Raw genomic sequence first — 141337 nt, forward strand, 5'->3', positions numbered from 1 at the left:
GAAGGAAGGAAGGAAGGAAGGAAGGAAGGAAGAAGGAGGAAGGAAGGGAGGGAGGGAGGGAGAGAGGGAGGGAGGAAGGAAGGAAGGAAGGAAGGAAGGAAGGAAGGAAGGAAGGAAGGAAGGAAGGAAGGAAGGAAGGAAGGAAGGAAGGAAGGAAGGAAGGAAGGAAGGAAGGAAGGAAGGGAGGGAGGGAGGGAGGGAGGGAGGAAGGAAGGAAGGGAGGGAGGGAGGGAGGGAGGGAGGAAGGAAGGAAGGAAGGAAGGAAGGAAGGAAGGAAGGAAGGAAGGAAGGAAGGAAGGAAGGAAGGAAGAAAGGAAGGAAGGAAGGAAGGAAGGAAGGAAGGAAGGAAGGGAGAGAGGAAGGAAGGAAGGGAGAGAGGGAGGAAGGAAGGGAGGGAGGGAGGGAGGGAGGGAGGAAGAAAAGAGGAACCCATGGAAGGAAAGCACCAGTGGGAAAGGGGGTTTTGAGTGGAGAGATATTCCAGGTTTAGAAGATTGCAAGGACTGAGGGAAGTTCTAAGGTGATATCAACTGAAAAAGTCCAAAGAGGTTAAGAGGGAGTGTATTAGATATGAGTGAAATAATCACTAGTCAGCCAATAAACATTTAAATGCTTACTATATGCCAGGCACTATACTGAGAATTAGGGATACAAAGAAAAGCAAAATTGATCCCTGCCCTCAAGGAGCTTGCAATCTTAATATAAAAGCCAGTGTAAAGTAGAGGGATGGGAGATGGAATGGCAGATGTCAGTTTGACTAGCACATGGAGCATTTAAAAGGAGAGTAATATGCAATAAGCCTGGGAAGGGAGGTTGGAGCCAGATGGTGAAAGTCTTTAAACGCCTATTCATTCACCTAACACTAGCTGAGCACCTATTTTGTCCAAAGTGCTATGCCAGCTCTGTGGGTAACTAGAATAGGTAAGTTTAAAAAGACTCCATATTTGCCCTCAGTAACCTTATTGTCTAGTTAGGGAAATGAATACAAGAGATACAGGAGGCAGAATGTGTTAGGAGGTGCCAAGTTCAGGAAGGTTGAGAGAAGAGAGAGGGGATATACTTTTTAAATCTTTTACATGTTAGAAGTAAGAAGGCCCTTAAACACCATCTAGTCTAACTCCTTCATTTTAGATGAGAAAGTTGAGATCCAAAGAGGTGAAGTCACTTAAGTCAGTGTCACAGAGAATTCTAACTTGAATCCTGGGTAGGCCCAGTATCCAATCCCTAACTCTAATTCCAAATCCACTTCTTTTTACTGAGTTCAGATCTAATAACAGGCAACTTGCACATAGCATGAGACTTGAGCCTTGAAGGACATATGGAATTCTTTCAGAGAGAGGTAAGTGGCCTAGTAATAGAGAAATGCAAATCGGGTTTGAGGCTGGCAAAATGTAGGGGAATGGTAGAAGATCAATACAATTCAATAAGAGTTTTTAATGCCTGCTATTTGCCATGCACTTTGTTAAGGACCCCTGGATAGAAGGAGCTAATAATTATTCTTAGTTAAGTTTTATTTGTATCAATGAGGAAACATTTATTTTCTCTTCCCATTCCCCAACCCCCAACTGAGGGTTGGGGATCTTTCAACAAATCTACATAATCAAGAAGCTTACATTTTACATCAGCTATAGAAAAAAATGGAGTTGGGTCACTCTGTAAAGGGCTGGAGGGAAAGGATCCATCAAAGAGTGGATAACTGATGGAATAAAGTCCCAGAGAAGACAGAAAGGAAGGAGAGGTGAGGGAACCCAGGACTTGTTGGGGTTTTGCCTTGACAAAGAGATGGAGTCTACACTTTACAAACTCTGTTGCCTTTCCTCTCTTCTTCAACAGTCTCTAACACAGGCACAATATGAGATCTCCAACTATGGACATAACAAGAACCAGAGGGAAAGTAAGGCAGACTAAGATCCAGTAAGTAAAATGATAGATATGAGGAAGGATTGGAGTTAGATCCCATCTGTATTCTAAAGACCCTCTTTCTTAGCTATTCCTCCTCTTCAGGGTGGCAAAGCACATTTGGGAAGCCATTTTCAGTCAAGCTTCTGGGAGTTGGGGGTTGAGGAGATGGTGGGGTTTAAGGGGCGGAGCCCTTAGTTTGAACCGGTCTGGGGGTAGGAGGCTGGGGCTGGAGTTGGCTTTGTGCTGGTGGGAACCAAAAGTCTGGGGCAGCTGAATGGATGAAGAGGCGGGGCAGCAATTCTCCTCGCTGTGAGGGGTCTGCTCTGGGCTATTGCCAAAGAGTCAGCTTCCCATAGCTACCCTCTCCCCACTTTGGGGGAGGGGGAAGAAGCATGGACTATCTAGGGCCAAAAGGTGCAGGGATGCTTCCCAGTGCCAGAACCTCTTCCCTCCCACACACTCCCACCTGATATCAGGAATAATCGGAATTTATAAGGAGAGTGCTTTTGCCTCTATCTGCTTTAGGGGAAGAGACCAGAGAGACTCGGTACCTAGGGTTTGGGGTGATTGGGATAAAAGATTGTAAGCCCCTTCTTCTTTGTAAGAATATATGGAAGGGATGGTGAATCCTATGACAGGCCTTATGTTTCCGTCTGGCAAATCATTTAGACCACCCAGCACAGTGTAAAGGTAACTGAATATTAACCTCCACCCTTTTGGGAGTCCAGAAGAGATGAGAAGGTGGGAGGGGCCTGTCTACACCCTTGAAACCCAGATGAGTCCGCGACATGGTGGAATGCCCAGCCATACAGATACAGACCAATAGACAAATCGGTGATTCTATTTATTTCACATGCAGGAAATGTACAAACGCTGAGAAGGGAAAGATGGCTAAACTGCTACTGGGGTTTAGAATTGAGCTTGCTGAGGATCCTCCAGGAGTACCTGGGACGTTTTCCTGGAGACATTTCTAGCTTATTCTCCCCCCTTCAAAGCCGGAGTTATCTTTGTATCCCAGTTCTCCACCGTCCCTGCAACGGAAGGACCCTCAAACAGGAGAATTTACTCTGTGTTGGTTGTTTTTCTTTTTAAATAGCGCCTAACAAATAGCCTATACACAAGTGGGAGTTGAGGCTTTTCCTTTCTCCAGCCCGAAGTCAAAATGCTCTCTTAATACAGCTCCCCGAGGGGCGGAGAGAAGAAAAGGACATCAAAGCCAGTGCTCCCGCAGTTACCCAGAGCAGAGAATCGACAGCTCCTACAGGTATCAATACTCCGAGGCTGCCGCCCTCCAACTGCCGCTCTGGTCAGCTCTGGGCATACAGTTCTCTTTTCCAGCCGGACGCGGGCATAGGGTTGGTTACCAAGGACGCCACACGTTCTGCCCTTTGCCACTCTCTGCAGAGGCGCTGTTCCGATGGACTTCCGGCTGGGGACTCTCGGGAGGGTTGGTGGGGATAGCGGTGGGGGTTGCAGTAGGAAGGAGAAGCCTCTGTCTAGATGGCCGCAGGGTGCTGGCCGAGGGAGAAGATCCCCAAGGCTCCGCCGCCCCGGAGCTTCTGGAGAAGCCCGGGGACTGCGCCTCAGGGTTAGAAATTGGAGTGGTGCTGTCCGTGGTACTGAAGCCCTGGGTGCCTGCCTGGAGGCCGACGTGGGCGAGTTCTTGCAGCAGGTGGCAAGGCAGACTGTAGCTTGACTCAGAGCGCCGCAGAAATTGGCTCACCCCGTGGAGGCAGCTCCGAAAGCCTGCCTGGTACTCGGCGCTGGTGAACACTGGAGGAACACCTGAGGGAAGAGTGCAGGAATGAGATTCTAGAGCCTGAGAGGCCTGCTTCCCGGAGGTGCGGGCTTGCAGGAAGGAGGGAGGGAGGGAGAAGAGGAGAGCAGAGAAAATGAGAGAGGGGAGGAGTTTGAGGAATTTAGGGAGATGCCTACTGAATTCTCCTCGCGGGTACACCCAGCCTTGCTGTGCCCCTTTGACCCTCTACAGCCCGCCCCTGGCCTCTTGTCTCATACCCACCTTGAACAGAATTCTGCAGACTTTTCATGTATTTGACGCTCAATTCCAGGATATCTGCTTTCTCCAGTTTGCGCTTACGGATCTGCGAACAGACCGGGATCGAGAGGCAGAGACTTAGCTGGGGAACGTCCAGCCACTTCCCAGATCACGCTCAGACTCCCCGCAGCTGCAACGCCCGTGACTGGGCCTCATGCCTAACTTACCTGGTGCGAATAGTGTTTCTCCAGCAGCGTTTTCAGCTGCTCCAAGGATACATTGATCCTCGCTCTTCGCTTCTTTTCCATTAGTGGCTTGGATATCTGGGGAGACCGGAGAAGCCCTAGTTATTACGTTGTTGGGAAGCCTGGGTCCCTTTCCCCACCTCCCTTGGGATCATATGTCTCGACACCCCCAGATCCCAAAGACCTTTCGGAAGCTGCACACGGCCAGATTCCCTCGAGACGCTGAATCGGTGACCATCCTCTTCCTGGGCTCTATGCAGCGGCAATGGGATCCTCGCGACTAGCACAGGAATGCCCAGCCTTTATAGGGGGCCCTTATTTTACATGTCAATACCGCTCTCTGGTCCTGGCCCTCCGCCCCCCGTGAGGGGGGGGGCGCAATAGAGGGAGAGCGGGAGGAAGGAAAAGAGGGAGGGAAAGACCGTATGACAGGCTGGGACACTTAGCTGATTGGCGGCCAGCTGCCCACTGGCCGATTTGAAATAGGACTTTCTCCAGTGGGGAGGACTCAGTCTCCTTGGCCTTCCTCACGCCACCCCGTGACTCACTTGCTCATCTTTGCTAGGGAAGTCACCCTGGGAATCCACTCCAAGAAGCTAAAGGCTGGCTGGGGAGAGGGTAGCCTGAGGGGCTCGGGGCTCGTGGAAGCAGTTTGTCTCTCTGTGACCAGAGGCCCCTTTTCCAGCAAAGCGCGTCCTGCCGAACTTTGTCGGTGAAGGAATGGCCGTGGATAATGACTGTGACCGAAGAGCGCAGCCCCCGCGGAGCCGAGATGAAGATGCCAATAGAGGCCACGAATCAGTCCTTTCTCCCGAGGCTTCACGGTCCGGCCGCGCCCGCAACGCTGCATTAGTAACCCTAATGTCCTGACAATAAAGCAATTTTCTGCCTCTGGTAATTCAAAGCCCGGGAAAGGCCCAATTTCCCCGCTCCTAACTGAGACATAAAATAACATATGTCTCATTAAACCGTGCAAGGCCCGGACCTGCCGCCTGCAGGTGTCCTTACCCGGGAAGCTGGGGCCCAACACCCTCCCAGAACGCGGCCTCCCTGGGCAAAATATTCATAGGCTTCCGCTCCTGTCGCAAGCCTGAGAAAGACGTTTGTGGCAGCGTGAGGGAAATGGTTGGGCCTGCTGCCCAGGGCCTTGGAAATGAGGGAAATGTGGCCAACTTGCCTCCGGCGCTGTTAGGGGCTGTCCCAGTTGCCAGGGACAGTCTCCTCCCTCAGCCCTACCTCCTTACTTCCTGGAAGTTTCAACTAAAATCCCACCTTGTGCAAGCAGCTTTCCCCCAGTACTCCTTAATCTTCGTGCCTTCCCTCTGAGAATACCCACAATTTATCGCGTGTACGTGTATTCTTTGTACATGGTTCCTCTCATACTGTTTCCTCCATTAGATTGTGAGCAGGAACTCCCCCTTTTCTTTTTTGTAAACTTTTTTTAAAGTTTAGCACAGTGCCTGAAGTTTTTTAATAGATGCTAATTTATTAATTGACCACCGGAGTGCCATTATGGGCGTCTACACTATACAGACAGGTTAACCGCTGCGGGTACGCCCACGCCAGAAATCCTTCTCCCTCACTCCCAGCTCCACGTGTACGGGTGTACGGGTGGGTAGCAGGATGTGTGTGTGGTAGGCCCGGGATTTTTCTAGGGCTGGCTTCTTTAAAATGTCCCATGCACACTCTCTTGGGGATGAGTTCCTTTTAGGTCGCCCATTTTCTCTGAGCCCGTGGCAGCGGGTCCGGAGAGATTCCCCTCTAGACCGGGATCCATTCCTCAGGATAAGGGACCGAAGTAGGAGGCTCCAGAAGCTAACAAGCCTGGCTATTTTCTAAGTGTAGGGCCAGGGAGGAGGGTAGAAACTCGCTGAATTCACGGCCGAAAATTAGCAAGGGGTCTAAGGGTGGTGGGGGTAAGGAGCGATAACAGGCATGACTCCCATATCTCTCTGCCTCACTGAGCTTCCCTTGTCAGACTCTCAGGATCTGCTGACTGCGTATCGGTACCAGCGCGCGGACTCTGGTCTGCACCCCGGGGGGAACGAATGGGGGACACAATGACACATCTGTCTTCCTGGCTCTCAGTAGTTCCCATCTGAGGACGGCAGGCCCAGGAGAGCCCCTCTCTCTTTCTCAGTAATTTGTCCTCCCGTGATTGCTTTATTGTGCCTTTAGCTCCCCCTGTAACGAGGCCTTTCACACGGCTCAATGGAACCCGTTTTGCGATTTAAAAGACACCCCAGACCGCAAAGACAAAAGGATCAAATGCCCCAGCACAAGCCCACTTTCCTGAGAGCTCAAAATGAGGACACAGGAGGTAGCAGTTTGTATTCAAAACAAGCCACCCCTGCCCCCATCTCACTTCTCTCCACACCTTTGCGCTCAACCCTCCTCCCCCAGCTTGAGCCCCGCCCCTGGGTACCTATTTGGCCTGTGACGGATTCTATCATCACCTCCTGTTAGCTGAACAGAGACACTTATCAATCTTCATCTCCCCTCATTTCTAGAGCCACTCCCCCTTTCTCCCCTTTCCAAGGTTATTCTATGCGCTCCTCTGGCTCCAAGGAAGGTTTGCCTCATTCCTGCTACCCAGGGCAATATGTCCGCTCCGATTGCACTGGCCTACTTGTTGCTGCTAGTCCACAGTCCTCCATTCCTGCCTCCTTTGTCTTTGTCCTCTTCATCTGCTCATTTTAGAAACTCTAAGGCCCTTCAAGTCTTAGCTCCAGGGTCATCATCTAGAAGAGGCCTTGACTGGACCCTTGCTAATCTCTCTCTATATGGTATTATTAGGGGTATTTACTTATGTGAACATATTGTATCCCTCAAATGGTAGAATGTTTCTTTTCTTTTCAAACCCTTACCTTCCATCTTAGTATCAGTTCTAAGACAGAAGAACAGCAATCAGGGTTAAATGTCTTGCCCAGGATCACACAGCTATGACTTGTCTGATTACAGATTTGAACTTAGGTCCTGTCCACTCCAGACCTGGTGTATCCATATTAACTACCCCAGAAAGTTTCTTGATTCCCCACATTTTTTTAAACCCAAGTCTGGGATTTCACTGGGATAGGAAACTCCCCCCCCCAAAAGAAATTCCCTCTTCCAATTCGGACTGGCAACTTCTCTGCAATTTAGAGTTTCAGGGAATCACCCAGGGCACTGAGGGCAAATTGCCCCAGGATTGTCCAGCCAACGGTATGTGGCAGAGACAGAAATTTGAAACCAGATCCTCCTGATTGAGTATAGTTCTTTATACACTTAACCTACTAATATACACTTTATACACTTAACCTGCCTCTTCCTGGAGTATAGTGTGTATATACTTATTGATTTTTGAAAAGAGAGTAGTAGGTAACAATGCAGCCTCCAACAAGTAATCAAAACCCCCCACAGAACCTAACAATTTTCTTCTGGAATCCCACAATGATAAATAAGAGCAGGACGATTGGTTACTAAGCCTGTGGGAGCAGGGTTCAAGGAAACCTGGAAGCCCAGTAGGGAAATGGTGTATGTATACCCCCCCCAAAAAAAACTCTCTAGGAATATATTCCAAACTTTAAGAGATCCACAATTTCATCCTTGCTCTTATTCCCTCCTCCTGTGATGCTGAAACCCTTCTGCTCTTTGTTAGTCTAGTCATTATGAACTCCAGTTACCTAAAAGTAATATTAACCACAATTAATCATCCAGGTAAAGAGCCTCTCCTAAATTAGCTTGGATAGTCCATAAAGGGGACCTAGTGGATGCTGGAGAGCCAGGAAGATCTGAATTCAAATCCCACTTCAGACACAAAGGACAGGTGCTTCGGTTTCTGGCTCTGTAAAATGAGGATGATAATGGTACCTATTTAGCAAGACTTTGAGAAGCAAATGAAATAAGAGATGCATTATAAATATGCAAACATATTTTAGCTTGCTTACCACTTTCCCAAACTTAGAAATTCCAGGACTACCAACTCATCTGGATAATAGGAATAATTTAATAAAATCCTAGATTTTGAGCTAGAAGGGACCAAAGCCAGGCAGGTGAATTGGCTATTCCTCTTACTCCATTCTTCCCAGCCCTCTCTCCATGATCCAGGTGCACTTGCTGTCACCCATACAAGTCATTCTATCTCCAGCCTTTGTTTTTGTATTTCCTAGCAGTCAGAATTTGAATGCAGGATTTCTGCCTTCAAATCCAGGAATCTTTTCACCGTACCCCGAAGAAAATGAAAACACCATTATCAAGCTCTTGCTATGTGCAAGACCCTGAGCTCAGCACAAAATGATAGTCTCTGCCCTCAGGAAGCTTGTTTTCTAATGGAGGAAAGATATACGTGTCCCAAAAGTCCTCGTACACTTTTAAGCTCTATATAAACTTAAAAACACTTTGTATATATGTTATGTATTTATAATATACATATAAACATAATACATACCAAGTAGATAAAAGATAGCCTTAGAAAGAAGGCGGCAGCGGAGAGGAAGGGATTACCTGGAAAGGTCTCCAGCCAACAGGTGGCTTTTGGACTGAGTCTTTAAGGAAGCAACTAAGAAAGGTCAAAAGGCGGAAGTGAGAAGGAAGAGCATTCCTGTCAAGGATGGGGCCTGGCAACATGCCTCTTCCGTGCATTACCTGCCCCTGAGTATATACCCATTGGATTAGACTAGGTATTGAGAAATTCAGGATCGAATGAGGGGGCACCAATCCACGCATCTCTGGTTTCTCCAGCCTGCCACCACGGTGTTAGCTCCTCCCCACCCCACCTGGCCAGGCCAGAGAGAACTTGACTAGGAAGAGCAGGGGAGGAAATGGCCCAACCACGAAGAGGCCGCAGGGAGTGTGGGGTGGGAGACTTGAAGCAGAGATCCGAGGCCAGCTCGCGCATCTGGGACTTCGCAGGGATCCCCAACTTGCCCCCTCCTCCCAGGCCCTCCCTGCTTGGTCGTGTCGGGATATTGATGGGGCCTGTCTACCCCTGGGGCCCCTTCTCCCTGCAGGCCTTCTCAAGGCAGGACTGCACCTCACAGCGTGGAAAATCGCGGCACCGCCCTCCGGCCTTTCAGCCCCGCCGGCTGCTCCCCGCGCCTCCCTCCCATTCTCCCCTGGGGGCCCCTGAGCCCCGGCCAAGGGGCCTGGCCGGGTCGGACCGGGCCAGGGAAATGAGCCTGAGCGGGGAGAGCTGGGCCTAAGCAGGTAGCGGGCAAGGAGGAGGCCCCAGGCACGTGTCCAGCCGCTTTGATGAGCCGGGTCGCACTCCAGGCCCCGGAGAATTTCTATGGACTAGGCGCAAAGTTGTTCAAGCCTTTGTGGCCGCGGCCCGAGACAAAAGAGTCTGCGGGCGGGCGGGCTCGAGGGCCGGCGGCACAAAGGACTGCCCGGATTAACAGGACACTGGGGGTAGCCGAGTGTTAAGAAGCCGCCCCTAAAAGGGGCCCGGGCAAGGGGAGGAGGGGGTTGGGAATGGGGGTGGGAAAGGCTCCTTTGTGTGGTGTCCACAAAGGCAGTCTCAGCCTTCGGCCTTTGTGGTCAAACACGAGGCGCCTGACGTAGGCCAGGGGTTTGAATTGCTAAACATCTGGACTGCCGAGAGGCCCGCACCCCCACACCTCCTCTCAGCCCTCCTGCTGTTGGGGAAGAGGCTGCGGCGAGCTGCTATGAAACCCCTAGCCTTGCGCTCCTCCTCTTCGAACCCGGGGGGGGGGGGGTGGGGTGGGGGGGTGGGAAGGCGTGGGACTATTTCCTTGGCTGCTCCCCTCTCCCCATTCTGAAAGTTAAGAGGAAAGGCTGCTCCTCCCTTTCCCTTCCCTCTAAGGCCAAGAGAGGATGGTGCAGGGGGTAATTTGTCCTCTAATTACAGCTCGCTCCCCATAAACCTCTAGGGGTCCAATGGAGCTTTCAGGCTCAGGGCCCATTAGCAACCGAATGGTCCTTGTTAAGCGCCTCTCTCAGCACAGCAGGGGCTTGAGGGCCCAGGGGCAATTCAGTCACGAGGCCTTTGAGGGCGGGGGTGGGGTGGTGGAGCAGGGAAGGGCACTCCTCTAACCCCCATTCCAGAATTAGTGCTCCCATAAAGTGGCCCCTAGCTATGGCATTTCGCCACACCTCCGGGGAGTCAAACCTCCCTCGCGTCCCGCCCCCAAACACCCCCCTCCATCCCCAACAAGAACTAGGCAAAAGGTGAGTGAAAGCCTTTTTCAGTCCAATTCCATAGATTTGCACGAGGTTCGGAGGAGGCAGCCTGGAGCCCTGCCACGTGCTACCTATGTCATTAACTTGCATTAAATCACCCAACCTCTTCATCTTTAAAGAGGAGTTAAGCTAGATGGTTGTTGGGTACTCTTCTGACTCTTGAGTAGATTCTTCGTGTGTGCTTCAACGATCAGAGGGAAAATCTAAAATACACTCCGTACTCAAGAAGTTTATATGCTACTAGAGCTCTTTCTCCAGCACCAACTATCCAGGTTTCCAGCACTCTTTCTTTACACCGAACATCGTCTTTTTTTTCTTTTTTCTTACATAGTCTTTTTTCCTTCTAGTCTTCCTTCCTAAAGCTTCTTTTTCTCTTTCCTTCCTCCTCTTCCTCCTCCTCCTCCTCCTCCTCTCTCTCTCTCCTTCCTTCCTTCCTTCCTTCCTTCCTTCCTTCCTTCCTTCCTTCCTTCCTTCCTTCCTTCCTTCCTTCCTTCCTTCCTTTCTTTCTTTCTTTCTTTCTTTCTTTCTTTCTTTCTTTCTTTCTTTCTTTCTTTCTTTCTTTCTTTCTTTCTTTCTTTCTTTCTTTCTTTCTTTCTTTCTTTCTTTCTTTCTTTCTTTCTTTCTTTCTTTCTTTCTTTCTTTCTTCTCTCTCTTCCTCCTCCTCCCCCCCTCTACCCTGCCCCACCTTCCATCTTAGAATCAATTCTGTGTAGTATTGGTTCTAAGGCAAATAAATAAATAAATAAATAAGGGATAGATAATGAGGATTAAGTGACTTATTCAGGGTCACCCACCTAAAAAGTGTCTGAGGCCACATTGGAACCCAGTGCCTCTAGTCTCTGGGTCTGGCTCTCAATCCACTGGGCCTCCTAGTTGCCTGCCTTCCGGTGTCCTCTTCCTGCCCCCCCCCCCCCCCAGCTTTTCTATGTAATATTTAATACCACCAGCCTTTCCTCTAAGCTCTTTGAGAGACAGGAAAGAAAAGGCTTCCCCCTGCACTAGGCCTCTTGCTTCCCCTGGTCCCCACTGGAGCAGTGTTGGTTCATGTGGGTGGTAAAGTCACTTTTAAACGGTGGAAAATTGACCGAAAAATGTCACTAATGCGCAATGTTCTGCTCTGGCTGCAGGAGGCAAGCCCCTGGCCTCTGCTGCTTCAGGACTATTCTCTTCAGCTTCACGCTCCAAGCCCTGGTCTACTTAATGTGCCTGCCATGTATTCCCTGCCTTCCCCCTCCCTCCTCCCCTTTACCTCCCCATCCAGACCTGCAGCCTGGGACCCTTAGAGACTTGCTGGGCAGGTTGGCCCAGCCAACCCATCTTGACAAAACCCTGGGTCTTTCTTTGGCAGAAGGTTCAGTTCTCCAAACCCAGCCCCCATCTACAATTTTTGTTCTCCCTCTCAATGCTCAGGCTAGGAAGAAGGTCTAACTTGGGCCCTAGGTATGACTTTCCCTTTTCCACTAAAGCTACTTCTCTTTTCCCATACTCCTCTTGTCTTTGCTGCCCACAGCCTTCTGGAAATATGATGCCTTCATTAATAATATACACCTCCTGTCTTTCCTTCCCTTAGCTTTTTAGTGAGCTCTGAGCACACTTCCTTTGAAATAAATTAGGATAAAGATATTAAAGAAAGGAGCCAGCATGCAGAAATATGAATAACGCTAGAAAATGACCTGGTTGCCAGATGATGTATTTTTAGGTTTTTGGTGAGAAGTGTTGCTGCTAACACATTCGGAAACTTAATTAATGGACTTTTAAAAAATGTTTTTTTTAGTTGAAAAACTGAAATAAAGTTCCTGGAACTTTTCTATGGAATTTTTTTAACCCTCATCTTCTACCTTACAATCAATACTGTGTATTGGTTCCAAGGCAGAAGAGTAGTAAGGGCTAGGCAATGGGGGTTAAGTGACTTGCCCAGGGTCACACAGCTAGGAAGTTTCTGAGGCCAGATTTGAACCTAGAACCTCCTGTCTTTGGGCCTGGCTATCCATCCACTGACTTACCCAGATGTCCCCTTTTCTATGGAATTCTAATGGTCATTCCCACTTCCCTTCACACTGTGACTTGGATGGGACTGTAGAAATTGGCAACCAGTCATTTTGGTCCCTTTTCTAGGTCAACAGCTTCCTAACCATTGATGTGTGCATTTCTAAAATGCTCATTTGTGGGTAAAATGATTTTAAAAGAATTCAGAGTTAGACAAAATCTCTAATTCTAGAGCCTTCCCTTTGCCTTTGGAGAGGTCTATCTTCCCTTCCCTAATTTTGGGCTCTAGGATACTTATTTCTGGTGCTGGGAACAAGGCAGCTTCCTCTTTTCCCAGTTTCAGGAAGCTGTTAGATTCCTGCAGAGGGGTCCACTTATGTGCAAAGACCCTGGGGCAATTATTTTAGGAGGCAGGTGTGAAAGTTGTAACAGGCCACATCCTCCCCCACTACTCAGCTTGAGTGTGAGAGCAGAGAAGGTCAGAGACCCTGACTGTAGGGAAGTAGAGTGATAAACTTAGACATGGCTGCTTATGCAACCTCTAATGTAGGTTGCCTGATGTTTTTCATCTTTTATATTGTGATCCCAGAGTGAGATAGGAAATAGAACACATTTGACGCAGAGAACCTTTGGGGAAACTTGCCCTTTTCTTATTTAAGAGAGAAAAATAATCTTGATGTTACCCTTATTGTTTTTAAGGAAGAAAACTGATGTCAGTTGTAGCTTTTTACTTATTTATCTTTGTTACATTTTGAGATCTGAGTTGTCTTCCTTCTTCCTTCCCAATCCCACATTAGAGAAGGAAAACATTGTATACAAATGCATAAGGGAAGCATATAATGTATACTCCCCCACATCAGTTCTTTCTTTAGAGATGAATAGCATCTTCCTTCCTGAGTCCTTCATAGTTTATAGGAATGATCATATTACTCAAGCTGGCTTAGTCATTCACAATTATTCTTCCAACATTATTGCTGTTGCTGTATACAAAGCTCTATTGGTTCTGACAATTGCACTCTGCATTATTTCATGCAAGACTTACTATGTTTTTCTAAAACTACTGATCATTTCTTATGACAGTTGTATTCCATCATAATCATATACCAGTTTTTTGAAAATGCTCTGAAAGGTGGTGGACTATTGAAGTGGTCACTACATATAATGTTAGTCTTGATGGATGTTGTTGTAGTTTTGAGACCCTGTTCCTTCCCCCTACCCCACTTTTAAATGCTTCATTATAGAGGTTGGCTCTTGAGAAGAGAGAAGGGAAAAATAGGAAACAGGAACAAAGGAAATAAAGATGATAAAAATAGATCATTCAAAATAAAATGTTGATTGTGGGATGATCACATGTAATTGACTTTGCCATTAAAAGCAGTGCAGTGATCCAGGACAATCCCTAGGGACTGATGAGAAAGAACGCTATCCACTTTGAGAGAAAGAATGGTTGGAGAAGAAATCCAGAAGAAAAAAAGATTTATCACTTGTTTATATGGGTATATGATTTGAGGTTTTGGTATTAAAAGATTACTCTGTTACAAAAATGAATAATTTAGAAATAGGCACTGAATGATAATACATGTATAGCCTAGTAGAATTGTTTGTCACCTCTGGGAGGAGGGAGGAAAGGAAGGAGGGAAAGAACATGAATCATGGAATCATGGAAAAACATTTTTGAAAAAATGAAATAATTTTATATTTAAAATAAAACAAAATGCAGAGAATTAACTGTTAAACAATATCTATATTTGGGGGCAGCTGAGTGGCTCAGTGGATTGAGAACCAGGCCTACAGACAGGAGGTCCTAGGTTCAAATCTGACCTCAGATACTTCCTAGCTATGTATCCCTAGGCAAGTCACTTATTCCTTATTGCCCAATCCCTACTGCTCTTCTACCTTAGAATCAACCCTTAGTATTATTGAATCTAAGACAGAAGATAAGGGTTTAAAAATAAAGAATATCTACATTTTAATCACATAATTAGTCTACATAGACTGAAAAGTGAGAAAGTTAGACTTGGGTGTGCTCCAAGATCTCTTTCAGCTCTAATTCTATGATCCTATGATTTTATGAGCTTGAGTCAGGAAACCTGGGTTTGAATGCTAGCTGTCATGCATTATTTTTTTGAGTCTCAGTTTTTTTATTTGCAAAATGGACATAATAATGACCATTTTTGTGAGGATCAGGTGAGATAATGGGAGGATTATCAGTCCTCTTTCCACTCGTGACCTTAAATTTACTATGTATTGTAAACCTTAAAATTCCTTAGACTTATAAATGTTGGAAATTTCAAATTTCCAACATTTATAAGTCTAAGGAATTTTAAGGTTTACAGTATATATGTAGTATTTACTTGTCAGTGTACACTTGGTGTTCCTTCCCCCATTACTCCCACCCCCAATAGACTGTAATCTCCCTGAGATTGAAGAACTCTTATTTTTTTTGTGACGGGCATTTGGTAGCCACTTAATAAATGTTTGTTGAATTGAAAGTAAAGTCATTCGTAAGCCTTAAAGTGCTATATAAATGTCAGCTATTATAATGCATTTTAGTGACCATTTTGTTCCTCTGTTGTACTCTTGTCCTTTGTAAGTAAAAAAAGAAATTTCAGAGAAAGTTGAACCAAGAAGAGAAAGGGGAATCAAAGTCTGTTGGCCCCTGGCAATATTCTTAGCCCTACCATCACAATGATCTCTTAGGGCATAGGGGTGTCATCCAGTCAAGGGTGATTAAACGAAAGTTAACTGGTGGGCTCTTTGCTGTCCATCAGTGATATTATTCCCCCAGTGCTCAAGAATTCATCCTTTGCAGATATATTTCAAAGAGGAATTAAGTGATTCCTAGGAGTAATTAACTTTTGGGATACAGCAAATGCGCTTAAATAACTCAGTCAATTGTCTCCAGATGGGTCTAGAGAGGCCACAGTTGTTTAAATCTCTTTAGTTTGGTTTGGACTACAAACGAGTTTGACAGTCAAAGGACCCTTGAGGAAACACAATGGGGTTGGGCCCTGCAGTAAGTAAGTGCCGGAATACTGCACGGGCTTTGCTGGAGTTGGAAAGAGTGCATTGAGAAAGAACCCCATTGTCCCAGGCTTTTGTATCTATCTCCAGCTGGCTCTAATCTCTAAATATTTACCCGGGACCCCTTTGTTCAGCTGGAACTTATGCACTTTGGGCTGAAGCACTTATAAATTCCGCATCATTTACACAGTTTTCTAGATGAGGGACTGGCATTCACTGAAGGCAAAATAGAAGAAAAAAGGAGAAAGAGCTACATTTTAGAGAAAACAGGATTCCCTGGAAATCCTGCAATCACACCCAACTGGCCCCGCCCTAGAGAGGTTATACAATACAAACAAGGAGCATGGCTTTCAGATGGAAACAATATCTGGGTAAAAGAGGCTGAATAACTCCTAGTTGAAGGAAGAAATCTTCCTAAAGAGAAAGGGCTTTTTAAAGGCTGAAGTATCTTCGGCAATAGTTTAAATGAGGCTGATTTGCCCTTTGTTAACTATGATCCAATTTAGGGGTTTGAGATGTATCCCTAAAGAAGCCGTGCCCACTACTTAGTTATCTTGAGCACTGTATAATTCTGTAATGATCAATATTGGCTTCAAAGAAGAGAAAAATAGACCTTACTTCTTTCCTGGACAGGTGGAGGAATACAGGTGTGGAATCCTATATATGCTATTAGACAAAGTAAAAATGATTTGCTTAACTAAAAAACAAATCTTTGTTTCAATTAGAAGGCTTATGGGATAAAGGAGAGAAGGGGTATATTCAGAAATGAATATGATGTGGAAAAAAAAGCAATCAAAGTCTTATACAGTTCTAAGGCAGAAGAGTGGTAAGGGCTAGGAAATGGGGTTAAGTGACTTGCCCAGGGTCATACAGCTAGGATTTGAACCCAAGATCTCCCATCTCTAGGCCTGACTCTCAATATACTGAGTCACCTAGCTGCCCTCTTAATTTTGTTTTAATTCAATAACTTTGAATTTATATTCTAGGAGGTTAAATCTAAGCTAACTCTCTTGGGTGCTAAATGAAAAAAAAAAAAAATAAGTCACTAGGAGTCAGGGGACCTGGGTTTGAATCGATTAATCTCTACCCGTGTGAAACCTTCAAGCCTTCATCATTTAATTTTTCTTCCTTTGTACCATAGATTGGATCAGAAGAGCTCTAAGGTTTCTTCTAGGTCTAAATCTATGAATGCCTAACTCATTACATACAAGCAAAAATAGACAGTGAATCAATTTTATTCAGCTCAGTTTACAATAGGGAGAGACCTTTTAAAGAAAAAAAAAGTCAATTTGTAAAAGTTGTGCTGAATCTGTTTAAAGTCCAAGACAAATCCCTTTAACGCAGGAAAGCACAGATTCAGCAGAGGAATGTTGACTGCAACTGGACTGGGAGGTAGGTGTTAAAGGTTTATTCCTGCATGAGAAAGGAATCTCTTTTCTGAGCCTTTTTACTCCTAGGCAGCAGTTCCCAGAACATAACATTCAGATTCAAATGAAAAAGAAAAGTGATATTGTTCCTCCCCCAACCTCCCAATACTGTACAATTAGTGATTTGCTTTTCTCCAACATTTTCCTCAGTCTTTTCCCTATCACCCCAATAAAATTTCTCAAAAAAAAAAAGTTTGTTCAAACTATTTAGGGAAACATAGATTAAGTACTTATCAAAGCCCTGAGGACACAAAGTCAAAAGTGAGTCAATTTCTACCCTGGAGGAACCACAAACTAGCTGGTGGAGGAGACAGCACCTATGATATTTTGGGGATACTAAAAGTTAGGTAGCTAGTTGACACAGTGGACAGAGTTCTGGGACTGGAGTCAGGAAGACTCGTCTTCCTGTTAGTTAAATTTTGTCTCATGCATTCTAGCTTTGTGGTCCTGGGCAAGTCAGTTAACCCTGTTGGCTTCAGTTTCCTCATCTGTAAAACGAGCTGGAGAAGGAAATGGAAAATCACTCCTGTACCTTTGCCAAGAAAACTTCAAATGGGGTTACAAAGAGTTGGACATATCTGAAAACAAATTAACAACAACAATAGCTGGGTGGGGGTGGATCAGGATAGGCTCCATATAGAAGACAGCACTTCAACTGAGTTAGGATATGGAATGGACCTGTGACTTCATTGGTCTAAGGAACTTCTTTTAGGAGGCAAGTTGGCACCATCTCTATCTTTGGAAGCCTCAGAAGTTTGCTTAGAGCACTAAAAAGTTGAGAGACTTGCACAGAGTGATAAAATCACTTTGGATTGGAACACAGAGGTCTTCCTTTCTGTGAGGTCAGTTTTGAATCTCCTAGGTCACTGCCTCTCCAGCTGAGTTAAAATAGGCTTGTTACATCTAAGACCATAAAATGTATTTAGATGTAAAATGGTCACACCATTTAAAAAAATTCCATCATACAATCCACAAACAGTAAATGAATGAAAAAAAATTAAGTTCTTTCTAAGGGCCAGGCACTGAATAGTTTTATTTTTAGCCAGCAGACAAATATTAGTTCTCTCTCTCTCTCTCCCTCTCCCTCTCCCTCTCCCTTTCTCTCTCTCTCTCTCTCTCTCTCTCTCTCTCTCTCTCTCTCTCTCTCTCTCTCTCTCTCTTCTCTCTCTCTCCCCTCCCTCTCCCTCCCTCCCTCCCTCCCTCCCTCCCTCTCTCTCTCTCTCTCTCTCTCTCTCTCTCTCTCTCTCTCTCTCTCGTTAAAAGAAAACTTTGCTTTTCTTAGACTCTGCCTCTTCCAGATGTTTTCTCTTCCTTGTTTCCTTCTTTAGAGGGGATTATAAAGCTACTGTGCCTGAGAGAATTTGAGAGAGACAGCAGTTTCTGCCCAGAATCTAATTGTTTCATTTGAATAACTTTTTATTCCACAGGTTCACTGGCCAGAACAACTCCTGGGGAGAACACCACAGAGAGAAAGAAAGCATTCAGTACAGATGCAAATTAGCAAATGCAAATGATGGATTTGCCTGGACTTGCAGTTTAGGAGTGGGACTTGGATTCTGAAACTGATCCTGGTCAGTGCTGATGGAACAGCCCATGAGCTCCCTCTAGTGTTCAGCACTGCATCCAGATTTAAAAGGGAAAGTCATTTGGGCAGGTCCTAGGAGGAGTCTATATAGTAAAGTATTTCGTTCATTACAGTCCAGAGATGGATGGAAATTTTATTTTATTTAAGTTTATTTGCTTAATTAATTAATTTAGAATATTTTTCCATGGTTACAAAATTCATGTTCTTTCCCTCCCTTCCTCCCACCCCTCTCCCATAGTCAACGAATAATTCCACTGGGTTTTACATGTGTCATTGTGGATGGAAATTTTAGATTTAGATAAAAGAAAGAACTTTTAGATGAGTTTGGACACACTGGTCATAATCTTGAAAATAGATAAATTTTAATTATTTTTTTTCCAGAGAAAGAAAGTCAGTTTATGAAACTCAATATTCAGAAATCTTTTTAATGCTGAAGGGAAATACCCTGAGACTTCAAAGTCTAGATTTTGCAAGAGGAATTCAAACTACCCTCTTGGGTGTCAGATAGAAATACTACAGGGTTATTATTGAAAGCGTATTATTCTTCATAGCCTGATAGGATGTAGAGCTGCAAAGAATGTTATAGGCCACAAGATGGTGCAGTGGGTAGTGAGCTGTACCGCAAATAAGGAAGAAATGAGTTCAAATCCGATCTTACTTAACCATCCAATATCTCTTCTTCCTCCTCTGTTCCTTCTCTTCTAGCTCTAAAATTTATGATGAGTTCAACCTTCTAAGAGAAGTGGGGGCAGACTCCTAGAAAAGTGACTTGCCTAAGTTTACCCAGGTAGTAGGTAGGAGAACTGGGAAATTGCTTCTAGTCTCTATAAACCTAGTTCTCGTTCCATATCACACTTCCAGTATGAAAAAGGACCAGAAAAGGTCCCAGAACTAGAAATGGAAGAGACCTTAAGAGGTCCATGTAAACTAATCCCTTCATTTTACAGAGGGAGAAACTGAGGTTCAGAGATGAATGGACTTGCCCAAGAGAATTCAGACTTTTTCTTCCACTACTGCATGATGTAGTATCTCAAATCAAAGCCCCTTTAGATGAAATCAAGTAATTATTTCATAAATTATATGGCAGAAATTGGTTATCCACATGAAATGTATAAGAATAAATCTATAATATCCTGATTCCAATTCAAAATTTATTTACAGGGTGGCAGGGTATGGTCACTTAGAAATCAGAAGATTTGAGTTCAAATCCCTGATCTGTCACCTATGCCATTTAGATTCTCTGGGTCCAAGTTTCTTCATCTGGAAAATTAAAATGTGGAAACCTGGCTCTAAGGAATAATCAGAATATGCACCTTCCTCTTTTCATTGGAGAAGTAGTGAATTATAGATATGGAACCCAGAATATTCTGTTGGCTAATTGAGGAGAATTGCTTCCTACCCCAATTTTGTTCTTTATTACAAGAGTAATTCTTTGGTTGGGATGGGAAGGAGGAGTATTTGGAGATAATGATGATCTAAAAGCAGGAAGACATTCAACAAAAATGATTTTTTTCTTGGTTTTATATTTGTTTTTATCAGTCTTGATGTTGAAATGTGGAGATAGACAGAGCTAGGAGTTAGTAAGACCTAGTTTCAAATTCAGCCTCAAACACGAGCTGTGTGAACATGGGCAAATCACTTAACCCTATTTGCCTTTTTCCTCAGATGTAAAATGAACTTGAGAAAGAAATAGTAAATCCTTCCAGTAATTTTTGTCAAGAAAACCCCAAATGAAGTCAAGAAGAGTTGGACGCAGCTGAAGAACGACACTATTTAAAATACAATTATTCATTCTTGATTTTGTCCAACACAGACTTTTCACTTCCAGGATACATTGTGATATTTTGCCAGAAAAGCCCAAGGTATTTTTAACTTGATATTTTCTTCTCTGTTATTCCTGCTCCTTTCCGAAGAAACTACGGGGTTAAAAGAGTTGAGCCTGGAGGGATGCCCTGATTTTCCATATCCTAGAGAAGTTTCTCCTTGACCCGCCCACTTCCTCCCCAGATACCTTTGAGCAGTCTTCCTTTCCCTTTATCCCTTTAGGCCTGCCAGTTCCGTGCCCCAGGCTCCAAAATTACTTCTTCCCTAACCTATCAAAACCCTAAGGAACTGTCCTCATTTGGAATCAAACTAATCCACACTGAAGTGGGAATGACAAATCTTTGGCTTAATGTGTTAACTCTACTAGATTGTATTTGCATTTTAAAAGGAGCCTGGGACTCCAAACTAAAAGATCCCTAATCCATGAATTTCAGCTGTTTAGGGGTAATAATCTCTGGCTTCTTTAATTTACTCTTATCTGGAAGACCCCCTGTTAGATTTTGAGATATGGAGAATTTCTTCTAAGGGCTTAGTCATCTCTGGACAATTCTGGTGATGGAGTTTGAGGGTTGGCATGAGCAGGTTTCATATTTGGAAATGTAGTGTTTGGGGTTTTGGAACCGGAGTCAGGAAAATTTGGATTTGAATCCCTTTTTCAGACACTTGCAACCTGGATGACTCACCTCCTCAGGTGTCCCTCACTCCCCATTTTAGTTGCTCCTCCCCCCCCCCCCCATCAGGGATGCTCTTGTTCCCACATCAACCTTTTGTGATCTTTACCTTCCTTTAAAGGGCAGCTGAGAGGCAATGATGCTCATCACCTCACTTCCTCACTTACAGACTATGGCAATAGCCTTTAAATTGGTCTCCTAGCCTTAGCTATCTCCCCTGCCTCAATCCATCCTTCTTCCACCTGCCAAAATGTTTTTCTTAAAACAAAGAGGCTTGGCTGTCATTTCCCTACTTAATCTCCAGTGGCTTCCTATTGCTTCCAGGGTCAACTCTGTGATTCTCTGTTTGGCATTTACGGTTTTTCAAAACCTGACTCCTTTCTAGGTTTCTTTAACTTTACTTTCTCTCTTTGAGATACACTTTGTATCCCATTGGCTCCAGATTGGAAATACTTTCCCTCTTGACTTTTGCCTTCCAGACACCCTGCAAATCCACATTTTCTACTCTTTTCTAATCACTTTCCTCTGAACGTGACTCCCATTTACATAGTTGTTTTATGTGGTTTGTTTGGTTTTTTTGCCTTTCTTTATAACCCAACCCTTAGCTCAGTGGCTGGTAAATAGGGGGTCCTTAGTAAAGGGTTGTTAACTGACTTTGGTAAAACCTAGTTTAGTCAAACGTGATGAAACATCGCCTACCAAGAGTAGTTGTGCCGAGTCCCTTTCTTGGCCCTCAGTTTCCCCATCTGTAAAATGAGATTATTATTCAGTTGTTTCAGTTGTGTCTGACTCTTCATGACCCTATTTAGGATTTTCTTGGCGGAGAGACTGGAGTGGTTTGTCATTTCCTCTTTTAGCCCATTTTAAAGATGACCAAACTAAGGCCAACTGGGTTAAGTCCCTTCCTTGCCCAGGGCCACACAAATAGTGGCGCAAGCCCGGTTTGAACTCTCGAAGATGTGACTTTCTGATTCCAGATTCGGCGCTTTATCCACAGAAATAAGGGTGTTGGACTACATGGCCTCTGAGATCCTTTTCAGCTCTACGTTTAGGATCCTTTCTCATCTCTGTGCCTCAGTCTCCCCGTTTGCCTCATGAGGGACAGCACCTCTGAGGTCCCAGGCAGCTCTAAGTTGCAGAGGCGGGGAGTTTCCCAGCGGACGGGGTGGGGCGGAGAAGAATGAGGGGGCGGGGCGTTCCCAGCTCCCGCCAAATTCAGGCCACAGGGCCCCGCAGGGGGCGGCATTCTCGCGATAATTCGCCGTCCAGGCCGGGGAGTCCCAGTCCTGGCAAGCTCTCGTCACAGCGCGGCTTCGGGTAGCGCAGTGCGCAGGCGCGGCCGGTGGGCCGGCGGGATTCCCGGGGCAACAGCGGCGGCCGCGGCCGCCGCCCGGTGCCGCTCTTCCTCGCTCGCGCCGTTGCTCTCGGTGCCCTGAGCGCCATGGCGCCGGCCACGCTGGGCTCTGAGGCACGCCTCAGCCTGGCCGCCTTCCTGCTAGGCGCCTCGGTGGTGGTGCTGCCGCTGCTCACGCGCTCCGGCCTGCAGGCCCGCACGGTGCTGGCGCTGTACGTGGCGGCGCTCAACGCGCTCCTGCTGCTGCTCTACCGTCCGCCGCCGCGCTACCAGGTGAGCCGGGGCGGGCTGCCCACCTGGCTACTCTGGGGCCATCAGAGGAGTTAAGGGACGGCCGCTGATCCTAGGGAGTGGCGGTGCACACTTGGAGATTTCCGGGCAGGGACCAGCCGAGGAGTTAGGGGCAGACTCTGGTGCAGGGATGGCGGTATCCACCCGGTGCAGCTCCCCTGGCAGAGGCGAGCTGAGGAGTTAGGGACAGCCGCTATTACGGACCGGCGGTGCCCACCTAGAGCAAGGGCGAGCTGAGGAGCTAGGGGCAGCCGCTGGTACGGGGTGGGGTGGGGGTGGCAGTGCCTACTTCGAGGCTCCCGAGCAAGGGCGAGCCAGCCGAAGAGTGACAGCCTCTAGTATGAGGTGGAGTGCCCACTTAGGTGACTCCCTAGGAAGGGGCTAGCGGGAACCTCTGGTTTGGGGGTAAGGTACCCACCTAGGGAAGATCCCCGGGCAGGGGCGAGCCGAGGAGTTAAGAGCAGCTGCACATACGGGAACGGGGGTGGGGTGCCCACCTAGGCAAATCCCCGGGAAGAGGCGAGAGCCCCGGTACGGGATGGGGTGCTCACCTGGTCAGCTTCCCAGGCATAGGCAAGCCAAGAAGTTATTGAGAGTCAGTGGTATTGAAGATTGGGATTGGGAATGCCTACCAGGCTCAGCTCCCTGGAGCAAGGTTTGGAGCAATCCAGGAATTAGTTATGGAGAACCCCTGGTACTAAAGGAGGCCATACTTATAGGCAGCTCCCTGGGAGCAGAGTCTAACTTTGTTTTGGAGATCCAGGGAATATTTATGGGGAGTTGCTGGTACTAAGGAGTGGGGGCTGCCTATCTGCCTCAGCTCCTTGGGTGCAAGGGTTTTGGGAATTGTAAAGGGAGCTATTATGGGTTTATTATTTTGTATTGAGGTTCTAGGACTTTGGGGATTATATGATGCTTACTTGACCCGATTCCTTGTAAACAATGGGGAACTTTTGTGGGGGGTATGGTTCCAGGAGAGGCAGTTATAGGAAACTGCCCATTCTTAGGGGCAGAGGCCAACAGGAAAGCTGCAGAGCTTACCTGGATCAGTTTTCTTGTGAGCAATGCCCGACGTGATTATGAGGGTTGTTTGTACTGATGAGCTGGTTAGGCTTATGTTTATTAGGGTCATTTCCTTTTTAGAACTGGAAATCTGTTGGGTTTGTGGGGAGGATTGATTCTAGGAAGTAGCTTTGAGGAGCACTCCAAAGGACTGGGAGGCAGGGACTGAAATCAAGTGGCACTTACCATGCTTCAAATCATTGTTAGTCATAATGAGCTATAGGTTTTTTTTGGGGGGGGGAGGGAATTTGGTCCACAAGGCTGTTGTGGGGAGCTGTACATACTGAGGGACAGGAATCCATGGGAGATGGGGTGTCACTTGCTTAGGTCCGTGTGAGTAATGGGGAGCTGTAGTTTTGGGGGTTTCCAGGGAGCCTCCTATCCTGAGGGGTGGGGGCTGTAGGAAAGGATGGTACTTGGGATAGTTTCTTGTGAGAAATGGGGAGCTCCCATTCTGTCAGAATACTGCAGGTAATTACAAGGAGTGCCAGATACCCAGGGGTCTTTGAAAAGCTATTAGTGTTAAGGGATCCACAGGAAGGGTATGAGCTGTTGAATACCAGGGTCATGTGTAAGTTAAAGTAGCCATTGGAGAAGTGGTTATGAAGGCTGTTATGAAGACCAGGGAGGAGGGGGACAGGACAAGTATAGATTTGATGGTCCCCTATATCTTTTATAAATTATAGGAAGTAGAGATTAAAAGGGATTCGTTAACAGGTGGAGACTATTTAGGAGGCTATAGTTATAGTTATTGTTTTTTTAATTGGGGGCCATAGGTCAGGATTACTAAGTTAGTTAACTTTGTGTTATAGTGGTGCTTTGACCCTGAGGTAATTAGTGTGGTCAGTTATGGAGTCTGGCAAGTAAGGTTTGGATTGGAAGTGCTAATTCCTGGGGTCATTATGAACTATGAGGAGCAGCAAGTGAGGAAGGATGTGTAGGAAACATATAATTGGTGATAGTAGGGAAAAATATAAATCCTGGGGTTAGTTAGACCAGAGTTTGGAGGGAAGTCTATTAGGCAGTAGAGGTGATAATCAATGTGGGGGGTCAGTTTTGAATTATGAGGACTAATGTTTAGGGGGTGTAGTCACTGGGGAGTACTTAGAGGTAGTATCAGTTAATGTGGGGTATGGCTAGGGTAGTCATTTGAGTTAGGGGAAGATTAGGCTGTTAATCAAGATGAAGGAAAGCCAGGGATTATGGGTCAGATAAATTATCAACTCTTGAGTGGAGGATGGTGAGAGGAAAGTCAGGGACTGAGTTTTCTCTCTCTCAGAAGAAAGTTCATGTTAGGCTCCCAAAATCTACATGTCAGACTGCCCAATTGGATTTTGTTGGTGAGGTACATTTGGGGAGATTATACTTTGGGAGTGAAGTGGGAAGAGATGGGCATTAGGGAGAATAAGAGTAATGGGACATTGGGTTGTGTGTGTGTGTGTGGGGAGCTATGGAACTTTAGAAGTAAAGGGTGGGGCACAGGATATAGGAGTGCTGGGAATGGAAGGGTATTAGGGTATGTTGGTGCAATGGTGTTGGTTAGTAGGAGGAGATAGGGCATTTGGGAGATTAGGAGGGACAGGCCTGGGAGCTGTGTCTATAGGGTGTGGGGTGGCAGGTGCAACTTAGAGCTATGTGATGGGAAATAAATGGTTGGTTAATTATTTGTTGTTTCTGACTCCTTGTGACCCCATTTGGGGTTTTCTTGGCAAAGATAGTGGAGTGGGTTAGCTCATTTTGCAGATGAGGAAACTGAGGCAAAGAGGGTTAAATGATTTGCCCAGTTGCAGAATCCCAGTGTCTGAGGCCAGATTTGAACTCTGTGAAGGTGAATCTTTCTGACTCCAGGCCAGGCACTATGCAACCTATCTATGCCCCATAATCAGTTATTTAGGAGATAAGAATAGAGAGTGCTAGGAGAGTTCTGTGGGCATTATAAGCATAGTAGAAAAGGCAGTCTGGGATGTTTGAGGCATGGATGTGTATTTAAGTGGGAAGGATGGGACCTTCAAAATGAAGTCCAGGAGGAGATAACGGTGGTTAAGGAATAGAAATGGGAGGGGATAGTAAGGAAGTGTCATAATGGGGGAAGGATGGGATGAATCAGAAGCCAAGGATTGAGGAACAGACCACTGGTAGAATGGGGAATTCTTTGTTGGAGGGATGGAGGAGAGGAGCATTAGTGAGTGTGGGTGAGGGACAGCAGGTAGGGAAGGCAGCCGTTGTGGGGGCTTTGATGGGCCTTTTGGGGGAAGGACTTTAAGAAGGGCCTCTTTGGGAGCAGTTGACAGGCCAGGACCTTTATGTGGCTACATTTCTGGTAGGAGTGGATAGGGGAAATAGTTATTGGAAGAGGAGGAACCCCCTGAAGTGTCTTATTCCATATTCAAGTCTTATGGCTGGATACAGAGAAGAGAAGGTCTTTGGAGAAAGGCTTGACACCCTTCCCAACCAGGGAAGTGGGTGTCATTTGCAGCTCATGCTTTTCAGCAGCTGCAGCAGAGGCAGATGTGCGTGGGGTACAAACATGTGACTTTATTTTATATAACTGAAGGTGCCCGTGCCAAGTTAAAAGGGCCAGTCCCTGCTCTGGCCCCAAAGGCATGGTGGTGGTGTTCTCTAGGGCTCTGCTCTATATTTTAGGGGTAACCTTGGGGAAGTACATGTTCTTTGGTTGTCCTATCAATAGACAACTCACTCATCCCCTTGACAAAATCCCGAGTTGAGGCTGGGGAAAAAAAAAAAGCTTGTCTGTGAAATTTCATTGTAAAAGGTGTTGTCACATCTGGGTCAGCATTTAGGGTTTTTTGCATTGTGGTGAAGAGTCTTGTGGCCTGAGGTGATAGCCTTTCTCTCTCTCTCTCTCTCTCTCTCTCTCTCTCTCTCTCTCTCTCTCTCTCTCTCTCTCTCTCTCTCTCTCTCTTCTCTCTCTCTCTCTTTCTCTCTCTCCCTCTCTCCCCCCATTTCTCTCCTTCCCTCTTTTCCTCTCCATTTCAGATAGCCATCCGGGCCTGTTTTCTTGGCTTTGTCTTCGGATGTGGTTTGCTGCTAAGTTTTAGCCAGTCTTCTTGGAGTCACTTTGGCTGGTAAGCAATCTCTCTCTATGATTTGTTTTTTCAGTGAGGGGGTAGGATGGGTTGGTGTGAATGGATCAGAAGTAGCCCTTCATTCTGCCTTTCAACCTCTTGATTATGGTATTTCATCTCTGACTTGCTGAAGGCTGTTCTGTACTCAATATCAATTAATTCACCTCCAGTTTCTGGTCAGATTCTTAGGTCTCAATCATTAGGATTAATCATCTTCATCTGGCCCTGTTGTTGGCAGGAGACAGGTCTGAATGAAAATCTCCCTGCAGGTGTCCCTTACCTGTTCAGTGATGTGTATCATCCTGACCTGAATGGGAATCAGATCAATGACATAAAAGTGAAAGGCTCTGTTTGGATTCATAGGCCTTTTCCATCTCTAATTTCTATTAGGTCACATCTAGTGCATCCCCCACGGGCCATTGTAGGATTTTCCCCTACAATATGATTTCAGTCCCTTGAGCCTTCTAGTCCATGACCTGGATTTGAACCAGTGACCTAAAGGTAAAAAGCTTTATATCCTCTTATCAATGCTATGAGCCATCTAAGCCTTCTTTACTGGAATTATGTTGCAGTTATGTTTGAACTTTATAACTGACATACATTGTATCTTTGTTTTATACGATTTCTCCTTTTTCATGCTTTCTCACATGCAATGGCCATTTTTAAGAAGTCCAGGCAGTATTCAATACAGTAACCTAATGTTTTCTTGTTTATGGAATTGAAAAACAGTCCCAGTAAAAATTCTTGCTATACAAAAAAGGTGTGATGCTGCAAGTGATGACTGGCTTTGGAATGGGCGACAGCAAAACATTTTGTTGACTCATTGAACAGACTCACAACTCAGCTCTGTATTTTGGTTCACTCTAGACTCTGCCATCTAGCTCTACTTTTCTTTTTTCTTTGTTTTAGGTATATGTGCTCCTTGTCATTATTCCATTACTCTGAGTATTTAGTGACAGCAGTCAATAATCCCAAAAGTCTCTCCCTGGACTCCTTTCTTCTGAACCATAGTCTGGAGTATACAGTAGCTGCTGTCTCTTCTTGGATAGAGTTCACAGTTGAAAATTATTTTTGGCCAGGTTGGTATGTATAGCTTTTCCCTCTGGGTATGAAAGTTTAAGAAGAATGGCATTTGACTATCTCTTGGGTATAGAGACAGTTTTTCCCCCTGTTCATCTAAAGTATTTAGGAAGGATAAATCTTTCTGCTGGATATCGTTCCTTGATTTTGAATCGAGGGCATAGTTACCAACCTTTTTTCTTTTATATCCAGTTTGATATAGTTTTGTCTAAATTCCTAGCTTTCTGTAGTTCCAGTTAAGGGGTTCTTAAAAGAACTTTTTTGTGCCATGGACTTCTAAGGAAGTCTGCTAAAGCCTATAGATGGCCACTTCTCAGAATCATGTTTTTAAAATGCATAAACTAGAATACACAGGATTACAAAGGTAACCAATTAGATTCAAATAGTTGTTTTTTTAAACCCTTCAAAGTACATGTTATATTCTCTGAAACTTTGAAAAATAAAAGATAGTAGGTTAGTGAACTGCTAAATAAAAGATTGGCTCTCAAAAGTCAAGGCTAGAAGTTACCTTTAGAGGTCCCTGGCAAAATGTGATCAATTCTTCCCTTTTCTTTCCTTCTTCATTGCTATCATGACCAAAATGATGATGAAAATGACCTGATGTTGCTGACAGCTGTGGCAATATAAATGCTCACACAACTGTCAGGCTGACCATTTTGAGGAAAGAAAAGCTTATGTATTGGAGCTTTAATTCCTTGCCTTGTGAAGAGGTATTTCATGTTGATTTATGAACAAATATGACTTAGTGAGGAATATTGTGCTGACATTTTCAGTAGCACTGCCACTATACTACAAGTGCTAAAACATGTGACCCTAGCAAAATAATTGTGTCATCTTTCTATCTTTGAAAGATGTGGTATCTTGGAGCTGGATTTTAAGTAGAGGCAAGAGTCCAAATGGAATATTCCAATCTTTTCTTTCTCTTGTTTCTTTCATTGCAGAAATGAAGCAGTTAACATGGCTCAGTGTCACTGGGCTACTTATGGTGATCTTTGGGGAGTGTCTTCGGAAAGCTGCCATGTTTACAGCCGGTTCCAACTTCAACCACGTTGTTCAGAATGAGAAATCAGAGACACACACACTGGTGACAAGTGGTGTGTATGCTTGGTGCAGGCACCCTTCTTATGTCGGATGGTTTTACTGGAGTATTGGAACCCAGGTACTGTCTGTAAATGGAGAGCATTCTTTTCTCTTGTAGTTTAAGATTTTCATTGTAATATGTTTTTAATGGGAATTAGCTGAAGTCGAGTCCACAGGCCTGATTTAATGGTGTAGTGACTTTTACTCAGTAGAGTCTCTCTTCACTCCAGCCTCTTCTGTTGCCTAAAGGTGCCATTGTGGTGACCTTCTTTTCCTGAAGCAGTTCCCCCATGCCAGAAGGGCTTTCTTTCCACATAGACCCAGCATGTATGTCCTCTGAGGATAAGCATTACTCATTGGAATTCCAAGAGACTCATCTTGTAGGTTGACTCTAGAATGGTGAATTTTTCCTCTCCAACAACTCCCAAAGGCCTTCCAAATTGTAGAGAGCAGTTTCAGTCTGCATCATTGAGAGTAGCACCCATACCCACAAAATCAGCATGCTTTCTCAAAAGTGGTAGAGTATGGTGGGTCTAAAATCCATGTGCCCTAAATTTGCAAATGCCAGGGGATGCTGCCTACTGACTGTACCTAGTTTTTTTTTGTTTTTTTTCTCTATTCTTCCATCTCTGGCACAATGATGGGCCAGGTGATTAAAGTGCTGGGAAGAGTCTGTGCAGAACCTAGGGAAGGCTTGCCTTTCTAATTCAGCTCTGTCACTGGTTAGCTCATTTAATGAGGTCACGATGACAACTTTGGTCCATGTGTTGTAAATAGCACAGCTTTGATCCAGCATGTCCTAAATAGCCTTGTTCAGTTCCTTGCCCATGTATTATTGCATTGCTTCTTGAAAGCTATCTCTCAGATGTTCAGATGGAGTTCACTAGGAAGGCCAGGCAGCTCATAAAGAATTCACTCACCCCTAGATTCCACTTCACTCACTGTACAGCAAGTTATTGTTCTCAGCTACTTCCTCTGGCTTTGATGTTTTCACATGACAATATTTGAAACATTCTCTAGCTGTCAAGTCTACAAACATTCAGAATTCACATTGCTGGTTTCTGGAGAATGCAGACATTTCCATCACTTCCTTTGAGACAATGTAAAAAGTTTAGAGAGTGAGGGGGCACACACCTTTAGGGGATGGAAAGAGGAAGAGGCTCTGGCTTTTCTATTTTTTTTTCTATTTTTTTCTATTTTTCAATAACTAGAAGGAGAGTCACATCATCTGGTCATTTACTTGTAATAACTTAAGTTTATATAGGTTTCTAAAGTGCTTTTCATATATTGTCTCATCTGAATCCAGAAACTGAGGTTGAGAGGTAAGGGGAATTGCTCTCTCACCACTCATAGTTGTCAGAGCTGGAATTTTTAACCTGGATCTCTTCTGATCCTAAGTCCAACAGTCTTTCCACCATTCCAAACTGCCTTTTAGAAGTGGAAGGGAAATTTGATATCATTTAATACCACTGGCATCTATGCGCCCATCTGTGAGGGAACTGAGCCCCAAGAAGGTTGTCTGCTTTTTAATTTCTAAAGGGCTTCTAATAAGCGATAGCAAACAGGGGCTCAAATTCAGGATGATTAATTAATCACAGGATCAATTTCAGCTTCTAGAAAAACAGTAATAGTGGGGGCAGCTGGGTAGCTCAGTGGATTGAGAGCCAGGCCTAGAGACGGGAGGTCCTAGGCTCAAATCTGGCCTTAGACACTTCCCAGCTGTGTGACCCTGGGCAAGTCACTTGACCCCCATTGCCTAGCCCTTACCGCTCTTCTGCCTTGGAGCCAATACACAGTATTGACTCTAAGACGGAAGGTAAGGGTTTAAAAAAAAAAACAGTAATAGTGTTCTTAAACAGTACTGTCTCCTGAAAAAATACCTTAAGCACCTACTATAGAGTGACTTTGGGGCCTCAATAGAAACTGGATTAATTTTTTGTGTTTTTAGAACTTTATACCTGGAAGGAGTCTTAGAGAACATCACCTCATGTGATTGCTTCATATGTAAATTTGTGTTTGGGGAAACATCTGAGAACTAAGATTTGTGAGAAGGGAATAGTCTGTGTGTCTGAGTATGTAATTGTGTGTGTGTCCCCTGTCCTCAGTCCTCTTGATTTCCTTATCTTCCTTCCCTTCTCTAGGTCATGCTCTGTAACCCAATCTGCGGTGTTGCATATGCTTTGACAGTTTGGCGATTTTTTCGAGATCGAACCGAAGAGGAGGAAATCTCATTGATCCACTTTTTTGGAGAAGAATACCTAGATTATAAAAAGAAGGTGCCAACAGGCCTACCTTTTATTAAAGGAGTTAAAGTAGAGCTTTAACACAAGGCATGGCATGAAGGGTGATGGTGTCTCTGGTTCTGTTAGGCCAGGCGAGGTGACCTCTAGCTCTGGGCAGCATGAGGAAAGGAGCCATGTATGCTTCTGTATTCAGAAGCCAAAGGTTTAGTAGTCATTTTGTATTTTACCAATTATCCTATGGAGAAGCACGAAGGGCTGGGTAGTCAGAGGGCCTTTAATGGATCTGAGAAGATAACAGAGATCCATCTTCATCCTTGGCCATGGTAGGTAGGACTTCTAGCTCAAAGCAAACAGGAGGAAGTGACTTCATTTTCTACGATGGTGTTCCTCAGAACGGAACTTGGTGACAAGCTGCCTAGTGTCTCATTTGCCCACCAGAGAGGAATTGAAGAATCTCTGCAACAAAAATCGATTAACTGCTTCCCAATATTAAGGTTATGAAAAGGCAAAAAAAAAATGGGGGGGTGGATATAAGTGCTTCTTATTTACATTAGAAAACTGATTGTAAAACTTACTTCAACAATAAGCCCAGACCTCACTGCTTTAACCTTTTTATTTCTCCCCTTTTTAAGTGCATGAGTATCCATTTCACATTGAAAATATTTGCTTAGAAGATGCTTTGGCTCTTCCCCATTTTCTGTAATTTTTAAAAATAGCAATTATTCAGTCATTTGATATTTTTTTTATTGCCACTTTTATATTTAGCAACAAATAGATGTGGGAATTTTACATTTTGAAATGATTTTAGAGTGTTTTAAGGTGAGTGAAAACTTTAAAATTGCAAATTTTTCCTACCACACTAAATATACTATAACAAGTGACTTCCTCAAATCCAATGACACTCTCCATGATCTTTGTGGGAAGTTGTGTTTCCTGCTTTTTATTCCTTCCACAAAGGTCGAGTTTTTGAGAAATGAGAGACTTCTCAGTATTGGGACCTCTTTATTACTATCAGAAAGGGGGAGTAGGAACTACAGAAAGCTATTATTGCAAACCCTTTAAGAAACTCTGATGGCTATTATCCACTTAATTACCTGTCCACCCACTGGTTGTACTTCTTGCATTTTATTCAAAATTTGCAATCTGAAGTTGTTACCCCCCAGTTCTTGGTCATTCTCTTTTTAAAATTCCAGTGTGCTTCATGATTTTTGCCACTTGATGATAAATTATTACAACTTTGAGTTCACTCATGAAAATCCATTTCATAATCCCAATTCTCTTTGTTGTTTCCCAAGTGCAGGGGAAATGATTGGTTTTACAAATCAAATGTACAAGCTTTAAAAGGTAAAATGCCTATTGGAATTTGAAATCTATACAGAGCTTAGTCTGGGTGTGAGATCCTTCTAAGTGGCACTAGCTAGCTTTGAATGTGAAGGCATCTGGGGCCAGTGGGTAGAGCATATTTCTACCACTGATTCACCACGAGGCCTTGTGTAAAGTCACGTAACCCTTCTGTGCCTAAATCTCTCCGCTTGTAAAGTGGGGATAATGACACCTACCTCACAGGGGTGTTGTGAGGATTCATAAGAAAGAATGTCTCTTACACATTTTTAACTCGGATGAATGAGAGAGATGTTGTCTAAGAGAAAACTATAATCCGTGCAAAATAGAGAAAATGCCTGTGTATAGACATTATACACGCATACCTAAAATGTATATTCAAAGCATCTTAGGTCTTACCAATTTAGAAATATTTCTTATTTCCAGGTTTCATGACTTAATTTATTTTCTGTTCCTATATACCAAAGAGGCTTTACAAGTTCTTTGATTACTGGTAGGAAAACTTGCTGGTAGGAGGACTACATGGATAATTGCCAGACTTTTAGTCTTTGCTCTAGTTATAAGCTTGAGACCAGATTAGGAAAAGGTCACTTGCTGAATTTGTGGGCCTTAGGGTTCTTTGCAACAACCCTTTGGTCTCTGATGGTAAGATTATGTGCACTAATTTAGTGGCTTCAGTTAAGTTAATTCCCACCTCATTCTCCTTCAAATTATGCTAAGCTGAGCAGATTCTGCTCTTATAACTTCACATCCTCTGAAAGATGGTTGTGGAGTTTTTGGACTCCCCAGGCACTTGAGGGAGGATTTTTCTTTGCTTGAACCCAGCAAGGTCCAAATCCAGAGTTTGATTTCTTTTTTGAAGGTCACATGTTCTGTCCTTTCAACAACTTTTTGTCGTGGCATGTGATCTTGGGGGCAGGTTAATTACTAGATGATCTCCCTGTTTCATGGACCAGAAGGCTACAGGTATCAGGGTATAATTATTTACTCATCCTTTTAGATCCCCAAGTGCATTATCTTCATTTGACCAAGCCCCAATCCCAGGCTACCATGGACCTCCAGGTCTTAAGGTTGCACTGTGTTTTGCTGCTTTTCAGCTGCCCTGAATATACCATGTTTTACTCACTGGTTTATGGAAGAAGCTGGTGGTATTCTGATGGGAGCAGAAGAGAAATCATTTCTCCCTTAACCAGGGTAGAAGTCAGCAACTACTTGTGGGGGGCATACAAAATATTCAAGGGCAGGATTTGAGTACTTTTGACTTTGATCTGATACCATGAGCTTCAGTTTCATTTAAAATATATAAACTTAGCAATAATTGTGTACAGTACAAAAAATTAGGTGGATAAGTTCAATGCTTCTCTGTCATTCGCTCTAAAGTTGACATCACTAATTCCTTCTAAATAATGAAATGACAGGAAATGCTTTTTTCTATTTCAAAATTTTTTAATGAATATATATATATGTATGCATATACATATATATGTGTGTGTGTATATATATATTCTTATCCACAAAAAGAGTCCTGTAAATACTGGGGCCCAGAGCTGTGTAAAATGGAGCAGCGGTTCTTCAGCATCAGGGTCTGGTGGCCCCCCACAGGACTCCTCAGTGCATCATGTTGGGTTGAGTTGACTGAATGAGTAGTACTAGGAGCCAAATATATTTTTTCAAGGTCAATAAATGATGATATGGGCCTGTCTGTTCCTTAGTACAAATTGCTGCTGATGCCTAAAAGGTAGTCAATTTTATTAGTCCTGTTTTTCCCTCTATTTACATAATATTCTTCCTGATTCAGTTAGATATTCTGACTGAGGAGGGGAAAGTATATATAGATAGATAGATTCCTAAACTTATAGGTTATGAATACAAATATCTTTGTTTAAGGCTTGATGAAATCTTAGCCCAAACTCACCATAAGCAATCAATCACCTCCTAGTAATGAGTCCAGTAAATCACTGTCCCTCCTCAGCACTTTGTTCCTTACTGCCTGGGCTAGTTTCTGAGCTCCCATTCTATATGGCTTTTCTACTAAGCTGGAGATGCTCTAAAAATCTGAGTGTAGGAGGAAGCTGTATTATTGCTACATTGCTTCCTTGCTCCTACAAAGGCTTGATCACTTGGGATGGGCTAGGGACATCAGTTTTCATCAGGATTCACCTGGAGAAGTCCTTTGTGCCTGACTCTTGGAAGCCTGCCCCAGACCCAGGATGTATTCAATTAATGGAGTAATTGTTCTACTCTTCTTTTTACATGAAGAAATGTTTATTTAAATATTTTTAAATGAATTTTCTTTCACAGATATTGATTATTCTTTCCAATTCTTAAATAAAACTATTCTTGATTTCAATATGAAGAGTGTGTGGGGTGTAAAACACATTTCTACCAAATTGCCGTGGATAATTTCATTGGAAGAAAGTAGGAAGTCAGTTCAGTTGAAGAAGCATTAGGCAAAAAAGAAACATTCCCTATTCCCATGGAACTAATATTCAGCTGAGGGCATTCCACACAGGTAAATGCATAGAATTTGCAAACTATATCCTTATATAAATTTGGTGGGTAGGGGGGAGGGAGAAGTAGTGACAACTGGGGGAATCAGGAAGAGGCCTCATGTGGCAGCTGAGCTTGAGAGTCCAAGAAACAGGTAGAATAAGAACACTCTGGATATGAAGCCAACCTGTGCAAGGCCCAGAGGTGGGAGCTCAAAAATCAAGGCCAGCTTAGCCGAAATGTAGAATGTGTGAAAAAGAGTGAATCACACACAAAGACTTTAAAGGCCAAATTCATGAGTTTACATTTTACCTTAGAGACAATGGGAGGCACTCAGCTTGAGCAGGGGAATGGCATGGTCAGCCCTGTGCTTCTGGAATATCAACTTGACAGCCAAGCAGTGGAGGATGGATTGGAAAAGGGAAAGACTGAAAGCAAGGAGGCCAGTTAGGCTATGGCAACATCTGGCAAGTCACTTAACCCTGACTGCTTAGCCCTAGGCAATCTTCTGTTTTAGAACTGATCCTAAGAAAGAAGGTAAGGATTTAAAAAAGAGGCTAGGACGGTAGTCCAGTGAAAGAAGAGGAGGACCTGGACCAAATGCAAGATAGAATCATAGCAGTAGAATCCATAGAACTTGAGGAAATAGCTAGGAGACTCCCTATCAAACCACTGGCATGCAATAGTTCTATTTATGCAAGTCTTGGTCTAACCCTGCCTGCTTTAGCTAATATTTCCTATCAGACTGAACTTGGGAGTCAGAAAGCCTGTAAGGCTTATGTACTTGCCTTGAGTTCTGGGTTACACTCTCACAGTTGGGCTACTAGAAAGAGTGCAAGACTAGGAATTAGGTAGGACATCTGGATTAAATAAAGTTCGAGCCTTGAGTTTGTGTGTGTGTGGACGAGGATGATGATCTTGGCCAAATCACAACCACTTTTATTTTTTTAACACTTACCTTCTATCTTGGAATCAATGCCCTTTGTTGGTTCCAAGTGGGGTTAAGTGACTTTCCCAGGGTCATACAGCCAGGAAGTACTTGAGGACAGATTTGAATGCAGGATCTCTAGATGTGGCTCTCAACCTCTCTTGAATCTCTAAATACATAGATTGCCTCTCTCACAGAATCATTGTGAAAGATTAAATGAGAATGTATGTAAAGTACTTTGTAACCATAAGGTGCTCCATCAGCATACTGCAATCAGAAATAAACTCATCCATCTCTGTAACCATAGTTACCAAGAGGAGAGATGTCTGACAGGAGCTACTTGTTACTCAGCAATCAGGAAAACTAGCTCCGGGATAGATTCATCTTATTAAAGCCCTGGTGGGAGATGGAAGGAGGGAGGTTATTTAGATAAATTTCTTTTAGATTATAAGAAAGTCTTCATCAAGTGGTTTATTGGTTAAAAAGCAGTATCTGCTTTGGGATCGATATGTGGCTCAGTGGATAGAATGCCAGGCTTTGAGTTGGGAAGATCATTCAAATCTATCCGCAGACACTTCCTAGCTGGGTGACCCTGGGCAAGTCACTTACCCCAATTGCCTATCCCTTGCTGCTCTTCTGCCTTGGAAATGATATTTATATGGATTCTAAGGCAGAAGGTCAGGGTTTAAAAGACAACAACTATCTGCAATAAGGGAACAACTTATAATGGCAGTCTTTGGGGGAGAAATTGAACTTTGTCTTCAGAAAGATAGTTATTTCTCCCTATCAACTTGAAATAACTTCCCTGTAAGCATATCCCCTGCTGAAAGAGAAGAGAATCTGGAGGGACTTGTTCCCTCACTTTTTGCTGGGCCCATAACTGCAACTTTTCAAATGACATTGCCTTAATAGGAAAGCTTTGGCTGAAAAGAAACTGGAATTATCTATCTCACAGGAGAGGTATTGGCAAAATCTTATTGAAAAATTGGGAAAAGGCAGCAGGTAGGTAGCATAGTGGATAAAAGTATCAGGCCTGGAGGTGGGAGGTCCTAGGTTCAAATTTGACCTCTGACAATCCCTAGCTGTGTGATCTTGGACAAGTCACTTAACCCTGGTTGCCTAGCCCTTGCTGCTCTTCTTAGAATTAATACTAAGAAAGAAGGTAAGAATTAAAAAAAAAAATTGTAGAGGTGCTGGGATCCAGAAGAGATGGCAAAAAATCTAGTTCAGGGAAGGAGTTATGATTGACACATGTCCAATGGGGACCGATTTTCACTCTGATTTAAAATTTGACTGGAGGAGAGTTTTTAAATCTCGTCTCCCAAAATGGTAGTGTTTTGGGGTTATGATTTACTCATGGGTATATAAGAGTGGGGAAGAAAAGGGCAAATTTATTCAAGCAAGGGAAAAAACCCTTAATTTTAAAAACCCTGATTGCTAAATCTACAATTTTATTTTTGTCAAAATAATCCATTATGTTTATTTCTTTATTTTCAAAAACCCTACCTTCTATCTTAAAATCAATACTGTGTATTGGTTCTAAGACAGAAGAGCAGTAAAGACTAGGTGATTGGGATAAGTGGCTCATCCAGGGCTCATTGAACCTGGGACCCTGGCTCTTAATTTTCTGAGCCACCTAGCTGCCCTACATCCATTACATTTAATGAGTAATGAAAGGGAACTTTAAATCTGCTTTAAAAAAGGAAGCAAGTCCCTGTTGCTAAGCTATAAATTCGTTCCTGATGGTGAGATCTATCCTATATTTCTCATTGGATTTGTTGGTCTTTATTTTTCGGGTGTTCTGATAGTCTGTTCAGAATTTGGCTGTCCCCTTTGTTGGACTCCAGCATCTTCTTTCTTCTCTTCAGAACTGTTTTTTGGTTCATTCCTACATGAACAAATTCATATGAAATATAATTTCCCCTCTCCTAAACACCCAATTTTATTGTATCATAAGATTCCTGTGGATCAACAATTGGAGAATAAATCCTGACATCTCCCCTGCAAATAGATCTACTCTGGGCATTTTGTCTGCACAATATTTGATCCCATCCTTCCATAGCAATTATTTTGGCAAATTTTGGAACTATAAGCTTCAAGCAAGTTCCTTTTTTATTTAAGGGAATTTGAACAATAAGCATGTATAAGACAATGGGAGCAAGAAAAGTTAGATAAGATTGTTCTGATCCACAGGGAGCTTAGTAAGATATTTTGAGAGTAAAACATAGTGGATGTAGGTTCAAGTTTTTCTTCAAACACTCATTGTGTGACCTTGGGTAAATCACTTAACTTCTGAGTGTCTTAAATCATCTGTAAAATGAGAGAGTGCAGACTTGATGGCCCTCTGAGATCTATCCTAGTTCATTTGATCCTATGAACTATGCAATACTAAATAAGCATAGCCTGGGGTGGCCAAGTGGCATAATGGTTAGAGCGCCAGTTCTGGAGTTGGTGGTTCAAATCTGGCTTCAGATACTTTCTATCTGCATGACCCTGGGCAAGTCATTTAAACCCTGGTTGCTTAGCCAGCCCTTGGCAGCTCTTCTCTCATAAAACTGATACAAACACCAAAGGCAAGGGTTTATATACAAACACATAAAGAAGTAGGGAGTGAGAATATCAGGAAAGGCATCCTGGAGGAAGTGGTTTTTTCCTGAAGCCTTACAGGATGGCTATGAATTGAGATTGCATCAAGCCAATTTCATAAGTGCCAAAAGCCAAATTGGCAGCCTTATTTCTAGTTCTCTGTCTTTGCTGTTAAGAATTTTCTAAGTTTTAACTCTCCTAGCTAAGCTTACATCTTTCAACTACTGTTTGGAAAAGAAAAAACAACTACCACCACCTTCCTTTTCACACTGACCTTTGTCTCCAGAAAAGCCACCGTGGACCTACCTGGTTTGATTTTCATCCATCACCACTGTGTCTTCATATATTTTTTGCAAGTTTTCTGATTGCTCATCAATAGGTTCTTGGAATCTATCAGAAACAGAATCTCTTAACTATAACCTTTAGAAGAAATCAAGGCCAGCAAGTTCACTTTTATTGCTTCACTAACTAGTCTAAGCATATACACGACAAGCTTTAGCTGATAAAAATTCCCTCCTCGCCCAGCTTCTCAGGTCTGATTGGAGGAACCAGCCTCACCTCCAAGGATGTTAGTCATTTCACATTTCCTGGTGAAAATGACCACATATTGCCACTCTTTCTGGCAGGGCTAGCCGTGGGCTCACATTCTGGTCTGTGGAAGATCTCGCCCCGTACAGATGTAAACATGGCCCTGCCAGTTTTGCCATGATGTTTTAGAAGCCACCTCACCCACCTTGCATCTTACGTAACATCCTCGACAAGAGCCGGTGCCAACCTAAACCTGTCAATCCAGTATCTGCCCTTGTTTAACAGGGGCGAGGAGTCTCTTCTCACCTAGGCTCTAGTCGTTCCTTCACTTTGGCAATAGAGCGGACGTAAGGAGTGATCTGCTTGGTGATGTTGGTCAAGTAGTTGTTCTCCTGCCTCAGCTGAAACAAGTCATAGAGCTGGGCTGCCAAGAACAAGAGACCCTAAAGTTCAGCTTTGGGAGCAGTTGGGCTTTTATTCATTAAACTCTGATCAGAAAAGAGCTTTCCAAATATCTAATTTTATCACCAATGGGTGCTTATTATTAGCCCCCTTTTTTACATGAAGAAAACAAAGCAGAAATGAAGTGGTTTGCCCAGGGTCACACAGCTAGTATCTAATATAGTCAGGGCAATTATCTAGGGTTTTTTTAATTTCATATTTAAAACCCTTTCATTTCAACTTAGAATCAGTACTGTGTATTGGTTTGGAGGCAGAAGAGCGGTATGGGCTAGGAAATGGGGGTTAAGTGACTTGCCCAGGGTCACACAGCCAGGAAGTGTCTGAGGCTGGATATGAACCCAAGATCTCCTATCTCTAGGTCTGACTCCCAATCCACTGAGCCCCCTAACTACCCCCTTTTTTATATTTTACAAAATATTTTATTGGTGCTTAAGAAAAATCAATGTTCCTTCCCAATGACTCCTTCTAATCCTTTTTACAGTTAAACAATGAATCAGCTCCTTGAGCACATCTGCCAGGGGATGCTTCATTCTGCAGTTGTATTCCACTATTTCTCTGACGGGAGATAGGAGGCACACTTCATACGGCCCTTTGGCATAACGCTTGGTCACTTTCACCAATACATTTCCCCTTGAATCTGACTACAGCACTTCCCCTCCAAGTTTATGTTTCCCTGGTCTATATATGTCCTCCATACAGGAAATCTGTTGGGCTGAAGCAGGGCAGTTTATTCACTTGGCAGGTGCAATTCTTTGGGTACCTTCATAAATTTCTTGCTCATTTGCTACTCTCTGATAGGTTTCCTCCCATTTCTGAAAGAAAAAATGAGAGAGTTGAACTGACCTGCCTCACACAACACTCTACAATAATAACAATAACTAGGATTGATATTGTGCTTTAAGGTGTGCAAAGTGCTCTATAGAACATCACAACAACCCTGGGAAGCAAGTGCTGTTATTTCCTTATTTTAAAGAAGTGGAAGCTGAGGCAGGAGGTCAAGTGACTTGTCCAGGATCACATAGTAAGTGTCCGAGGCCATATTTAAACTCAGGTCTTCCTGACTCCAGGTCTAAAGCTCTATCCACGGAGTCACCTGGTCAGTGAACATCCATCAGGGAGCTTGTCTGAGGAGTGGTCCCTGAGCCACTGATTCTACCTGTTCCTCTCCCTATCACTTCCTTCTTGAGAAGAGGACCTCCCTTGAATTAGGCCCTCTCTAGTTCAGATGGCAAACACCACTTGCTTTAAACAAATTCAAACAGGATAATGGATCGATTCCTTTTTGGCTCCATCCTCCAGCCTTATTGAGAGAAGAGACTTGGAGGGCCATTTTCCCCTAGGAGGTCTCTTACCTCTTCAAAGACAGCCCTCATCATTTCTACTGAGGCATACTGGGAAGCAATATGCCCGTCCACCTGCAGGGATTTCTGCAAGATGTCGCTCATAATTTCTGCCTTAATGAGGGAATGGTGCTTGGTGAGATCCCGATGTAATTCTTGAACTTGATCCTTCAGATTCTGGATCTCGGATTGCAGGATCTGTGTTCAGAGAAGCCCAGATTTGAGGTTTGGGATGGGAAGGGAACAAGCATTTATATTGTGCCTACTATGTGCTAAGGGCTTTACAAACATTATGCACAGAGCCCTACGAGATAGGTGGGAATTTGAACTCAGGGTCTCCTGACTCCTGACTGTCTTCTATCCACTCTTCCCCCTGGTTGCTCAGGTAACTACATTTGGTCCTCCTGAGTTGTGTCTAGTATCAAAGCTGAGGGGAACTTCCTTTAAAAAAGGGTTTCGGGATCCTAGAACAACCAAATTTCCCCCCTTTATTTGTTTCACTAATCATCAGGGATTTTGCAGAATGTAATGATACTGTAGGCAGGCACCCAAAAGGAAGAGAAGCCCAACTTTTGGTGAATGAGAGAGGAAATGTTGTTCAAGAGAGTAAGAGGGGATATTGCCCTGGAATTGGATTGACATTTTTTTAAACCCTTACCTTTTGTCTTGGAATCAATATTGGATATTGGTTCCAAGGCAGAAGAGTGGTCAGGGCTAGGCAATGGGGGTTAGGTGACTTGCCCAGGGTCACACAGCTGGGAAGTGTCTGAGGCCAGATTTGAACCCAGGACCTCCCATCTATGAGCCTGGCTTTCAATCCACTGAACCACCCAACTGTCCCCTGGATTGACATTTCTATGAACACTCCCAGGATAAATTGCAAAGGTTTTTGACTTTCAGGAACCCTGCAATATTTTTCCTCATATGTGGGATTTGATCTCACTCATGCCTTGAAGGGAGAGGCTTCTTCTACTGGGCGAGAGGAAGCCAGGCTACTCAGCTAAGCCCTTCCAGGTGCTCACCCTGTATGTCTCCTCATAGAGGTGGCAGTGCTCTATGAAGCGGGTGTCACCTCCCTCTGCCAGCAGCAGCTTGGTGCTGATGGATCGGTGCAGCGTGGGCTTGTGGACAGGTGAGCCACACATCTTTCCACCTGGGGATGGGCAGCCAGAACTTTTCAGGGTCTTGGTAGTTGAACACCCAGAGAGCCTGTGGAGGGAAGGTGGTGGCAGCCTGGATGAGTTGGGGGAGAGGGTTGGGGATGGATTAACTATGTCCTCCACCCTCAGTGCCAGCTGCTGAGTTCAATATAAACCCTAAACCCTTATCAGCAAGGCTTAGGGGAAAGTGGATCAGTGTAAGCCCTTTATGGAGGACATTTGCACACTGGCCCCGGGCTGGCACTGCCCAGTGAGTCTGTAGTGTGAGTGCTCGGACAGTGGTTAGGGAGGCTGGCTGCTCCTCTCTGGTGACCTCTGAAGACAGACCCACTTTATTCATCTTCTCTCATTTTTCAGGCAGAGGAGGGTTCTGGCAACATGGATGGTATATGCAGGGCACGTGCCCTGTGAGGAGACAAAGCCTCAGGCTGGGCGGGCTGGACCTTTTCCAACTCAGGCAAAGAGAACATGAGGCTTGGAGTTCTTTATCAGCCCTGAGTCCTGAGGCTGAGCCTGAGATCTTCATCTAGAATCCAAGTCAAAGATGCTGAGCTCCTCCAAGGAAACCCAAGAATCGGCCATTGGGCATCCCTTAGAATTGGTACGACCTCTCTGTTCCAAGGCAGAAGAGCAGTAAGGGCTAGGCAACTGAGGTTAAGTGACTTGCCCAGGGTCACACAACTAGGAAATGTCTGAGGCCAGATTTGGGTTTCTGTGATTCTTAAGGAGTTTTCATTCTTCCTGCCCCGAAGGTGTGTTTGGGAGGGAAGAGAGGAGACCCTACACGGCCAGTATAGTCCCGGGCAGCAGAGGGAATGGGCATCTGATGCCTTGCCTAAATGGCACACAGCATTGGAGATTTTTGCAAGTATTCCTTTGCCTTTTCTTCCCTTCCTTCCACTACCCCAGTCATCTGACCTATGCCATAGTAGCCAGGAGGCTGCTCAGGGGAGTGGTGCTCCCTCCGCCCCACAGTAAACCTCCAGATCCCAAGGCACTGGCCCCTGTCTTTGAACCTTTCCTCCTCCCTCATCTCCCCACATCCCCGACACCCCAGTACCCCCAAAGATCTATATCTAGCCAGGAAGAACTTGGCAAATAAGGGCTAATAGAGAGCCAGGAGGGGCCAGGAGAGCTAGCTGCCCCAGGGCTCTCCAGACTTCTGATCTCTTTCCCTTCTGCACTTCGACCTCTGCTCATCACTTCTGTGGAAGGAAGTGACCAGGTGGCCCCTCTGCAGATCTGGGCACTTTCAGGAAGTGCCAGCCTGGACCGGTTTCCAGTTACCATGTCCACCGATCTTCACAGCGTGTCGATGAGACCATTACCCTAAAGTAGGACTCCAGTGCTCTGGGGCAACTTGGGCCGTCTGTGGGGACAGGGAAAGGAGCACATGCCTTGCCCACACTGCTCACATGGTGGCTGCAGCCCCAGTCGCTGGCGCTCTGCGGGCACCTAGCAGCAGCAGAGGCTCCAGGCAGCGGGCGAACTCAGCGCGGTGGTCGCTGGTGATCTGAGGGGCCATCCAAAGGCAGGAGGGTTAGGAGTGGGGCATCGGGGCCTGGAAACCCCACAGCTGTAAACCACCTGGCCCAGTGGCCCAACCCTTGGCCCCTGACCCCATCCACCTCTGGCCTTCTCCTCCCAAACCCCAGGTTTCCCGGTCTGCACCTTACTGCTCTGCGTTGGCTGCAGGTGGTGGGGCTGGGTGACGATGCCCTGAAGCCGTTCCATGAGTTCCTGTGGCAGCCAGAGGGGCACTTTCAGGGCCTGGGACCTTATAGTCTTGGGGAGCCCATTCTGGTCCCCCCATCCCAACCCCCAATCATCCCTAGCTTGTCAGAAGCAGGTCAGCCTTTTGGGGTCGGGGAAGAGAAACTAAGTACAAAAGGAGGTGAGAGGCTCCCAGGTCAGTTTATGCCATTTTGCCCCAGGTGGAAACCAGTCAGCCCTGCCCCATACTCAGTCCAGCTCTTGGGAAGCTTGAATGCAGAGAATGACCTGGAATTTTCCGGGGAAAAGCAAAAGGAAGGTCCAGGCTGATCAATATGCCATAATCTTAGAAGAGCCTTCTTCTGAAGTGCTAAAGGCAGCAGAAACTGCTCTGAAGCAGATGGGGCTGGGCTAAAGAGTTGTCACCCAAGGGAGTTCAAAAAGTGCCTTGGGTGGCCTCCCTCAATCGTCCTTCCCTGCCCCAAGGAACTCAGTGACCCCACTGGGTCCTCCAGATATCCAAAGCTCCCCATTAACCCACTGAGTCTTTCTTTTTCTACTCCCCAAACCCCAAATTCTTATCCCTTCAGAGGAGTTGCTCTTAGGAAAGGCATCGAATTATTTTATCAAAATCATCGACTATGGTGGGAATGATGTCTGGGGGTCCCCAAAGCTATAGTCTGAATTAGAAAGATCCCGGGCAGTTTTGTCTTTGTGGTCCCAGCGCCTGGTTTCTAGTAGGCACTTTTGAGAACCTCGTTGAGTTGGCCAACCCAAATGACTGCCCTTGGTGAAAAGCATGGGGAGGTGTTTTGAGCAGTGCCACCTCCTTGTTCCCCCTCTCACCCTGGGAAAAGCCCTGTACAGGACTCAGCAAGGTACTTCAGAATGCTGCCAACCCCTGACCTAGAGGTGAATCCCCTGGACAAATGCACACATCTCATTCCTGAGAAGCCCTTGATGGGGTGACTCACATATCCCAGGTCCAGGAATTCTGCCTTGTTGGCCGAGCTGAGGAAAGCTGAGCAGGTAACCAGGTGGACCTACAGGGACAAGTTAGTCCCCACAATGGATCATCCACACTGGGAGTCGGAATAGAATTGCATGATTCCCAAAGAATGAGGCTAAACTCTTTGGGACAGGGGAATGAATGCCTATGGAGATGAACTCACAGGTTCAAACAACAGGAATCTGCATACTATTTTTACTTGGGTATGAGTCAGTTCTCTTTCTGCCAGATAAGCTCCATGGGACAAGGGCTTGGTCTCATTTAAATTTTGTACCTTCCTCAGCTTAGTTTGGGGCTCTGAACATAGGAGACCTCAGTTTCCTCAACTGTAAATTATGTGAAAAATAACAGCACTGGGGGGCAGCTGGGTAGCTCAGTGGACTGAGAGCCAAGCCTAGAGATGGGAGATCTTGGGTTCAAATCTGACCTCAGAGACTTCCTAGCTGGGTGACCCTGGGCAAGTCACTTAACCCCCATTGCCTAGCCCTTACTGCTCTTCTGCCTTGGAACCAATATACAGTATTGATTCTAAGACGGAAGGTAAGGATTTTGGGGAAGAAAAAAAAAAGAAAAGAAAAAGGAAAGCATTGGAGCAGTGAGATGGCTTAGTGGATAGAGAGCCATGCCTGTAGATGGGAGATCCTAGGTTCAATTCTAAGATAGAAGGTAAGGGGTTAAAAAATAGCATCTACCTTGCAGGGTTGTTATGAAGATGAAATGGGATAATATTTACAAAATGCTTAGCACAGTGCCTGGCACATAGTAGATGTTATATAGATGCATATTCCTTTTCCTTTTCCTATTTCGTAAACATTGGTTGAATATCAAGGGAAACTCAGTGGTGTGCAAATCCTGGGTGAGGGGCTTGCCCAGCCATCCCCAGACAACCCCTAGCTTCCTGCTAGTTCTTGGCGGTGCCCCTTTCTGGTCCTCTGGAAGCTGACTGGCTCTTTACCTGAAGGGTGGGCAGCAGGGAAGCCAGGTGGGAGAGCTGATCCTTGAAGGCCTTGTCTTTCTCTTCATACTGGCTGGGGAGACAGGAAAGATAGGGCAATGACTATCCTAGATTCAGGGATTGGCATGAGGAAGGGAACAAGCATTTGTATTGTACCTACTACGCGCCAGGCACTGTGCTAAGCACTTTGCAAATATCTCCTTTGATCCTTACAACTTTACAAGGTAAGTGCCATTATAATCCCCCATTTTATAGTTGAGGAAAACGAGGCAAACATAGGTAAAGTGATTGTCCACAGTCAACCCCATTAGTGGCTTCGAACTTGGGTTTCCCTAACTTCTGACCTCATGCTATTTATTCTATTCACTGTACCACCTAAATGCCTCCACTTAAGCTGAACTCACTGAAGAAGTCTGAAAATTCACCCTCTGGGTGCTTTAACCTCTTCATGGTATGAAGGGAGAAGGTCTATGGTTTAGGATCTGGGTCCATCTCATGGGCTGGTGCTATGGGAGTGATGACTTAAGAGTGTCACTCACTGGTGCCTTTTTGAGAATGGGCTTCACTTCTGGTGAAGATGCCCTCATCCTGAACGCTTTCTCGAATTTGTACCATGCTGCTTGGCCAAGAGCCGAAGTTCTTAAAGCAATGTATAGACAGAGTGCTCCCAGTGTGGTGGAGGCAGTGGACTTGGGGTGAAAGATCTAGGGTTGAGTCCCAACTCACATGTGTGACCCTGGGCAAGTCACTTCATTTTTCTGGGTCCCTGTTTCCTCCCTTGTAAAACAGGGACAAGGACACCCCCACTACTTACCTCACAGGATTGGGTAAGGCAAGAGCTTTTTCAACATGTAAACAAATTAGCCTGAATTGTTCTTATTCTTGGCCCTACCAACCTCCGCACTGCCTTCAGTAACAACGCCTTCCTCTCCGTCAGCTTCTCCTAAAAGAGACCAATAATGCATCGATCTGAATTTGAGGGGGGCTACAGGATTGGGTTGGAGGTAGAGGAGAAGCTTGCCTTTGGAGGATGGGAGCCTGGGGCTAGTGTTCAAAGAGCAGAATGGGTTGTTTTTGAGGGATAGAGAGTTGCCCAGCACCAAAGGTATTCAAGTGGATGTTGTAGGAAGAACCCAGGTATGGGTTGGGTCAAATATCCATTTGAGATTCTTCCCAGCTCCCCGAATTCTAGGATCGTATGGCTCCCACGGCCACCGTCAGACCTTAATAGACCCTCAGGAAGAGCTCCAGTTGATGCTGTCTGCTCCACGAGAGCTGGACAACTCACCTGCATGCTGCTGAAGAGGGTGTGGATGGCACTCTCCTCATCAGCCACACTTTGTCTCACCTCCTCCACCATGGTCTGGAGCAGGGCAATTGCCTCCCGAGTGGAAGTCTGCAAAGCCTTCACAGCCTTGGGAGGAAGGGAACTGTTCAGTAGGCTGGGCAGGCCTTGGGTCACTGATTCCTCCCCATTCCACTTCTCCCTCAGCCCTCAGAGGCCAGTACCGACTACTTACCAAGACAGTCTGGTCCAGCTTCTCACAACCCTGCACATAGGCTGTCTCTATATCGATACAGTGTGCCCGGCTTTCCCTGCAAAGATGGTGTGCCTCAGGGAATCCCCATACCTCCCTCCATATGGCCTACAAAAAGTTCTCCCTTGTTATCCAGATATCCTGGTTCTTGGGACTTAGACTCTACTGAAGCACTGAAATGATAGTCCACTGGGGTGGCTATCAGACCGAACTCTCTCTCCCTTCCAACCCATTTTAGGGAAGGGCTGAAGCTCAATCCCAGAGTCCAGCCCAGAACCTCAAGAGCAAAGATCAGTCAAAAGGGCAGCTAGTTAGCATGGTGCCAGGCCTGGAGTCAGAAGGACCTGGGTTCAAATCTGTCCTCAAATACTTCCTAGCTGGGGGACCCTGGGCAAGTCACTTAATCCTGGTCCCGATCCTCTACATGACTGCTTAATAAATAAGTAGTTATTGAACTGAATTGAACTCACAATGGAGTGGAATCAGTTTGTCCTTTCCAGTCTTACCTTTCATTATTTTCCTCCAACAATCTACTCTCTAGACAAACTAGACTAGTCTCTTCCCATCTCTTCTCCCTAAAGACCCAGCATGATTCTGCTTCTTCTCTGCCTGGAATTCCTGATCATTCAAGTCTTCCCATCTTTTAAGACCCAACTCAAACTCTCTCTCTTTCAAGAAGTTTTTCCCGATCTCTCCAATGTAGTTAACAGTCATCATCTTCCTCCTTGTTCCTCATATAATACTTGAGTACCATTACTTCTCACATGTCTGGCCTTAACCTCCTAACAGACTGTCATGTCCGTGAAAATGGGGCCAAGGTCTTATCTGGGCTTGTATCTCTTCTAGAGCCCACCATGGTGCCTTATAAACAGAAGGCACTTAATCAATGTTAGTTGAAGGATGGGGAGAGAGAACAAAGGGAAAGTTGAAAGAAAGAAGGAAGGGAAAGAGATAACAAAGGCTAGAGAGAGGGATGAAAGGAAGGAGAGTAGAACAAAGGAGGGAAAGAAATAAGAACAAAGGCAAAAGGAAAAGAAGGGAGGAAGAGTAGAGAAGGATGCCACATACCCCTGCATGTCCCCGAAGCATCGAATGCAGAGCATGGACTTCTTGTCAGTGGAGAACATAATGAAAGGCTCACCATGCAAAGCTACAAAAGGGAGACAAGTTCATAGGGTGGCAGAGTGGTAGGGGTAACAGGGTAGTCAATAGTTCCCTATTTCTCTTGGGAACAAGGACTAGACACTCACAACATTTTTTCTGGGCATCCTTGGTACGTTTGCCCAGGGCCACAATGTCATGGCAGGAGAACATCTTGGCCTTGTGAGTCTCCTCCCGGCAGTGTGCACATAGTGGCTGACCACAAGTGTTACAGAAGTAGGTGGTCTCTGCATCCTAGGGAGGAGGGGAAAGAGAGCAGAATATGGGATGGATGAACTGGAGCCAAGATAAGAGGAGGACTTCCTCCAGGAAAAACAGGCTGTATTTTAGGGCCTATGTTCCATTTATCCAGATTAGGGAGGAAATGGCTGGGACTGGAATCTTGGAAACTGTCCAGAGGGATGGTATGGCCAGGCTTTGTTGACCTCTACAACGAGGTCATTCATTCATTCATTCATTCAACAAACACTAACTAGAGACATTTAAAGGTCTTAGTATCACAATATTTTAGAACTGAAAAGGATTTAACTTGGACAGCCAGTTGGCCCAGTGGATGGATAGAGAGCTGGGCCTGAGTTCATATCCAACTTCAGATACTTACTCTAACTTTGATCAAGTTGCTAAACCAGTTTGCCTCAGTTTAGCTTTGGAAATGGCAAACCATTCCAGTATTTTTGCCAAGAAAATCCTGCCCAAAAAGTGTCTATCTGAATTGTTAGTGGAACTTTCTGCACTGTAGAGTTCCCTGGACCATGGATATCATTGGTTGAATCCTTACCCTCCCATGTACCATAGTACCGTGCTTGGTGTCTTGGGCATCTAGAGTCTGGTCATCTGGTCAAATTTCCTCATTTTCCTAAAGAGGAAACCAAGGCCCAGGAGTTCCAACTTTTTTTTTTTCAGAGCAGATGCTGATCTGCATTTGCAGAAGAAAGTTTCCTAACTGGGCTTCCTTACACCAATAAGATTACTCAATCTGGCCATATATAAGAAAGTAAATAAAAAATAAAAATAGTTTTCATTGGTATTCAAAATTCCAAGAGGTTATCTAAACAGGAAAAAGAAAAAAAATCTCTTATCTCAGGGGGTGGAGGGACAGAGGATAATTTCCTGGCCCTAGAACAAAGACCTCCAAAGAGATGGAAGGATTTAAAGCTGAATGGAACCATTTTATAGATGAGAAAACTAATGCCTACGGGAGAGGTGTGCTAAAGAAATGGTAAAGCTGAAACCCAGGTCTTTTTGGACTCTAAACCTAAAGGTTTTTTTCCACTAATAAGTGCTCATATTTCCATAGCCCTTCAAAGGCTCTCCAAATACTTCTATCACAATGTTCCGGTGTGGTATGTCTGAAAGTATCTCCATTATACAAATAAGGAAAGAAGTTATGTGACTTACCCAAGGTCACATCAAACATCAGGAAAGTATCAAGGTTTGGTTTCTAAACCACAATTCTTTTTATCACAACACTGAATCTTCCCACTGGAAAGAGTGGTGGGTGTAGGGGAAAGGACCTTGGTTTCAAGGCAGAAGAGTGGTAAGGGCTGGGCAATAGGGATGAAATGACTTGTCAGAGAACTAGGAAGTGTCTGAGGCCAGCTTCGAACCCAGAACCTCCCACCTCTGGGCCTGGCTCTCAATCCACTGAGCCACCCAGCTGCCTGCTATGGCATAGGTTCTAAGAGGGAAGGTAGGAGGAGCTAAAAAACAAACAAACAAACAAAATAGTGTTTCTTTATTATTTTTTTTTTGCCCTGTCAGACTTTATGAGACCCCATTTGGAGTTTTCTTGGCAGAGATACTGGAATGGTTTGCCATTTCCTTCTCCAGGTCATTTTACAGATGAGGAAACCGAGGCAAACAGTGCTAAGTGACGGGATCACACAGCTAAGTGTTCGAGTTTCAATATGAGCTCAGGTCCTCCTAACTCCAAGCCAGGCACTCTATCCACTGCGCCACCTAGCGGCCCTGGTGGTTTCTTTAGCTAACGAGATCTCCCCAGAAGCCCAGGCTCCTCCTCCTTCCCGTCCCCTTCCCCCTCCCCACTTACGCACTCCCTCCCCGGCTTACCTGCGCCGGACATTCCAGATCGCAGTTCGCACAGCGCACCGCCTCCTCGCCGTCCGAAGAGCCGTCCACCAGGAACTGCAGCAGCCGGTCCACAGGCGGCAGCCCATTGGCTCCCTTCACTACGGACGGGTGGCTGCGGGCATGGGAGAGGCTGAGGCCGGGTGGCCCCTCTCTGGCCCGAGTCCCCAGTTCCCTTCCTGTCACACTTTCTCACCAGGACCTAAATATAGTTGAGAGGCGCCGGGGAAAGGGTCCGACACCTGCCTCTTGTTTTTTCTATTAATAGCCTCCATTCCGAGGCCTCCTTTCTGCCCCAGCCCCCAGGCTGGAAGAATGTGTTCTCCTCTGGGGCTTCTAGCCTTCCTTTCCTCTCCCTCCCCTCCTAGTACTAGTCCGCTCACTTCTTTGCACGACTGCTTTACCCTGGTCGGAATGATTGCAATAGTCACTCAACCCCAGAGTTCCCGGGAAACTTGGGTAATTTAGACCCGGGATTCCAATTAGGGTCCAGGAAGCCAGTGTAGACGCGGTCCTAGAGTCAAGAAATCGGATTTGGCCGATGATTTGGCAGATTGAGTTGTTTTAGGAGCCCACAATCCGGGCCCGGCGTGAAGGAACATCCCTATCCTATCCCGGGCTCACTGCCCCGGGGCAGGCCGGCTTGTTTCTGTGTCCCTTCCTCTCCCCAACACGCACGGCGGCCAGGTGTGAAAGGAAGGGGTAGGACCCGACCCGCAACAAAGCTAAGACACCGCAGACGCCTCCCCTTCTCGGTCTTCTCCACTTCCCGTTTAGCAGGCTTAGATCTCCATTAGGGCATGGGGGAGGGGGGAAATTTTCCGGAAAGGATTGGAGATAACCAGGAAGACATGGAAAGAAATGCCCCCACAGACAGCTGCTGCTACCCCCACGTGGCCCACCCAAGACCTCTACCTAGCCAAGGCTCATTCCCCCCCTCTGATTCCAGATTGGACAATGGGGCTTGGGTTGTATCTGGTCCTGGCCCTTTGTCCCAGGATACCATCCCGCCCCAGGGTACATTCCTCACCCACAAAGCGGGCAGGGTAGACGGCCATCCACAGCCCGGCCCCGCAGGCAGCTGGCACAGAAGTTGTGGTAACAGTCTAGCAGGCACGGGTGCTCATACTGCCCGTGGCACAGGAAGCAGACGAGGGGGTGGACATTTGAGGCCTCCAGGGCATCGAGGCTCTCCAGAGGGGAGAAGATCTCTCCCGACATCTGCTGGGAATTGGGTGGGAGTGGGAGTGAAGTGTGGCCTCTGTTCATTGGCCTCTGTTCAGAGAACAGCTGCCCCGGGGTCATGGGGATGATGGGAGTAACATCAAAGGCCTAGAAGGGGACCTACAATCATCTGTCTCAGGGCTATGGGTTGGAGGGGAGTGAGTAGCCTTAGATTAGAGAATCTCTCCCTACAGGCTGCCTCCCACTGGACTGTGGACACCCATGGGGCCCTGGGCCCAGCTGGAGAATTGGAGAAACTGCTGGTGCCTTTGGCCCATAAGAGCTCAAGGATGGGGTTTAATTTGTGTGTGAATGAGAAGATACATTTTCATCCTCTTCCTTGGGTTCAGGTCCCCCAAAGCAACTGGGGGAGGGGGTAGAGTGGGGGGAAGAGGTAGGCAAACTGCCTCTCCTCTCCTACCTTCTTTGCAGATGCTTCCAACACACTTTCCCACCTCTGAGCAGTTACTCTGTTGTTGGGAAAAGCGCTGGCCAGGCTGGGAGAGGCTGCGGGACCAGGTTTTCTGCTGGCACAAAGTGAGGCATCAGTTTCTGCCTTCAGAGGATAGAGGCTGCCCCTACTCAGGAGAGATAATTTGGTCTGTTTCTGTCTCCACTGGCTGGCAGGAGGAGGGGCCCACATCAAGCCCTCCACTACAAGGCCAGGGGTTGGACTGGAAAGCAGAATGTCCATTCCTGGGGCAGGGAGGAGTTTTGGGAGGTGGGGGAACTTGGGAACTCCTTTGGGCAGAGAGAAGAGGCCCAGGAAGGGTGAGGGCCATCAGGGAACTCTAGGGCACATTGAGGGCAGAGACTCTAACTAGTGGGAGGGATCCATCCTCTTTCCCCTTTTTGGTCCATCTGGGGCCCCTGGTTTACTTGAGTCAACCTCTGGTTTCTGGTATCAGTCCATTTTCTCTTCCTGAGAAATTCCAAACCGTTTCTCCTACCACAGGGATAGTCTCTGTTCTGGAGTCCTTTAGCTCCGGCTCCCTGGGTCCCTTAAATTGCCACATTCCATTCTGCAGGGAACAGAGGCTTGTTCCCAATAACTCTGTCTGTAAAGCCCTTTCTCTGGCTACCCCCTCCTTCTCAGTTCCATACTTGGAACTCTTCCAGTGTTGCAAACAGGTCTCAGCCATTCCACTTAGAAAGTGAATTCCATCTCCTCCCAAGTTTTTGCACAGGCTGGCCACCATGCCTAGAATGCTTCCCCTCTTCTGAGCCCCAGTTTCCTTCAAGGCTTATAAAATATCTAGGATTTATGCACAGTACTTTGAGGCTTGTAAAGTGCTTTAATCTCATTTTATCCTCAAGATAACCCTGGGTGCTAGTATTATCCTCATTTTACAGATGAGGAAAATGAGGCAGGCAGAAGATAAGTGACTTGCCTGGGATCAATCACACTGTTAATAAAGTGTCTGAAGTTAATCTGAATTTAGGTCTTCCTTTTTCTAAGAGTAGCATTCAATCTACTCCACCCACCTAAAGCTTAGTTCAAGGATGACCAACCTTACAACTGACAAACTCCTACAAAATGACTTTGTATTTTCCGCATTTTTACTTTGTTTTTGTTTTTTCTTGTCCATATACCTGTGGAAAATAGTGCAAAGGTCCTTGCTCTGTTGTAGATTGTGTTTCCTGTAGGCAGGAGATGACCCCTTTTGGGGGGATCTTTGTATTGCTAGTGTCTAGCATAGTAATTTGTAGTACCATAATAAATGTTGATTGAATTGAGTTAGCAGGACTATGCCAGAGTTCATATTTTCTAATCTTAACTGGGGAAAGCTAGGTGGAGCCATTGTGCATAGGTGCATGCCTGGACTCAGGAAGACATCTTCCTGAGTTCAAATCTGGCCTCAGAAATTTACTAGCTATGTGACTCTGGGCAAGTAGCTTAACCCAGTTTGCCTCAGTTTCCTTATCTGTAAATTGAGCTGAAGAAGGAAATGGCAAACCACTCCAGTGTCTTTGCTGAGGAAAATCCCAAATGGGGTCATGAAGAGTCAGCTATTACTGAAAAACAATTAAACAACAACTTAACTGGACATCAAAGTAAGGCATTACTTCCACTCTTTCCTACTTGAATCTCTCTGGAATGTGTCAGAGTTCTTCTTTCCTTAAGTGTTCCTCTCTCTCTGTCAGCTGAAGGCCTTGCCTCATATATTATCCTGAACTAGATAATTCCCTGTAAACTCCCTCTTCTCCCTCTCTCCTTATCGCACATTCCCCACTCTCTTTTCCTTTACTCCTGTCTCTAATGAAGAGGTGGCCCTTCTGTTAGCCAAAGTCAATCCTTCTACTTCTACCACTGATCCCAACCCTTCCCACCACCATTCTGAGTAGATTACCTGGATATTATTTCCCCATATCTCTAATTTTCAATCTCTCCCTATATACTAGTTCCTTTTTAAAATAACCCTCACCTTCCACCTTAGAATCAATACTGTGTTTGGTTCCAAAGCAGAAGAGCAGTAAGGGCTAGGCAAAGGGAGTAAAGTGACTTTCCCAGAGTCACACAGCTAGGAAGTGTCCAAGATTAGATTTGAACCTAGGACCTCCTGTCTCTAAGCCTGGCTCTCAATCCACTAGGCTACCCAGCTGTCCCCTAGTTCCTCCCTTGATGACTATAGCTTATCCCTCACACCCTTAAAAATGTTATTGATCCTACTATGACTGATAATATCATCTTCTGTTTCTCCTCTCCTTAGGTAAAATCCTTTAAGAGGCCACCTACATAAGGCCCCTATTTCTTCTCACTCACTTCTAAATGCTATGCATTCATACCTCATTGTCCAAATGAAACTACTTCCTGCTGTTGGAGTCTGATTGCTCAATCTGATGGCCTTTTGCCCCCTTCAATAATCATCCTTGGCCTCTAAGGTATTTAACTACCACTATTGACCATTTTCTTCTCTTTGGAGATATTCTTTCAGGGTTTTTGTGATATTGCTCTCTCTTGGTTTCCCTCCTTCTTGTCTCACTGCTCTTTCTTAGTGACCTTTACCAGATCTTTATCTTTGTGACACCTTTAATCATAGTTTTACACCCAAGGCTTTGTTCTAAGCCTTTCTCTCTCTGTCTTTCTCTCTCTCTCATTTGGTGGATTCGGTTTCCCTTTCTATGCCAACAACTAGTCTCTCTTTTGAGCTCTTGAATTATCAGTTTCCTTTTGGACCTTTCAAATTTCATGTCCAGCAGACAACTCAAACATAATATGTCTAAACTAAAACTCAAAAATTAATAAAACTTAAAAATTATCTTTCCCCCAAAATACACCCCTAATCCAGTGTTCTTTATTGTTATAGGAGACATTACCATCCTTCCACTCATCCAAATTCACAGCCTCAAAGTTATCCTTGAGGCTTCACTCTCATTCATCTCATGTGTCCAGATGGCTGACAATCTTGCCATGTTTTTCTTTATGACATTTCTCCTCAATGTCCTCTTTTCTCTATTTGTACAACTACCACCTTGATACAGACCCTCAGAACCCCTGGCCTGGGCTATTGTGACAGCCTCCTAATTGGTCTTCCTGCCCTTCAACTCCTGTTCAAATTTATCCTCCAGCCATTGATCAAAGTGACTTTCCTAAATTATGTCTACCCATGTGTTTTAGGAGCAAAATCTATCATACCTAGCCTAGGCTCATTTTTTCCCCTAATAAATGTGGGAAAGGGGCAGTTGGGTAGCTCAGGGAATTGAGATCTAGGCTCAGATACAGGAGGTCTTGGGTTCAAATATGACCTCAGACATTTCCTACCTGTGTGATCCTGGGCAAGTCACTTAACCCCCATTGTCTAGTCCTTACCACTCTTCTGCCTTGGAACCAATACACAGTATTGATACTAAGATGGAAAGTAAAGGTTTAAAAAAAGTATGGAAAGTATCCTTGAGAATTAATTGGGCTAAGTCTCATAATGTTCATGCCCCTTCATCTCTGCTTCTTAGAATTCTTATTTTTCTTTAAGAATTAGATTTTTTATTGTTGTTTTAAATGTTATTTTATTTTTTTAAACCCTTACCTTCCATCTTAGAATCTATACTGTGTATTGGTTCCAAGGCAGAAGAGTGGTAAGGGCTAGACAATGGGAGTTAAGTGACTTGCCCAGAGTCACAGAGCTGGGAAGTGTATGAAAATAGATTTGAACCCAGGACCTACAGGCTCTAGGCTTGGCTCTCAATCCACTTAACTACTCAGCTGTCCCCATTGTTTTAAATTTTATTTCCTTTCCAATTATATGTAAGAACAATTTAAACTTTTTTTTTTTAAGTCTTACCATCTATCTTGGAATCCATATTAAGTACTGGCTTCAAGGCAGAAGAGAGGTAAGGGCTAGGCAATTTGGGTTAAGTGACATGTCCAGGGTCATATAACTAGGAAGCATCTGAGGCCAGATATGAACCTAGGACCTTCAGTCTCTAAGCCTGGCTCTCTCTATCCTCTGAGCCATCTAACTGTCCCTTAACATTTGGTTTTTTAAAAAATTTGAATTCCAAATTCTGTCCCTCCCTCCCTTCTTGAGAAGTGTGGTCTTCCACTATTTTAATCATTACAGAAGGCAAACAATTTGATATAGAGTATACATATGCAGTCATATAAAACGTATTTCCATATTAGCCATCGGTAAAAACACAAACACACAGACCAAAAACCAACCAAACCAATTAAGAAAAATAAAGCACAAAATTAGTATGCTTCAATCTGCATTTGGATTCCATCAATTCTTTTTCTGGAGGTGGATAACATGTTTCATCACAGATCAGATCCTTTGGAATTATCTTGGAACATTGTATTGTTGCTAGCCCATGTTTTGCAGAAAACCTTTCCTGGTCTCTGCTGCTATTGTCTTCTGGTCTAATGTTAATTTGTATCTACATTGAATGTGGGGTATGTGTGTGTGTGTGTGTGTGTGTGTGTGTGTGTCTGTCTGTCTGTCTGTCTGTCTGTCTGTTTAGATATCTATGTATTTATCTACCCATACATATTATCTCTCCATTTGAATGTAAGCCCCTTGAAGGCAAGGCTGGTTTTGCTTTTGTGTTTGTATCTTCAACACTTAGCCAAGTGCTTGGCACATAAATTAACTTTAGGTTCTTGTTAGTTAATTCGCATAGAGAGTGACAGTACTGTAAACAGTAGGCTCTTAATGAATGAATGAATGAATGAAAGGTGATTCCAGTCTTCAAGTTTGATCCACCAGGAGTGTTTTAACCCACTAGATCACAAATGTGAAAGTTGATTGCCTTCTAGCTTGTGATCTTTGCTTAGTGTTGGAACTCTTGGGATCATAAATTTGCCTCTTCCCTGCAGCACCCAGTCCAGCTAAGGAAGATCTATTGAGAACATTTGTCAATCAACTGGGTTCTGTCTGCTGATTCCTTGAATACACATCCATGACAATGATGAAACAACATTGGAAGCTATCATTCAGTACATCCTAGGAGCCCATCCTCTCTGACTGGTTTGGCTAGATTCTCCAGACTTGGAGATCTCACTGGCATCTGACATGGATACTTAGCCTGGCTAGGAAGTTGTCCTGAAAAAAATTTCAACATCAATAGATTGGTTTCATTCCAGACCTCCTGGATAGGGACCCCCATCTCCCACCTCATTCTTGCCTCTAAACATGGCTCAAGAACTCCTTTCTAAAAAATAAGACATTTTATAGATGGCTTTATTTTGTTTTATTTCATTTTCATTCAAGTAATTATTCAGTATTCCAATCAAATAATTATCAAATACCTACTATTTGCCAGTTGGATTGTACTTGGAAGAAAGAAAACAAACATTTATTTCTTTATTTTCATTGCTCTCTAAATTTCTCTCCCCCCCCCTTTTAATAATGTAAAACACACTTCCATATTGATCATTGTTGTAAGAGCAAACTTGTATATAACCAAAACCCCCAAATAAAGTCAAAGATAAACAAAAGTTCTTTCTCTGAAGCTGGATAGCTTTCTCCATCATGTCTTTTAGGATTGACTGAGATCATTGCATTGCTGAGATGGATGGCTTTATTTGAATGCCATAGTCATTTCTGTCCTTCTTAGTCATAAGTCCTTAGTCCTTCTACCATAATCATTCTTCTTTTCCCACTCCCAACCCAATGAACCTTCCCTTACAACCATGAAAAATAGCTGCATAAACCCTACCAATTTAAAGGCCTTTGAAGGCATTCCACATCTGTCTGACTTACTTTTCTTCTGGTAGGTTGATACATTTTCTTACTTTTTCTTCAGGGATGTTATTGGATAGTTGTTTAGTCTGACTCTTTGTGACCCTGTAGACCATAATGTTTATGGAGTTTTCTTGGCATAGATACTGGAGTGGTTTGCCATTTCCTTCTTCAATGGATTAAGACAAATAGAGGTTAAGTGCCTTGCTCAGGGTCACATAGCTAGGAAGAATCCAAGACTGAATTTGAACATGAGTCTTCCTGACCTTAGGCCCAATGTTCTATCTACTGAACCATCGGCCTTCTTCTTCAATGATAAGATCAGTCCTTTCAATTATTCTGCAAAAGGCTTTATTTAAAAATTATTTTTGCTTGCATTTTTCTAGTCATTATGTATATTGTTCTTTTGATTCATAGATTTCTTTTAAAATTTTTAAATTATTTTTTTAAACCCTTACCTTCCATCTTAGAATCGATACTGTGTCTTGGTTCTAAGGCAGAAGAGGGGTAAGGACTAGGTAATGGGGGCCAAGTGACTTGCTCAGGGCCACACAGCTAGGAAGTGTCTGAGGCTAGATTTGAACATAGGACTTCCCATCTCTGGACCTGGCTATCAATCCACTGAGCCACCCAGCTGCCCCCAATTCATAGATTTCTCATTAAATTTGGTATGATATAAGGGCCAGTTAGACAGCACAGTGAATAGAACACCAGGCCTGGAGCTGGGGAGGACCTGGATTCAAATTTGACCTCAGATATTTCCTACCTATGTGATCTGGGGCAAGCACTTAACCCTGATGTGCCAAGCCCTTGCCACTTTTCAGTCTTAGACTTGATACTAAGATAGAAGGTAATGGGCTTAAAAAAAAAAAAGGCATGTATAAAGGCTCTAATAATCTAAGTAAAAGATATCATGGCTGGTTGCTAGAATATTTGAGTTGAAAGGGAATTTGGAGGTTCACCTGATTTAAACCTCTTATTGGTCTTCAGAACAGGGAGTGGCAAGGTGGGGCTTGAATATAGGTTACCAGTGAAGGGGGCTAGAGGTTTCAGGGACTAATGCACCTAATGGGTAGGGCCCTGGCCTTGGAGCCAAGACCTGGATTCAAAATTTTACCTTGTAGGCATACTAGCTCTGGGACCCTAGAAAACTCACAATGGGCTCCATTTTACAATCCTTTGACCCTATCAGTCTTTAACCAAGTATTTCTGGGCACTAGACTGAAGAGAAGGGTTTATTTTCATTCAATTAGAAAAGCATTTAAGGGCCTATTATGTGTCAGGTACTGGTAATAGAAAGACAAAAATGATCCCTACTCTGAAGAAAATTGCCTTCTTGCTTTAGTAACAACTCTAAGACAGAAGGACAATATTGTGAATTGGTACCAAGGTGGAAGAGAGGTAAAGGCTAGGCAACTGGAATTAAGACACTTGCTCAGGGTCATATACCTAGGAAGTATCTGAGGTCAGATTTGATGATGAGTTTTCCTTGACTGACCACTTAGCTGCCCTGGCATAAATAGGCACTTAATAATGTTATTAATTAAATCAGTTGACTGATTTCTAAAGAGCTTTAAGGTTTGCCGAGCACTTTTCATATGTTATATCAATGGATCCTCTCAGCAGCCTTTTGAGGGATGAACTTTTGTTATCCCCATTTTATAGACAAAGCAATTGAGGCATAGGGAGATTAAAAAACGTGCCTAGGGACACCCTGCTAGGTAGCGTCAGAGGCTCAAGAACCACTTAAGAAGATGAACCATCAGGACTCCAAAGAAGAAACAGCTCCTGCCTGCCTGGGGCTTACTTTTTAAGCAGGGATACAAGTTTACAAGTCAGTAAATTAAAAACCTTTACAAAGTAGTCGGCAAAGAATCAAGGTGGGAGGGGCTTTTGCATGCCTTTCGGGAGTTCCCTCTCGGTCCTTATGGAAGAGTCCACCAGCCATCACTCCCCTTTAATACTTTCTCCAATGGAACATGCCGGCTTCCCGGCGGCGGAGGGAAGGCCGGAGGTAGACATTCTAGGTCACACTAATCGCTCCCCGAGAGCCTCGGCCAGGAAGGAGGCCTAGGCGATCTAGGGGCGTGATTGAGGGATTGACAGTGCCTGGATCCTGCGTGCCGGGCGTGCTCGCGGAGGGTTTTGCGCCTGCGCGGTGCTCGGAGGCCCCTTTCTGGCTCCTCGATCGCCATGGCGCCCGTGGTTAGTATCGCGCTCCGTGCGCGGCCTTCCTTGGGGGTCTGCCCCGCGCTCCCTCATGGGCTCCGGGGCTCCGGTCCGACCCGAGTTCTGGCCGAGGGGTGGGTGGGGAGGGAGATCGGGGCAGGACCTAGCTGCCTCCGCCATTGCTGCCTCTTTTGCGGGGCCCGGCTGCTGCACGCTGCCTGGGGAGGAGGCCGAGGCCGGGGCCTGGTTCCCATAGGGGACTCGGGGCGGGCTTGGGGGCAGCCGAGACTCGATGGGGCCCCGCCGGAGTTGGGGCTGCCTCCGCCCCGCGCCGGATCTCCTGCCCCGGGTGTGGCCCTGCAGGCAGGCATGAGGGATGGCCTCAGCCTCAGTCCTCGGGGTCTCAGTTTACCCCTTCGTAAGTCTGGGGGGTGGGAGTGGGAGACCAGGGGTTGGGGGGGCACGCCCCGGATACTTCCTGTAGCCGCCGGCCCCTGCTTCCTCTGAGCGTATTCTGGGGCTGGACTCGGTCTCTAAGGCTCCGAGCCAGCTCCAGGGCGGGCTTCTGGGCGGTTCATCGAACCCCTCGGAACCTCAGTTTCTCTCTCTGCAAAATGGGGATAACAACTGCCCCTACCCTTTCAAGGGTATGTTTTTGCAAACTGGAGAGTGTGAAGACATGAGTTATTGTCGTTCTCGGTCTTGAAACTCATGACTTCGGACCTTAACAACTTTCTTTATGACTGATAAAGACTGCCGATTGTTGTGGGTGTGGAGCCAGCCTCGAAGCCAGGAAGAACTGGGGTCTAGTCCCACCTCGTGGCTCTGAGCAGGATGCATAAATTCTCTAGACGGAGTTTACACCCTGCCTGCATGGTTGAAAGATCGGGGCAGGGTTGGGGGTGGATTTCCTCCATCTGTCCCCATCCTTTCGGATTAATCTGGTGTACATCCTCCCTCCCTTCCCCTCATTTTCGGTAATTACTAGAATTCCTCCTTCAGACTTAAGAAACCCAATTATGTGTCCCTGGGAACATTTCCTTGCTTGTCCGTGGTTGTAGTTTATGTAACATGTAAGTTTTTTGAAGGCAGGAACTGTTTTGGGTACATTTTGCCTCATCTCCCAGAGTCCTCCTCAGGTTTGATGATTGAATGGTCATATGTATCCCCCCTTTTCTTTGGAAACTTCAGTGACTGGAGGAGTTAAGTTTCTTGTTAGTAGGGTCTCTAGTACTTTTGTATCTCAAAGACTTAAGTAGAGGTGTAAGGCTCAACTGATTTTTGATTGGAAGTCATCAGTTTTATAACTAACAGTGAAGATTTGATGGGTGCAAAGCATGGCCTCCATAGGTTCCAGTCTTTGATTCTCTCACTTAATAATTGTCTTGTGACAGGTAAGGCACTTGCCTTCTTATCCTAAATTGCTTTCTCTATAAATATGATCAGAATTTGGAGTATACCCCTTGCAATTCTTTTAACATTTTGTGATTCCAAAAGAGGGTCTTTAAATATTATGATTTGAATATCACTGAGCAGCCTAACTTTGCAAAAAGTGTTCTTTCCCTAACCTCGTCTGTAAAATGGGATAATAATACTACCTGCTACCTCCCAGGGTTGTTATGAGGATCAGATGAGATAATAATTGTGAAGTATGCTTAGCCCAATGCCTGGCACATAGTAAGCATTGTATAAATGCTAACTATTATTACTGTAGGGAGCTTAGGGAAAAAAATTTTCCCCCATAGTTTTGAGCATACAGTATCCTTGCTAAGTTTCTACTTCGAATAAGTTTCAAGAGTTGAGTAATTTGGAGTGTGAGAGTGTCTGTATATATGTGTGTGTTTGGGGGAAGGGTTAATACTGTTACTTGGTTGCTTAGAGGACTACTGATTAAAGATTAACCCTATCTAAAAGATAGAATGTCTTTAAGGAGGGAATTAGAGATAAAAGTTATCATGCCCCCAGACACTTGAATCTACCTTTCAATTCCAAAATTGTTCAGTACCTACTATGTGTCAGGATTAGAGATTTAAACATACAAACAGAATAAGCCCTGTCCTTTAGGAGTTTGTAACCTAGAGAGAGTGGTGAAAGAACCAGATAGACATCAACAATATACACAGTAGGAAATAACTAAGTATGTAAGAGAAGTTAAACAGTGACCAAATTCAAGGAGGGAGCAATCTCTTAGTTTAGGAGATTTGGGAAGGTTTCATGGGCAGTGAGATATAGCAGTAGGTTGTTGCAATTTTAGGACTATATCACATAGCTAGGAAAGGAGCAAGAATGAGCAACCTTCTATAGTTATTAGGTCTAAAAAATAATTCTTTCCTACAACTTAATATTCAAATATACAGAATAAAAGTATCATTAAGTTGAAGAATTGTTTGATTAAATCCAGGTACATACTCCCGTGCTGGAGATTTTTAGGCCATGAACCTCTTGGGGAGAAATAACCATCCTGTTTTACAGAATGTCAGAATTTGGGGGTGAGCTGGGTGGCTCAATGGATTGAGAGCCAGGCCTAGAGATAGGAGGTCCTAGATTCAAATATGGCCTTGGGACACTTCCTAGCCGTGTGATCCTGGGCAAGTCAGTTAACCCCCATTGCCTAGCCCTTTCCACACTGCTGCCTTGGAACCAATAGATAGTATTGATTCTAAGGTGGAAGGTGAGGGTTATTTAAAAAAAAAAAAGTCAAACTTTCAGATTGGAGGAACCAGTCCCTTGCTTGACCCCTTAAAGTTAGAAGTACTTGGGATTTTGCTTTTGAATGTAGGCATTATTTTTTCCTTGTTTTTGTGTTTGGGGTTTAGCTACTTACAAACAGTATTTGTTTTTGTTTTTTTTTTCCTGTAGAAGAAATCTGTGATGAAGGGCGGCAAAAAAAAGAAGCAAGTCCTCAAATTTACCCTGGATTGTACCCATCCTGTGGAAGATGGGATTATGGATGCAGCTAATTTTGTAAGTTATATCCCCAAAGCTTTTAATTTCTTAAGCTGTATTAAAAAACCTTTGCCTTATTATGAATGTATAGGTATGGGTTTCATTCCTGAAGTGATTTAAGAAGCAGCAAGTATCTTAATGACCTTTTTTTTTTTTTAGGACAGGAAACAAGATATTATGTAACTAATTTCTGGATTTTAGTTGTCTGAAAAGTAAGTGATGACTGAGTCTGGTAGATTAGTTTCTCAGCTATGGAGGAAACAGGCAGCGAGGTGGCGCAATGGATAGCATTTTGGGCTTGGAAGACTTCCTGAGTTCAGAGCTGGCCTCAGATACTTCCTAGCTGTGTTGATTTTCTGCAAGTCACTTAAGCCCAGTTGCCTAGCCTTCATGTTCTTCTGTCTTTGAATTGATTCTAAGACAGAAGGTGAGTGTTTAAAAAAATGAGCTGGAGAAGGAAATGGCAAACCACTCTAGTATTTTTGCTAAGAAATCCCCTGATGGGGGTCATGAAGAATCTGATAAGCCTGAGGTGACTCAGCAGCAACAACAACAACATGGAGGAGACCCTGGATGTGGACTGGCCTTTGGTGATTTGTCTTTAGAATTTGGAATCCATTTTGGTAATCTCCTGAACTAAAATTTCAACTTCAATTTAAAGTCTTTTTGAGCTAGCTTCTTCCATGTGTTAATTTATTTGCATCTCTTGTTTTGCTTTTCCTCCATGGAAACCTAGACAGACGAAATACTTGCAGAAATGGAATTTATTTCTGCTTTGTAAAGTTGCTAGCCAGTCCCTTGGCCTTTTGGCTTTCAGCACCTTCCTGTGAGGAGAACTTGGGCTTACTCTCTGTGTAGAAGACTCCTTCCCAGGATCTTTTTCTAGCCTTACCTCCCCACTTAGTATCAGAGAAATCAAGTTGTGTTCAATTGAAAACTTACAACAGAATTATATGTAAAATAAAGATGCCCAGTAGGCTTACCTGTTTTTTAAAGTGTTCTTTGTAGGACATAATTGGCACAGTCCCTTGTAATTTGTAGGATGTCTGAGTTGAGAAAGACTTTAGAACTCATTTCACCCAGACCACTCCAGAATAGAAATCTGTAACATCCAGATGAGTGGTAGTCCAGTCTTGATTTGAAGACCTAATGAGTGAAGGAAGCAGCGTATCAGCGTATTAAAGTAGAAAGAATGTGGGCTTAAATTTGGACTCTTGGTTTCTAATCCTGGCTCTGCCTGTTGTTATTGTTGTAACCATGGGCAAATCACTAGTCTCTCCGGCTTTTAGTATTGTCAGCTGGAAAATGAAAGGGTCCAGCCAGAAGAATTCAGATTCTTTTCAGTTCTGAATATTTGACCTATTTCAGTATAATCTTTGCGATAGCCCATTCCATTTTTAGATCTAATTGTTAGGAACAGTTTCTTCTATTTTCAGCCAAAATCTGCCTTGTCTGCAACCCTCCTTCTTATTGCTGAAGGCCTTCTAACCACCCCAGCACATCACACACAATTGTTTCCCAGTTGTACCTTCTGGAATCAAGAAGAACAAGCAGATTCCTTTCCTATATGACTAATTTCAGCAGGGTTCTCACTGCAATATGTGAATTATCCCTGATGAATTCTCATGCTCCACTGAGGCAGTGTTCATCCCCCCTTCTCTCCTACTTTTATGAAAAAGCAAAGGCTTAAAGTCATATAAGCATCCTCTTTTGATCCTTTTCCCCCTTCAGTTGTTCTTTTTCTCATCTTTATCCTCTGACTTTTTCCTTTCTCCAAACATAATGGTCTCCCCCACATTCTGGCCTTCATGCCTCCATTTCCTTATTTTCACTCTTATTTATTCCTTATTATCTCATTACTTAACTAAAATTGTTTTCTCTAATAACCTTTTTCTCAGTTCTCAAAGCTGTATTTTTTTTTATTACTGCTGACTAATTTCTTTTCTCTGGACTTGTGTTAAACTGCTCTTTCTTGGCTCTCCTCTGGGTCTGACCCATCCTTAGTTCCCTTTGCTGAATTATCCTCCTGTACATCTCATTCCCCTTTCCCTCCTAACATTGTCTTTACTGTCAGAGATCACATTAGCTTCCACATATTCAATTGTTATACTAATGATTTCAAGTCTAGATATTTCCCAATTTTTTACCTAAGTTCCAGTCTTAAATTACTGCCTTTTGGACAAGTTCATCTGTGGAAGTATTGACCATAGATAACTCAGACAAGACATTTCTCTCTAAAACCATCTATCCTCAGATTTCCCTTTTTCCATCGTGGGTACCACTATTCTTCAAATCAATCACCTCAGGTTTTCAACCTCAGAATTATTCTGAATTCCTTCATTTATTCTCAACTCATCCTGCCAGTTGACAGACTCCCCAATATTTTCCAGATTTGTCGTTTTGTGTCCTTGCCTTTAGTCTCCTTTCTGCTCCAGTCCATCTTTATACACATATCAAATGGATATTCCTATAACAGGCCTCACGTTGTTTCTTCTTTTCCCATCTCTACTCCACTCCCTCACTTCCATTTGAAAACCTTCATTGAGTTCTATCTTTTTTTTTTTTAATCCTTCTGTCTCAGTATTATAAGTAAATTATAAGTTAAAAGTAGCAAGGGCTAGGCAACAGCAAAGGCTAGACCCAGGGTCACATAGCTAGGAAGTATTTGATGTCAAATTTGAACCCAAGTCCTTCCAACTCCAGGCCTGGTGCTGTCCCCCTTTGACTTCTTATTGCCTCTAGTGAAAAATACAAACCCCTTGGCTATTCAGCCTGTATTTAAAGCCCACCAAAACTTGACTCTCATCTCCTTCTAGACTTGTTTCATATTACTTCTCTTTCACATATAGGCATTCTATTCAAAATGGCCGGTCATCTATTCCCCTTATATAAAACTTCATGTTTTTGTACAGGCTGACCCCATTTCTGGAATGTAGTCTCCCATCAGCTAGGAGACTCAGTTATGTGCTGGGTCTGGAGTCAGAAAGACCGAGTTCAGAGTTCAAAGGAAGCCTCAGATATATACTAGCTAGGCAAGTTGTTTAACCTCTGCCTGCTTCTGTTTCCTCATCTATGTAATGAGGATAATAACATCTACCTTCCAGGGTTGTTGTGACATCAAATGAGGTAGTATTGGTAAAAGGGCTTAGCACTGTGTTTCCTTTCTTTCTCACCCCTGCCCCTGAGAACCCTGAGCTTTCCTCAAAGTGCTGTTTCCTATCTGAGGTCTTTCCTGACACAGCCCCCCCTTAATACTTTCTCCCTTTTACTTCAAAATTACTTTAGATAGACTTGGCATTTATTTCCTTGTTTGGGTGTGTTGTATTCCCTCTTGACAGAGGTGATGAGGGACAGGCATTCCAGGCATATTAGTGTGTGCTGTAACACTCTTAATGTGTCTATCCAGAACTTGCTTTAGCCTTTTTGACCATGTCATGCTTGCTTGATTCATATTGAGCTTGCAGTCCATATTTTTTTCAGATGAACTATAGACATAGATACAATTCCCCTAGCTTTTGGTTGTGAAGTTGGTTTTTAAAATCCCAAGTTTAAGACATGGCCTCCATCCTAGCCTCTTTATGACTCATTCCCCTGGCTATTATCCAGTGTTTAAGCCCCTCAACTGTGTATCATCTGTAGATGGGATAAATGAACATTCAAGTCATCAGTCATCGATTAAAAATGATAACTATCATATAGGCAGGGATGTATGTATCCCTGAGATATTCTTTGATATGAGATATCGACCTATTGGTGATGATTCCATGTATTGATCAATTCTGAATTCATTCTACTATGGTTTAAACTGCATCCTTCCACCCATTTTTCTTGCATGAAGATAGCATGAGAGACTTTAGGTGTCCTGAAATCTGGTTAATTATCTTCTAGTCTAGTAATAGAAACTTTACAATGATGTGATGAAACAGTGGTAACTGTCGTTTTCTGGATGACCACTAATGATAGTAATGGTTTAGGATCTGACATATTTCTGGGCATACTTTGCAGGGTCCAGACTTTTTTAAAAAATTAAAACATTTGCTTTCTTCCATCTGTCAGTAGTTCAGCAGTCATATCCACTGCAATTGCCTAGGGCATAAGTTGAGTTAGATGACTTGATCTTACCATTCTGATGTGTGATGGGTTTAATTTTTTCCCCCTATCTCCTTAATTGCCTATCTCCTCTATTAACTGTTTTTGTTCTGACTTTTCTCTTTGGCAGAGAAAATAGAAGCAAAATAGCTGAACAGTCCTCCCTTTTCTCTGTTCTGTCTGCCTTTGACTCTTTTTTGATCCTTTTTTACTTCCTCAAAATAGTAGCTCATTTTGCACTCTCAGAATTCTGACACTCTTCCTAGAGGATCTAACCATGCTTTCTCATCAGATGGATTGAAGCAGGAAAGAGGCTAAAGGCCTCTAACCAAGCATCTGCTCCCTTTCCTTGCTTTCAAGTTCCGCTTGTATCTTTTGAAAATCAGAAATGGTTGATCAATAATTTGTAGCTACAGTACTCAACCACTCCCTTCTCTGTTATTGGAATTATTTTCTTTTTGGTTTTTAACTTGTGAGAATAAAATTTACAAGTATACCTAAAAGGGGAGGCAGGGCAGCTAGATGGCTCAGTGGATAGCCAGGCCTGGAGACACGAGGTCCTAGGTTCAAATATGGTCTCTTAGCTGGGTCATCCTGGGCAAGTCCCTTAACTCCTATTGCCTAGCCCTTACTGTTCTTACACAGAATTGATTCTAAGGTAGGAGGTAAGGCTTTTAAAAAGTATACCTAAACACTTTGCAACCCTTAAAATGCTATATAAAAACTTGTATTGTTCAGTCATGACCAACTATTCATGACTCATTTGGGGTTTTAATTTATTTGTTTGTTAATTTATTAAGCCCTTATCTTCCATCTTAGAATCAATACAAGGTATTGGTTCTAAGGCAAAATACTCTTATGATGAACAAACTCTTTAAACTTCTTCACAGGGCCATTCTCCCAAGATAGATGAACAAATGCATGAACTGTTGTCCATCCATGCCATGCCCATATGTTTCAGCACTTAAGTATAGACTAAAGATGCTGGCTTAGTCTTCAGGCTAGATTTTTAATTGCAAATCTCCATATTTGTTCTTTGCCACTATCTATCTGGGTGTGTAGTGGTGACCTTTTGACTTCTCAGTGTCCTTCCTCCTCCACATCTTAAGAGATGAAAACAACCCTGACAGAGTGGCAAATGTAATCTCAGTGCCTGTTGGTTTTGTTATTTTAGTTACAAATTATGTCAAAAGTTGTAAGTTCAGGTTTTTTAAATTATGTATTTATATTTTACTGTTTGGGTCTTAGATTTCGGAAGTCCTAGGACTTCTAAGAGCTGATGATCACTGTTATTTAGGAAATAAACTAAATTCCCTCCCACTTCCCTTGTGGATGTGTTTTCCTTATATTTAGAATCCAGAGAAAGACGGGAAATGGTAAGTTCTGGGGACAAATTGCAAGCGCATGACCTGGCCCCTCATTAGCCATTCTCACTTTCACAGGAGCAGTTTTTACAAGAAAGAATCAAAGTGAATGGAAAGGCTGGCAACCTTGGTGGTGGTGTTGTAACAATTGAGAGAAGCAAGAGTAAGATAACCGTCACGTCAGAGGTGCCATTTTCTAAAAGGTGAGTGGGCAAATGACGGTAGAGGAAGTGAGACAGTGGGGCCTGGAAGGGGGCAGTCCTGCTGGTGCTCCCACATGGCCTAGTTGCTTCAACCCTTACATGGTGGTGGTGTGGGTGGGGAAGTACTTTGCCAAAACAGTTAATGGCTTTATTAATTGGGCAGGGTGGCAGAAGGCCTAGTGGGGTTGAAAGGAGATAGCTGTGGGCTTATATCCTGCCTTGGACTTATTTCTTGACAATGGGCAGGGTGCTGAAAGTTTCTGCAAAATGGAGCTCACACACCTGAGGTGCTGACCTTGCTGGGTTTGGGATCTTAAGAAATGGGATATGTAAAGTGACCCATTTCCCAAAAAGGAATGGCAGCTTCAGGGTTTTGGGTAGGTAGGGAAACCTTGCATAGACTCAGATGACCTTTTGGGGGGGGTGTGGAGCTTGCATTAAAATTTTAATAGCTACCACCTGAGGGCCTTTTTAGCACTTCCTTTGGAAATGAAAACTTCCCCAAGATGTTTCAGAATAAATTTGTCTTTAATCCTTAAACTGAATCTCAGTGATAAGTTTACTCTTGAGTCTAGTCATTTGGAACTAGTGCATGGAGGGGACCAGTACACTAGAGGTTAAAAATGTATCTTCATGTTACAGTTTGATGCCTTCCCCAAATGGGTTTTATCTCCTAGATTAAAGTTAATATTTATTTTTATTGTTTCAGGAGCATTAGTTACTTGGTTACATTGGGTTGATACTTTCTTTCTGAATGTCTGAATACTAATAGAGAGAACCAGTAGGAGGGTCTTGAATTGGCTTCATTTCTAGCTTTATTAGGTTTTCCCTTTCATTCAAACGAAATCAGCTACCCCTCTGATTCAGGGGCTCCTTTATGGTTGTTTTAAAAGTACATAGGAACCCAGAGCCTGAGGAGACCTTAGGGACCTCTGCTTCTAGGCAGGTGGCAGTACTCAGATGTCTCCAGAACGACGTTTGTGCATGTGCAGTGCTTCTCCCTATTCGGCTCTGGTAGAGTCACAGAGATTCCAGACTTCCTTCAGTCTGACTTCAGAGTTTAACAACTCATTATTGCAGAAGAAAAGTGCAAAGGTGTATCTGACCAGTTCTTCGCATTTAAGCTCATTTTAATTTGTTTCTACCCTTAGTGGAAAGGGAGGGAAAGTTAATAATAGCCAGGTCTATGGGTCTTTTCTCAACTTTTTTTTTTTAAGTAACCACCTCAATTTTTGAAACATCTTTTCTGTTTTCTAACCTTTCTGCCTCAGTTGTTAATCTGTTAAGAGTAGAAAGAGCCTCGCCAGCTTGTAAGAATGTAGTAGCAAGAGTATATGTACAGTAAAATAAATACAATACCCTGGAGCTAAAATAACTGTTTTATGTTTGCCATTTCCAATCAGAAACTTAGTAACATTTTACAAAGTTCTTAGATTTCCTATCTAGGTGTGGATAATTTTCTTTTTTACCATCTTTTGGGAAAGTCCCCTTTTGAGACTTAAGGTATTTGAGAGGCTGTCATCAAGAAATAGGGGATCCCATGGCTAAGGTCCAGGGTAGAAACCAGAAGTCATATATCCCTAGATAACTTGTTACAGTGTCTGGATATGCTCTTTGCATTGCAGTAATATTGCCCATAGAAAACTGGTTGCCGCCTTTAGGGCTTAAGTTAAAAGGCAAACTAAGCCAACACCAGTTGGTGATCCATAGTGACTTATTTTGGCCACGGGCAAGACTAGAGTAGTCATCAGGTAAACTGAGTGAATATCCCAATAAGTTTATTTATCTCCCCAGAGATTAGTATTATGCTAGGGCATTCATTTTGTTGCAGGTGACAGGCATCAACCTAAAAGTAGATCTGTCTGTGTGATACAGTTTGAGGAGACCACTCAGATGATGGGAACTCTTTCATATGGAGATTGAGAATAAGGGAGATGAACAAGATCCCTTGGAGCTCTTAGAAAAACAAAGTGATCTAGAAATGAAAGACATTGGCATTGTGCACTTGCCCATCAGCTTGGAACCAGCACATTTTCTTGTAGCAGTCCTTAGAATCCAGCTAATAGTTGGGCCCTGTTATAGATGGATAGATCTTGTATCTCTTTAGAGATGATTTCTGCTCTTAATTTAGCTGTTAGAACCCAGGTTGAGGTCTTCTCTCTGATATTCAGGTATAGGGTTGGCTCCTTACTTGGGGATGTTTGACATCAGCCTCTGGGCTCTGTTCTACCGGCAAGGTGGGAAAGCTCTTTAGACTTAGGCCTGGGTACTGGCCAGTGCTTTGAAGGTTGTGAATGCTGTGCTGCCTCATCACTGAGCTGCTTCTCTCTACAGGTATTTGAAGTACCTGACAAAGAAATACTTAAAGAAGAACAATCTTCGGGATTGGCTCCGGGTGGTGGCCAATAGCAAGGAGAGTTATGAATTACGGTACTTCCAGATCAACCAGGATGAAGAGGAGGAAGAGGAGGAGGATTAAACCCTCTTGGGTCTGGAAACGTTTTGTACATGATCTTGAATAAAACTTGAACCAAAGTGGTGGTTCTCCTTGTCTTTCTGCACTGTGGATTGTACAGGATACTGGAAATATTGGAAAGGGCTTTGGTAGGGCTGCCGTGCACTCATCACCACTGAGCTGCTTCTGCTTGGGGATTTCATTTTGGAATGTAACAGTGCCAAATTGAAAGTGGGGGGGGAAAGTCATTTTAAGGGAACTGATGCCAATTCTGACTGCTTTGAACCAGTCCATAAAGGCCTTCTGCTCAGAAGAAGGCAGTCAGAGATTTGAGCCCTTCCAGTTAGTGACTTGAGAGGAAAGTGTTCCCTCAATTAGAAAGCCTTGTCGGTCTCTTTCCTCAAGAAAACTGATATACAATTGATACAAATCTGGGGGCTCTTAGTTCGTAAGAAACAAACAAGCAAAACAATTGATTTCTCTTCAAGGCTCTTTAAATCAGATTGGAAACGTATTTGACTAAAAGTACTAACAAATTCCTGGGGCATTTGGCTGAATTTCCTGGTTTTGGTGAAAAATTAAACCTGGACAGGAAGCTGCTTTGAATTGCCCTTTTCCTATCCAAAGTAAGACAGTCCATTATCTTGAATGACAATCTGTCCTGCAGAATTGGGCATGGGTTTTGACAAAAGTATGATTTAAATGGAGTAAGTCTGTACAAGGATATAGTAGTCAATAGTTATTGTTGGGAAAATCCTGATTTTTGCTGTGCAGCTGCAGACAGTGGCCTCCAGCAGGGGGAGCTGGAGATAAGGAACAAGGTTGCTCACCTAGTGGGACTGATGATCTACGCCAGGTACTATTGACTAAAAAGAAAGGCTTCATGCTGAGAGAATGGGGAAAACAAGAAATGTTATCAGGGAGAGATTCCAACCAGGCCAGTTTTAAAATAAAAATTTCCTAACAAATGACCCTGCAAGTTGGCAAACGTAAACCACAGCCTGTGTTCCCGGGGAGGAGGAGAATGAGATGGCCCATCTCTATTTAGGTTTTCAATTAGAAATGGGGTGGGATGTAACTAAAAATTCTAATGACACGTGTGGAGACAGAAGGGCCACTTTGAGATTGACTTAAGCATTTTCCAAATGTCTTGGGAAACAGCTCTGCTGAAGGTCTCCTGTTTACAGTCAAGGGTGCTTGCATGGGTAACACTCCCAGTGCCTGCAGCCAATTTCCCAGGCCCAGCAGAATGATTGGAGGTGGTGGCCTAATGTCCAGAAATCCGAGTAGACCAGCTCTAGAATAGGGCCCCCTGGGAGTGTTCAACTTCAGCTCTTGTGGGGTTGTGGTGATGACTTAAGAGCCTGGTAGTTAAACTTGAGGTAAATATCTGGACAGATCCCATTGTGTAAATTCATGTTGCCTGAAGAACTGTTTCTGTAACCCTCTTCTTACCCTATAACAAGAATTTTTCCCAACTTAACTCAGTTCCTCTAGAGTGACACACTGATTATATTTGGCTTTGCCATGCTTAGTAAATTTAATTGAGGTGTGAGAATGAAGCCTGTTCCAGTGGCCATCTACCTAAAGAAAGCACTGTCTGCAGAGATTTCTAGTGGGCTTGTAAAAATATTTTCTGGGTTGAAAATTGGCAAGTAAGAATTTTTTAAATTAAAGCTCATCCCAGATTTTTAAACTTGTATAAGACTTAAGTTCATTGGTTTTTTTTAAGATGCTTTTTTGAGCTCTTGTAATGAGGCATTTGATCATATTTTATATTAAAGTGGCTAATTGGCTATGGTACTTGTGCAAGGACTATTTTTTTAAGACCTGACTGCATATTTTTTGCCTTTTGTTTGTTTTTTTTTTTACATTTCAGTCATCTCCCAATATTATCTAATCTAATTCTACCTTATAATTTGTACATTACTCCTTACTGACATTTGGATTCGGAGGTCCTGGGGTTCAGATCCTGGTTCTGCTACTTACTGACTAGGTGATTTTGGGCAAGACAATTTAGTCTGACCTCAGAAGTCATCTCTGCATTTTATTTTATTTTCTGTCTCTGAAGATGAAGAAAGGGGGCCAGAGAAGTTGTAACTTGCTGAAGGTCACACAGACAGCAAGCAGCACATCTGGGTGCAAAATGATGCCTGTGTGACTACTAAGAGTTGGATCTGTGACCCCAGAGATGCCTTCTACCCCTGAATCTAGGATCCTGAGATTTCTGCTGAGGAGGGGAGGTTTTTATGGTCATGTTTGATCATGAGACAAGATTGGGCATTGCAGTTCATCACGGATTGAGCTCCCTCTTTTCATATTTAAGGTTGATATGATGCCATTTGCTTTTATACCCGCCATTTTTCTCCCCTCTCCTATTGAGCCCTCCCATGTAATAACATTTAAACAGACACAGTGACCATATCAGTATAAACTTAATTTCACAACCATATTCTGCCTTTCTACTTGGAGTAGGGAAGGGGCTTACATCATTAATTCTTCAGAACACAGATAGGTTTTTGCAATTGGTTTGTCTTTTAGTGGTTTATTTTAACATTTTATCATCTCTGTGTTCTCTTGTTTCTGCTTCTCTTTGTTCATAACAAGTCTTCCCATGTTTTTAATTTACTGGTCGTTTCTTATGGCACTCATACTCCATAACACTTGTATGACAACTTGGTTAGTTGCTCCCCAGTTGATAGGCACCCACTCTCAAATTCTTTGCTATAGCAGAAACTACAACTGAATATGTTGGTGCCTGTGGCATTCTTTCCCCTTGGGCTTTGACTCCTGGGCATATGCCCAGAAGTAGAGTTGTTGGATGAGAGGTAGAGATAGTTTAGTGACTTTCTTTAACTCACTTATTGATCTATATAGCAACAGAAATTCAATCCCCTGGAGCTCTCCAACTATTTGCTATTCAAGTGAGTATGTAATAACTTGGGTCTTTGCTGAAAATGACATTTGTTCTCCATGATTTAGTCCCTGCCATGTCTGGGGAGTTGTGCTGGACACTTCATTTCTCATGGTTGTGGGACTGGGTGAATACAGTAATTTTGGACAGTACTTTTGGTTCACTTTCCCCTCAGTATCTGATTGCTATAAGCACTTGAGTATGGAGTGTCTCCCAGTAGAGGCTAAAGGGTCTCTGACTGCCTCGCATCAATTAGCAATGTTCTCCATGGACTCGTAGAGGGCCACTTCCTATGAAAATCTGAATTGTGTTTTTTGGCTGTGCTAAAGCTGAATTTTGGACCAATTGCCTTTGGAGATGCTGCCTTCCTTACCTGCTTGGCTGCTTGGTTTGAAATTTCCAGGAGCCTTACCGACTGACTTAATGGCAATCCGTGTATTATCGTTCAGTGTATTCAAAGTTGGCTATAGAATACTTATTCTTTACCAACTCTGGCCATCACAAGCATTGGACAACACTTGAGTGATAGTGTTAAAATCCTGAAATGTTGACCTCCATCCAGGAATTCTTAAAGACTAATATTTATTCTCTCTTAGCCTGGGAGGTTATTTTCCCAAGTGTCTCTTTTCAGGTATCAAATATAGGGTTATTTTTTCCCGTTGGTTAGCATGATGGTAGTTCTAAAGGAAAGCTTCCATATATCAAAATAAATACTCCCGCATCATAGGATTTACCAAGGTCCCTTTCAAAACTAGAAGTTGCTTTTAATGCCCATTATTGGAATTATTTCCCATAGAAGCTGGAGGGTCAGGGAGCTCTTACTCAGATTTGTATGCCCCAGAGGGCTTGATACAAACTTGTGCTTATTTGTGGTATCATTGAACAAATTGGGGGGGGGGGTGATGAGCAAATAAAAATTATACGTGTGAAGTTTGGAAAGGGTCAGTTTTCAAATCAATTTCTAATGTAGCTTTGTGAGTTTTAGGGGCCCGTGAGCTCATTTTGAGTCAAACCATGGTGCTTTTGGACCATGTCGGGAAGCATAATAACAGATAAAGGCTGTACCAGGTCTATTGTCTGTTCCCTGCTTCAGTCAGGTCACAAAACTGGAGGACTTCTAGAGCAAAGTGATTAAGATGGCTTGAGACTTTGAAACCAGGCTGGATTTGGAACAGTTAAGGACTTCAGCTCGAAGAAAAAGGAATGTATTTGAAAGACTATCAAATGAAAGAGGGCTCAGTTCTGTTTGGCCCCAGTGGGAAGAACTAAGGAGTAATGCCTGGAAAGTGTATAATCATAGATTTTAAAGTGAATGGAAGAGAACTAGCCGCTAATATAGGTTCCCTTCTGTCAAGTGGAGGAGAGGCATGGAATAGCCAAGATATGACTTGCTGGGGATTCCATAGCTGATTAGTGACAGCAGCAGACTGAGAAACCAAGAGAGTCTCCTGATATCCAGTTTAAGGCTCATTCTGTTGCCCCATGCAGTCATCATTGTTTTCTTTTGTCTCCTAATCAGGTTAGGGAATTGGCTTGCACTATGGGCCTGCCATCTATGCTAACTGCCCCCCATGTAGGATCTTAGCTGTAGAAAGGACTAAATGGGCCTTTTAGAGGCCTTGTAAAAATCGTTGGGCCTAAACAATATTCTCTTGTTGAAGACTGAATGGAAGTGGCTTTAGTTTTTAAGTCTTAGATTTGTGGGTGATGATTATTTCATTGTCAGCCCAGAAAGACTGGTGGGAGGAGAGGAAGTTCTTTGTGGATGTTCGGGTTAGCCCAGTAATACAGGGTTTGGACCTTAGAGATGTACTACAAGCTGAAAGTTATTAGTGAACCAATGAGAATTTGCTGCTCTAGTTCCTAGTGACTCTTCCGTCCCTCCACAAAAAGAACCCTCCTTTTTAATGATGAACCAAACTTAATCCAAACTCCTTGCCAGATCTGACAACATGCCTTATTCTCCCACTTCTCTGTTGAGAGGTGGAGGTATATTTCACCATCAGTCCTTACTTCTTTCAAGTCCCTGTTAAGGTTCTACTTCCACAAAAAATCCTAACCTCCCTTAATATTAGTGCCTTCTCGCTGAGATGATCTCCACTTTAGTCTGTCTGGAGCTTGTGTTTTGTTCGTATATTGTTTTTGTCTTGCAACCGCATCAGACTGGGACCTTTTCACAAACAGGGGCTCTTTCTGTATTTCTTTGTATTCAGTGCCTGGCACATAATAAATGCTTGTCAGAGACAGCTTGGTGGCTCAGGTCCTGGGTTCAAATGTGGCCTCAGATACTTCCTTAGCTGTGTGACCCTGGGCGAGTCACTTAATCCCAATTGCCTAGTCCTTAACAGATCTTAGAACTGATACTAAAACAGAAGATTAAAAAAATGCTTGTCAACTCGACTGGATTCATGATGGCTCATTGTATCAATTGGTTCCAATGTTCTTTGATAGATAATATTTTTCTTTTCATTATTGGGATCATTGGATTTTCTATTCTCTTAATTCATATTGCTTTACTCTGTCCCATGCAAGTCTCAAATTTCTTTGAATTCTTCATATTTGTCATTTTTCATGGAAAAATGTCAGAATTTTTTTCAGTCATTCCCTGGTTGATGAACATTCCCTTTTAAAAAGCATTTATCAGACACATACTACATGCAAAATACTGTGCTAGACATTGAAGCTATAGAAACAAAATGAAAAACATTCCTTACTGTTTAAAAAAAATTATATCAGTGAACTCATGGAAAAAAAAGGAGGAAGTGTTTTGGGGAGAGAGAGAGCATGCAAGAGCTGCCTGACCTCAGTTAGGAAGACTAGTGTTCAAGTCAACCCCTGACATCCTGGCTATTTGACCTTTGTCAAATCTTCAGTCAGCAGTCAATTTAGTAATCACCCACTATGTGTCAGGCACTATGCTAAGTGCAGAAGATACAAAGAAATACAAAAGCAAGCTGGGAAAAGGAAAAAATTATCTCCTGTTCCTGCCCTCAAGGAGTTTATAATCTGATTGGTGATTGGAAAGGCAATGTACAAAAAATTATACATATAGACCCCTCATCTACTAGTTTTACAATGGTTAAAGAAATTGGAGCTTAGCCACCTCTTTGTGGCCCCTTCCTTTGTAAACCATATCCTTAATAAGAGTTCTAGAACTGGCCAGGAATTAAAGGTAATCTCCTGGCCTGTAACTAGGTTCTTTTTGGGGAGGGTGGGGGGAGAATTGAGACATTTGTCCCTTTCCCCATGCTCTAGCACATCTATATTCATGCAAGCCTCTCATTTTAAAGATGTAGAAACCACAACTCGGAGAAATGAAATACATTAATCACGGCCATGTAGCTAGTAGAACCAGAGCCTTTTACTCCTGGTCCTGTGCTACTGCCACTTCGAGATGGCTTGGAAGCTCCTGCAGGGCAGGGACGGAGAATGGGAGTGGGGGGTGATTTTTCATTTTGTCTCTTTTTCTGGTTAGTGTATACTAGATGATTAGTGTTTGTTGACTTGAACCGATATATTAATTTTGGCATGGTTCATGGTAGGTTATATGGAAACTAGGATGTTGAGGGCAATCAGTTGATTCTGTTACACAGATTTATCTAGCCCCCTTTCCACTCATACAGATTTTACTGCTTTTCATATTCTCAGCACCTCTTTCTTGGACTATTGCTGTTTATATATATGTTTCCCCCCAATTATATGTAAAAACAATTTAAACTTTTGTTTTCTTTTTCTTAAAAATTTGCAATGACCTACAGAAACAATTTTTGACCATTGCTTTCTGACATTTTTTGATTCAGATTCTTTCCCTCCCCACTTCTGAAGGTGGTAAATATAGCTTTCATGCAGGACATATTTCCATATTCCCATGTTGTGACAGAAGACATGTCACATATAGAATAAAAGACTCATGAAGGAAATAAAGTGAAGGTTGACTTGCTTTGGCCTGCAATCAGATTCCAATATTTCTTCTTTGGCTGTGGAAAGCATTTAAAATTTTTTTTTATCATGAGTCCCCTTGGCATTATCTTTTTTTTTTTAAACCCTTACCTTCCATCTTGGAATCAATACCGTGTATTGGCTCCAAGGCAGAAGAGTGGTAAGGGCTAGGCCATGGGGGTCAAGTGACTTGCCCAGGGTCACCCAGCTAGGAAGTGTCTGAGGTCAGATTTGAATCCAGGACCTCCCGTCTCTAGGCCTGGCTCTCAATTCACTGAGGTACCCAGCTGCCCCCACCTTGGCATTATCTTGGAACCTTGTTTTGCTGATAATAATTTAGTTCTTCAGAGTTGATCATCTTACCATATTTATTACTGTATACCATTATCCTGGTTCTGCTCACTTCACTTTGCATCAGTTCATATAAATCCAGATTTTCTGAACCATTCTGTTCATTATTTCTTATGACACAGTAGTTTTCTATTTCCATATACCAGTTTGTTTGGCCATTCCCCAATTGATGGACTCCCTCTGTTTCCAATTCCTTGCTACTACAAGAAGAGTTGTTAAAAATATTTTTGTTTCAAGTAGATCTTTTCCTTTTATCTCTGATCTCTTTGAGATACAGACCTAGTAGTGGTATTGCTAGGTCAAAGGGTATTACATAGTTTTCTGGCCCTTTGGGCATAGTTCTATACTTCTCTCCAGAATGGTTGTATTAGTTCCTAATTCTACCAACTGCATTTCTGGGGACAGTTGGGTTGGCTCAGTGGATTGAGAGCCAGGCCTAGAGATGGGAGGTCCTGGGTTCAAATGTGGACTCAAATATTTCCTAGCTGTTGTGACCCTGGACAAGTCACTTGACTTCCATTGCCTAGCCCTGACTGTTCTTCTGCCTTGGAACCAATACATAGTGTTAATTCTAAAGACAGAAGGTGAGGGTTTAAAACAAATAAACACAAAAACCCAGGGCATTCCTTAGTGTCCTATTTTTTCTGCATTCCCTTAAAAATTTATCATTTTCCCTTTTGGTTTCCCTAGTTATTCTGATAGGTGTGAGGTGGTAACTCAAGAGTTCGGTTTGAATTTGCATTTCTCTAATCACTAGTGATTTGGAGCATTTCTTTATATGATTATAGTTTTGATTTCTTCATCTGGGAACTGCCTCTAACGTGTTTTCTGAAATTTTTGAGTTCCAAATTCTCTCCCTCCATCCTCTCCCTTCCTCTTTGAGAAGGCCGGCAGTTTGATATGGATTATACATATGCATGTGTGGTCCTGCAAAAAAACATTTCCATACTATAGCTTTGTTGAGGAAGAAAACACAGATCAAAAAAAAAAAAACAAACAAAAAACCAACTACCACAACAACCAAAAACAACCAAGAAAAAAGTTTTTTAAAGTTTGCTTCAATCTGTATTAAGACTCCATCACTTCTTTTTCTGGAGGTGGCTAGCATTTTTCATTATGAATCCTTTGGAATCGTCTTGGATCTTTGCATTGCTGAGGAATAGCTAAGTCATTCACAGATTACAGATCCTTGTAATATTACTGTTACTGTGTACAGTTCTGATACTGCTCAATTCTTTGTATCAGTTCATGTAAGTCTTCCTAGGTTTTTTCTGAAATCCTGCTTGTCACTTCTTATGACACAATGGTATTCCATTACAATCATATGCTACAATTTGTTCAGCCATTCCCTAATTGATGGACATCTCCATAATTTCCAATTCTTTGCCACCACAGAAAGAGCAGCTATAAATATTTTTGTGCCTATCAGTCATTTTCCTTTTATTTTTTTAAAATCTCTTTGGGATATGATATTATAGCTGAATCATAGTTTTTATAGCTCTTTTTCCTGGACTATTGTTAATAGCCTCTTTTTTTAAAACTCTTACCTTCTGTCTTAGAATCAGTACTTAAATATCAGTTCCAAGGCAGAAGAGCAGTAAGGGCTAGGCAATTGGGGTTAAGTGACTTGTCCAGGGTCACATAGCTAGGAAGTGTGTAGAGGCTGGGACCGTACTGACTCAAGGATTCTTCTATCCACTGAGCCACCTAGCAGCTCTTTGTAATAGCCTCTTAATTGGTCTGCTGCTTTCTGTTCTGTGATCCATCTCTCACATAACTGCCAAGTTGATGTTTATAAAACATAGGCCTTTACCAAGTCACCTTCCTCTTTCTCAGAAATCTTCAGTGGCTCCCTTTAGCCTGACATTTTAAAGGCCTTTACAATATTCCTCTTTCCTCACATTCTGCTCCCATCAAAGTGACCTGCTAGCAGCTTCCCCTGACATAGCATTGCGTTCCACCAGTACTTCTGTCCAGGCACTCCTCCCATTTCTTCAGTGTACTTGCGGAGAATCTCATTTCCTTCAAAGCCTAGTTCAGGTGTCACCTTGTACACCAGGTCTGTCTTTTTCATGGAGTTAGACTGGTATAGCAGACAAAACCCTGGCTCTGGAATCTGAGGCTATGGGTTCAAAATCTTCTCTTTGACCCCTCTGTGACTTGGATGCCTCTCACTTAACCTGAGTCTTAATTTCTTCCTCTATAAAATGGGAGTTTGGACTTGATGACTCATGAGATCCCAGATCTCTGATCAAGCACTCCCCTTCCTCTAACCATTGTCCTCTAAACTCCCCTTGAAATGACTTGCTATTTACTTACCTGTATGCACATTAAAATACCTCTAGCTTTCTTCTTTCTTTCTTTCTCTCTCTTTCTCTCTCTTTCTTTCTTTCTTTCTTTCTTTCTTTCTTTCTTTCTTTCTCTCTCTCTCTCTCTCTCTCTCTCTTTCTTCTTTCTTTCTTTTCTTCTTTCTTTCTTTCTTTCTTTCTTTCTTCTCTTTCTTTCTTTCTTTCTTTCTTTCTTTCTTTCTTTCTTTCTTCTTTCTTTCTTTCTTTTCTTTCTTTCTTTCTTTCTTTCTTTCTTTCTTTCTTTCTTTCTTCTTTCTTTCTTTCTTCTTTCTTTCTTCTTCTTTCTTTCTTCTTTCTTTCTTTCTCTTTCTTTCTTTCTCTCTCTCTCTCTTTCTTTCTTTCTTTCTTTCTTTCTTTCTTTCTTTCTTTCTTTCTTTCTTTCTTTCTTTCTTTCTTTCTTTCTTTCTTTCTTTCTTTCTTTCTTTCTTTCTTTCTTTCTTTCTTTCTTTTCTTTCTTTCTTTCTTTCTTTCTTTCTCTTTCTCTCTTTTGCTCCTTCTTTTTTCTTTCTTAAAAAAAACCCTCACCTTTTGCCCAAGGTAGAAGAGTGGTAAGGGCTAGGCAGTGGGGGGTTAAGTGACTTGCCCAGGGTCACACAGCTGGGAAGTGTCTGAGGCCAGATTTGAACCTCGGACCTCCCATCTCTAGACCTGGCTCTCATCCACTGAGCAACCCAGCCGCCCCCAAAATGTAGGTTTCTTGATGGCAGGGATCATTTCAGAGTTTTTGTCTTTGTATGTTCAGCACCTAGGCACAGTGGCCTGTACATAGTAGGTGCTTGATAATTGTTTCCTGAATTAAACTGCACCCAGGCTTGGAGAGGTAGGTATTAAATAGCCAGAGTGAATAAGAGAACCTTGGAAAAGCAAGTGTTTCCCCAAGTGGGATGTGGCACCCCTAATCCTTTCAAGTCAACATACATTAATTAAACATCATGTGCAGAGCAGTGTGTGAGCTTGATGCCAGAGCAGATGCAAAGTTTAGATAAGACAGAATCCCTCATGGGCTTTGCAGAAGCCCAAAGACAGATGGTACTATTGGGTTTGGGGTGGGTGTTATTTAGAGATTAGGTCCAGGGGGAAAGTGTATATTCCTGGTGGTAGGAGAAGCCTTGAGCATATTTGCTGGATGCAGTGTCATTTGGGAGGGGGTGGTGGTGACTGTTAATGGTGAATCACTCAGGAGGAGGCCTTTTTTCCCCCTTTTTCCTAGATGTAAGGCAAGAAAGCGGGTCTTGGAAATAGACATTAATGATATCTTGCTGGGAAAAAAAAACGTGTGAGCTGATGATGCTAAGTTCCCCCTGGCTAGGTGCTCAGTGGAAGCAAATGGATGGGATGTTTTCCTCCTAAGAACCTTAAATAAGGAGGAGCCAATTGGTTTGTTTCCTAGAAAGCCCGGGAGACAGCCACCTTCTTGGCTCTTCCTCAGACTGCCTTTTCGGAGGCTTCGAGGCATCCACTCCAGCGACTTCAATGTCTCCATCTGCAGAACGATGAAAAAAATGACCCTGAAGGTAACCCGAGCTGCTCCGCTGCACTGTGGCCAAGCAGAGCTGGCCATGGAGCAGGCTTAGCCCTTCCTACACCCCTGCTTGGATGAGCAATGAGGACCTTTGATCTGGCCCGGAATTTGGATGGGGCACGGGAGGGATGACCCTCTGCCCGCTTCTTTGCCTCCCCGCTGAGTTCCTGGTCCTCCAGCCCCCTCCGGACTAGTTATCTGGCACTTCATAGCCGATTGGTCTTCTTGCCCAGAAAGGTCAGCTGAGTCAGCCCCTTTCAGCCCAAATCAGGGGGAGGAACTCTGGGAAGACGCTCTCCCCTCAATTTACAGAGGTCTGAGGGCGGTGGACTCCTGGGCCTGATAGGATAAGTGCCCTGCCGGCCACCGAGCCAGGATGGATCGCTCCTGGAAGGTAAACATTTGTTCTCCCGAGTGCACAGTCTGGGAGTGCTGGGGCCCCGGGCTTTCCTTCAATTGGGCCCCCTCCAGAAGGGCCTGCTGGGGGCGCTGCCCAGGGCGGAAGGCAGCTTCGGCAACTTTGCGGGCACTTGAGAGACGTTGCAGTCCATTATCAGAGCCCTGCTGTGGCAGCTTTTGCTCTTTCCCCCAGCTCCAGAGTGGGAATTTGGCCGCCACTTTGCCTTTCATAGCTCCCCGGGCTGATGGCTGGAGCGCTGCCCCTTTGGTCCAGGTGCAGGCCAGGGGTGGCTGCCCAAACAATTTGGCCCTGAATGAAAAGTGCAGGCCCACATCTGGCCCGCCAGGGGACTACTGAATCCATCCGCGTTTAAAGCAAGCTGGGGAGGAGGGACGGGAGGCTGGAAGGGATCCCGGGACGCTAAAGGGCCCAGCAGCCCCCTGGAGGGGCAGTGATGATCTCGCTGTGAGGGCCACAGCCAGGTGCTTCTTTCTGCCTCCCAGGCAGGTGCCGGTGCCCGGGCGCCAATGCGTGTGTGTGTGTGTGTGTGTGTGCATTTTTCTAAGTGTGTCTGTGGGGGCGGGAAGGGGGTTGGGGTGAGCCCGGGGTCGGGTATTCTACATACTGTGGAAGGAAGCCCAGAAGGTGGGCCTCTCCCCAACTAGGCCGATTTCCACTTAGAGCTCGCGGGACAGCCCCTGCCTTCTCCTGGCCTTCTTGGGGTGGGGTCCAGCGCATCCTGCTCCCCCCTCCCTCCACCCCCACTGCACTAGACCCTCTCCCCTCCCCCACCCCCAGACTACTAAGGGGGAGGGGAAGTCTAGGCAGCAGTCCCCGACTAGGGCCTCTGGGGTTCCCTGGAGGGAGAAGTCACAAACCCACTTCCCTGCCCCAGCCTGACTCTGGTACCCCTTCCTCCTCTCGTTTCCCTCTCCGTGGCCTTGGAGGGGTGCACAGCCGACTGGCTGAGGACTCCCCAAGCCTCCGAGGCCACCACGGAACTACACGCTGGGCCTCGAGACGCCCCTCCAACCAGGCCCGGGCCTCAATAGCTTTCTTGGGCCCGACCCCCTCCGAGACCTCCCCGGAGTCCCAGGCTCTCTCCAGACTGGTCTCCCCAAGTTGGTCCCGGGTGCGAACTCCTGGCGCTGCCCGGAACGATGGGATGCGGTTGCCACGGCAACCAGACTGGACGTCACAATCCGGGCATGTGTGCCCCCACCCCACCCCCCACCCCCGCCCCCCCGCCGTGCCGCCGGCGCTGCCGCCGCCGCCGCCTCCCTCCCTCTGCCGGCGGGCGGCTGCGGGACTCCGGCTGGGCTGCGGGGCGCGGGTGGGCGGAGCGCTCCGGAGTGGAGGAACCAGGGCGCTCCCGGGGCTTTTCGGGGAGCTTAGCGAAGCGGACGGGAGGAGGAGGGAGGTCGGGGCCCGGGGCTGAGATTTGGGGGGCGGGGGGGTACGGGTAGCCGCCATCTTCTCGCCAAGCCGGCCTCGCCCGCCGCGCCCGCAGCTCCGGCAGCGCACGGGTTAAGCCTGGCACCGCGCCCCGCGGGGGGGGGACTCCCACCTCCCCTCCCCTCCCCCCCCGTGCCGGGCATGCGGGGCCCGCTGGGCACAGAGGAGGAGCCGCTGCAGCTGCCCGAGGAGGAGGAAGAGGAGATGGAGAACGACGAGGACATGTCAGGTGAGCGGGAAGCACCCGTGGTGCACGGGCGCAAGGCACAGGGATGGTGAGCGGGAGGAGGAAAAAGCTGGGCACGGGCCCTGGGGCAGAGGCAGCGCTCGAGATCCGCTTGCGGGAGGAGGGAGAAGAGGAAGGGTAGCGGGCACAGGCTGGGCAGGGCAGGAGAGGGATCTGCGCCAGGTTGTCATGGAGGGGTGGTTGGGGAGGTTGCAGAAGGATCTGGGCCCCGGCTCGGGAGGGGGCGAGATGGACAGCCCTCTAGACTAGGGGCACTGGGTACTGGGGAGACTGCGTGCGCCTAGGGTAGCGGGGGTGGGGGGAGTGATTGCATCGGCTGGAGGCTGGGCACCGGGAGGGCCCAGGAGGGGGGCGGCGTGGGCAGCGCCCTAGTTGCCCTCTGTGCTGGAGGGGGCTGGGCCGCCTTTTCTAGGTCTCTCTGGGTAGTAGAGCCAAGGCAGAGAGAGAGGCGGGAAGCGCAGCCGGGGTCAGCCCCTGTGCCCTTGAGTGTTTTGTGTTATGCGCGCGTGTGTGCGGTGTGTGTAATGTGTGTTTGTGGGGAACTGGGGGTGGGGGAATGACCGTCGGGCGCGCCCTGGGCACTGGCACGGGAAGCTTCGGCCTCTGATTGTCGGTATCAACGGGAAAAGGTCCCAGGCCTTGGTCCACCTCCCGGGGGCAGGGGAAACTCCATCCAGGGGAAAAGTAGGCATCGGAGAGAGATCTCCAAGTGGGCAAGTGGCGGGGCTCCAGGAGCGTTCGTGGGTAGGGACTAGTTGGCCCCGGCTATCCCTTTTGCCAAGTGCCTAAAGGCTAGCTGGCATAGGCTTGGCCCCTTTCGGGCTCTAACGGCTGCCGCTCATGTCCCATTCAGCCAAAGGCTGGGTGAGGACAGGTGGGTGTCTGGTGTTGACCCAGCGAATGTCCCAGCAGCTCAGGTGGCTGTTATGGGAAGGAGGGCGCTCCAAAGCTCATACAGTGCTGCTCCAAAGCCGGAGTTCAGACGGACAATCTGATCTAATGCTAGTGGAGTGTAGGGGAAACGCCCCCTCCTTTCCCAGTGCGGTCTGTTTGGAGGTTCGAAGACTACCCCCCCCCCCCTTTCAAGTCCTTAGACCTTATACCCCTCCCCTGTCTCTTACTTCCTCGCACTGGAAGGATACTGGAAGAACAGTAGGGCTCAGCATCCAGGTAGCCCAGGGCGGTACTGGGGAGCCCCAAGTGCCCCCTTTAGGCATGAGGGGGAAGGGAGAGAAGAGGCAAAGAAGCTGATAGTGCCCCTCCCCGCCCCCAACACTCTTTCCGAGCCTGGGTCTCCTTTCCCTGCCACTATATCTGCCCAGACCCATTCACTTCTTTCATTTTAGGGAGGCTGGTACCTTAGACTGGAGTGGTTATATGGGTGCCTTTCTGGACCTCCCTTGCAAAAGTTGGATGACTTTCTTGTTTTGGGAGTTAACCTTCTCTGTGGAGCTCTGCTGCCCGTCTTCCTTCCCAGCCTGCCTCTTTTCTCAGTTCCTTACATGGAAATTAAGTTTGCCACCTGCTTAGTGCCTTCCCCAATAAATATCCCAACCTTGGGGATTTATTATTATTTAAAAATAAGATTCACCTCGGGAAGAAACTGGGCGCGATAGGGGGCTGCTTGGTTCAAATGATCGTGTTTTTCCAGTAATGACAAAAGGGCACCGGGGAGATAAAGCCGTCACTCTAGTTTTCCCGGCATCTTATGGAGTTAAAATGCCCATTGGATAACTAAGTCAGTCACCCACCTGTGGCTGAGCTTCCCCTATTTATCAGCATCTTTCCTTTCTCCAGCCCATCTTGATCCACCCACCTCCGGCTTTAATCTCTATTCCCCTCCCTCCCTTCAGTTTTCTACGGAAAACCAAACCAAAACAAAAACAACTTCTGTAAGAGGGCAGCCCTCAGCTCCCGAGGCAGTCCATTCCATTTCTGAAGAAACAATTAGGACATTTTCCTGCAACTTCCACCCATTAATGGTTTCTAGTTTTGCTATCTCTGGCCAAACAATAAGTCCACACAACAGCTCCTCAAATAACAGTTGAAGACAGATTATTTTCTTGTCCTTCCTGAATCCTTTCTTCTCTGAGCTAAAAGAAATCCAGGCTCCTTGATACTGCAGGATCTCAAAGTCTTTTGCCATCTGCCACAAAGCCATTTCTCATCCTCTAGTTTCACGTGCCTCCCCTTCAAAAATTATATTTGTTTCATATATATATATATGTATATAAATTTATTAGATGCTAAACACACACACACACCACTTATTATGTACATGGTGTCTCCTTGATGGAATCTAAGGGCAAGGACTGGTTTGTTTCAGTCTTTGTGTCTCCAGTACATACCCTAGAGCCTGCCATACAGTAGGTGCTTAATAAATGCTTTGATTCTTGATCAGTTGGTCCTTGTCACTCTTCTCTGGGCACTTGCTAGTTTCCTAAACTGTGGTGCCCAGAACTGAACACAGTACTGCCGCAGGAGGCAGAGGGTAGAGTGGGACTCACCTCCTTATTCCTGAAAGCTCTCTTTTAGTTGTAATGAACATCCTCCCCTCTTTGGAGACACCAGTGATTCTGATCATCTATCTTCCTCTAGACTACCATTCTCTAGGCGGGAAGGATTATTTATATACACATATATTTCCTATAGAGGAAAGAGAGCTATGTTTGGAGGCAGAGGTCCCAGATTCAAATTTTAGCCCAGTCATTTATTCCTTGAATACCTTTGGTAAATCACAACCTCTTCAGACCTGTTTCTGTATCTGCAAAATGAGGGGATTGGGCTGGATGGCCAGCAAAGACTCCTTTCCTCTGGGTCAGGGCAGTTGTTGGTAGCTGCAGTAGTGGTGTCATTCTAAAACCTTCACAATTCAGGCCTACTCTTTCTTTCTTTCTTTCTTTCTTTCTTTCTTTCTTTCTTTCTTTCTTTCTTTCTTTCTTTCTTTCTTTCTTTCTTTCTTTCTTTCTTTCTTTCTTTCTTTCTTTCTTTCTTTCTTTCTTTCTTTCTTTCTTTCTTTCTTTCTTTCTTTCTTTCTTTCTTTCTTTCTTTCTTTCTTTCTTTCTTTCTTTCTTTCTTTCTTTCTTTCTTTCTTTCTTTCTTTCTTTCTCTTTCTTTCTTCCTTCCTTCCTTCCTTCCTTCCTTCCTTCCTTCCTTCCTTCCTTCCTTCCTTCCTTCCTTCCTTCCTTCCTTCCTTCCTTCCTTCCTTCCTTCCTTCCTTCCTTCCTTCCCTCCCCATACCTTATGTCTTGGAATCAATACTGTATGTTGGTTCCAAGGCAGAAGAATGCTAAGGGTTAGGCAATGGGAGTCAACTGACTTGCCCAGGGTCACACAGCTGGGAAGTGTCTGAAGTCAAATTGTCTCTAGGCCTGGCTCTCAATCCCACTGAGCTACCCAGCCACCTCCCCCCCTTTCTTTTCAGGCTCATCTCATATGATATCCCACCATTACTTTTCCTTCCTGTTAAACTGGATGAGTCTCTTGCTCTCTCTTTTTACTTCTTCTTAACTGCCTTCATCTTGGAGCTTTTCATGCCTAGAATCAACTCCTACCTCTAGCAAGCTCCCTCTGTTGAAATAGCTCTTCTTTCCTTCAAGACCCAACTTGGAGGCCATCGCCTCCCTGAGTTTGCACGTAAAAACAATTTCCCAGGGCAGCTGGGTAGCTCAGTGGATTGAGATCCAGCCCTGGAGGCAGGAGTTCTGGGTTCAAATCTTACCTCAGATTCTTATGTATCATAGTTATTGTGTATACATGCTTCCTTACCCCAAATTAGAATGGCTGTTTCTGGAAGGCAGGTTCTGTGTGTTTCCTTTTTAAATTTTTTAAAATTTTAACTTAAAAAATTTTTTCCCAGTGACCAGAATAGGGTTTCATATATGTTAGGTACTTAATAAAAATATTCAAAATGATTGACAAATGCTTTGGAAGGAGCCACAGAACTGGAGTCAGAAGGTGGGTTCTAATCCCACCTTTGGCAATTGACTTCTCAGGGCTCCCTGGATGATGTCCCCCTGTCCAAGACTCAGGTTCCTTATTTGTCAAATGAGGTGATTTTGAAACATCCTTTTGCATTCCAGATCTGACTTCTAAACCTGATTCTGCCAATGATTGGCTGTGTGTGACCTTGGGTAAATCATTGTCCTTTTCTGGGCCTCAGTTTCCTTATTTGTAAAATGGGGAAAACAACACCTGCCCCAGGATAGTCAAGGTTCCAATGAGAAAAAAGTATGTAGAAATCCTAGGAATGGCAGAAATCTTCCCCAAAAGGAAAGGCTGAGGATCATTCTTTTAGTACCCTGTGTGTGTATGTGTGGGCATCCTTTTTTTTTTTTTTTTTTTTTTTTTTTTTTTTTTTTGCTGAGAGAGAAGAGTGCCTAAGGCATTAAAGTATTGTGTTTTGCTCAAGGATCATAGAGCCAGTATGGGGAAGAGGCTGTGCCCCTAAGGAAACACTGTGCACAGTTTTGGGGGAATTGGTCTCTCCTGTCCACTCAGGTCCTCCCACTCCCATTCTCAGAGTTAGAAGGGACCCTCCATTGTGTAACTGAAAAAAGAATGTTTCTGGCCATGTGCCTGGTTAGCCATCATCTTTACGTGCTTGAAAACAGCTCTCATATGTCCTCCCTGGGCCCTCTTTTCCTCAGACTAAACATCCCCACTTCCTTCAGCTCATCCTCCTCTAACATAGACTCAAGACTCTTCCTCATCCTGGTTTTCATCCTCTGGATGGACACTGTCTAGTTTATCACTTACTAGGTGGTGCCCAGAAATGGAATACAGTACCCTGGATAGGGAAAGAGCAACAAACCAGTGAGTCTTCTTTTCTGCCTAACTCCATGTAACTATCTATGCTCTCTGGGCTTCCTGGGGACTTCTCCCTGCTCCATCCACCTCTTTTTGCTCTCCTTCCCCCCTTCCCTCCCCCCCAGATTCCAATTCATTGCCTAACACCCCAGTGAGAACAAATCGAACAGATTAGCATCCTACTTTTTGCGTGATAGAAGGAGCCCTGAACTTGAAGTTAGGGAGCTGGATTTTAAGAAGGGCTTCAAGGAAGAATTGGCATTTGAGTCGAGTAGAATGGAGGTTCCAAGAGGTAGATATGAGGAAGAGGAGAGCGCATTCTTGGAAGTCCTGATCAAAGTTGTCTGTGTTGTCTAGGCTAGGTTGGCTGGGCTATAGCATCAAATCAGTCTAGAAAGGGAAGACTCAATCACACCGTGGAAATAGTAGAAGCCTAGAGAACTAAGATGGCTTTCTCAGCAGAGATGTGAAATGGGCTTGGGCTTGACGAATGAATGTTGGCTTGGGAGCCTCATCTGATGGTTTATAGAGTGGAGACTGGCTGGAACATCAGGAGAGAGGTTCATGGTGTTACAGAACCTTCTTGTCCTGGAAGGGCCCTCATTGACCGACTTATTTTGAAGGTTTCCAAGGGAGGGAAACCCATTATTGCCTTTCAGAGTGGCCATTCCAATTTCATAGAAATAAGATCATAGATCTTATTATTAGAATATTATTAGAACAGATATTAGAATAAGATCCATAGATCTAAATGGTAGAAAGTCTTCCCTGATAGTAAACCCAAATCCAACCTTTTTGCTACTTCTGTCAATTGCTTCTGATTCTCCCTTTTGGGGGCAAGCAGGGCAAAAAATCTTAAAGACAGCTAGTATTCCACCCCCTGGCCTTCAGTTTTCTTCCCTTTAACAATTCCTTAGTGCTTTCATCTAATCTTCACACCAGACTGTCAATGAAAATTTATTAAGCACCTTCTGTATGCTAGGGCAGCTAGGTGGTCCAGTGGATAGAGCACTAGAACTGTTGTTAGAAAGACTGGAATTCAAATGGGATCTAGCTGTGTGACCCTGGGCAAATCACTTAACTCCTGCCTGCATGAAACTGGAGAAGGAAGTGGCAAACCACTCCAGTATCTTTGCCAAGAAAACCCCATGGACAGTTGGTCTGGAGAGTCACAGAGTTGGGCTAAACTGAATGACTGAACAGAACGTATGTATCCTAGGCACTGTACTAAACCCTGGGGATTCAAAGAAAAGCATATGACATGAAATCGACACCTTTTTGATATCCTAATTGCCTGCTACTGGTCATTCTCCAGCTCGTCTGATTCCTGCTTAAACCATGGAGCACAAAAATCTGTATGATCCTTTGGCTGTTGTCTAAGTAGGGGGCCTTCCACCTCTCTAGTCTTACTGCCCAAGATCAGGGTAGTTCCCTCTCTCCACATCTCCTCCATCCTCCCTTATGGCTCTTCTGCAGATTATGAAAGTCTTCAGTCCTTTCTCATGTCAATGGGGTTCACCCACCTGGACCTTGTGATCCAAATATATCCAAATATCCAAATAAAAATAATCCCTTTTCCCTTCTCCTCCTCTTTTCCCTCCCCTCCCCAGTTTGACTAACTCCCTTTCATTGCCCTGATTTCTCTGGCAAGTGGAATCTATAGCCCTGCCTAGGCGAATGCTTGGCTTCCTTCTCTCCTAGGTGGTTTCCCCTACTTCCCCAGAAAGATGCCCTTAGGGCTGCCCGCTGGGCCCCTAGGCTCTCTGCTCCTCAGTTAGGGACCAAAACAGAGACAGTGCTGGGTAGGAAAAGTTGCAGCTTGTGCCCAGAGGGGCTGATTTTCAAGTGTCAAGAGCTGTCACACATATTCTTAAAATTCAGCAACAGTTAAGCTAATTACTTGTCAAATCTGTTGCTTTCATTTCAATCTTCCTTTCCCCCTTTCCTTTTGAGCCCTTCTACAGTAGGAAAACAACCCTAGTCATTAGAAAGGGCTTTGCTCTGTCAGTGGGATAAAAGAGGCCAACTTAGTACAGTCCCTGTCCTCTCACCCCCCCCCCCCTTTTTGAGGGAGGGTGGGTTGGGGAAGGAGCATGATGCTATCTGATTCATAGGAACCCAGAAACCAGAGGGGAAAAAAATGCAGCATCAGTTTGCTGTTTCTCCATTCCTTGGGACCAGCACAGAAATTTTCCCAGCATGCTATTAGGGAAAAGAGATGGGCTCCAATCCAATTCATCCCAACCCAACCCAATCCAGCTCAACTCAACTTAACCCAACCCAAACCAACCCAACTCAACCCAATCCAACCCAACCCAACCTAACCTAACCAACCCAACCTAATCTAATCCAATCCAACCTAATTATTTGGAGTATTTATTAAATGCCTATGATGTACTGGCTGAGTATCATGTTAGGTGCTGGGGATACAAAGACAATACTCTCTCTCTCTCTCTCTCTCTCTCTCTCTCTCTCTCTCTCTCTCTCTCTCTCAGTTCCTCCCTTCCAGTATATGAAAAGTGTACATGAAAAATGAAATGTAAATTATAGGGGTGGGAAGTGAGGCTGTGATTTTATTAGCAAAGGGAACTCCCTGGTGAGGAAACTCCCTCTCCCAATACATCTTTTCTGAAACTTAACTTCCTTTAGAGCTGCCAACAGTTCTTAAATGTAACTTGTCCAAGAGTATCATAGCCAATATGGGTAAGAAGTAGTATTTGAACCCAAGACTTCTTGGCATTGAGGATAGTTCTATCTATACTACTCTATGCTAACTCAAAAACAAAATAGAAAATAATTTATGGGGCAGGGGCACTAGCAACCGGGATGGGGGCAAGGATCACCATAGAGATGGAACCTGGGTTGAGCCCTCATCCAACCAACCTAGTGAACATTAAGTACTCTTTGATTGGTATAGCACTGTGCTAGACAAAAGAGAAAAAAAATTCTAATTGAGGATAGACCTGGGTTCTAATCTTGGTCTAATCCAAGGTCACTGTGCGACCTTGAGTAAATCACTTCCTTCCTCACTTTACTTTCTCCATCTGCAAACTGAGAGTTCTCACCTAATCTTAGAGTTCTGTGATTATGTAAACAATTCTTTAGTCTCTAGACTAGGAAATTTCTAAATGTTTCCTGGGAGGAACTAATCCCAACCTCCCCCCTCCCCCTAAGGAAATCATTGTGAGAACCAAACATATCAGAACTGGGATTGAACTAAATTGCATGTCTGGGAGATTAGGAACCTGAGATTCGATATACTTGTACATGGAGGGGTGGTCTTAAAAGATGGCTCCATCAGTTGGGACAGCATAGCAACCCCACCTGTGATATAATTATAACAGTCCCAGCATCTCCGGAACTATTTTCCCAGAACAGGGTGAAATCAAAAGGGCAATGGAAGCCATATTTTATGGCTAGCAGTGAGGGCATGATTGAAACCTTATTTTAAAACCACAATTCAAGAATCATGGGATCATAGATTTAGTGCTAGAAGGGACCTGTGAGATCTTGGAATCCAAACCCTTCCTTTAATTTAATTTTTGGCCATCTTTACTAAAGCAGCAGGGTACAAAACAAATATACAAAATCCAATATTTCCAAAAATTTATAATAAAACCAAAGAGAAATGATAGAGGGTAAACTCATTCAAAATAGCTACAAAATGCACATCTTTTAGGAGCTCATTTACCAAAAACAATATTTATATGATGATTATTAGACATAATTTTTTTTTGTTTCATGCTCCTCTAAAATTAAATTAAAAAAATTTTTTTAAAAAGCTGATTTTCTTGCTTTTTCACTTCCATGTTCCCTCTATTGGGGAAACCCCCCACAGAACCATTGTAACAAATATATATATATATATATATAAAATCAAGGGGCATCTAGGTGGATAGAGTGCCAGGCCTGGAGCTTGGAGATTCTGGGTTCAAAAGTGGCCTCAAATTCTTCCTAACTGTGTGACCCTGGGCAAGTCAATTATCCCCAGTTTCCTAATCCTACCACTCTTCTGCTTTGGAACCCAAACTTAATTTTAGTTCTAAGATAGAAGGTAAGGGTTTAAAAAAAAACAACAACCACCACAACAACCAACTATGTATAGTCAGGCAAAACAGATTCCTTGCATTCTTTATCTCCAATAAATATATGTCTCATTTTGTGCTTGGATTCTGTCGCCTTTCTTGTCAGTAGATGGGTCCATGCCTTATCCTTGGTCTTTTGAAATCATGACCGATCAATGAATTGATCAGAGTTCTTAAGGTTTTCAAAGTTGTATGGTCTTGCAATGCTGTAGTAACTGTGTATGTTATTCTCCTGGTTTTGTTCACTTCATTCTGCATCAGTTCACACAGGTCTTCCTAGGTTTCTCTAAATTTGTTCTCTTCTTTTTTTTATGGCACAATAATATTCTATCACATGTAAATACTATAATTTATTCAGCCATTCACTGATTGTTGGGCACTTCCTTAGTTTCTGGTTCTTTGTTAATGCAGAAGGGAGCTGCTATAATTTTGTATATGTAGAGTCTTTTGATTTCTTTCTTTGATTTCTTTGGAGTATGGACTTTGAGTTACTGCTGTGAGCCCCTTATTTTACAGAAGGAGAGGCGTCAGCCCAAAGAAGGCAAATGCTCCTGGCCTGGTTCTCCTTTTTCTACATTGTAGAGGATGAATTTTTGGGTTTTCTCATTTCTTCCAGCCAGGTGTATCTTCCTTTTTATTCTCAGAGGGTCTTTCTCCCCCCACCCCTCAATCACATGTTTGTCATTGCCATTACCATTCCCGGGCTTTGACCTTGAACGCAGATAGATGGAAAGACAACCAATCTTGCCAGTAATGAGGGATTGTGTGGGGAGCCCCTGGCCTAGGGGGAAGATGAGAGGAAAGGCATATGTATTGAAATGAACATGAGCAATGTTTTTCCGTAAGGAGTCGTGCGTCCCAACCTCCTCTTCCACTGATGCCTCCTTTCTCAGCTAAGCCCCTTGAAATCTTCCCTCCAGGCTCTCCCAGAAAGAAATGGGGATGTCCTTGGAGGCACCCCAACCGGAAAAATGGCACTGTTTGGTCTTTTCTTTTCTTTCTTTTTTAAACCCTTACCTTCCATCTTGGAGTATTGGCTCCAGGGCAGAAGAGTGGTAAGGGCTAGGCAATGGGGGTCAAGTGACTTGCCCAGGGTCACACAGGTAGGAAATGTCTGAGGTCAGATTTGAACCTAGGACCTCCCATCTCTAGGCCTGGTTCTCAATCCACTGAGCTATCTAACTGCCCCCTGGTTTAGTGGATTGAGAGCCAGGCTTAGAGACCAGAGGTTCTGGGTTCAAACCTGGCCTCAGACACTTCCTACCTGTATGACCTGGGCGTGATCCTGGGCGAATCACTCACCCAGCTCTTAGCATTCTTCTGCCTTGGAACCAATACAGAGTGTTAGTTTTAAGATGGAAGGCAAACTTTTTTTTTTAAAGAAAGAAAATAAATAAGTCCATGGGAGAAGTCTACCAGAAAGCTTCAAGGTCAGGGGGAGACACTTTAGTCTGGGTCTATGATGGAGGATCAAAAAAGGTAGCACCAGATAATAGACCTTTTGGGTCTCTCCATTACAAGAATTAGGTTACAATTATAATAGGAAATAATGATAATTATGGAAATTCCCATAACTTTTCTGAATTTTTTATATTTACTTATTTTTGTGTCATAATCAGGGTACTTTTGTTGTTCAGTTGTTTCAGTCACGTCTGATTATACCACCACTTTGTGTTTTCTTGGTAAAGAAACTGGAGTGGGTTTGTCATTTCCTTCTCCAGCTCATTTTACAGATGAGGAAACTGAGGCAAATAGAGTTAAGTGACTTTCCCATGGTTACATAGCTAGGAAGTATTTGAGGCCAGATTTGGACCCAAGAAGCTGAGTCTTCCTAACTCTGAGACCAGCATATCGTGCACTGTGCTGGTATTTACTAAGACCCAAACCTAATGAAGTAACCACATGAACTGAGGAGTCAAAGAGGATTTGTTTGCTTGTTTTTTTTTTTTAAATTTCAGGTTTCCTAATACTAGAGGTCTTCAAGTAGTGGTTATACTATGAACCATTCAAACAACAAACACTTGCCTTTGTATCACAAGAATCTTCAGAAATGGCCTCCCTATTCTTTACCCCATTATCAAAATTAATGCTGCTCCTGTTCAATCATTTCAGCGGTCTGAATCTTCATGACCCCATCTGGGGTTTTCCTGGTAAAGATATTGAGTGATTTGCCACTTCCTTTTCCAGCTCAATTTACAGATTAGGAAATTGAGGCAAATGACATTTAAGTGACTTGCCCTAAATTTCTGAGGCTGGATTTGAACTCTGATTTATCCTGACTCCAGGTCCCAGTGCTCTATTCACTTCACAACCTAGCTGCCCTCCCTCCCCCACACTGAATGCTTCTTTTCCTGTAAAAAAGAAAAACAAGGATAATCACCCAATATGTTGCTACACTGCGTGACAGAGTATACAGCATTCTTCTCTCATGACCCCCCATATCTGTGCTGAGAGGAGAGAAATATGTTTCATTCTCAGTTCTCCAGTACCATTGTTGGCTTTCTCAGTTCCCTAATATTCAGCTTCTTTTAGTGAGCTTTTCCACTTACAGCTTTCTTTTTGCCCTTGTGTCCATTGTTCGATTGGTTTTGCTCATGTCACTCTGCAGCAGGTGATCCAAATCTGCCATTCATACAGTTTGTTCAGCACCAGAGGTCTTAAATCCTGACCCTGCAGGCTACCCCAGTTCCCTCTGCCTTTTGTCATTGACTCAACTCCTTCTAGGCTGGGATTCTTCATAGAATTCTTCCCTCAAAACCTCTCTATCTGGGGATTTTCAGTTCTCTAAGGACTTCCTACCCACCCTGTTCCCCAACCCACTTTAAAAAACCCCTTACCTTCTGTCTTAGAATCAATACTAGGTATTGGTTACGAGGCAGAAGAGGGGTACAAACTAGGCAATGAGGGTTAAATGACTGGCCCAGGTACACACAGCTAGGAAGTGTCTGAGGCCAGATTTGAACCCAGAATCTTCCAACTCCATGCCTGGTTCTCTATCTACAGAGTCACCTAGCTTCCCCTCCAACCGACTCTTGATCTCCTTCTGGAAATTCTTTGAGTCCTTTAAATTTTTTCCTTTTATTTTCAATATTTGAATTTCTATTCCTCTTCCTCTTTACTATCTCCGGTGTCTCTTTACATCAACCAGCAGTTTGGTAGAGTTGAAAGGCCCCTGAATTTGGATCCAGAAAATGTTGGTTCAAATTTCAGCTCAGCTACTTTCCTAACTCATATTTATTTATCTGTGTACATATTGTATCCTGCCCCTATCATTTCCCCAAGCAGACTGCAGGCTCCTTCAGGACTTACATTTGTTCCATTTTTGTTTTACGCTTTTAAAAGTTTTAATGCCCTTCTTAAATTAATCATCTCATTCATTTTTCATTAAAAATTTTTTTTAAATTAAATTTTATTTCATTTTCAAAGATTAGCTTTCTCTCCCACCATTCTTCCCCCTCATTAGAAAAGCAAGAAAAACAAAACTTCTGTTACAGGCATGTCTATACGGTCAAGCAAAACAAATTTCTGTATTGGCCATGCCAAAAAAATGTGAATCTTATATTTGCACTGAGTCTATTACCTCTCTGTGATGGGTAGCATATTTCTTTCATGAGCCCTCTGAATTGTGATAGGTCATTGCATGGATCAGAGTTCTTTCATCTTTCAAAATTAGAAAAAGTTTCTAATAAAAATTATTTTATTTAAAAATTTTAATATGTTCCATTTATTTCTGAATTTGCCATCATTCATTCTCTCCTACTTAGCCTTCTGTGAAACAAAAATTAAAAAAAAAACATTGCCACACCTTTCCCTAAAAAACCCCCAACAACAGATGAATTGACTGGGTTTGTTTTTCATTTTTATCTCTGCTGCCTTACATATTTTTCCACCTTTGGACTGAAACTACATGTAATTACATTGGTATAGGAAACTCCCTTTAACAAGATAGATTGGCCTCTGCTTTGGAATTTAAAGAGTTAGAGGGTCCTGAGTCTTTTAAAAAACCTATTACCTTCTGTCTTAGAATCAATACCGTGTATTAGTTCTAAGGCAGAAGAACAGTAAGGGCTAGGCAATGGGAGTTAATTGACTTGCTTAGGGTCACATGGCTAGGAAGTATCTGAAGTCAGATTTGAACCTTGGTCTGGCTCTCAATCTACTGAGCCACCTAGCTGTCCCCGAGGGTCCTGATTCTTATGTGGCTTGGACTCAATGATCTTTGCTTTCAGAAGTTAGGAGACTTGCCCAGTGATAGCCAATATGTTTCAGAGGCAGGATTTGAAACTAGTTCATCCAGACTCCTGAGTCAGCTCTTTATTCACTTGTCACTCTATCTCTTAATATATGTCAAAAATAAATGTGTGACTTCCTATCTCTGTGCCTCAGTTTTTCCCTATGCAAAATAAGGTGTTGGATTAGATGGGGCCTTACATTTGTGGACCTAGGCTCCTATGATCTTAGGGATACTCACATGGCATGATTTTATCTTGCTAAACCAAGTTGAGGGTAACCTACAGGTCTCGAATCCATTGGTGAATTAGGGGGAGATGTCTACCTGAGGAGTGTGAATATTTCCCTAGTGGAAGGTGGGGATAAGAACAATGTGTTCCAATGTTCATGGAGGCAATTGAAACAGGTACTGTGGAGAGAGTTTGGAGCATGATTAGATATCAAAGTCGTTCAAATGCATCTCAAGCCATCACTGGTCATTCTTGCCTTTTGATTTTTTACTAGACTAAGATGACTTTAGGAGAGAGGATGAGGCTGATGACTTTGGGCAGCTATGCCTCAAGACATAATCTTGTGATGTCATCAATCCCCTTCAAAAAGGAATTATGAACAATAACTTCACCTTGCTAGGGAACTTGGGGGAGAATGCTATTCTTTCTATTGCTTTTAATGGCCCCAGTAACTCCCAAACTTTTCAGCCTAGAGACCTCTTCAAGGGATGAGCACCCCTTTCCTCTCCTTCCATCTCTGTCTTAAGAAAATGTTCCTTGTGGCTAGTCAGATTCTTGGTGCTGTTTTTGAGAAGACGTCAATGAAGGATTTTTAGAAATGTTATTAATTATTCATTCACAAATGGAACAAAGGTACAGACACTGTTACATTAGCATCGCTGATGAGGGAAGAGACCAACATGCAGAAGCACCTGGGTGAGTGGAGTCTTTGAAGACTTCCCTCAGTCTATGGACTTTCTGCTTTATTTGAGAGCAGCTGTCCATGGTACTGGCTGACTGCACCTGTGATTTCTGGCTTCCAAAGGCATATGGGCTTCTCTCTCTTGAATGTTTATTTGCTTTGGGCACGCTCATATTTCTTTGGACTGGAGAAAAGACTTGGGAGGAGGACTCAGTTTCTGTCTTCAAATTTCTGAATGGCTCATAGGATCCAGAGATGAGAGAAATCATCTAGTTTATCCCATTTTTTAGATGAAGAAACTGAGACCCAGAGAAATTAGAAGCAGTCCAAGGCCAAACAGTTTTTCTAACTCTTAAGTCCAATGTCCTTTACACTGTATATACCAATTTTGTCAAATATGAGCTGGATTATATACATATACACATTATGTATGCCCCTACCCTCCCTCCTTAGCTTCAGTGGAAAGAACTCCAAAGAACTCTAAGTGTGGATGGAAAATGTGAGAGAAGGGGCAGATTTTAGCTAGTATAAGGAAAAACTTCCCCAAATTAGAGCTTTCCAAAATAATTTAAGGTGCTGCCAGGTAGGTAGTGAGTGCTTTTTAAGCAATTTAATTTGTAGTTTTAATAAATACAATCTACCAGGAACAGAACGCATACAAGATCATCCATTATATCCAATGCAATCTCCATTTTACCTGACTTTTGTTTTGCCACTTGACTTTGATGATTCTGGAAGAGACAGTGAGCCTGATAACTTTGTGTAACTCTGCCTCATTTAAATCCAGCTTTCAAGCAAGTCAAGGTATCATCCTGTGATATCCTCTTAGAGAATCATTTCCTTCTTCAGGGGATTAAGGCAAACAGATGGTTAAGTGACTTGTCCAGGGTCACATAGCCAGTAAGTGTCTAAGGCTTCACTCAAATTCAGTTTTTCCTTACTCCAAGCTAGCACTCAATTCACTGAACTACCTCAGTGCTTTGACCTCTTAAGAGAACCAAGGACAAACAACAAGGGACTTGACTGGTCTGAGAATCTTTCTTTTGCTCTCCCACATCTCTATGAATTTAACCCAGTTTCAGATCCTAGCCTGCTGTGTAACCCTGGACAAGTCACTCAACTGTTTTCAGTCCATTTCCTGATCTGTAAAATGGAGATAATAATGACACTCGCCACTCAGATTTATTTTACCAATCAAATGAAATATTTGTAAAGTTCTTTGCAAACCTTAAAGCACTATATAAATGCTACTTATTGTTATTAATAGGAAGAGTAAATGGTTTTAAAGGTGATTTTATACTCATTTGTGAGTCTGTTTATGCCACTTGTCTGTTCATATATTTTTGCCATTTATCCTCTGGAGACTAACTTAGAATTTTTGCATGCCAAGCTTTTATTTCATAAAATTACCTTGAAGATTTTTTCCCCTTACAATTTTCATGTAAAATGTTTATGTTAAAAAAGTTATTTAATCTATCTACCTTTTGCCCAAAATTTCTTCTATTTCCCTCATAGTTAAGACTTTAGCTTCCATTCCCAATGGTGATTATCACATTACTCTGATTTTCTTTTAAGCTTTCCCTTTTCTTCTGTTTAGATAATTAGTCCATTGTGTGTATGTGTTTCTATAATATGCTATTGGAGCAATGGGTCTAAACTCATAGTGAGTGCTTTTTTTAGTTCATTGGATAATAGAATTAGAACCAGATGGGAGCTTAAAGGTCATCTAGTCCATTCCCATAATTTTATTTATTTATGGATTTAAATTTTTTTATTGATGTCTTTTATGTTTAATTCCATGCATTGCCTGCCTCATGAGCCTTCCCTTGTAATAAAGGGGGAAAAGCCTTCTGTTAATCAAAACCAAGATACACAAAGGCCATATCTCATAATGTATGAACCATTTCACACCTATAGTACAGCCTTGCCCTTTGTCCTGCCCCTCCCCAAAAAGAGCTTACATTCTGCATCATTTTCTCTGGGGCCAAGAATTAATCATTATAATTATATTATGTTCAGTTTTGTTTTATTCTTTTCAATACTCTTACTTAGTGATGAGGAGAGAGAGGGCAATGAGGCTGTGTGCCTTGCCCAAGGTCACACAATTTGTCTGATCCCAAGTTTATTGCTTGATCCAATAAAGCTCAAGAGGAAGAATGTTTGGACTAGTTCTATGGAACCCCAGAGGGTGGTAGTAGAATCAGTGATTGGAAGTTACAGGGAGGCAGATTTTGGCACAGTAAAAGGAAGAGTTTCCCAACAATTAGAGTTATCAAAAAAAAAGGGGTGGGGAGAATGAAATGGGCTGCTGCATAAGATTGCTTTAAAAAAATCACAGTGTTACAGATTTAGAACTGGAAGGGACTTTGTTATTCATTGTTGTTGAGTCATTTCAGTTGTGTCTGACTCTTTGTGACTCCATTTGGGGTTCTGTTGGCAGGGGTACTGGAATGGCTTGCCATTTCCTTATCTAACTCATTTGACAGATGTGGAAACTGAGGCAGACAGTGTTAAATGACACAACCAGGGTCACCTAGCTAATAAGTGCCTGAGGTCATATTTGAACTCAGGTCTTCCTGATTCCAGGCCTGGAGCTCTATCCACTATATCTAGTGGGTTCATTTTGCTTGTTTATTGACCTTTAAAAATGTTACAATAATTTTCATATATGCCTCTTCCCAAACATTCATTGAGTCTACCTTGTAACAAAAGGAAAAAAAAAACAACCAAAGAAAACCAATGAATTACATTAGCCAGGTCTGAGACCATATGCAACATTCAACACCCATAGTCTACCACCTCTCCAACTAAAGGCAGTAGGCACACTTACCTCTTCTCTGTGCTCAGGAATATTAATTCTAATTATATAGAATTCAGTTTCATCTTATTGTTCTATTAAATACCCTCATGGAAATAGCTAAGTTTTGCAAAGCACTCTATTATCTCAGTTGATCTTCGTAACAACCTCATGAGATAGGTGCTATCATGATCTTCATTTTATGAGTCAATGGGCCAGAGAGATTAAGTTATTTGTCCAAACTTGCACAGGTGGTAAATGATAGAGCCAAGATTGGGGTATGAATCTTCTGATTCAAATCCTCTGTACCATGTGATGCCTCAGAGATTTGATTACTGCATGTTGGGGTTAGGGAATTCGTCTTTTACATAGAAGCTGAATTAGATGATCTATCAGGATCACTTTACTAGCTGTGTGACCCTGGGCAAGTCACTTCACTGTTTGCCTCAGTTTCATCGTCTGTAAAATTATGTGCAAAAGGAAATGGCAAACCATCCCATAACATTTGCCAAGAAAACCCCAAATGGGATCATGGGGATTCTGATATTCTAAGACTTTGCTTCCCCAATCTAGACTTGTTGACTGTTAATATGTAGCTTAGATACCCTTCGTTAGCTTCTTCCTGGGGAGACTGCCCAGTCCTATGTTTCTCTCTTTGCTATGAGGGATTGGGATGAGAAGGTTTCAAACTGGAATTACTTGGGAACATATAAGAATTTTCAATATGTGAAAGTATTTCCTGAAAACCAAGCCAATGGTTGCAGAATTTTAGACATACTAAGAAGGACAAAAGTCTTTTTTTCTTCTTTGTTAATTCATTTGGTTCTACTGTATTAATACATTATCATTAATTATAAACATTTAATGTAAGATTCAAATCTATGCTCTTGTGTTTATTTGGTTGTGCTGATGGTTATTTAATTTATATAAATTTTTCTAAAAGGAGGAACTTTTAAAAGTAGATTTTTATTGCTATCTTTTGTTTTCACATTGCCTAGATTCCTACTATGTATCTTCTCTAACCCCTCCCAGAAAGCCATTCCTTAAAAGAAATTTTTTTAAAACAAAAAAAGGAGGAAAAGGTTGGGGTGAGTGGTGGGTGGGGAAATCAGCAAGACCAATCAATACATTTTAAAAATCTGGCATTTTAGATAATGTTCGAAGGAAGTGGGAAAGAGATGTCTACTCTCATAACTATTCTTTGGAGCCAGACTTATTTTTTAAAATTCCACAACATTCATTTTTGATTGTTTTGTGGTCATTGTATATAATGTACCTGGCTGGGTAGCATAGTACATAGAGGGAAGGACTTGATGTTGGGAAGACCCATGTTAAAATACTGGCTCTGATGCTTACTAGCTGTGTAACCTTGGAAAAGTCACTTAACTAGCTTCAGTTATAACTTTATTTACTTCATCCTTAAAATGGGGACAATAATGACAACTACAGCTGAGATTACTGGGAGATCAAATATGTTAACTATTAAATGCTGGCTCTCCTCATCCTCCTCTTTCTCTTTACATCAGTTTGTCTTTGTACATTTCTTTGTATTTATCATACTCATCATTTCATTCATGTACCACAACTTGTTTAGCCATTCCCTGATCATGGTTGTCTATTTTGTTTCCAGTTCTTTGCTACCACAAAAAATGCTGCTCTCAATATTTCCTTTTGTCAACGACTTCATCGAGGTCTATGGCCAAAAGTGGAAGTTTTGGGTCCAAGAGTATGAACATTTTAGCTACTTAATTTGCTCAATTCCAAATTGCTTTCTAGAATAGTTGTACTAATTCATAGCACCATCAAGAATGCATTAATGTTCCCATTGTTTCTCAGCCTCTCCAACACTGACTTTTACTATCTTTTATCATCAATGACAATTTAGGAGGCAAACACCCTAGCAGTGGTTTGGTCTCTTTTTGTTATCCATGATTTGGAGCATTGTTAAGAGCGTAAAAATTAAATTAGTATCTAATAATAAAAATATTATATTTGAGGTTTATTAAAGATTATTAGAAATCAAGGATACAAAATAATAAACCACATGCCCAGGGCTGATTAGCCCATTCAAAACTTACTACATCATTGCAATGGCAGAGAAGAGAGAGAGGGAGGCGTTACTGCCAATTAAATACCAATTGTGATCTCTCCAACTTGGGGACTCAGATGAGATTATAGGGAATTCTGGGAAACACCAAGGACTTCTGGGGATTGAAGTCTGGGGTTCAAAATCTCCATTTTTACAATTGTTTGCAATTGTTTAGCATTTTCTGACACTGACCAAGTTCCAGAGCAGTTGACTGATTGATCAGACAGACTATGGTGACAGCCACTGCAGTAGGGGAAAGGTTAGATTTAGTGGCAATGGACTAGCTTTTAAGCGCTCAGGTTCTAGGATTCTGTGATGGATATGGGCCCTAGTTTTGATTATGTTCTTGAGCATGCTTAGACTTTCCTAGATGGATCCATTCTTCTTGGCCTCAGAACAGCTCACATCAACTAGAAATTTAGACAGGAATGTGTTTTAAATATAGAAACAACCCCCTCCCTTTGTTTTTCTCCTCCTCTGCTTAGAAGGCTGAGCTACAAATAACATTTATTCCCCTTACTCACAAAATGCATTGCAGAGTTTCCAAAAGCTCTCCCTTCTATCTTATTAAATTTTAAAAAGTTTTATTATTGTTTCTTAAAAACCCTTACCTTCCGTCTTGGAATCAATACTGTGTATTGGTTCCAAGGCAGAAGAGTGGTAAGGGCTAGGCAATGGGGGTCAAGTGACTTGCCCAGGGTCACACAGCTGGGAAGTGTCTGAGACCAGATTTGAACCCAGGACCTTTTATCCCTTGGCCTGGTTCTCATTCCACTGAGCTACCCAGCTGCTCCCTTTATTATTGTTTTTGTATCATAATCATTTCCAAATTCATCCTTCTCACTCCCCCTTTGCTCTCTTCATCCTAGTTTTTTTTCCTAACAAAAACAGTTCAACAAAATGGACAGACAGCAGCTATAACTGACAGCTTATACCCCATTCTCACCTACATTTCCCCACATCATTGCTGAAATAAGGGAGGTAGTATTCCTCATTTCTTTTTTGGGGGAATTGGCCACTATAATTATAGCGTTTGCTTTTTATTATTGTTGTTGTTTTGGGGTCTTTTTTCAGTTGTGTTCAACTCTTCATGATCCCATTTGGAATTTTCTTGGCAAAGATACTGGATTTGTTTGCTTTTCATTTTACAGATGAGAAAACTGAGGCAAACAGGGTAAAGAGACATACCCAGGGTTGCACAGCTAGTCAGTGTCTGAAGCTGGATTGGAACTCAGCAAGATGAGTCTTCTGACTCTAGACTCTGCACTCTATCCACTTTGACACTTGGAGCCCCAAGTTCCATTTAAGGCTCTGTTCAAATATTTCTTCTTACCAGAGGTCTTTCCTTGTCCTCCTCAATTGTTAGTGGGACCAGAGTACTTTGTATCTATGTGATATGAATTACAGCTTTACTTCTCTATTTGCTGGATCTGCTCAGTGGAATGTAATTCCTTGAGAACGGGAATAGCTTTGTCATTTATCTTTGTACCTGTGTGCCTAGCAGAGTGTCAATCATATAGTAAGTGCCTAAGGATGTGGGATAAGGAGAGAGAAGAGAATTTGTTTGAGAAGCTAGAATTAATTTCTCTCTTTCTCCCTTTCCCTTTTCTTTTTTTCTACTGTATAATTTTCCTTTTTATCGTCCTCTTCTCTCTCTCTGTCCCTTTCTTCTCTCTTTCTCCTCCCTCCTCTTCAGCCTTCCAACCTCTCCCTATCTTTAATTGAATCCCTTTCTGCAGGCTCTACTTGGAAATGTAAAAGGTATGAGATAAAAAGGCTAATGTATCCTAATTATAGCTCGGGCCCAGATCGATAATGGCAGCTAGAGGCCCATCGTGGGGCCAGGCAGACTCACTCACGTGTGCGTGCACACACAGACACATGGGCCAGGCTGGGCTGCTAACCCCACCAGGTACAGAGGAGACAATAGCTGCAGAACCGGGGTCCAAATGGGGGACATTTTTCTCTCCAGATAGAAGCTGCTTAGAAAAATGACTTTCTTTCCCCATTCCCAATTGGGAAAGACACAAGAAGGGACACTGGAATGCAGATGACTGGTGTGTTGTAGAGGATGAGAACTAGATTGGTTGTCAGAGGAAAACAGAGGAGATTTTTGTTTTAGAGGTTAGGCCAAGGGACTTCCAAGGCTCCCCTTCCAAGTGTGAGATTCTGGGACTCTGGTTTAAATCATGGCTGTGCCATTGATGTGACCTTGAGTAAATCATTCATGTCTATGGGCCCCAGTTTCCTCATTCTTTTTTTTTTTAACCCTCACCTTCTGTCTTGGAATCAATACTGTGTATTGGTTCCAAGGCAGATGAGTGGTAAGGGCTAGGCAATGGGGGTTAAGTGACTTGTCCAGGGTCACACAGCTGGGAAGTGTCTGCAGTCAGATTTGAACCCATCTCTGAGCTTGGCTCTCAATCCACTGAGCCACCCAGCTGCCCCTAGTTTCCTCATTCTTAAAAAGAAAAAGGAGGAACTTGGACCAAGTGCCCTCTAAGCTCCCTTTCAGCTCCAGATACTATAGTCCTACGATGCTCTTGCATTCTCCAGCTTACAGGCGTTTGGGTTCAAGCTGTTCCCTTCTTCTTGCTTTGCTGATGTCACTGAATGGATGCTTTTACCCATGATCCAAAGTGCTTTTTTCCTTCTTCTAATCTCTGAGGGCTCTTTGCACCCATCCATAACTTATTCTTCATTATACTGTACTCAGCTGCCAATTTTATGGATTTGAACTCCACCCCTCTTAATATCTGTTCTGGTCCATCTATTGACATTGCCATCATTTTAGTTTAAGCCATCATCATCCCTTCTGACTTTGACTGTTAAAAAATAGCCTACAAGGGGGCAACTGGATGGCTCAGTGGATTAAGAGCCAGGCCCACAGATGGGAGGTCCTGGGTTCAAATCTAACCTCAGACACTTCCTAGCTGTGTGACCCTGGGCAAATCACTTGACCTCCATTGCCTAGCCCTTGCAGCTCTTCTGCCTTGGAGCCAATACACAGTATTGACTCCACGACAGAAGGTAAGGGTTTAAAAAAATAGCCTACAACTGATCTCCTTGCTTTCAGACTTTCCCTTCTCTAACTCCCTCTCCAAACACAGCTGCTATGTTGATATTCCTAAAGCAGCCATCTCTCTTGGCACTCCCCTGCTTAAGAAGCTTTGGGGACTCCCTTTTGTGTTTAAGGGGGAAGTGACCATTCCTCTGGCATTTAAACCCTTTGCAGTCCGGCTCCATCCTGGCTTCCCTGCTGGCCCTCTTAACTGAAATTTTCTCTTTGCACAAACTCACCTCCATGTATGGAATGTTCTCTCTCCTTCCCTCTGGATCTGAGACTCCCCAGCATCTTTCAAGGCTTACTTAGCTCAAGGGTCACCTCTTCCATGAGGCCTTTCCTGAGCCATCAACTTGGAGTGCTTCTAACTCTTCAGATAACTTTCTCATTGTTTTGTCTCTATTTTGTATTTTTACTCATCAGTGTTGTTTTCCTCCTAGTAGAATGTAAGCTTCTTGAGGGGAGGAACTGTTTCAAGTGATTATTTTTGCTTGGTATTTCCATTACCTGGGACATGTAAGGCCTTTTAAAAGTTGTTTTTATTTTAAATTTTAAAAATAAATTTTATGTCTCCCTCCTCTTACTCCTCCCAGAAAGCCATTTCTTATTTATTAAAAAAAAAAACCCTTACCTTCTGCCTTAGAACCAATACTATGTTGGTAGTAAGAGTGGTAGTAAGGGCTAGGCAATGGATGTTAAGTGACTTGCCCAGGGTCAAACAGCCAGGAAGTGTGAGTCCAGATTTGAACCCATGACCTCCAATCTCTAGGCCTGGCTCTCAATCCACTGAGTCACCCAGCTGCCCCCAAACCACTTCTTATAACCAATTTTTTCTTTTAGGAAAAAAACTAGCAAAAAAAGGGATAAAAAGTCAAATAATTTAGCAATACATGCATTATCACATCTGAGGACTCTTGCCTCTCTTGCAAAGAGTTGTGGGGCAGAGGAAGGGGTATCTTCTCATTTCTCTTCTTTGGGGTCTAGTTTGTACTTTGTAATTTTACAGTATTTATTTTGATTGTTTGGCAGTTGTTATTTCCATTTACATTGTTACACAGTGTTAATGTATATTGTTTTCTTGGCTCTGCTTATTTTATTTTGCATCAGTTCCTGTAAGTCTCTTTAACACTTCTCTGTATTCCTCATGTTTCTTATGTCACAGGAGTATTCTATTGCATTAATTCTCAAGTTGTTTAGCTATTCTCTGATTAATGGGTGCCTGTTCTATTTTCAGTTCTTAATACCACGAAAGGACTGCTTTAAATATGTAATAGGTATGGGGTTTGGATAGAGGTGGCTCAGTGGATTGTGAGCCTGGCCAAGAGATGGGAGGTCTTGGGTTTAAATATGGCCTCAGACACTGCCTAGCTGTGTGACCCTGGGTTTGTTTGTACTCCATACATTTGTGTATAGATATCTAAGGACACAGCTTTAATTATCAGCTCCTTTCTAAGATCTTGTCTTCTTTACGATGTCTCAAGAACTATTTTTCCTGTATTTTAACTCTAGAACTGTGTTAGGGGCTAGAATTAAAAGATAAAGTTAAGAAACCATGTCTGCTCTCAAGGAGCTTACATTCTAACAGAGACACCAAGAGAGTATAGAATATATATGAAAAATATCCAAAACAAATTATGGATATGGGCATTTTTTCCTTTTCTTTTTAGTTTAAAGTTCTTTTGTGGGATTGCAGAATTCCAGGAAAATTCTGTCTTATTAATAGCTTATATAGGTGTACTCCATCCCTGGTTAGAAGCCCTGTCATTTTTACATTCTGAGTCATTGTCCAGAAATCTGAATCTCCATTTTCAAAGATCACTTTTCTTTTTAAAAAATCTTATCTAATTGCTATGTTCTGTTTTTACATCACCTTCATTTTTTAATATATCCCTCCCTCTCTCACTACCCAGTGAACTTTCCCTGGATAATAAATATTTAAAAAGAAAGAGAAAAAAATCTCTTTTAAAAGGACGGCCAACCAACACGTTAACTGTTAAAACTCCATCTTCTAAATTAGCTACCCATTCCCCAAACTTGACTCTTCTGAATTGCTTGACTTTCCGTGAACAATGATGAAAAGAATACCACTTTTGCTACTAACTTTTCACCTGTTGGATCCCTCTGTTGGACTGTAAGTTCCAAGGAGGGAAGAAACCATGAACATTTTGCCTTATCTAAACTTTGCCTTTCTTTTAGTGCCTAACACAGTGATCTTCTCAAAACAAATGTTTAATAAAGGGCCACTGAATGAAAAGAAGAATTATGTCCCTCCTCCCCCCATTAAATGAGCCTTAGGTTTACGTGTTGGCCTCTTACAAGGCTAACTCCTTTGTGGCTTGGGGTTGGGTTAATTGCCATTAGGATCATAGAGTTGGATTTGGGGGGACTATGTAGCCCAATCCTCTCATTTTACAGATGAGCAAAAAGAGAAAGTGACTTGCCAAAGCTCACACAGCTAATGAGTTAATAGAATTATGATTTGAGCCTAGTTCTCTCTAGTTCCTCAAGTGGAGAACATCCATTCTCTTTCTAGTGCATCAGGCTAATAAGGGAGCAATATCTAGGTAGAATTCATTCCTTCATTCTCTAAAGACTACAGTTCATGGTAATAATTAATAAGGGATACCCAGCAGAAAGGAAAAGGAGAGACTGTTCCCTCAAAGGGACAGAAGTACACAATTCTACCCTTTGCCTGGGAGTTGAGCTTTGGAAAAATTACTGGACACCCGAGACTTGCTTGATCAATTAGCTTATGAAGATTGGAGAAGAGAGTATTTATGGAGAAATAAGATAGCTGACTTTGAGTATCTAAAGGACTGTCACAAGGAAGGAGGATTAGCTTTCCTCTGCTTGGTACCGGAAGGCAGAACTAGGAGCTATGGGTAGAAGTCATAGTGACAATTAATTGATGGAACATCACAAAAGATTTCCTGATACTTGGACTGATCCCAAAGTGGAACAAGTTGCTTCAGAAGGCTCATCAATGTAGATCTTCCAAGGGGAAGTTGGATGGTCCCTTTTGGAGAGGGGATGCCTTTTCAAGGTATGAGTTGGACTAATGAGGTAGCCCCTGAAATTCGGTTCTGAGGTTCTGTGACTTTCTGACCTTTGTTCAAACTCAAGTCTGGGTGATTCCAGTGGCCAGTGGCTCAGAGACATGATTCCAGGTAGACACCAGTTTTTTCTGTTTTATTTTTCCTTTGGGGTTGACTCGGAGGTGAGGGATAGGGGAAAATAAGAAGTAGTTTTCCATATATGCTTTGGGGGATGAGTTGGTTGTCTGAATTCTGGTCTACTCAATCCAGAAAGTCTTCCTAAGGACTGAGAAGGTTTGAAATGTTTGAGAAGGAAGATGACCAGGTGCCTAAGGGCATGAAGTAAGTCAGGGACTGAAGGAGGAGAGTCAGATAATTTATTATTATGTATGAGGTTGGGGAGGTGTGGGGTTCCTGTTGGCTGGGTCTGGAGAAGGGGCTGGTGATGAGATTGGGAAGCAGCATGAAGTGAGGAGACAGATGTGAAAGGGAGAGAATAAAACCAGGTATTTATGTAAAACACTTTGTAAAGGTTAGTGCAGAGAATGCTAAACTTTGAGTCAGGAAGACTTGGATTCAGATCCAGACTAAGACACTGGCTGTGTGACCCTAAGTATCATCTCACCTCAGCCTCAGTTTCCTTATCTGCATAATAGAAATATAATCAGAGCAACTGCTTCCTGGAGTTATGGCTCAACCGAGTAGCATATAGAAAATGTCTTGTAAACCTGAAAAGAATAGGGATAAGGACTGGAATAAGTTCCTCCCAGATGAAGAACCTCCCTCTTTCATTGCATATTGGCACCTTCTCTATAATTTGTAGTCTTAAAAAAATCACCTGGAGCACTCAGAAGTTGTGTCTTTCTCAGGGTGGCTCAGCCAACGTGTATCAGTTGTTATTCAGACATTTTTTAGTCATGTCTGATTCTTTCTGACCCCATTTGGGGTTTATTCTCCAGTTCACTTTATAGATGAAAAAAGTGAGACATACAAGGTTGAGACATACAAGGTTAAGTGACTTTCCCAGAATCACACAGCTAGTAAGTATCTGAGTCTGGATTTGAACCCAGGACTTCCCAATTCCAGACTCAGGGCTCTATCAGCTGTGCCATCTAGTTGCCAACACGTATCAGAGGTGGGTCTTAAACTCTGGCTATTATGTAAATGTCACTTCTCATCCTCCTTTTCTTCCTCTTTCTCTTCTTCCTCCCCATTAGTGGAAAATTCCAGGAGGTAAGAACTCTTGCCTTATCTAACCTTTTATCTCCCCTAGCACCAACCATAGTGCTTGGCACATGGGAGGCTGTTTGCAGAATTGAATTGAACAAGCTTCTGAGTCACTCCTCTGAGACAGACTTTGTACTGGGCAGGCTGTCCTTGGGTTCGGGGCATACTGCCTATTTCCTACCTGAGAAAGTACAAGCAGTGTTGATCTCCTTACTACCTGTGCCCCTCCTCCTCCCCTTCTGCCCTTTCCCCAGGATGCTTTGTTCCTGTTCTAGTCCTAATTGGGGAAGATTAGTGGTACTATGCCAGTAATCAGGCAAGGCCAGTAACTAGACAAGGCTTTTTTTCAATTGATGGTCCCAGAGAGGGAGATACTGGGTGGCTGGGCTGATCAGCCAGTGGGAACGCGTTGGTATTACATCAGCCTTAGAGCACATTATATAACAGAAAGTGTGGGAAAAGGCTTCCGGCCCTGGCACCAGGAAATCAATTTTATAGAAGCAATGAGAAAGCGGAAGAAGGGGAGGGAGATAGTGGAGGGGGAAAGAGGAAGAAGGGGGCGAGGTGGAAGAGAGGAAGAAGGGATAGATGGAAGGGGAGAAGATAGGAGGAGGGGAGGAATGAGAAATATAAGAGAGGAAGAAGGTAAAAGGTAGAGCTGGAATAGAGGAAGATGGGAAGAGTAGGAGGAGGGAGGAGAAAAGAACAGGGGGAAGGGGAGAGGAGGAGGTAGGTAAGGAGAGGGAAGAGGGAGAAAGGAAAGAGGGAAAGAAGGGACAGATAGAGAGGAAGATAGGAAGGGTGGATGATGAGATAAAGAGAAGAGGGAGTAGAGTGAGATGGAAAAGGGAGAAAGTAAAAATGGAAAGGGAGGAAGCTAAGAAAAGGGAGAAATAGAGGAAAAGAAGAAGATAAGAGGGATAGACAGAGGAGAAGAAAGGTAAGGAGGGAAAGAAGATGGAAAGGTGAAGAAAGGAAGCAGGAGGAAGAACTAGAGGCAGAGATAGAGAAAAGGAAGGAGGGAGAAGGGAAAAAGGAATGGGAAAGGGGAGAAGGGAGAGGAGAGGAGAAGCAGAGGAGCTGAGTGTATAGGTGTTGACAGCTGGGCTCATGTGGATGGGGTAGAGTAGTGATATAATCAGGAACAGGGAGATAGAGTCAGGCCAATTGGAATGTCATCCCTGAGGGATTTTCCTGGATTCTTGCCCCAAACTATCTTACTATTTCTGGAAAAAATACATCTAGTGAATGGCCCATGTATTGACGATCTGCTGGCAGTAAGTCTGTGCTTCCAAGTCCCACCTCCTGATGGATATTGATCAATTTCTAGTAAACATCCCCATATCAGAGCTCTGATCCCCCTTCCACAGCCTCTCTTCCAAGGGACTTTGGGCATCTTAAAGACAACATGTTTATCAGGAAACCCTAAAAATCCTTGTCCATACTTAAATTTTTTTCCTGTAGGAATGCCCTGATTTTAATCATTTTTTAAAGATACCCATGCTTTAATTTTTCATATCTTTTGTTTTTGCTTCCTAGTCATTTATGAATAATATATGCCTCCCCCAACATACCCAGTAAGCTATCCTTTGTAACACAGACTCAAAAAGAAAAGAGACAGAAAGAGCAGTTCATCCCAGCAAGCCAAACTCATGGTCTCCCAGCTCTACAAAGATGGTAGGGAGGCACATTTTCTCTTCTCTTGAATGGCTTGCCCCCACTTTTAAAGCCTGGGGCTTGACTGTTAGTCCTCTTCCCCTCTATTCTTCTCTCTTTATCTCTGACACATGCTAATCCAGGATAATGAACATTTTCTCAGCATGGCCCTACTGTGTGTTCTTAGAATCAAAGAACATCAGAGTTGGGAGGGACCTGAGAGGGATCAACACCTAGACCAGCCAAGGTCCAGAGAAGGAAAGTTACTGCCCAGAGGTCACACAGTAAATAAGTGGCAGAACCAGGATTAGTTCCCAAGTTTCACAGATCCAATTTTTCCCTCCTACTGGCCTCTTCAGGCCAAGTTCTCTGATCTTGTCAACTCTAGTTTTAGATCTGGGCTATATCCAACTCTAATCTGTATCTGTCTAGAGATTGGCTGGCCAGAGACAAGGAAGGGATTTTTGACTCCTCAGTGGATGCGTGTGGGGAGGGGGAGGAATGTTCCCTTCTTTCTTTCTCATCATGTAGATGTGTCTTGAAAATTCATGTGGATTTCATAGGCCATTCTAGAGGGAAAAGAATTTCCTACTGTATTAAAAGCCACATCACGCAATCTAGTCTTGGTTTCCATATTATCTTGCTTTGGCCCTTAGTTATTTTGGTTTGTGTTTTTAATTTTTTTAAGTGAGATAAAATAAAATTTAAATTTATTGACATACAATAAACATTATACTATTTTTTTACATTTTGAAGTTTTAGGCTTATGCTATATGTCATCCTATTCCTGTGATCACTTATTTTATTTGATTTGGCTCTGAATTCACTTTAATTTTTTAACCAGAGAGAACATTTTCTTGAGATATACTGCATTTTGTTCTTACATTACAGGTACTTACAGATTACCTCTAGTCTGTAGGAGGTTTCTTGCAACAAAGTCAAACAAATTAAAGTGAAGAATATAATAACCTCATTTGAAAAATGCCTGCTGTATTTTATATATGTAGCACCCCCACCTCTTTAAAAAAAAAACAAACAAAAATCTATTTTCTCTCCTTCCCATCCCTTGACCCATTCACATTCCTTGTAACTAATGTGCATGACCAAACAAAACAAATTCCTTCAGGAGCTGTATCCAAACATATTATGTATCATTGTATACTCTAAATCCATCATCTCATAACTGGTTCTCTGGAATCATAAACGGTCATCAGATCTATCATAATTCTTACAGCTTTCAAAAGCATTAAAAAAAAAACCCTTACCTTCCATCTTGGAATAAGTACTGCCTATTGGTTCCAAAACAGAAGAGTGGTAAGAGCTAGCCAATGGGAGTTAAGTGACTTGCCCAGGGTCACACAAAAGTTGTTGTTTTTTTTTACAGTGTTGTTATTATATAAAACTGCTCATTTTATTCTCTTTGTTTTTTTAAATCTTTATCTTCCATCTTAGAATCAGTACTGTGTATTGATTCCAAGGCAGAAAAATGGTAAGGGACAGGCAATGGGGGTTAAGTGACTTGCCCAGGGTCACACAGCTAAGGAAGTATCTTTGGTCAGATTTGAACCAAGGACCTCCTGTCTCTCAGCCTGGTTCTAAATCCACTGAGCAACCCAGCTGCCTCCTGCTCATTTCATTCTTTAAAAATCTTGGCTATTTTCTTGAAGTCACATTTATATATTACAACTTAACTTAAGTAATTCATCAATTGATGAATGTTCCTGTAATTTCAAGTAGTTCCAGAGTTCCAGGACCTCTTCCTCTTTCTTTAATCTCTTCAAATGTGGCTGGGTTGCAGGGCATACACTTTTTGTGTATCATTCTAAATGACTTTCTAGAATAATTATAATAAATTTGCAAGTCAACCAAGAGTCCATTGATGTGCCTGCTTTCCCACAGTTACTCCAGCATTCATCATTTTCCTTTTTTGTCATCTTTGACATTCTGATGGTGGGTATGAGGTAGAATCTTAGAATGACTTTAATTTGCATTTCTCTAATTAATATTAGATGAGAGTGATTCGCTTCTAGTTATTTTGTGTATATAAATCTTGTCTCCCTAACTAAATTGGAGTAAGATGAGTTCTGAATTTAAATCTGAGCTCACAGATGTGACTTTGGAGGAATGACTTAACCTCTCTAATGCTTGGTCTATTGGTCTGTATGTAGCACTCCTAACCTACTCCCAGGTTCAGCATGACTGGGGAGATAACAATTCAGTCCATAGTGAGCCCCCAATCTTGTGTATTACCCTATTGCTAAGCATATCAGAGACACCAATCCATTAGCAAATCACTTAATTAAAACATGAAACATCACTTTTAAGGAAGGTAATCAAATAGTAAAACATTCTCGCCCCTCATCCACAAGTTCAAATCTCTTATACCTTGAGGAAAGTCAAAATCGAATTCCCCTTCAAATCTCTTAACTTCTAGAATGTCAGAAGGACACAATCACTTTGCAACTCACGGTCTTAAGTAGTGGAAGCTTGTAATGTAGTTCATTGTGCTTTTTGGAGTCTTTCCCAGTAATCCCTCCAGGGAGACTGTAGCCATCATCACAGTCCAGACAGGATGTGGGTATTCAGGATGCCATTACCATCGCCCCATGTAGTCATCTTCTTTTTCTCTCTCTGTCTGGACCACAGCTCCATGCCTTATTGCTTCCATCCTACTCACCTTCTTGGTTCTCCCAGCCCTGCTTTTCTTACTTTGATTATTCTCTAGGTTAAGTTCTGTCACACCGCTTAGTTCAGGTTCTCGCCATTTCTTCTCTTTGTGTGATTGCCATAATCTTTTCCCCTTCCAAGTATGCCTCACCTCATACATCCGGAACATCCAACACAATGCACTCCCCACCCGTTGGAAGTTCCATGTTCTGGAGCTTTCTCACAACTCTGGGTAGCTAGAGGCATCCTGGAGAGCTACCATTAAGGACATTAAGGGCAAAGGCATGCTGCCCATATATCCTGTCCCACTGCTTTGGTAAAAAAAAAATAAAATAAAAAATTACACTCTCTGAAAACCATAATGGGTGTTTTGATATTTCTATAAGAAAATATGAGCATTTAATAATTGGCATATAGCACATAGTCACATGCAATTATCTCAAATATATAATATGTATTCAGGCACATAGTAAATAGCAAGATAACATATGGAAGACCAAACATGTAGATCACATACAGGAGAAAGAATACATTTGGAATAAAATCACAACTTTACCTTTTACTGCCTATGTGACCTTGGACAAGTCAGTTGGCCATTTCTGGGTTGGACAAGATCATTCCTGGGTCCCCTTAAAAGTTCATCTAGATATACAACTAGAAGAGATTTTAGAGATCAAGAATATGGATTTAAAGTTGGATGGGACCTCAGAAGCCAACTAGTTAATCATCCAATCACTCAACAAGCTATGTGCCCAGATATTCTCCAAAGCATCGGAGGGAATATTGCCATCAGATTTTCCATGAGGGAGTTGGGGAGATGGATAGATCTCTTTCTCCATACCCCATGGCTTCTCCTTATTCTTAAGGAACTTTACATTCTAATGGAAGAGAAACTGTGTATATATATATATATATATATATATCTGTCTATTTTTGTCTATGTATCTTTATATAGCTTTAGCTGTCCAAAGTTGTGAGATGATAGATATGGGACTCTCTCAGGGAACCTAGCAATGGTCAATGGGCTGTGATGTTAGAAGATATGGATGGTCTGCATATGTTTTATAAACAGGTAGATCTAGATAACTAGAACGATAAAGAGTATAGATCTATAGGATTATGATGTAAATGAACATATGTGTTATGTATTGGGCCAAAAGATCTTTGAGGCAATATGGTGGCTTTAGAGTCCAAGGACCTCAGGTTGGATTCTAGGTCTGGCACTTGCTACCTATATAACTTGGGGTGAGTCCCTTGATTCTTCCTTGCTTCCTTCCTTGCTTCCTTCCTTGCTTCCTTCCTTGCTTCCTTGCTTCCTTGCCTTCTTCCTTCCTTGCTTCCTTGCTTCCTTGCTTCCTTGCTTCCTTACTTCCTTGCTTCCTTGCTTCCTTGCTTCCTTGCTTCCTTGCTTCCTTGCTTCCTTGCTTCCTTGCTTCCTTGCTTCCTTGCTTCCTTGCTTCCTTGCTTCCTTCCTTCCTTCCTTCCTTCCTTCCTTCCTTCCTTTCATTAAAAACTGGCTTCTGGCTCCCCTTTCTCTTCTCTAAGGGGCACCTTCAGCTTTGAATCAGTGCCTATTGGAGAATTCTCTGAGGACTCAGAAGAGTAAAGTTAAGGTTGAATTCCTTTCCCAGTTGATAGTAATCCTCCCTGATGCAGGAACTTTCCCTGAATGCTAGTCAGCTCCACATAATGAACCCGGGTCTTTTGGACCCGTTATGTGAGATATATACAAAGCAAGACATAAGGTAACATGGGGAATGGAGGCCTTAGTACTTGGGGGGTGGAGTTACTAGAAAAGGCCTTCTGCAAAGGGTAGTGTCTAATCTGGGTCTTCCCCTCCAACATTTGTTATTTCCCTTTTCTGCCATATTGGCCAATCTGCTAGGTGTGAGGTGGTATCTCAGAGTTGTTTTGATTTGCACTTCTCTAATCAGGAGGGATTTAGAACACTTTTTCATGTGATTATTGATAGTTTTGATTTCTTCATCTGAAAACTGCCTATTCATGTCCCTCAAACCTTTTTCAACTGGGGAATGATGATCTGGGTCTTGAAGGAAATCAAGGATTCTTCTTCTTTTTAAAAAACCCTTTTCTTTAGACTCTAAACAATCATCCTAGTTTAAATATCAATAATATGGAAATAGGTCTTGATCAATGACACATGTAAAACCCAGTGGAGTTGCTCATTGCCTATAGGAGGGGGTTGGGGGAAGGGGAGGGAAAGAACATGAATCTTGTAACCATGGGAAAATATTCTAAATTAATTAATTAAATAAAAATTTCCAAATTCAAAACAAACAAATCATTTTATTCCATTTTAGAATCAATAGGCGGAAAAGTAGAAAGGGCTAGACAATGGGAGTTAAATGACTTGCCCCAGAATCACCCAGCTAGGTAGTGTCAGAGGACAGATTTGAACCTAAGACTTCTCATCTCCAAGTTTGGCTCTCTATCCATTGAGCCACCTAGCTTTCCCCAACAATGAGGGATCTAAAAGTAGTCAGGGAGGAGTCGAGGGTAATCTAGGATAGCCATAGCAAAGCCTGAGTGATAGAGAGCAGGTCTTGGACACAGAAAGACCTGAATTCAAATCTTGCTTCAGTCCCTGACTAGTTGTGTGTGACCCTGGATAAGCTACTCGGACCATCATCAGTCTCAGTTTCCACATCTATAAAACGGAGTCAATAATAGCACCTATATCGTGTGAGGCACAAATGAAATAAGAACTGTAAAACAGTTAGCAACCCTTAAAGCACCACTTAAATGTTAGCTAGTATTATATTGCATGTAAATGGGGACAGATATGTGACTGCATACACAACATACATAATTTATTTGCCATTTAGATTGTCATGCTTCTAATTGCTTGTTGATTGATAGATTTGACTGATATTTATGAAACATCCACTGTGTTGGTGCTTCCTTGGTAGCCCTCCTTTGAGGAAAATGGTTAGTAAGCCTTGAAACCTGATAGAAAGGTGAGTTAGTTCTGTTGTGGCCTTGACTGTGTCTCTTGTAAAGCCCAGCAGAGGACTCAATTCATACCCTGCCTATGCTCAAGAAATAGTTATTAATTGACAGTGTGAACTACCTTCTGACCACTGTTGTAAATATCTAGGTCTGGGTTTGGGGGGGTTGCATGGAGAAGGAGGGGGGGTCATTGAGATCACAGGCTGCTGTCAGAATCTGGAGAAGTCAGTGGAATTTGAACTAGAGCATCTGGGTTCAAATCCCACTTTTTTCACTTATCACACTTCTGTGACCTTAGGCAAGTCACTTCTACCTGTGTGGGTCTCAGTTTTCTCATTTGTAAAATGATCTGGAGAAGGAAATGGTAAACCATTACAGTATCTCTGCCAAGAAAACTCCAAATAGGGTCATGAAGAGTCAGATACAACTGGTTTGCCTCAGTTTCCCCATTTGAAAAATGAGTTGGAGAAGGAAATAGTAAACCATTCTAGTATCTCTGCCAAGAAAACCCCAAATAGGGTCATGAAGAGTCAGACACAACTGTTTTGCCTCAGTTTCCCCATTTTAAAAAGGAGCTGGAGAAGGAAATGGTAAACCATTCTAGTATCTCTGCCAAGAAAACCCCAAATAGGGTCAAGGGGCTGTCCGACATAGCTGAACAACATCACATCCTGTAAGGATCCCATCAGCCTTGGTTCTCTGCCTCACCATTCTCAGTCCCTCTGATAGGAAGATGGTGCCATTACCTCTAAAGCTCCATTTAAGGAGATAGCTCAGCTCAGAAAGTCTTCTCATTTCTCACCTGGCTGTCTTTCTTTGTGACTTCTCTAATTTTCCCACCATGCCTCTGTAGTTGTTAGCAGCTTCCTTCTTGCTAACCTCAACTCTTTTTAAAAATATGTTATCTTCCCTCCTTAGATTGTAAGCTCCTTGAAAGCAGGGTCATCTTCCTTTTTTTTTTGGCATTTTTTCATAGCACTTAGCAGAGTGCCTGGCACATAGTAGGTGCTTAATAAATGTTTATTGACTGACATATCAGAAACCCTTTTATGCTCAGGATCCATATATGGAGGGCACATCTGTTATTATTGTTGTTGTTCAGTCTTTGTGATCTCATTTGGGGTTTTCTTCCCAAAGAATGATTTGCCATTTCCTTTTCCAGCTCATTTTATAGAGGAGGAAACAAGGCAATCAGGTCAAGTGACTTGCCTAGGGTCACACAGCTAGTAACTGTCTGAGGCTGAATTTGGACCTCAAGTCCTCCTGATTCCAGGCCTGGCACTGTCTAGCTTCATGAAGGGCAGATACATTGTAAGGGAAAATGAGGCATAATGTGTGTGGGCTCAGGGTAACCAACACCTCTGATGCTACAGAATTGCTGCTATCCTCTAGTGACATAATTCAACTGTTCTTTCTTGTTAGTTCCTCAGGATTTCATTCCCATTTTGTATCAGGTATTATGTCACCTACACTGGTCTCTTGGTTGCTCAGTTTCTCTCTTTTGTCTTCTTCTGGACCTCAGCTTTCAGAACCATTTACTGGGCTCTCTACTTCCATCTACTAAGGTCTAGTGGAAAAAGAGTAACCACAGGCCAACATTAATTTATTCCCTTAATCATTCCTTGTCCCCTGGTGGTTCCAGACAACTCTCTGACTTAGGGTTATGACTTTATAACTTTTTTTTTTAATATAAAACCCTTACCTTCCGTCTTGGAGTCAATACTGTGTATTGGCTCCAAGGCAGAAGAGAGTGGTAAGGGCTAGGCAATGGGGGTCAAGTGACTTGCCCAGGGTCACACAGCTAGGAAGTGGCTGAGGCCAGATTTGAACCTAGGACCCCCATCTCTAGGCCTGGTTCTCAATCCACTGAGCTACCCAGATGCCCCCAACTTTATAACTTTTGTTTAACATCTGAACATGAAGGGACTTGCCACCTCCCTCCATCTCTCCCCAAATCACCCATGAGCTTTGTGGAGAAGATGGGGGCAATAAATCCCACCCTACTTCCCAACTGCTCTTTGGCTGTTGGCATATATGGGCAAGAAGGTTGGGAAGGTGAACGCATAGGCTTCCTTTATCAGGCATATCTGCCTCTTCTGTTTAGGGGTGTGTGCTCAGCCTAGAAAGGACATTCTCTCTAATGAGACATGGCGGAGAACTCAGTAGAATGGGCTCCTTGAGCTCTGGGACTTATTCTGATTCTTGTCTCTGTATTCTTTCCACCTGTGTTCCAGGGTACCTAGAAGGGGCTTAAGATGTGTTTATTGAATGGGAATTCGAGATGGGGAAAGAGTCTAGATCAGGGTAGGATTGGGAGAGAAGTGGACTGACTATGGTGGAGGGGGGGTGGTATTGGAAGAAAAGATACGAAGGGTAACATGGGAAGATAGGAGAGGAATGTGAGTTAACTTTTGGATACAATGGCTAACTAATATCCCATCCACTCTCCTCCCTAGGACTGTCTCCTTACTCCTCGAAGGGCCTGAGTAACACCCCTGTCTTTTGGTTGCCTCCAGAAGAAGAGGATGGGGGTCTTGAAGGTCTGGAAGAATTCTATCCTGAGGAACCAGTCTGTGTTCCCAAGAAGAAAAAATCCAAGAAACTCAAGGAGAACAAGACATCCAAAGTAAAAAGGAGAAAGAAAGAGGTACAAATGTGGCCCCTTGATGCTGAGCAGATGGAGTTGAGGAGGGCTTGGAATTGGGGAGCAGGGACATGAGCATTGGCAGACCCAGGGCAGGCTCTGGCCACTGGGATGGATCTTGTCTCTTTGTCTATATTGATACTAAATATTTAATCATATTTGTGGAAAGGCAGGGTAATTAGTATTGAGTGTGCAACAGATTGGGAGACTGGAGAAATGGGTTCTAGACCTAACTAGCTGTGTGACTTTGGGAGAGTTAGTTTCCCTCTTTTGGTCCCATTTTCCTCATCTGTTAAGTAGGGATATACCCCACCTTGGGCTAGAAAAGGGACCTCAGAGTTCATCTAGTCTAACTCCCTCATTTTACAGATGAGGAAACTGAGTTCTAATGAAGCTGAGTCCTTAGTCCAAGATCACTCAGTTGATAAATGTAATAGGCAGGATTTGAAACCAGGTTTTCTGATTCCAAAGCTAGGGCTCTGTCCACTGTGCCAGACTGAGTCATCGGATGTGAAACAGCGGATTTAGAAAAGGATCTAAAGGGCTATTATATATAGCCTCTTAGTCCAGGGAGGAGGGAGTTAGACACTGTCCTCCGTCTTGGTCAGACAGTATCTTTAATATGTTCAGAGATGCATGCCAAATATTGTTTTAAAGTCGTGTCTGACTCTTCATGACCCCGGTAGATGGTTTGCCACTTTCTTTTCCATTTCATTTTATAGATGAGGAACTGAGGCATATAGGGTTAAGTGACTTGGTCAGAGTCACACAGCTAGCAAATGTCTGAAGCCAGATTTGGACAGTGGAAGATAAGTCTTCCAGACTTCAGGCTTATTGTGCTTCCTAGCCAACAAATATGAGGAGGAATCAATCTGGAGATGGTTCAAAGGAGGACCACGAGGATATGGGAGGGCTTTGACCATGGAGAAAGGGAGAGGAAAAACTTGTTCTTCCTTTAAGTCTCCACCCAAACCTCTTATTTTTCTTGAAGCCTTCTCCAGCCCCTCTTATTCTGAGTGTCTTCCTCTGTTCTTTATTTTCTATGATCTATATAGCGCTTCCTTTGAATATGTTTGTTCGAATGCTGATTCCCCCATTAGGTTGTGAGTTCCTTGAGGGATGAGACTATCTTTTGTTGCTCTTTCTCTCTCTCTCTCTCTCTCTCTCTCTCTCTCTCTCTCTTTTTTAAACCCTTACCTTCAGTCTTTGAATCAATACTGTTTATTGATTCCAAGGCAGAAGAGTGGTAAGGGCTAGGCAATGGGGGTGGGTGGGCCAAGCCAAGGTCACACAGCTAGGAAGTGTCTGAGGTCAGATTTGAATCTAGGACCTCAACTCTAAACTTGGCTTTCAATCTACTGAGTCACCTAACTAGCCCCCTTTTGCCTCTTTTTGGCACTTAGTACAGTGCCTGGCGCATAGTAGGTGGTTAATAAATGTTTATTGGCTGTTCTGCTTGACTGACCCCTAAGGGCAGAATTAGGATTGCAAGGCAGAATTTGCTCAGGAATGGATTTCAGCTTGATAGAAGGAAGAAGTTCCCAATTATCAGAGTATGGTTAGGTGGGTTTTACAGAAGGTCTTGAGTAGAGCCTGGATGCCCCTTTATTGGGATGTTGTAGAAAGAATTCTGGCTAAGCCACAGGTTGCCCATATTGGCCTCTGAATATAGGGGATAGAAGGATGCCTTAGTGTAGGAGGCAGGAAGCTTGTTCCTGGCCAACCACACTGCCATCTCCACAGCAAGATCCAGTCCTGCTCCATCCATTCCCCTCATCCAAAGATTTGCTTGTGAACCCTTGTGTGGAAAGACCTTCGAAGCTTTGGGCTGCAATGCAGCAGCCACTGATGCCCCCCATGGAAGACATTAAGTCTCCCCAACACCTTTTAACCTTAAGTGTTTCCTTGGCAGCTCTTTTTCTTGGGAACCAGAAGGGGCTTTCTATATTTGTGTTGCCTCCTTGGCTATAGCCCATTCGCCCTGATATTCCTAAGAGGTTCTGGACTGCCAGTGACTATCTTTAAGTGAGAACTTGGTGGTTATTGAGTCGTCTGAGTCAGAACTGTGAACGAATGAATAAAAAATATTTGTTAAATGCTTCTGTGTATAAGCACCATGCTAAACTTTGTTGTTGTGTCCATTTTCACTTGTGTTCAACTCTTTGAGACCCCATTTGGGGTTTTCTTGGCAAAGATACTGGAGTGGTTAGCCATTTCCTTCTCCAGATCATTCGACAGATGAGAAACTGAGGCAAACAGGGTTAAGTGATTTGCCCAGGGTCAAGTGTCTGAGGCCAGATTTGAACTCATAAAAGTGAATCTTCCTGATTGGAAGTCCAGTTTTCCATCCACTTGCACTACCTAGCTGCTCCTACTAAGCACTGGGGATACAAGTATGGAAAGCTAGACAATCCCTGTTCTCAAGGAGTTCACCTTCTAATTGGAGGACAATTATCGGTTGTAGTGCATATGGAAATGCTTGGAAGTTCTGAGGGGGCTGCAGAGGGGTGGATGGCAAGACTTTGAGGTCTTCAAGGTATTGTAGTTAAAATGACAGTGATGGAGGTTGCAGGGTAGTCTCTAGCAGGGTAGATGGTGAGGTCCATCTCATGAGAAGGAATGGAGTGACTGGTTTTCCATTTCACTCAAACCTTGTGAGCTTCAAGCAGTAAGAAGGAAAGTAAGGAGTCAGGGGACATTGGTGCCATTGTGGGTTCTGGGATGGGGGAAAAGAGATGAGTTTGGAGTTGAGAGGAACCCTAGAGATCCAGTAGGATCTAGTCAAACCCCTTCATTTTACAGAAAGAGGAGAAACTCAGAATCGAAGACTGGTTTGTGGTCATCCAGCTTAGTAAGTGGAAGAGGAGATGATGGGCAGGGTAGAGCAGGGCAGGGCAGTGAGTGACTCATCCATGTGAGAGAAGATGCCCAGGAGGAGGAGTGAAATTCATAGGATCATGATAAGATCACAGATTTAGAGCTGGAAAGGATTTAGGCAGCATTGGGAAGAGTATTGGATTTGAAGCTAAAGACCCAGATTCAAATCCTGACTCTGTCAGTTAACTCCTTGTGTGACCTTGGAAATGTCTCTCTCTCTGGGGCTCACATGCGGCCCTTCTCTGGAAAACCTTTCAAATGAAGCCATCTAGTCCAACTCTCTCCTTTTACAATTAAGGAAACTAAGGCTCAAAGAGGAGAAATGACTTACTCAATGACACACCTTGCAAGTAGAATTATGAATCCTTATCTTCTGAGTCCAGAGCTCTTATTTCCCAATCGCTGTCCTCAGTCTCCAAGCCCCACTCCCCTTTCCAGACACACACACACACACACACACACACACACACACACACACACACACACACACACACACACACATCTGAGCACTGACCATACAGGGCTATGAGAAGTTTGAATGAGATCATAGAAATTAAGCTCTGTTCAAAATTAAAGTGCTAAATGTCCCCATCTTGGTCCTCAACTTTCCCTTCTTCCTCCTCCTCTTCCTCCCCCTTCTCCTCCTTCCTTCCTCTTTTCCTTTCTCTGAGCTTGGCAGGCCTGAAGAAGTGCCTGTCCTGTGTCAGTGAGCCACCGGCCCCCTCGGAGCCTCCCTCTCACAACCTTCCGAGGTCCCTTAACTGTGAAATGGGGATAATAATAGCACGTGCCTCCCAGGGTTGTTGGAGGACTCAAGTAAAGGGGAGTTGTCATCAGTAACGGGGGTAATTATGGATATTAACGATCATTTTCCCCGAGCCTCCGGAGCTGCCTGTAGGGGACGAATGGGGGCGTGGTCCCTCAAGCCCATCTGCGGCCTTCAGCCTTTGGTGACAAGGGCGGCATGGAGGGGAGAAGGCGAGGAGGGAGGGACTTGAGTGTCTGTAATGGCTCTGGTCAGATTTTCAGGCTGTTCCCTGACACCCCCCCCCCCCCCCCCCAAGTGTAGCAAAATGGTTGCTGTTCCCGGAAGCAGGAGCGCCCAGTGAGCCAGCTGTTGATACCTTGAGCACCAGCTGCTGGAGCCCTAGAGCTGCCCAAGCTCCTTTTGCATTTTAATTTAGCAGCCTGAGACTCCGCGCCCGCCCGAGCTCCCGCTCCCTCCCCTGCTCGGGATTTGCGTGCAGACAGCTAGCGTTCTTCCATCTCCAGCCTCCTTTACTCTACCCTTCCTCCTCCCGGGTCTGCGGCCCTTGAGGGGAGGAAGAGGCACGTGGCCGAAGCCCACCCTTCTCCCTTCTCCAACATTCTGCTAGAGACGCGCACCTCCTCGAGCCCCGAGCCCAAGTCTGGTCCCTCGGGTCTGCCGGGAACCGGCAGTCTGGGTACACTCCTTCCAGTCGACTCTAATGGAAAGACTCTTTTAGTTTTATTCTTTCTCTTCAAAGAATCTCGAAACCTGTCCGAAGTCGGCTCAGGCCCCCGGGGGAGAGAGGGATTTGTATCCCTAAGAGACAGGATTGGATTTGACCTCTTGAATACGTCCTGCCCACCCCTTCCATTTTCTTCCTCCCCTCCTCTTTACCCTCTATCTCTCCTTCCCCCTCCTCTCCTCCTGCTCCATTTCCCCTTCCCCTTTTTCTCGTTTCCTCTCCCTTCTCCATTTCTTTGCCTCTTGAAGTCTTCCCTTTCTCCTTACCTGCCCCCTTCTCTCTTCCCTCTCCCTTTCTTATTCCTTCTTTCAGCATCCTCCATCTTCCTTCCCCCCTCTCTCTCCATCCCTTCTTTCCTGCCTTCCTCTCCCTCTCCCTCTCTCTCTTTCCCTCCCCCTTTCTCTGTCTCTGTCTCTCTCCATCTCTCTTTCCCTCCCCCCCTCTCTCTTTCCCTCCCCCTTTCTTTGTCTCTGTCTGCCTCTCCTCCCTCTCTGCCTCTCTCTCTCCCCTCCCTCTCTGTATCTCCCTTCCTCTCTTCCTCTCTTCCTCTCTCACCCCACATCCCTAGCCTTTCTTTCTCCCTCTCCCTCTCCCACTCCCTTTCTCTCTCTTCCTCTTTTCCTCTCTCCCTCTCCCTCCTTCCCTCCTCCCGCCCTCCCTCCCTTTTCTCTCTTCCCCCCTTTCTTCTTTCTTGCTCTCCCCCACCTCCCCTGTAGTTTCTTAACTCAACCTAGGTGTCCTTGAACTTACAATGGAGTGAGATTTATGCCTGGCTCTTTGGAAGTAATGGAGAGGATAACATGATTTACTGAGGAAAGGGCTATTGGATTTGGATCAAAGACCCTAGATTCAAATCCCGACTGTCACTGATTACTTTCCCTTTCTGAGCCCCTGTTTCCTTGACCATAAAATAAAAGAGATAAGAATTGGTGATCTCTATGGACTCTTCTTGATTTCAGTCTGAAACACTCTTCAATGTCTCTCTGCACAGTCCTTTTAGTTTTCAAGACGAGTTAGCTTTTGAATCTGCCTCCAATATTATCTCCTTTATGCTTTGCAGATTTTTTATTATAAAAGTCTGAGGCCAGTGCAGTGTGTGGGTAAGCCCTGAATGTGGAGTCAGAGGCCCTGGGTTGGAATGATTGTGTAGCCCCTTCTCTGCCCTACAGTTTCTTCATCTGTAAAATGGGGGAGTTGACCTAGAAATGCTCTTTGAGATTTCTTCCAGCTCTAGAACTAAATGATTCTCATCTTTAAAATGAGGGGGTTGTATTGTAGGCCTTTGAGGTCCCCAAAGCTTGAAAACCTTGAATTTCATGGTGTTTTTTACTGGAGATAGAATGAATGAGCTGACATTTACCCAGGCTTGAAGGATGACACAGTCTTTTACTTAAATTATTTCACCGGAGCCTTACAACAACTTTGAGATAATAAATGCTACAAAGAATTCTCTCTACAGGAAAGCAAATTGAGGTACAAAGAGATGTCATTTGCCTCGGATTATATAGCTAGGAATTGCCTCAGGCAGGAAGGATTCAAATCTAGGTTTTGAATTCTAAGTCTGTGAAGCCAGTCTAGATGATCTCTTATGGGTCCTCTTAGCTCTCACATCTTGTGTTCTCAGGCCCCTCCCAGCTCTGACTTTCTCTGTTCTAAGCTCCCTCTCAGCTCTGACTTTGTGTTCTAAGGCCCTTCTGAGCTCTGACATTCATGTTTCGAGACTTTTCCCCTGAAACACTCTATTCAAAGTTCCCTCCCAGCTCTGACATATTATGTTCTAAGACCCATCCCAGTTCTAACATTCCATCTACTGTGATGTAGGTACAAGTTAACAAGGGTTGTTAATAACCAGTGTTGCATTGTGGGGGAAAAAGTTCAGTTCAGTCCTTTCAGTCATGGCTGGGACTATCCTATCCATCTCTAGGCATGGTGGAAACCTGGTTGTTATATCCTTCTGTCTGGTTTACTGTTTTGCAGGGCTATCTTTGGCTTTAAAACCACACTCCTGTTTTTCTGAGCCAAAAGGTCAGTCAGCTCTTTGGTAAAAATGACCCTGCCAAAGTTAACCAAGTAGGACCCTCTGCCCTCCTTCTCTGCATCCCTCCAAAGGCAAAGTTCTTTCCTATCTATTCTGTGACCTGGGTTCTAATGAGCCTAATCAGTCAGCTATTAAGATTGATTAAGCACCTACTGTGGGCCAGGCTCCATGTTAAGTTCTGAAGATATAAAAGAGATAAAAGACAGTTCTTGCCCTTGAGGCTCCAGACTCTCTCTGGGCAGGAATAATGGCTTCCTAGTTAATTCAATTTTCAAGTGGGATACCACCAGCTCAAGTAGAAAGAGATGAAAAAATGGATTAACAGTGAAAATGGGTCCTTGCATTTCAAGAGTATGTATCATTTTCTGGGTTCAAAAGCCCTTTTCTCTTCCTTAGTATTAGGGAGATACTGGTGATCTCCCCATTTTATGGATAGAGAAACAGCTGTAGAGAGCAAGCACACCTATTTCTGTAGCACTCTTTAACATTCAAAGCCCTCCCCTTGAAATAACTGTACAAGCTTTGTCTATCGTGTTGTAAATGCTATATAAATCTTAGTGGTTATTGTTATTGATATTATTAAGTGTTTCTTGATTATTGACTAAATGCCAGTCAACAGACAAAATGACATAAAGACAAAAATGAAGCCATCCCAAACAATTGACATGGTGCCTAGACATACAGATGGTTGATGACTCATTGATTTAAGAGGGCCACATGCCTTGTATTAGGCTTGGATTTCAACCTTGGACCTCTTTGCTTGGGTTCTTTTCTACAATACTCTACTGTCTAAGAGACTGGCACACAGTGAACAAGAAAGAGCCTGCTTGAGAAAAGTCAGTTTTGTAAAGGTGGCGATTATTTGGGCAGAAGGGAATGTCCTGACCCAGGAATCTTTGGGTCATCCCACCTCTCTGACCAGTGGTTTTGGATCCAGGAATATTTAAGGACCATCCAAAGGATGCAATGTTTGGATTTCTTCTTGGTGGAGTGCTATCTCCTCCTTCAGCCTAGTGGTCTCTTATTCTAGAGTTTTCAGTGTCTATCACAGAGAACCACTGCTTAGGGACTGGAGCATTGTGCCCACTTTATCTCCCTCAGGATGCCTCTGCTCTGGACCTATCCATGAATTCCAGACTGGTCTAGATTCTTGAGGAGTCATGTCTTTAACTGGGGGAGAGGTTAGGGTTCCTTTATACACTTAGGTTCATCAAACTCCCACCCCAGTACCCTGAGAACAATTATTTATGGATTAGATTTTGGTTCATCTAGTTTGCCCTTCCCTTTTTGGGAGGTACCCAATGTACTATATTAAGTAAGTATAAGACAGGTATTTATTTTCTACCCACAAAAGAAATGTTAATGGACACAAAAAAGAGTGTTGACAGAATATCTTCAAACACGATTCAATAATATCATTTAAAACAATTGTTACAATCTCTTGGAAAGCTCTTACTGAAGCCGCCTCAGAGCATCATGTAGTTTCTGGGATTCTGCATAGGGAGGGCTACATTTCACCTTGCTTCTGCACTGTCCAAACAATTCTCCTGGCCACCAGTCAGCTCCACCCTGGGGACCTGATGGACCTCTTGAAGTCATAAAGGCCAAGCCTAGACATATCTATTTTGAGGTTTATTTGGTCATTCACTCGGGAAAAGGAACCACAAAGTGGGAAAGGCAGCTGGGGGCCCAGGCACAGTTCAGCCCTGCTCTAGCTGCCATGTGGTGGTGCATTTGTCTTGATGCCAGGGTAGGGCAGAACGAGCCCTTGGCTACCCTTCTCTGGAAGTCTTGGAGTTATATGCTACATACACAGTCAACTGGGAGTCTAAAGAAAAGAATGAGCCAGAAACTGTGTCTTTTTTAACTGATATGGCACACTGTTCCCTGATCTCTCACAGGGTGGTGAAGGAACAAGGGACCCCTGCATCATACCAAATCTACAAGTCCTTCTATTGGGTAAGCTGCCACATGGTTGGGACTAGCCTGTGTGACTGAACAGGAAGGACAGCTCTGAACATAGTCCATGGATGAGCCTCTGCTTCTTTCCAGAGAGAGCAATACAGTTGTATACTGTGGCAGAGAGGGAAAGTGCCCTTATTCTCAAGGATTGGATTTAGGGCTGAAAGGAACCTTAGAGACTGTCTAATCTCGTCCAAACCTTTCATTTTACATATTAGGAAACAGATTCAGAAAGGTGAAGGGATTTGCTCAAGGTCACATAGCGAGGAAAAATGACAGTCAAGATTTGAGCCCAGGTCCTCAGATGCTAAGGCTGGTGTTTATTCCCTGGCGTTATGTCCTCTGGGACTTCCAGCTCCAGATATAAAGCATTGCCAGCCAGATTCACCAATCCAGGATCCAACAAATCCAAGGCTTTCAGAGCCACCTAGGGAATGGGTACAATCTAGCCCTGCCCAGGTTTTAATGTGTGACTTGTCCTCCCTGGGAGGTAGGCTGGAGCTTTTTCTGGTTACTTGCTAGTTATTTCCCTTTTACACTTGTTGTGTGGCAGGTTGTTGATTTTCCTTCATTTTCGCCTTCTAGGGGCATAGATCTAAACTTGGAGCCCTTCCCATGGCCCTTGGCCTTGTTTGACTGGAATTTTAGTGGGATAGCTTTCTGGTCTTTCAGCCATGGAGTCTCCTGCTCTGGAGGGTGGGAGGCTAGGAGAGGAGACAGTCTAGACAAGAGGGAGTATTAAAGTGCATTTATAATGACTGAAGGCTGAAATGAATTCTCTATTTGGAGGACAAGGAGATTCAGTCTGTTTCTTAGTGTCCAGAAGATGCTCAGAGGTGAAGTCATAGCCCAACGAATGCATCATCTTTTTTCCTTCCTCAGGAGTAAATAGGGCTTTCTGTTTGCCAGACATAATGCTAAGCTCAGCTCAGGTCGTCTGCCTCTGTCTCTTTTTTCCTCTTTTCCTCCCCATCTCTCCCTTCTCCTTTCCTCTCTCTCCCTTCCTTTCTTCTCCCCCCTCTTTCCTTCCCTCCATCTCCTTCTCCCTCTTCCCCCTCTGCCTTTCTTCATTTTTTCATCTTATCTAGTCCCTATTTTCTATACTACCTTGATTTCGGCTTTTATTAATTTCTTGTACTTTCTCCACTCTCATTCTCTGTCCTTCTAGACTTAAGCATCTTTGTGTTTACTCGTTTCTCTAGACCTCCCCATTTCTGTATCGCAAAATTATCTCTGTTTCTCCTCCTCGTATTTCAGACTTTGTCTGCCTCCATCCCCTCCTCTCTTTCTCTCTGTATCGCAAAATATCTCTGTTTCTTCTCCTTGTATCTCAAACTCTGTCTGCCTCCATCCCCTCCTCTCTTTCTCTGTCCCTATCTCTGCCTTTAATCATCTCTCTCATTGTCTCTGCTCATTTTCTGTACTTCTCCTCTAATTTCTGTTTTATGAATTTATTGCATTTGAGGACTGATGGTCTCCCTCTCTTCCTTCCCCCACCCCACTTCCCTTCTGAAATGCTTTGCCATGGCCATTTTAGGTGAAGAGCCTAGGGGTGGATTTGTACCTGTCAGATATCAGAGGCTGGGCAGACCCAGCTCTTTCCCCCTGGCTAAGAACATGTAGTGAAAGAAACAATCGGATATGACCCAGAGAGAGAGAGAGAGAGAGAGAGAGAGAGAGAGAGAGAGAGAGAGAGAGAGAGAGAGAGAGAGAGAGAGAAGAAAATCACAGAATGGAACTGAGGGAAGAGGCACTTGCTGCTGAACCCATTCCCCTGGGACCCCTCCTTCCAGATTTTTGATGGGAGATCACATTTCCCATCAGAGGACTCGGTTTGATTCTGGCAACAAAATTGTGGATCTTGAATGGGAAAAATTATCCCTTGATTGGACCCCAGAAATTAAGGAAGCCTTCTCCTGAGTTGGTACATGGTGTTCCATTAGAAGCTCAAGTTAAAACTTGTGAGGCTCAGTCTTGGCTTTTCTGTAGGGATTAGACTCTCAAAACAGAACTGAAGATGCCTTCTCTTTCCCTCTTTCTGCCACTCCCATCCCCCCTTTCAGTCTCCATGGTTCCCCATTTGCCATTAGACATTTCCAGATGAACTTGAGGTCTCAGCTCTGCTCAGATGGGTTGGTTCCTTTCTGTGACCCCTGAGGAGGGCCTGATGGGCCCTTTGGAGGTGGGGGAGAGTCTGGATGAGGGGTGGGAAGGAATGAGGTAGAGGATGGGACAAGCTGGGCTGCAAGGAGTCTGGAGATTCTCATTTACATAAAATAACCAGGCTCCAGCCTGAACCTGAGCGTATGTAGATGAAGGTCCTTGTCAGACCGAGCAGGAGCAGGAAGGAGAAATGATTTCAACCTATACTGCAGCAGTTACCATAGCAACCAATTATTCAGTGCTAAATTATAACTGTTTATAACACCAGCAAATGGAAAAGGCCCATATTTCTTCCACCACCCCCCCTTCCAATCTTGAAGGACCCCAAATCGGTAATGACCAACCTGCTGAGTCCTTCTTTTTGATTTAAATGTTTTTTTTTTATTTTTTGGGGGGAGGATGGGGAGAAGATGAAAATCCATCAGTGTGAGGCATTGGATGGACTGATAATGCCTCAGTTGTGGAAAATAGCATTGGAAATGAGGAAGGAGAAAATGCTAGCTATAAGCCCACCTTATTTGTATCCCCTTTACCTCAGTTGTAATTATAATGTGGCCTTGATTGAAAATTGGTGCGGGGGGTGGGGGGGTGGGGGGGTGGGGGGGATGTGGGGGTGTGTGGAGCTTAGGGAGCAGGAAAGCCAGACAGAATACTCAGCCAAGGGATGTATTGAAGCTCCCTTTAAAGTAGCCTTGCAGATAAGATTCATTTTTAGATTCTTCTACCAGCTTGGGGAGTATGCCCCACTTGGGTCCAGAGTGTAAGCAAGAAGCTTACAGGATCAAGGTCATAGCCTTTGAGGACTTTTGTCTTTTGTTTTCAAATTCTTATTTTCTAGAAATTTAATTTCCTTAATTTCCTTCAGATTTTGGTCATGTGGATCTGGCTAGCTGGGTAAATGTTTTATTGGGAAAGAATTACTAATCAAGTGCCTGAAAAGAGAGTCCTTTTTGTTCTTCTTTCTGTGACCTCCTTCCCCCATAATTTAAAATCTCGATGGGATTATATTTCAGGGGTTTGGGGCATTTCCTTGCCTCTTGTCTCTTGGCCGATTTCACATTTCAGCTTTCAGGTTTTAGGACCTAGGGATGCTTCTAGCTCTATAGACTCACCAATGTGGGTTCTACTCCCAGTGGTGCTATTCATACACTATCCAAATCTTCTCATCCTATTGTAATCTTGTCCATTTTGTTGTTCAGTCATTTTCAGTCATATCTGATTGTGACCCCATTTGGGGTTTTCTTGGCAAGGATACTAGAGTGATTCTTCATTTTCTTCTCCAGCTTATTTGACAGTTGAGGAAACTGAGGCAATCAAGGTTAAGTGACTTGCCCAGGCTCACACAGCTAGTAAGTACCTGAGACCAGATTTGAACTTAGGTCTTTCTGACTCCAACCTGCACCACCTAGCTTAGCTGCCTATCTTGTCTACATCTTTCTATTAATCCTCTCTTGAGGGTCTATCCACATGACCATCTTGTAGACAATAATTATAAATGGCCTCCATCTGGTGTTTTGAAATGTAAGTCGTTCTTTAAAAACATTATTCAACTCAATTCAATGCATTTATAAAACAACTACTGTATGCCAGGTAGTGTGTTAGGGAATTGTGAATCAAATGCTAAAAATGATTTCCTGCCCTCAAGAAGTTTATATTTTACAAGTTTGTGTATGTATGTTGGAGGAAGGAAGAAATGTGATGAGATGACCTCCCTTGATTCTTATGACCAGATTGTAAAAGTTAGCTACTTCAGGTATTATTATTCCCATTTTACAGATGAGGAAATGTCAGTGTTGGGTTATAAACCCAGATCACACCCCAGTGCTCTTTCCATTTCATCGTATAGCCTCTCCTCATGGCCCCAGTCTTAGGATGATTCACCCTCACTCTTCACATGGAAATATTTTGACAAAAATTGGGGCTGGAGGTCTGAAAGAATTATTCAAACAACAGCTGCCTGGCTGCAATATTATGCTAAGAAGCCAAACAGAGTCTAGGAGAAAGAAATCTTTAAGAATGTCCATCTTCCCTGACTCTCTGCTGCTGCTCTCATTCATGTTCCCAGAAGTCATGGGGAAACATTCTATGGTTAGGAGGTGGGAATCCAGGTGTAAATTGGGTCCCATAGTCACCCATATGAGACCTTGGCTTGGGAGCCCTAAATGCCAGGGCTGCTCACTCTGGGACAATCCCTCTCTTTCTTGGTTTGCTTTCTTTGCCACCGACACTTCCTCCTCCTCCTCCTCCTCCTCCTTTTCCTCCTCCTCCCCTCTCCCTCCTCCTCTTCCCCCTCCTCCTCACCCCTCTTTGTCCTTCCCCTTCCTCCTTCTCCTCCTATTCTTCCTTCCCCCCTCCTCATTCTATTTCTTCTTCTCCTCTTCTTCTCTTTGCTCTGGAGAGGGCTTCTCCTAATCCCCTTCTCTTGAGGCTCTGGCATAGCCTTTTCTCATTTCTCTCTGTGCTCCTGGCTTCCTGCCATGTCTCCCTCTCCCTCCTCAACATTATCACAAAATGCTCTTCCTGCCAGCCTCTCTCTGAGATCTTCTGGAAATCCTCCCTTTCTCCAAGCTAGGATGGAAGGCCATTCTTGTTTCTTCTCCTGCCCTTTTGGATATGGTGCCAAGGACTGCCTGCCTTGACACCCCAGATGTCAAGATTGGCTCTCTGTCATCCTTCGCCTCTCCCTTCTGTCTGCCCAGTGTGGTCTCTTGAATAATAACTTCATCTTTGCCTTTTCCTCAAGCAGTCTTCATAGGGACTTTCTCTTTTGAACCTGAAAACAACCTTGGGTGGGAGCAGAAGTGTGGCTTCATAGGATCTAAAAATTGGAAAAGTACCTTAGACATCACCCCCGACATCAGAGACAAAGCACTTTATTGGGGCCATGTGACAACTCAAGACTGTAGATCTGGGGTCCCCAGACTGTGGCCCCCTGAGGCCATTTATCCGGCCCCCACCGCACTTCTGGAAGGGGCATCTCTTTCACTGGTGGTCAGTGAGAGGAGCATTATATGTGGTGACGCTGCAAATAGCAGTTTCGCTCACATACAGTACTACTTCTGGTGACATAATCCTTTGCGTGGCACCTTGTTCTGAGTGTAACTGGACAAGAATGAGGCGCCCTGCAATAGATTATGTGCCTGCACAATGGAAGACATCAGCACAGTGAGTGGTGATCTGGGGGAGGGGATTCCACACTGTGTATACTGCTGCCTGGTATAGTGGTGGCAGTGATGGGTCTGTGCAAGGTGTGACAGGACCATCACAGCCCATGCTGCAGCTTCCGCTATCCCAGACAGTGGTTTACAGATTTGTTCAGCTTTTTTTTTTTATAGTCCGGCCCTCCAACAGTCTGAGGGACAGAGAATTGACCCCTTGTGTAAAAAGTTTGGGGACCCCTGATCTAGATGCTATTTCCCCCCACTTTATAAATGGGAAAATTAAGGCTCAGAGAGGTGAGAGGATTTGCTCAGAGTCATAGTGGGATTTGAATCTAGGTCTTCCCAACTCCCAATTCCAATGCTGTATCATCATACCATTTCTCCTACCTTACTCTGCCTCTTGATCAACACTTAAAGAAGTTGGGGGGACTTTAGAGGCCACTTAGTCAGACCTCCTTCATTTTCTAGTTGTGAAAACTGAGGTAGAGGAAGATTAAGTGATTTATGTAAGCTTACACAAGGAATAAAGATCATAGACATAGGAATTTGAAGGAATCTAAAAAGTCATCTAGTCCAAAACTCTTTCATTTTCTAGTTGAGGAAACAGACTCCGAGGAGATTATGACTTGCTCAGGATAACAAAAGTTAGTAAGCAGTAGAATAAAGATGATAATAATAATAATAGTGACTCACATTTATTATATAGAGGCTTTAAGACTGAACACCCTATATTTCTAAGTATTCTGGGAGGGAGGTTAGAAATTGTTTCCATTTTACAGATGAGCAAATGAATGCAGCTATGTGGCACAGTGCATACAGTTAGGAAAACCTGAGTTCAAATCTGACCTCAGATACTTACTAGCTATGTAACCCATGGCAGTTCTTTGACCCTTTTTGTCTCAGTTTTTTCTTCTATAAAATGTGCTGGAGAAATAAATGGCACACCATTCAGTTATCTTTGCCAAGAAAACCCTAAATAGTATCATGAAGAGTCAGACACAATTGAAACAACCAAAAAACAAGAAGCTGATGCTCAGAGACACATAGCTTAGTGAATTTCAAGAGAATCAAAACCAGCAAGAGGTAGGACTCAAGCCTGCCTTCCTTCCTTCCTTCCTTCCTTCCTTCCTTCCTTCCTTCCTTCCTTCCTTCCTTCCTTCCTTCCTTCCTTCCTTCCTTCCTTCCTTCCTTCCTTCCTTCCTTCCTTCCTTCCTTCCTTCCTTCCTTCCTTCCTTCCTTCCTTCCTTCCTTCCTTCCTTCCTTCCTTCCTTCTTTCCTTCCTTCCTTCCTTCTTTCCTTCCTTCCTTCCTCCCTTCCTCCCTTCCTCCCTCCCTCCCTCCCTCCCTCCCTCCCTTCCTTCCTCCCTCCCTTCCTTCCTTCCTTCCTTCCTTCCTTCCTTCCTTCCTTCCTTCCTTCCTTCCTTCCTTCCTTCCTTCCTTCAATTTTTTCCTCCTCCTCCTTTCCTACAAGATAACAAAATAAGCTTGTAACATTTTCTTATAGTCAAGAAAAAAACAAATGCATACATTGATTGTGTCTGAAAATGCATGTCTCATTTTCCACACATAGATCACCACCTCTTTTGGAAGTGGAAAACATGTTTTATCATTAGATTCCTGGAGTCATAGCTGGCCAGTGTTCAAGTTTAAAATTGTTTTCTGTTATCATATCAGTTGTGCAGGTTGTGCTCACTTGATTCTGCATTAGTTTCATACAAGTCTTCCTAGATTTCTCTGACACCATACCTTTCATCATTTCTTATAGCACATCCGTATTATTTTAACAAACTATGATTTATATAGTCACTAACAGTTTGTGAATTATAAAAGCTGGTTCCCTCTTAGACATCTCTTTCCTGAGGAAGCCACCACCATATATAACAGAGGTATGTTTTTCCTGGTGGCTCAATCTTCTGTGTTCCGTTTTCCTCTCCTTTTACTCAAGGGCTCTGGCCATGGTGCTGAAAGACAGATTGTCTATTCCCCAACCCCATCTCTTACCTTGTGGAGGTTTGGATTCATAGAATTTTAGATTCATAGGATCTCAAAATTTTGAGAGAGAGCTTAGAAGTCATCTCTCTGTCCTCCTACCCCACACAACAGTGCCTTCTACAATCCCCTTGAAAAGCAGTCACCTGACCTCTACTAGAATGTCTTTTGTGATAGAACCTTTACATTCCTTCAGTTATATGTCTAATCATTAGGAATTGTCCTCATGACATCATTGAGTGCTGGACCTGGAGACAGGTAGACCTGAATTCAAATCCTACCTTTAATATTTACTATCTCTGTGATCATGACATTTAATTTCTCTGCACCTCAGATTCCTTATCTATAAAATAGAAATATATATTTAAAAATTGCAACTATGATTTTATTGTAATAGAAAGCTCTGTATCAATGTAGAATTGAGTCCTGCCCCTCAATTTAGAATATCAGAGAATTTCTTGATGCCCTAAGGAATGAAATGACTTTTCTAGTGGTAGAGATGGGACTTGAACTCAGATCTTTTGGACTCAAAAAGCAGCTCCCAGGGCCAACTGGGTGGCTCAATGGATTGAGAACCAGGCCTAGAGATGGAAGGTCCTGGGTTCAAATCTGGCCTCAGACACTTCCCAATTGTGTGACCCTGGGCAAGTCATTTAACCCTCATTGCCCAGCCCTTACCACTCTTTTGCCTTAGAATCAAAACACAGTACTGGTTCCAAGATGGAAGGTAAAGGTTTAAAAAAAAGAGCAGCTCACCCTCTCCTGTGTGCCATTGCTAATAGTACCAGGAATACCTCACAGCAGAGCTGCTGTGAGCCTCTAATGAGATACAAGCTTTGAAGTGGTATCAGAATGTTCGTTATTATGTTGACCTAAAAGCTCTCTGTGGTTTCTACCTTAATTCTGACCTCTGAAGTGAACCAGCCTCTAAAATACTTGAACACAGCTTTCATGTCCAATCTAATCCAAACAGCATTTACTAAGTGATTACCATGTACAAGAGGCCATCCATGTTCTTCTTGTCTCCAGGCTAAACACTGCCACTTCCTTCAAAAAAGTATGTAATAAGACACAGTTTTGATTTCTTTCAACATCTTAGTTGGCCCTCTTCCTTCCTAATACCCTGATCTGTACCTCCTCCACTTCAAAGCCTTCAGTGACTCTGCATTACTTACTGAGTAAAGGGTTTTTAGAATTCAAGGTTCTTGGACATTTGACTTCAACCTCTCTTTCCAGCATTATCTCATGCCAGTCTCCTTCATGTATTCTAGGTTTCATTCAGACTAGATGACTCGTCATCCCTGATTCTCCCCTTGCCCTCTCCCATCTTTCTGCCTTTGCTGCTATTGTCCTTTCTGCCTCGAATGGACTCTTGCCCCTATCTTGGTCCATTGAAGTATCCCTCCCTTCAAGTCCCATCTCAGTTGCTGCTTCCTTCCATCCTTTTGCCAAAAAAGCACATCTGATTATGTCTCCCTTCATAGTCAATAGACTCCAGTGGTTTCCTGTTGCCTCTAGGAGCAAATACCAAATCCTTTGGCATTCACAGCCCTTCATAACACAGCCTCCTCTACTTTTCTATCCCTGCTCTCCCAACATGTATTATTCGATCTAGTGACACAACCTCCTGGCTTTTCCGCAGACAAGACACTTTATCTCTTGACTCCAGACATTCTCTCTGGCTGTCCCCATGCCTGGAAGGCTCTTCCTCCTCCATTCTAATGGTTGGCCTCCTTGACTCCCTTTAAGACCCAACTAAAATCCCACTTACTTCAGGAAGTCTTCCCCAACCCCTCTTAATTCCAATGCCTTCCCTTTTCTAATGACATCTTATTTATCCTGTAAATAGCTTGCTTTGCATATATTTGTTAGTATACTGGCTTCCCCATTAGACTGTAAGCTTCTTGGAGACAAGGACTCTCTTTTGCCTTTTTTTTTCTGTCTCCAGTGCTTTAGCCCATAGTAGGTGCTTAATAAGTGTTTACTGATTCCTTCTCTAGTCAAGCCAAATCAAATCAACAAACAATTAAGAATTTACCATCTGCCTGGAACTGTACTAAGCCCTGGCAATACAAATACCAGCAGAAAGACAACACAGAAAAAGAAGTTGGGAGTGGGGTGAAGAGATGAAAGTACCCAGCCCAGGATCATGGTCAAGAAAATCCATGGGTGTGGTGGACTTCCAGAGTAAAGAGGTTTCTGGGACAGTGTAGAGAGTCAGGAGAGGACAGCCTGGAGGGGAGGGAGGAAATCCAGCTCATCCAATAAAAATGTATTAAGCACCTACTCTGTGCTAGGTAGGCACTGTGCTCAGCTCTGGAGATATTATTAATAAAAAGAAAGACAATAATATATCCTGAAGGAGATTACAATCTAATGGAGGGAGACTACACACAAAAGGAGACAGGAAAGAGGGGTGTTCCGTGGATTTGAAACCAGGCACAGCAACAGATACCCTGTGGAGTGATCTTCCTGGGTTGTCTCCTTAAAAATGGAGGTTCTGTCCAAATGATCTTGGGCAAGTCATTTGAGCTTTCTGGGTCCTCAGTCTCCTACTTTGTAAAATGAGGGGGTTAAGCTAAATGGCCTTTGAGGCTCCTTTTAGCTCCACATCTTTGGTTCCATGAACTTTAGGATGATTCTCAGTTTCTGGTAGATTACAGCCCCATTTCTGACAGCTGTCTTGACTCCCTCTGGGCTTCTCTGGAGCAGTTGGCCTGTCTCAGTGGATCCTGTCTGTATGGAGAAGCCAAATCAGCCTTCCACATTGCCAGGCAGGCTGAGTCAGCAGTCCAGGAAACACCTTGGTTACTGGAAAGAGGAGAATGAGGCCCAATGACAGGCTTAGGGCCCAGCCATGTTTTAGTCAGCCAGTTTCAGCAGGTACCCACTAGGGAGCAGCACAGCAGGAAGCCCAAATAGCATAATGGTTTGTAGGGAGGGAATGGAGACTCACCTAGAGAGCCTAAGGAGGTATCTTCCCAGGAAGGAGGAGGGAGTGGGTGGAAGGTTAGGGAGGCATCCTGGATTCAAGGTGCCTCTGAAACTAACAGCTGGGGGGGTCTTCTTCTTTCTAGGGTGATTACTGGATTGAGCACTTCCTTCTCAGCTACCTTTAGGGGAAGGAAGATAGGATAGGAGAGAGAGGGAGGGGGAAGGAAGGAGAGGAGGGAAGAGTAGGAGAAAGAGAGAGGGAGAGAAAGAAAGAAAGAGGGAGAGAGGAAGAGAAAGAGAAAGGGAGGGAGAGGGAGAGAAAGAGAAAGAGGGAGAGGGAGGAGAGGAAAAAAGAGGGAGGGGAGAGAGAGAGAGAGAGAGAGAGAGAGAGAGAGAGAGAGAGAGAGAGAGAGAGAGAGAGAGAGAGAGAGAGAGAGAGAGAGAGAGAGAGAGGTTTCTGCTCTCTCCTACCTCATGGACCATGTTCATAGCTTCTAACCTTCTATCCCTTCCTTCTTTCTCCCCATTATTCTCTCTCCTCCTTTCTTCTTATTTGTTCTTCTTTTCTTATCCCACGGTCCTCTTTACTATTAATTATTTTAAAAAAGCCATTAAAATAACCTTTTAAAAAGTACCCAACATTCCTTTCAAGTCTCACAACCATTTTGTGAAGTCACTATTTTATAGAGAGGAAACTGAGGTAGGGTAGGTGACTTACCCAGGGTCACACAGCTTATACCTATCAGGGGCAAGATTTGTATTTAGGTCTTTCTGAGAATGAATGATCAGATATTGATCTTCATCTGCTCTGCCACGCTGTCTTTCATGTCATGTTATCTAAAAATTGATTTTTGTTATTCCAGATGTTTCAGTCATTTCCAAGTGTTTGTTAATTCATTTGGGGTTTTATTGTCAAAGATACTGGATTGGTTTGCCATTTTTTTCTCCAACTCATTTTATAGATAAGGAAACTGAGGCAAACAGAGGGTTAAGAAACTTACTTGCCTTGGGTCACACAACTAGGGAGTGTCTGAGGTCAGATTTGAATGTCTTCCTGATTCTGGGCACTCTGTCTGTTGTGCCACTGAATTGTCCCAATAAATTGATTAAATATTTATGTCTGACCATTTACTACCTGTTTGTAGAATTGCATCTCTCCCCATTTCTGTGTTTCTCTTGTGACATTGCCACCACACTGATGAAGGTCTTTCTTTATTGCCCCATGCTTGGAGTGTTGCATAGATTTCTGGGTGGTCTCTCTGCCACAGATCACTCCCTCTTCCTTCACCTGTCAAATTGATGCCCCTAAAGCACAAGCCTGATCATGTCATACCCTTCTCAGGAAACTCCAGTGGCTTGCCATTACCTTCAGGATCAAATAGAAAATCCTCTTGTTTGGCATTCAAAGCTCTTCATAACCTCCACCCTACCTTTCCAGCTCTCCATATATCCTGGCTTCTTTGTTCTTCTTGAACAAGACCTTCTGTCTCCTGACCATGGGCATTTTCACTGGATGTCCCCCATGCCTGGAATGTTCTTCCTCCTTATTTCTGCTTCCTGGTTTCATTCAGGTCCCAGCTAAAATCCCACCATCTACAGGAAGCCTTGCCCATTCCTCCTAAGTCCCAGTGCCTTCCCTCTGCAGATCATTTCCAGTTTATCCTGCATGTGTCTTGCTCATACCTAGTTGATTGTAGGTTGTCTCTCTTATTAAGCGAACTCTTTGAGAGCAGGGACTATCTTTTTTAAAAATCTTAATTAATTCTTTCAGGTACATGTAGAAACAATTTTTTTCCAACCCTTATCACTACTTTGTATTGCTTCTAAGGCAGAAGAATGGTAAGGGCTGAGCAATGGGAGTTAAGTGACTTGCCCAGGGTCACCGAGCTGGGAAGTGTCTGAGACCAGATTTGAACCTAGGACCTCCCATCTCTAAGCCTGGCTCCCCATCCACTGAGCTACCCAGTTGCCCCCTAGAAACTATTTTTGACAATTGTTTTCTGACATTTTAGGATCCCGATTTTCTTTGTCCTTACCTTAGGCCACAAATAGTCCGATATAGGTTATATCAGTGTTTTCCTGCAATACAGACTTCCATATTGCTCATGTTGTAATAGAAGACACATATCGCACCTACAATAAAAAACTAAAGTGGAAGGTGGTGTACTATGATCTGCACTCAGACTCCAATAGTCCATTCTTTGGCTATGGAGAGCATTTTATATATCATGTGAGGGTCTCTCTTCTTTTGCCTCTTTTTGGAAACCTCATTGTTTTAGCACAGTGCCTGGCATATATTTGGCACTTAATAAATGTTAAGTAGCCGACTGTATTTTCTCTTCTCTCTTGAGCCATCTAAGAAATGTTGGTCGATATAAATCTCTGTGTATTTTTAT

General features: G+C 43.7%; 5 protein-coding genes across 9 annotated transcripts; 3 read left to right on the top strand and 2 right to left on the bottom strand.

The window, feature by feature from the left end:
* Positions 1-2733: 2733 nt before the first annotated feature.
* Positions 2734-5614, bottom strand: HES3 (hes family bHLH transcription factor 3). The gene is made up of 4 exons (XM_056795925.1): positions 4328-5614; positions 4126-4221; positions 3923-4004; positions 2734-3687 (listed from the first exon to the last, which is right to left on the bottom strand). The coding sequence occupies exons 1-4, from the start codon at positions 4379-4381 to the stop codon at positions 3263-3265; spliced, it is 657 nt and encodes a 218-aa protein (XP_056651903.1). The 5' UTR covers positions 4382-5614; the 3' UTR covers positions 2734-3262.
* Positions 5615-22062: 16448 nt separating this feature from the next.
* Positions 22063-34733, top strand: ICMT (isoprenylcysteine carboxyl methyltransferase). 2 transcript variants are annotated; one of them, XM_001377096.4, is made up of 5 exons: positions 22063-22467; positions 26545-26633; positions 27543-27712; positions 28655-28872; positions 30935-34733. In XM_001377096.4, the coding sequence occupies exons 1-5, from the start codon at positions 22282-22284 to the stop codon at positions 31115-31117; spliced, it is 846 nt and encodes a 281-aa protein (XP_001377133.1). In that variant the 5' UTR covers positions 22063-22281; the 3' UTR covers positions 31118-34733. The 2 variants fall into 2 exon arrangements, with proteins under 2 accessions (XP_001377133.1, XP_007492147.1); XM_007492085.3 differs by lacking the exon at positions 22063-22467 and adding an exon at positions 24316-24892.
* On the bottom strand, positions 33630-114870 carry RNF207 (ring finger protein 207). Of its 3 annotated transcripts, XM_056795938.1 has the most exons (20): positions 114513-114870; positions 63837-63999; positions 51981-52083; positions 51366-51556; positions 50318-50450; positions 48337-48481; positions 48155-48236; positions 47069-47144; positions 46837-46962; positions 46445-46491; positions 45549-45621; positions 44559-44627; positions 43543-43611; positions 43287-43384; positions 41734-41920; positions 40724-40909; positions 40132-40183; positions 39216-39333; positions 38688-38771; positions 33630-37683 (listed from the first exon to the last, which is right to left on the bottom strand). In XM_056795938.1, exons 4-20 carry the CDS (start codon positions 51554-51556, stop codon positions 37581-37583), a joined length of 1839 nt encoding a protein of 612 aa, XP_056651916.1. In that variant the 5' UTR covers positions 51981-52083; positions 63837-63999; positions 114513-114870; the 3' UTR covers positions 33630-37580. The 3 variants fall into 3 exon arrangements, with proteins under 3 accessions (XP_056651916.1, XP_001377123.3, XP_007492145.2); XM_001377086.5 differs by lacking the exons at positions 63837-63999; positions 114513-114870 and having other exon boundaries at positions 51981-52209; XM_007492083.3 differs by lacking the exons at positions 63837-63999; positions 114513-114870 and having other exon boundaries at positions 51366-51559; positions 51981-52209.
* RPL22 (ribosomal protein L22) lies at positions 59790-71044 on the top strand. 2 transcript variants are annotated; one of them, XM_001365570.5, is made up of 4 exons: positions 59790-59943; positions 62767-62871; positions 68385-68509; positions 70844-71044. In XM_001365570.5, the coding sequence occupies exons 1-4, from the start codon at positions 59932-59934 to the stop codon at positions 70986-70988; spliced, it is 387 nt and encodes a 128-aa protein (XP_001365607.1). In that variant the 5' UTR covers positions 59790-59931; the 3' UTR covers positions 70989-71044. The 2 variants fall into 2 exon arrangements, with proteins under 2 accessions (XP_001365607.1, XP_007492144.1); XM_007492082.3 differs by lacking the exon at positions 59790-59943 and adding an exon at positions 60091-60325.
* On the top strand, positions 83677-121506 carry LOC130453917 (chromodomain-helicase-DNA-binding protein 5-like). Its single transcript, XM_056795950.1, has 2 exons — positions 83677-84122; positions 120138-121506. The coding sequence occupies exons 1-2, from the start codon at positions 84035-84037 to the stop codon at positions 120398-120400; spliced, it is 351 nt and encodes a 116-aa protein (XP_056651928.1). The 5' UTR covers positions 83677-84034; the 3' UTR covers positions 120401-121506.
* Positions 121507-141337: the final 19831 nt, after the last annotated feature.

This window comes from Monodelphis domestica, chromosome 4 (genome assembly GCF_027887165.1).
Source record: "Monodelphis domestica isolate mMonDom1 chromosome 4, mMonDom1.pri, whole genome shotgun sequence".
Classification (NCBI taxonomy): Eukaryota; Metazoa; Chordata; class Mammalia; order Didelphimorphia; family Didelphidae; genus Monodelphis; species Monodelphis domestica.

Bases quoted from the DNA above. Each gene is read 5' to 3' on its own strand.
- HES3 (XM_056795925.1), bottom strand. From the start codon at position 4,381: ATGGTCACCGATTCAGCGTCTCGAGGGAATCTGGCCGTGTGCAGCTTC. The intron at 4,005-4,125 runs GTAAGTTAGGCA...GTCTGTTCGCAG, and splicing joins AGAAACACTATTCGCACCAG to ATCCGTAAGCGCAAACTGGA. The intron at 3,688-3,922 runs GTGGGTATGAGA...CTCTTCCCTCAG, and splicing joins TCTGCAGAATTCTGTTCAAG to GTGTTCCTCCAGTGTTCACC.
- ICMT (XM_001377096.4), top strand. From the start codon at position 22,282: ATGGCGCCGGCCACGCTGGGCTCTGAGGCACGCCTCAGCCTGGCCGCC. The intron at 22,468-26,544 runs GTGAGCCGGGGC...TCTCCATTTCAG, and splicing joins GTCCGCCGCCGCGCTACCAG to ATAGCCATCCGGGCCTGTTT. The intron at 27,713-28,654 runs GTTGGTATGTAT...CTTTCATTGCAG, and splicing joins TGAAAATTATTTTTGGCCAG to AAATGAAGCAGTTAACATGG.
- RNF207 (XM_007492083.3), bottom strand. From the start codon at position 52,202: ATGTGGGCCCCTCCTCCTGCCAGCCAGTGGAGACAGAAACAGACCAAA. The intron at 51,560-51,980 runs GTAGGAGAGGAG...CCCAATTCCCAG, and splicing joins TGGAAGCATCTGCAAAGAAG to CAGATGTCGGGAGAGATCTT. The intron at 43,385-43,542 runs GTGCAGACCGGG...ATGGCCCCTCAG, and splicing joins AGCCAACGCAGAGCAGTAAG to ATCACCAGCGACCACCGCGC.
- RPL22 (XM_007492082.3), top strand. From the start codon at position 60,284: ATGGCCTCAGCCTCAGTCCTCGGGGTCTCAGTTTACCCCTTC. The intron at 60,326-62,766 runs GTAAGTCTGGGG...TTTTTCCTGTAG, and splicing joins GGGTCTCAGTTTACCCCTTC to AAGAAATCTGTGATGAAGGG. The intron at 68,510-70,843 runs GTGAGTGGGCAA...TTCTCTCTACAG, and splicing joins GAGGTGCCATTTTCTAAAAG to GTATTTGAAGTACCTGACAA.
- LOC130453917 (XM_056795950.1), top strand. From the start codon at position 84,035: ATGCGGGGCCCGCTGGGCACAGAGGAGGAGCCGCTGCAGCTGCCCGAG. The intron at 84,123-120,137 runs GTGAGCGGGAAG...TCTCCTCCCTAG, and splicing joins GAACGACGAGGACATGTCAG to GACTGTCTCCTTACTCCTCG.